This window comes from Salmo salar, chromosome ssa25, assembly GCF_905237065.1.
Source record: "Salmo salar chromosome ssa25, Ssal_v3.1, whole genome shotgun sequence".
In the NCBI taxonomy this organism is placed as follows: Eukaryota; Metazoa; Chordata; class Actinopteri; order Salmoniformes; family Salmonidae; genus Salmo; species Salmo salar.
The window spans coordinates 13,261,902-13,406,080 of record NC_059466.1 but is presented as its reverse complement, the minus strand read 5'-3'; the positions used below and the strand labels follow the sequence as shown (position 1 = coordinate 13,406,080).

The 144,179-nt window shown below is 43.1% G+C and overlaps 1 protein-coding gene across 1 annotated transcript; it reads left to right on the top strand.

Moving 5' to 3' along the window:
• The first annotated feature begins 23,245 nt into the window (after nucleotides 1-23,245).
• Nucleotides 23,246-133,908, top strand: LOC106586190 (potassium voltage-gated channel subfamily H member 7). Its single transcript, XM_014173162.2, has 16 exons — nucleotides 23,246-23,817; nucleotides 24,410-24,640; nucleotides 49,698-49,853; nucleotides 65,571-66,011; nucleotides 66,223-66,243; nucleotides 66,656-66,870; nucleotides 68,191-68,616; nucleotides 80,141-80,540; nucleotides 80,674-80,873; nucleotides 84,126-84,378; nucleotides 107,779-107,984; nucleotides 115,539-115,632; nucleotides 115,804-116,037; nucleotides 129,403-129,559; nucleotides 133,264-133,447; nucleotides 133,642-133,908. The coding sequence occupies exons 1-16, from the start codon at nucleotides 23,742-23,744 to the stop codon at nucleotides 133,837-133,839; spliced, it is 3,492 nt and encodes a 1,163-aa protein (XP_014028637.1). The 5' UTR covers nucleotides 23,246-23,741; the 3' UTR covers nucleotides 133,840-133,908.
• The last annotated feature ends 10,271 nt before the right edge of the window (nucleotides 133,909-144,179 follow it).

The following is a 144,179-nucleotide window of genomic DNA, read 5'->3' as shown; positions in this document are numbered from 1 at the left end:
AGCAGCGTTGCAGTTCTTGACACAAACAGGTGCGCCTGTCACCTACTACCATATCCCGTTCAAAGGCACTTAAATGACCCTCTGAATGACACACATTCAGATGTAGGATCTTCATTTGAGCCAGTTTGCTACAACCAGAAAAGAATCCAGCAGCAACAGGAAATGTGAATTATTATTTTTTGTAGGGGTTGATACATTTTTCATCAGGGCAAATCAAGTCTGACATTTTAAAGTGGAAATTACAAACTTTAGAAGCATTTTTAAACCTTGACTATACTATAAATGTGCATTTCCTACTGTACAGGAAAAATGATCAGCAACAAAAGAGTGATCAAATTAAGATCCTATATCTGTACACAATCCATGTCTCAAGGCTTAAAAATCCTTCTTTAACCTGTCTCCTCGCCTTCATCTACACTGATTGAAGTGGATTTAACAAGTGACATCAATAAGTGATCAATGGATTCACCTGGATTCACCTTTCACCTGGATTCACCTGGTCAGTCTATGTCATGGAAAGAGAAGGTGTTCCCACTGTTCTGTACAATCAGTGTGCAATTTAGTGTTCAAGTTGGGAAGCAACCACACATTTAATGCACAGAACAAGGCCCTCCCTCCCATTGGTGTTGAATTTTGACAACTACCTGTAATTACCTTTTTGCTGGCCATTGATGCTATGAGAAAACAGTCATGTCATTTGCTTTATAAATGACCATTTCAAAACAACTCTAATAACAACATTCTCAATGTTCAATATTTTGGATCACCATCAATTATATGTCTTCTTTGGAGGGAAATATAAACTGTTCTGCGCTTGATACACATATAATGGTCAACCCTGCCCTCTACTGGTAAGACAACTGTTGTATGTCCTACCGGCACAGGTCAAAGAGCAAGTTTCTGATGACATTGTGAATATAGGGGTGCAGTTCTAAAACATTGTGTACAAGGAAATTAACATATAGGATGCCGTACTACTGCATTATCCCAAACAGACAAAAGTCTGAAGTTTGGTGTAAAAAAGTTCAATCGTTTTCCAGCTGTGGCTGCATCATAAATCTCTAGTCTTCCCTGTGGCTCAGTTGGTAGAGCATGGTGTTTGCAACGCCAGCATGGTGTGTGCAACGCCAGGGTTGTGGGTTCGATTCCCACAAAAACAAAAAAAAATGCGTGAAATGAAATGTATGCATTCACTACTGTAAGTCGCTCTGCATAAAAGTGTCTGCTAAATGACTAAAATGTAAATGTATAAATGCAGAGTAAAGCTGACCAAAACACCCTTAACTGATGTGGATGGAGGATGATTGTGTCAACCACAAGACACATCACCATCAGGAAAAGTGACAATGTCATACTTCCTGTAAGTGCGTAAGGCTTCTGCTCCTTCCGCTATAAGGTTTCCAAATGTCTACTTTGACCTACCTCTGTATTTGATGTAGGCCATGTTGGTCAATGTTTCCATTGCTGTTAAGCAATCTATTCAAATATAAAAGTACATCGAAGTTCACAATAACGGCGTTATCTGCTGTACGCGTTATTAAGTATTTACCGTATAACAACCAATCGTTCTCTCAGAAACATAAACCTGATAAAGTGTGTCTCGAGTGATGTGAAGCATTTGTAAGGAGTGCAAACACGAACCCATTGTTAAACAATGGGGTTTCCAGACAGCTTTTACCCCACAGCCTAAACCTCCTTCTGCTGAAGTAATGACCTTGCATCTGCTTTCTGCTTCATTGGGTCTCAGTTTTAATTTTGGATGCACAATGTCCTTAGAACAACCTGGTAAATTGCCCAGGCATGACTGTAATTGTTTATGAGGCTGTAAATTGCTTTGCAGTGGCTGACACTAATAGCTAGTGCACATGGAAATTCATCATGTAGGCTATTTTTCTTACAAATACAATGTGTCCTATTTAAAGTGAACTAGTTCTATTTCCCATATAACTACTTTCTACTCACACAGTGGTTATATAGCCTGCCTCTTTCCATGCAGTTCCCCAGAGCATTTATAGACAGTCTGCCTGTAAGACATTAGACCCAATGGGCTTTAGCGGTGGGGGAAAGGCAGTGGAGTTACCGTGTGAAACCCAGATGGGTTGTGTTCACTTCGCAAGTCAGTGAGTAATCGATAGTGTGAAGGGCGTTGCTTGCGTTTCTGCAAAGTCACATTTCTCCAAATAACATTGTTTACAAACCATGAGCGCAATGTCCCACTTTTCCAAATACCCCATGGCACTGCTCATCATGAAATCAGATGACCTACTTCTTATTCATGATTCTGATCACAGAGGATAAGAGCACCCACACAGTCCACCACTAGTTAGACATGTTGTCATTCGAATACTGCACCTTGCACCAAAGCACCTGCAGAAACACATGAGCAGCTACGACATGGTCTTGACAGCTTGACGAGGACCTGTGAGAAGAGATTCTGGTATTTTGTTACATACGGACAAGCCACTTTAGAACAGTTAGTTTTAAGGACCGAAGGCAGTGGAGAAGGTGTCCGCTTGCTGATGGGTGTGATTGATTGAAGTGTTCTTTGCCGCTGACTAAATTTACCCCAGCTCAATGACTTACTTTTCCATAGCCTTATTGCTTTCTCCAATCAACAATTGGAAGCAAGTTAGTAAAGCCATGTCTAAAGTATAAATCTAGGACCCATATGGACTTGAACCGTTCTACAACTGAACTCTGACCTAATGAAAAGTTGAAAACATACATATTGTTATCAATCCACCACACAATAAAAAATTAACTGATTTATCAGATTCATTGTAAAGCGTTTAAACAGGTTTCATGACCCTACCGACATCTAATTGGTTGCTTTTGGTTGGGGGTTGCATGGGCTGCGTCTCTCAATATACCACAACCGCCTACAGTATGTCGGCCTTCTGCAGTGGAAGGTGTTTGTCAGACCATGAGGCATCCCGAAAAACATCTGTTGCCGAACGGTTTGGCCTACAAAATGAATAACGCCTACGTACCACTCTATGGAAAGAGGAGGCTCTCATGAACACGATGGTGTTCTCTCCATTTTCTCTAGGATGCCCACCAGCCTCACAAGACCCATCTGAAGGTTGCTAAAAAAAAATGCACGTAAGTATATGGAAGTAGTTTACTCACCCCAAAATAGGTTAAACATGGGTAAAAAAAAATCCTGATTTTCTTATATCTCTCAGATATAGGACAGAGACTTTAAACACTTTAAAACAAACTTCCTTTTGATTTCTTTTGATTTCTTTTATTCTGTTTTTCCATGTAAGAATCTGTTATTCAATGTAAGAATCTGTAATTCAATGTGTTCCTATAGGCTAATAGCAGCAAAGCCAAATTCATCAAATATGTGTATTTATTTTTATACCAAAAGGGGTCCTAAAATTCAAAATCAAATAGCTAAATGATCCTTCCTATGACCATCTTAAAACAATTCCATATGTTGGCTTGGACTCTTAATGATTAAGCTCATTTTACATAGATATCAGGTGGTGAACTAGTCAGGATTCAAGGAATACACTCTGAACAAGTCTTTGTGAGACTTGAGATTCCTCAAATGTCTTATAGATCTCACATCTCAAAGTCATTTATGTTCTGTGTCAATTTAGTCTGGATTTTAAATAGTCGCTGTCGCAATGGGAATAAGGTTAATGAACCTGATCTACAGTGAATAAATTCTAAATGTACATGATCATAATTTCCACAAGAGGGCGGCATAAAGCTTTTCATAAATCAATACATTCAACAGTGATGGCCTACAGTACGTTCCCCAAAAGAGTATTACTTGTTATGGAAAAAATATAACATTTTAACATTTTAGCTTCCTAATCCATTCTAACCTCCGTGTTCAGAAATGCAGAAGATATTGTTATAGATGAAGGTTGTTGAACAAAGCAACCCAAATAAATACATTAAGATTAGGCTTTATCGAGTAACTAGATATAAATAAACTAAATTGCACAAAAAAAACAAGGCATTGCAACACACTTCCTATCCAGGGATTAAACGTGTACCGTACATCATGCTGCCTCATGCTACAGAAACAGGAGATAGGCTCATGCCCTTTGGGCCATTCTGGCTCGGATACGGCTTACTTAATAACTTACTTATGTTTATCAAGTAACTAGATCTAAATAAACTAAATGAAACAAAAATAAGCATGTATTTACATAGTATAGGAACATATAACTTGCACAAATGACGCATTTGGTCTATTCAAAGGGATGATGAGCACATTGAAGGAGCGTGAGACAACATTCTGTTGAAGATAATTATAATAGGTTCTCTAAGGCAATAGCCCTTTTTTTTACAACATGAAGGCAGATTTAATTACAATTTCATCACTGTGCTGGGAGTGATAGGATATGAGGTAGCTCAAATTAAAACAATAACTGAGCTTCAGATGAGCTGTTCCAAACAAATGATGTCTGGATAGGGGCTGTGTAGATTTAATAAACTGTTCTTTTGCCTGGTATTGGAATATTAGTCATTCATTAATTCTGCATCTCATTTTCATACAATAAAGGGTAACTAGTGAATTAGATTGCATCAAATGAGAGTTCCTCGTTATTCCTGGGAAACCTTGAATTACGCATCTTGAATTTCCAATCTGTATGGATGACCTTTCTGTAACTGATGCCATGCTGAGGTGTGATATGTCAAGGGACAATTTACAGTAGTGGAAAACCGAAAGTGAATCCAGTTTTCAAGGGGACTCTTGATTAAAGACACTTACTGTAGGAAAGCCATACTACTGTAGAATATTTTTTTCCCCTTGTGAAGGAATGTCCTTCACTGGGATATATTTTCACAGAAATTCTCAATTACTGTTATTTGGGGTATTTTACCGTAGATTATCTCACAGGTATAGCAGTCCCCCACTGTATATACATTTGAAGTCAGAAGTTTACATACACTTAGGTTGGAGTCATTAAAACTTGTTTTTCAACCACTCTACAAATTTCTTGTTAACAAACTATAGTTTTGCCAAGTCAGTTAGGACAATCTCTTTGTGCATGACACAAGTCATTTTTCCAACAATTGTTTACAGACAGATTATTTCAATTATAATTTACTGTATCACAGTTCCTGTGGGTCAGAAGTTAACATGCACAAAGTTGACTGTGCCTTTAAACAGCTTGGAAGATTCCAGAAAATAATGAAAGTGGTACCTTCAGGCGTTTGGAAATTGCTCCCAAGGATGAACCAGACATGTGGAGGTCTACAATTTTTTTTCTGAGGTCTTGGCTGATTTCTTTTGATTTTCCCATCATGTCAAGCAAAGAGGCACTGAGTTTGAAGGTAGGCCTTGAAATACATCCACAGGTACACCTCCAATTGACTCAAATGATGTAAATTAGCCTATCAGAAGCTTCTAAAGCCATGACATCATTTTCTGGAATTTTACAAGCTGTTTACCAACGCCTGAAGGTACCACGTTCATCTGTACAAACAATAGTACGCAAGTATAAACACCATGGGACCACGCAGCCGTCATATCGCTCAGGAAGGAGACGCGTTCTGTCTCCTAGAGATGAACGTACATTGGTGCGAAAAGTGCAAATCAATCCCAGAACAACAGCAAAGGACCTTGTGAAGATGCTGGAGTAAACAGGTACAAAAGTATCTATATCCACAGTAAAACAAGTCCTACATCGACATAACCTGAAAGGTCGCTCAGCAAGGAAGAATCCACTGCTCCAAGACCGCCATAAAAAAGCCAGACTACGATTTGCAACTGCACATGGGGACAAAGATCATACTTTTTGGAGAAATGTCCTCTGGTCTGATGAAACAAAAATAGAACTGTTTGACTATAATGACCATCGTTATGTTTGGAGGAAAAATGGGGAGGCCTGCAAGCCGAAGAACACCATCCCAACCGTGAAGCACGGGGGTGGCAACATCATGTTGTGGGGGTGCTTTGCTGCAGGAGGGACTGGTGCACTTCACAAAATAGATGGCATCATGAGAAGGAAAATTATGTGGATATATTGAAGCAACATCTCAAGACATCAGTCAGGATGTTAAAGCTTGGTCGCAAATGGGTCTTCCGAATGGACAATGACCCCAAGCATACTTCCAAAGTTGTGGCAAAATGGCTTAAGGACAACAAAGTCAAGGTATTGGAGTGGCCATCACAAAGCCCTGACCTCAATCCCAAATAACATTTGTGGACAGAACTGAAAAAGTGTGTGCGAGCAAGGAGGCCTACAAACCTGACTCAGTTACACCAGCTCTGTCAGGAGGAATGGGCCAAAATTCACCCAAATTATTGTGGGAAGCTTGTGGAAGGCTACCCGAAACATTTGACTCAAGTTAAACAATTTAAAGGCAATGCTACCAAATACTAATTGAGTGTTTGTAAACTTCTGACCCACTGGGAATGTGATAAAATAAATAAAAGCTGAAAGAAATAATTCTCTCTAATATTATTCTGACATTTCACATTCTTAAAACAAAGTGGTGATTCTAACTGACTTAAGACAGGGAATTTTGACTAGGATTAAATGTCAGGAATTGTGAAAAACCAAGTTTAAATGTATTTGGCTAAGGTGTACATAAACGTCCGACTTCAACTGTAGCTGCAAAACACTGTCTTTTCTCCTTAACATATTCTACTCAAATGCAAGATAATGTCAGTATAACGACAGGTTTCATATAATATCTTTTGGGCTGAATGTGAATGTGGAAAGATAGCCTTAGGAAAGAGACTGAAGGAAATGTGGCTGCTTATTTGAAGCGTAACATAATTTGAGAGTGTAGATTTAGGTGTGGAGAAGGGGTTTTCTGTTGGCAGTCCTCCAAAGGACCTCTGCTGTGCAGACAGACTACCCACAAAGAGAGTCCCTGGTGTGGGATGTGCCAAGCAGGCAGACCTGAAAGAGAGGTACTTGTCTGTGCCTGCAGAATACAATGTAATGCACTTCCATGTGGTAAAGACACAAAGAGAGAGCTCTACGATGTAAGGGGATACGCTTTCGCCAGGTTGTTGCTTTCTATTGTAAGAAACTGCATTAGCAAGCTACATTTGAATACTGCCAGCAGCTGAGTTTACTAACAGTCCACATGACTAGAAAATGGTTCACATTACAGTGGTTTTGTACTGATCCTAAGCCACCAAGAGAAAATGTGAAGCTTGCCGATGGGAAGCTGGCCGATGGGTTATGAAGAGATCACAGCCTTAGAACTATGGGAAGTCAATTTACATTAAGAAAAAGCAGGCGGGATCCATTGGGGCACAGCAGTTTCCATGGAAACGTCTGATCAAGCAGACCAATGGATCTGGCAGCAATGAGGAAATCACTCCATTGAGACCTGCCAGCAGTTTCACAACAGTAGTAATGAACTGGCTCCTTTCTAAACTACCCAAGAGGACACTAATAGTTTTGAGCTATTCCATATCCTGTAACAGCCCTATCAAGAAATCTCCATAAGAGAAAAAGACAGAAAACTCTATCATCCTCAATTCATATTTCCAGCTGGTTTGATAATGGCTGTTAGGTTTTGTGAATGGCACAATGAAATAATAATCAGAAAGTGTCTGCGTATCAATATATTACATTATATTCCCCATGGATATGCAAATAATCGATCTGTTTTATCTGCTGTGTTCTAATGCTACTGCAGATACAGTAAATGCATGTCCCTTGACTGTATAGAGCAGGTGTGGGCAACATGCGTGCCAGATCCGGCCCAAGAGCCTTTTCAATCTGGGGGGAATTCATATTTTGGTTAAAAAAAACACTCCAGGCCACTTTTGAACACCTAAAACTAGATAGAAAGTACGTAGAAAATATAAAGGACCTATATGTTTTCAAATAACTTCCTGTTTTCTAGACCACAAATTGCTTTTCACAAAAAATAGTTCCATTAAAGAAATCTGTGTGGCCCTCCGCTGAATTTTTAAATCCAATGTGGTCCTTGAGACAGTTATTGCCCACCCCTGGGGCCTCAGTAATAGAGAGTGGACCATGTCATGCAAAAGTACTGTAATTAGTGATGAAATTAGCTGACTCATCAGCTTCCTATATAGAGCCTCACAGTGGAGGTGTCATAATACCGATAAAACCTAGGGGTCAAACAAAGAAATGATTCCAATCGTTTTTCCACCATTCATTTTTCCCATTGGGGATTTTAAAAATACTTAAAATACGGGCTGTTTTTCGTGTAGGCTTACCCTGGCATGACGTTTTGATAACCAAACATCTATTTCGGACACGGTGACTTTTATCAATATATTCAGCTCTATTTACTTCAGCATATTTTCCATATGAAACACTTCCTGCTCCGCCTCTCTTTCTCTCTGATCATGTGCCCTTTTATCTTTTCTTTGTCTGCTGCGTAATGGTTTTGAGGCAATATTTTATTGTGTAAAACAAATAAATTATTTATGATGGAAAATTGGTACTTTGGAAAAGAGCTCAAGGATGATACCTTTAGCATGCTGTTGAAAATGGCAGGGCTATGTCCCTGGGTAAACGATCAACACTGTTGTTGGAGACTTGGAAAGCCATTTCCCTTGGAGAAATAAGGGCACTTATAGCCCATCTCAGTGGGAAATTATTACAAGACCATTTGGAAATTATGAAAGGTTTTAAAGTGAATTCTCAAACTATATGGTTTTATATCTGTGCCCTGATTATTTGATAGACGCCGAATAAGCCAGTAATGCTGACTCCAATGTGATGTCCTACTTAGTTACAGTGGGGTCCATAATTATTGGCACGCTTGATAAAGATGAGCAAGAAATACTGTATAAAAGAAATAATACAAATATGCTATGTTGTATGCTCAATTTGGAAATTATATTATTTTCAACTAATACAATTGCTCACAGAAATAAATATTGTTTAACAAGTAATATATATAAAAAATGAAAAAAGATTGGGGTCAAAATGATTGGCAACCCTATTTTCAATACTCAAGCACCCTCCCCTTGCAAGGATAACGACACTGAGCCTTTTAAGTCCAGAGACTGAGATGGCCATTGCAAAATGTTGATTTTGTGGTCAATTAAGCATTTGTTTGTGGATTTTGATTAGTGCTGGGGGTTATTGTCTTTCTGGAAGATTCACTTGCAGTGTCATCCCCCTAGCAGAGGCAACCAGGTTTTTGGCTAAAATGCCCTGGCACTTGGTAAAGTTCATGATGCCGTTGACCTTAACAGATGCCCCGGGATCAGTGGAAATAATATAGCCCAATAACACCAAAGATCCACCACCATATTTTACCATAGGTATGAGGTACTTTTCTGCATATGTTTGTTTTTTTCAACACCAAACCAACTACTGGTGTGAGTGGCTAAAGAGCTCTATTTTCATGTTATCTGACCATAGCACCAGTTCTAATCCAAGTGCCAATGCCTTTTATCAAACTCCAGGCGGTGCTATGGTCAGGCGGTGCTATGGTCAAATATTACAAAGATGAATAGTGGGCACCACCAGCCCACTAGTACTGTTACCCAGCGTTACACTGAAGATAATAGGAGGAGCTGAGGACAACACATAGATTAGAGATGAGCCTGCAGTCTCAGCTCAAACAGTGACTGTAACATTAGACAATGCAAGCGCTTCACCGTGGGGCACTGCCCTATTTGTGGGTGACATCAGGGTGAACGATCAGTCCTTGCCTACAATGTGCCTTGCCTGCCAGTCTACTGCTGTATTCTCACAGGACTAGTGCTGAGTGATTAACCAAATTTTACATCGTTTTATTATTATTTAACTAATTGACCAATGTCGGTTCAATTACATTAATTCCATTTAGTTTGTTTTTCTTATGAGCTCAACGCACCGTTTCTAGAGAGAAATCATATCAAGCATGAGAGACATCAAATCAATAATGAATGCAGGGACGCTGTAAGGAGTTGTAGTTTCCAATAGGCAAATATTAAACCTAGATTCAGCACAGAAAACGTGACAATTAAAAACAATGACCAGAATCCATTGCGCCTATTCTATTCCATTGCGCCCGCACATAGACCTCAGGAGAGAGGAATGCACACAACACAGCAACGAGGGTGATAGAGACTACTAAAATAATGATTTCTGTCAGACAGCTGTACAGCATGGCCAGCTGTGGCAACCCAATGATCTCTGGCTACCCTTTCGCTAGCCAAGGGGAGCACAGAAATAATGCTAGACGGTCTGTCTGGCTGGCTGCTACAGCCTGAGCAGAGATGAGATGATGACTTTAAGAAATTAAATAATAAAGTCATCTAAAAAATTATAATCTATACACAACTGAAATATTTTATTTAGGTAAAGTAATGTGAATAAATGATAGTTAATAAGCGATAAGCAGTAATGGGCAGTCATTCTGTGTTGTTAGAGACAATGGAACATTTTGTATGTTTTACAATTGAATGTTCTCAATATGTGGCTTTGGAATTTAAAATAAAAGGCTCTGCAATCATTTCCAGGTCATATTTCATCATACATTTCATGTAAACAAAAGAAGGACAAAAAAACAAAACTGAACCGACCTCCAAGAGCACTAATTGCTCAGCACTACACGGGACAGCAGCACCTCCCTATAGATAGAGACACTGGAGACACACGTTTCCACACTGCAAATGAATGGAAAAATATGAGATAAGGCGAGGTATCGAAGCAAGCTGTGGACTGAGCAGGATAATTGGGAGTTTTTCAACACAGCATGCATTATCATTACGCCTTAGTGGTGATCCTCTCAACAGAACCTCCTCTAACTCTATTAGGCCGTGACAATCAATGAGCTCGTTGTTCTCTTTTTGCAACCAGACACAGCCTGTCCTTAAAACTCAGTCCACACAGTGTGCAGGCTTTCAAATCACAACTGATAAGTCTACAACTTTAAAAGGTTGCCGACAACCCTAAACCTCAACCTCTAGTAGATTAGACTTGCAGTGGTTCTCAAACATCTCCTCGGGGAACCCCAGCCGTTCCCTGTATTTGATATATTCTAGAGCTAGCACACCTGATTCATCTGATCATCAAGCCCAGGTGAGCTACTACGGAGCACCAACATTGTGAAAGGTCTCCGAGGAGATGATTGACAACCACTGGATTAGTTAAAGCCACATGAAGTGGCCAGAGGTTCAAGTCAACTGTTCATTCAGTTGTTCCTTTTGTCTCATTCATGGCAGATGGTTTTGACTGCGTGTGGGATGTGGGGTATAAGTGCAGCACTCTATTTTATGTGGTGGATTATTCTCTGAGATGGGACAGTAATAGTTTATATGGACAATGAGTAAGCCCTCTGTTGTGCTGTGTTACCAGGGTGGCCCTAATCAATGGCGATGTGTGTGGGAGAGAGGGAGGGAGGGAGAGAAAGAGAGAAGTGCGAGAGATAGGCGAGGGGAGAGAGGCAGAGAGAGAGAGAGGCAGAGAGAGAGAGACAGAGAGAGAGAGAGAGAGAGAGAGAGAGAGAGAGAGAGAGAGAGAGAGAGAGAGCAGGGGTGGGCACTGCAGGGGACAGAGAGATGGAGTCCCTGCCTGCCTCCATGTATGCCTGGTCTACTGTGAAACCTGGATTAGGCACTGTACTGCTGTTTTCAAATTGCTCTAAATTCTCAGAGATTAAGGGGGAAATGAATGAACAGTGACAATCTGTCATGGGGGAATGCTAAATGTCCAAACAGCCATGCAATATCGAAAAATCATCCTTAAAAAAGCGATATGCAGTGTGCAGAGAGTCATGTTTGAACATCTATTACTGCTCATTGTATACCTGGCTAAAAAGTCGTAAATATATTTTCTACAAGTATGAACAGTACTGGGTATGTTAACTGTTTTATGAGGAGGTTTACATTGCTTTGCTCACTTTCAAGGTTTAAAGAGCACCCTTGGGCTAACGATCAATGTCCTTAGCTGAATAATGCTGGCAATCAGAATTATATGAAGCTCTCCACTTAGTGGGGCTTTTAACGCCAGTCCTAAAGAGATACACCGGTACTTCTGTATACTTTTTAGCCAGTAGTTCTGAAAGTAGTACTCACAATTGAGTACCATATGAGCAGATATGTGCGCCGCGTCATTGCTCTCTCTATCTCTCTCCGTTGTGTATCCATGTGCATGGGGTTTTCCACTGAGCCGATGGGTCCGCCCTACATGCTATTTGACCCACACTGTGCAGGCCTGAGCCGGCCTTGTTTTTTTTTCACACGCAACCTCATTGGACTTGATCACATGATTGTGCCTTCTCACTCAAGTCAGCCAAAGAGAAAAGTTTCTCCAGCTATAACTGTGCTAAAAAGGTGGCACGGATGCTATTGATAATTGATGCCAGGCCAAGAAAAGAAAACTAGATTGAGATATCAATGGGGGAGCCATTCAGGAAAGACAAAAGGCAGAAAAATAATAGATATCGGATGCTTTTCCGAGATGGGCTCAAGGAAGAGAAACACTAGTGCCTCATCCAATTATGGACATCCATAAAAGTCATATTTGGTCAAAAGGTAAGAGACTAAACGTATTGTGTTCAGTGAGAAGCTTATTTTGAGTGTTTGTGTAAAGTGGATCGGGTCTGTGTCGCCATTAGCTAGGCTAGCCAACATTCTGTCTGTCATCATAGCTAGCTAGCTATCATTGTATTTTCTATTTGTATTTTATTAAGGATCCCTATTCCAAGGCAGCAGCTACTCTTCCTGGGGTCCAAACAAGATTAAGGCAATTACATCACCCACCTACATCATACAATATTTTATTACATCACTAATGTACCACTACATACTGTATCTACAATACAAAATGTAGAATACTACAATAAAACAATTACAACAATGTATAGTGCCTTCAGAAAGTACTCATACCCCATGACTTGTTCCACATTGTTTTTAGAAAAAGATTTACTTTTTTTAAATTGAAAACGAAATACAGAAATATATCGTTTACATAAGTATTCACACCCCCGAGTCAATACTTTGTCGAACCACCATTGGCATTGATTACAGCTATGAGTCGCCATAACTTTTTTTGCCAGGTATCCAATGAGCAGTAATAGATCTTCAAACAGGACCCTCTGTACGGTCTCCGCTATGCCGACCGTACTTACTGCACTGAAACATGGACTGACTTTTGGGGCAACCACAGCTAGAACTCATTTTCCACTTTGACACACGCGTTCAGTCAGCACAGAAGAAGCACGCTACACCTGAGGAAAGCTCAGCTAAACCAACTGGCATTTGAGGGGGAACTTACAAGAAGATTTTGGGGGAGAATGGAATGATACATTAGTCAGGACGTTTCAGAGAGCATCAAGGAATTGGGACGATTAAAACAATCTAGCTGGTTGATTTGATAAAAATCTTGCTTTAGTGTGTATTGCGCTGTCCGAGGTGCTGATAAAGCGCAGCAAGATAGAAACAGATACGTTATAATATGGTTTTCTTGGTAACCTATTGGTTTTCGTTCCTGTAAATGGAACTGTACGTATTGGAAACATGTTTATAGTAGGCTGGCATTGCTTAAACGATTATGTGGGTCGAATTTGATTCACAGAAGTGTATTGTGCCATATCACAATGTGTTGCTGAACTCATGAGGGAGCGGCATGATTTTTCCATGTTGGAAGAAGCCTGTATAGGCCTATTTATTTGGCAAGACAGCTGTGCAAGGCTGCATCTCACTGTAGTAGGCTGTAGAACATGTTTTGGTTATTTGAATCTCCATTCCCCTTTTGTTTACTGCATTTGTTTACTGTTAATGTAATTAGCCTAAATATAGATTGTTTCATGTCTTTATCGATCTGATATTTCGTTTACTAGGCCTTCTACTTGGTAGCGCTGTTCTGTTCTGTTCAAATTCGCTCAAATTCGCAGTTGTGTCGGTATTCTAAGCGAAACTGCCATTCTGTATTTGTCTTTGCGTGCACAAATAACTAGGCTACTCCTTTCAGAATTTTGTTTCCATTATTTTGGCAAGACAGCTGTGTGTATGGCTGTATTCACATAGGCTGTTTGTAATAGGTGAATTGCCCTATCTACTAAGTAGCATATATTCATTACCAAAATGGCCTAGCTGTAGGGTGCTGTCCATAGTGCTGATACAGTACAGCAGAGATAAGCTACAGATTTCAAAAGCACTCAATGATCTCGGAGTCTCTGAATTTGAACTTCATGTTTAACTTCTCTAGGGTAGGGGGCAGTATTTTGACGTCCGGATGAAAGGCGTGCCGTAGTAAACTGCCTGTTACTCAGGCTCAGGAGGTAGGATATGCATATTATTAGTATATGTGGATAGAAAACACTCTGAAGGTTCTAAAATTGTTTGAATGATGTCTGTGAGTATAACAAAACTCATGTGGCAGGCAAAAACCTGAGAACAATCCAACCAGGAAGTGTGGAAATCTGAGGTTTGTAGTTTTTCAAGTGATTGCCTATACAATATACAGTGACTTAGGGTTCATTTTGCACTTCCAAAGGCTTCCACTAGATGTCAACAGTCTTTAGAACGTTGTTTCATGCTTCTACTGTGAATGGGGAGAGAATAAGAGCTCCTGGAAGTAGACGACTGAGAAAATGACATGAGCTCAGTGGCGTGCGCTCACGTGAGAGTTAGCTGTGTTCCTTTTCTTTTTTGAAGACGTTGGAATTGTCCGGTTGGAATGTTACTGAAGATTTATGATAAAAACATCCTAAAGATTGATGCTATACATCGTTTGACATGTTTCTACGAACGTAAATATAACTTTTTTTGACTTTTCATCGTGACATTTTGCGCACGCTTCCTACATTTGGAGTAGTGGACTAAATGCGTGAACAAAAAGGAGGTAAATAAACATAAATGATGGACTTTATCGAACAAAATGAACATTTATTCTGGAACAGGGATTCCTGGGAGTGCATTCCGATGAAGATCATCAAAGGTAAGTTAATATTTATAATGTCATTTTTGTCATTTCTGTTGACTCCAAAATGGCGGGTATGAGTATGGCTTGTTTTGATATCTGAGTACTGTACTCAGATTATTGCAAAATTTGCTTTCGCCGTAAAGCTTTTTTGAAATCTGACACAGAGGTTGCATTAAGGAGAAGTGTATCTATTATTCTTTGAATAACTGTTGAATATTTTATCAACGTTTATGATGAGTATTTCTGTAAATTGATGTGCTCATTCACCGGACGTTTTGTGAGGCAAAACATTTCTGAACATTACACGCCAATGTAAAATGGGGTTTTTGGATATAAATATGAACTTTATCGAGCAAAACATACACGTATTGTGTAACATGAAGTCCTATGAGTGCCATCTGATGAAGATCATCAAAGGTTAGTGATTAATTTTAGCTGTATTTCTGGTTTTTGTGATGCCTCTCCTTGCTTGGAAAATGGCTGTGTGGTTTTTCTTGTCTAGGCGCTGTCCTAACATAATCTAATGTTATGCTTTCGCCGTAAAGCCTTTTTGAAATCGGACAATGTGGTTGGATTAACGAGAAGTGTATCTTTAAAATGGGATATAATAGTTATATGTTTGGGAATTTGACGCTAGCGTCCCACATGCCCCAGAGAAATGTGGTATAGCTCGATTACATGAGCAGAACTCAGTATAATTCCAATGCAAGAACCACCCAAAATGTTTCCCCCTCACCGATTTCAACTGCCCCCTTAGTCATCTTATCCTGGCGCCAGGTCTGGGTGGCTGCATCATGTTATGGGCGTGCTTGTAATCGTTAAGAACTGGGAAGTTTTTCATTATGAAAAAGAAACGGAATGGCACAAAGCACAGGCAAAATCCTAGAAGATGTCCATTGCTCCTGTTTCTTGGCGCAAGCAAGACTCTTATTATTATTGGTGTCCTTCAGTAGTGGTTTCTTTGCAGCAATTCGACCATGAAGGACTGATTCACACAGTCTGTTGAGATGTGTCTGTTCCTTGAACTCTGTGAAGCATTTCTTTGGGCTGAAATCTGAGGTGCAATTAACTCTATTCAACTTTGCAGCAGAGGTAACTCTGGGTCTTCCTTTCCTATGGCGGTCCTCATGAGTGCCAGTTTCATCATAGCGCTTGATGTTTTTTGCGACTGCACTTGAAGAAAGTTCTTGACATTTTACGTATTGACTGACCTTCATGTCTTAAAGTTATGATGGACTGTCATTTCTCTTTACTTATTTCAGCTGTTCTTGCTATAATATGGACTTGGTCTTTCACCAAATAGGGCTATCTTCTGTACGGCACCCCTACAGTACCCTGTCACAACACAATTGATTGGCTTAAACACATTAAGAAGGAAAGAAATTCCACAAATTAACTTTTGAAAAGGCACACCTGTTGAAATACATTCCAGGTGACTACCTCACGGAGCTGGTTGAGAGAGTGCCAAGAGTGTGCAAAGTTGTCATCAAGGCAGAGATTGGCTACTTTGAAGAATCTCAAATCTCAAATATATTTTATTTACTACACAATTCCATATCATGTTATTTCATAGTTTTGATGGCATTCAGGCCAAAGAGTTCAATCTTGGTTTCATCATACAAGAGAATGTTGTTTCTCATGGTCTGAGAGTCCTTTAGGTGCCTTTTGACAAACTCCAAGTGGGCTGTCATGTGCCTTTTACTGAGGAGTTTCTTCCGTCTGGTCACTCTGGTTGTCCTTCTGCAAGGCTCTCCCATCTCCACAGAGGAACTCTGGAGCTCTGTTAGAGTGACCATCGGGTTCTTGGTCGGGGACCAATGCCCTTCTCCCCCAATTTCTCAGCTTGGCTGGGCGTCCAGCTCTAGAAAGAGTCTTGGTGGCTCCAAACTTCTTCCATTTAAGAATGATGGAGGCCACTGTGTTCTTGGGGACCTTCAATGCTGCAGACACTTTTTGGTACCCTTCCCCAGATCTCTGCCTTGGCACAATCCTGTCTCGAAGCTCTACGGACAGTTCCTTCGACATCATGGCTTGTTTTTTGCTCTGACATGCAATGTCAACTGTGGGACCATATATAGACAGGTGTGTGCCTTTCCAAATCATGTCCAATCAATTGAATGTACCACAGGTGGACTCCAATCAAGTTGTAGAAACATCTCAAGCATGACCAATGTTAACACGATGCACCTGAGCTCAATTTCGAGTCGCATAGCAAAGGGTCTGAATAATTACGTAAATAAGTTATTACTGTTTTTTTTAAAAGCTGTTTCTGCTTTGTCATTATGGGGTATTGTGTGTAGATTGATGAGGGGGAAAAAACGATTTAATCAATTTTAGAATATGGCAGTAATGTAGCAAAATGTGGAAAAATTCAAGGGGTCTGAATACTTTCCGAATGCACTGTATATGGCTCTGGCTATAGCTAGCCTAGCTCGACTAACAAACAGCCATGTTTTTGTTGTTGTTCTTGTTGTTTTTTAGGGGATAGATCAGCTACCAAATTAGCAGATATATTTGGAGTCTATCAAATAACATTACTTGCCTAATTTCTATTCCCCTTTTTAATATATTTTTTTATTATGCCCCTACCCCCCAGTTGTATAAAACACATCAGTTCATAAATCAGTGTTCATAAAAACACGATGCATAGCTTGTATACCTTACCTCTTTGGATGACATTTTGAAAATAATAGCAATTGTTTACCCAATCCATGCAACGACTCTGTTAGCTAGCTGCAGTCTCGTCAGTCTTGTGCGAACTCATGCATCTAGCTAGCTGTCACTCAAATGGTGAGGGGCTGAAACTCATTGCCTGGAACTCAAATTGCTAGGGGGCAGGCCCATGTGGGGCAAGCTTGCAGTACGTCACTAAAATGTGTGAGGTTTAGCCCAATTCGCCAAAGTCCCGGAGAACGTCTTTAATGTCAGACTACTCCAGACTCTGCATAGGGAACAATAGATCAGAGTTACTGCTCCCTTCAATGTAATAGAGGATTACCTGGGGATATGTGTCCAGCATCACTCAAGGGAGATCATTCATGTCATTTAACCGACTGGCACTATCTGTTTGCCAATGTTATAAGCCTCATAACTTCTCCTTCTATAGTTCTGTGAGTCTCTGACATCTCTCCAGCAGTACAGACACAGTAGTACAAACAGTATATTGTATTCTACAATGCATCATATGTTTTTAATGGCTGTTAGTTAAAGGGATAGCTCACCCAAATTACAAAATTATATATTGGTTTCTTTACCCTGTACAAAATATATGGACAAGGTAAGACAGCAATCCATGCTTTGGTTTTTGTTTACCTGGCCAGTCTCCAAATGATAACTTTTTTGTATTTTTGTCCAAACAAACCAATGTCAATATCCCCTATATAAGCATTTTGTGGTTAGGATTCGGCGCTCTCACTGCCGCGACCGGGTTCGATTCCCGGTCAGGGAACTACTCTTTAAGGCTCCCGAGTGGTACAGCGGTCTAAAGCACTGCATCTCAGTGCAAGAGGCGTCACTACAGTCCCTGGTTCAAATCCAGGCTGTATCACATCTGGCCGTGATTGGGATTCCCATAGCGCACAATTGCAGCCCACAATTGGCCCAGTATCGTCCGGGTTTGGCTGGGGTAGGCTGTCATTGCAAATAAGAATTTGTTCTTAACTGACTTGCCTAGTTAAATAAAGGTTACATTAAAATAGGATATTTCAAAAAATTCAATATGCGTCTAATTAGGACATCAGTAACCAGCAGCCATTAGAGAGATCAAACCACTGCTGGTAAGTAGGTGCCCTCACAATGTCATGGTTTGCAATCAAAGTGAGCGCCAGCCATCCTAGTTCCAGCTGTGCCAGCTAGTTCTATTTCCAGTCTTTCACACCCAGGATGCTGGCTGCTGAGAGATGAGGGACAGATTGGAGCATCTGTAATGTCCATACCCAAGGGCACTAAGGGCTCGGTGGGGGACTATTTGCCTTGTGTGGAACACTCAAACGAGGTCAGTAGATATATCCCCTCACCCACCCGAAGCTTCTCCTCCTCCTAAACACTCAGCATATTCTAGCACATAAATCAAACACGCTCATGTGACTATGATGCATTAGTCAAGTCTTGCACTCTTCCAAGCATGTATCCATTTCCACATAAGAAATTCTGCTTTAATTGTACTGTATGGATGACATGAAAAAGCATGCCAAGATTTTCCCCATAACCCATAACTTGATTTTGGGTGAATGATGACCGCCCTGGTACATATCTGCAAGGTCCCAGTGTAACTGTTATAACTGTAGAATGAGTAATGAGGGAGGCTTTCTGATTCCCTTAATGGAACTGTGATTGAATAAAAGCCCACAGATAACGCTCTGAGGCCAGAGGAGGGCTGTGTTTTTCTGTAAGCCACACCAACAGCACTGCTAATACACAGTGGCACCACCACGCCTGCAGAGATCACGACACACCAGCTGAGGGCTAAAATACACTCACCTTCACTCTGGGTCTACAAATACACTACATGACCAAAATAATGCGGACACCTGCTCGTTTGAACATCTCATTCCAAATCATGGGCATTAATATGGAGTGGGTCCCCCCCTTTTCAATATAACAGCCTCCACTCTTTTGGGAAAGCTTTAGATGTTGGAACATTCCTGCGGGGACTTGCTTCCATTCAGCTACAAGAGCAGTGAGGTCGGACACTGATGTTGGGCAATTAGGCCTGGCTCACTGTCGGCGTTCCAATTCATCCTAAAGGTGTTCAATGGGGTTGAGGTTAGGCCTCTGTGAAGGCCAGTCAAGTTCTTCCATACCGATCTCAACAAACCATTTCTGTATGGACCTCACTTTGTGCACGTGGGCATTGTCATGCTGAAACAGGAAAGGGCCTTTCCCAAACTGTTGCCACAAAGTTGGAAGCACAGAATCGTCTAGAATGTCATTGTATGCTGTAGCGTTAAGATTTCCATTCACTGGAACTAAGGGGCCTAGCCCGAACAATGAAAAATAATTCATAAAAAAATAATCTTCCTCCACCAAACTTTACATTTGGCACTATGCATTGGGGCAGGTAGCATTCTCCTGGCATCCACCAAACCCAGATCAATCCGTTGGACAGGTGAAGCTTGATTCATCACCGCAGAGAATGTATTTCCACTGCCCCAGAATCCAATGGTGGCAAGCTTTACACCACTCCAGCCAACACTTGGGATTGCGCATAGTGATCTTAGGCTTGTGTGCGGCTGCTTAGCCATGGAAACCCATTTCATGAAGCTCCCAATAAACGTTTATTGTGCTGTCTTTGCTTGGAAATTGGTATTGTGTGTTGTAACCAAGGACAGATGATTTTTACACACTACGCGCTTCAGCACTAGGAGGTCTTGTTCTGTGAGCTTGTGTTGCCTACTACTTCACGGCTGAGCTGCTGTTGCTCCTATACGTTTCCACTTCACAATAACAGCACTTACTGTTGACTGGGGCAACTCTAGCAGGACAGAAATGTTTATTAACTGACTTGTTGGAAAGGAGGCATCCCATGACGGTGCCATTTTGAAAGTCACTGAGTTCTTCAGTAAGGCCATTCTACTGCCAATGTTTGTCTATGGAGATTGCATGGCTACAGTTGAAGTCGAAAATTTACATACACCTAGGTTGAAGTCATTAAAACTTGTTTTTCAACCACTCCACAAATTTCTTGTTAAAAAACTATAGTTTTGGCAAGTCAGGCTGGACATCTACTTTGTGCATGACCCCAGTCATTTAAAGACAGATTATTTCACTTATAACTCACTGTATCACAATTCCAGTGGGTCAGAAGTTTACATACACTAAGTTGACTGTGCCTTCAAACAGCTTGGAAAATTCCAGGAAATGATATCATGGCTTTAGAAGCTTCTGATAGGCTAATTGACATCATTTGAGGTGGATGTATTTCAAGGCCTACTTTCAAACTCAGTGCCTCTTTGCTTGACATCATGGGAAAATGAAAAGAAAATCAGCCAAGACCTCAGAAAAAAAATTGTAGACCTCCACAAGTTTGGTTCATCCTTATTAGCAATTTCCAAACGCCTGAAGGCACCACGTTCATCTGTACAAACAATAGTACGCAAGTATAAACACCATGGGACCGTTCTGAGAGACCGTTCTGAGACGCGTTCTGTCTCCTTCCTGATCAATCCCAGAACAACAGCAAAGGACCTTGTGAAGATGCTGGAGGAAACAGGTACAAAAGTATCTATATCCACAGTAAAACGAGTCCTATATCGACATAACCTGAAAGGCTGCTCAGCAAGGAAGAAGCCACTGCTCCAAAACCGCCATAAAAAAGCCAGACTACGGTTTGCAACTGCACATGGGGACAAAGATTGTACTTTTTGGAGAAATGTCCTCTAGTCTGATGAAATAAAAATAGAACTGTTTGGCCATAATGACCATCGTTATGTTTGGAGGAAAAAGGGGGAGGCCTGCAAGCCGAAGAACACCATCAGGGACTGGTGCACTTCACAAAATAGATGGCATCATGAAGCAGGAAAATTATGTGGATATATTGAAGCAACATCTCAAGACATCAGTCAGGAAGTTAAAGCTTGGTCACAAATGGGTCTTCCAAGCATACTTCCAACGTTGTGGCAAAATGGCTTAAGGACAACAAAGTCAAGGTATTGGAGTGGCCATCACAAAGCCCTGACCTCAATCCTATATGAAATATGTGGGCAGAACTGAAAAAGTGTGTGCGAGCAAGGAGGCCTACAAACCTGACTCAGTTACACCAGCTTTGTCTGGAGGAATGGGCCAAAATTCACTCAACTTATTGTGGGAAGCTTGTGGAAGGCTACCCGAAACGTTTGACCCAAGTTCAACAATTTAAAAGCAATGCTACCAATTACTAATTGAGTGTATGTAAACTTCTGACCCACTGGGAATGTGATGAAAGAAATAAAAGCTGAAAAAAATCATTCTCTCTACAATTATTCTGACATTTCACATTCTTAAAACAAAGTGGTGATCCTAACCGACCTAAGACAGGGAATTTTTACTAGGATTAAATGTCAGGAATTGTGAAAAACTGAGTATAAATGAATTTGGCTAAGGTGTATGTAAACTTCCGACTTCAACTGTAGGCCCTTTTCAAAGGGATTAGTTGGTTTTTAGGGGCAGTCGAAACAAGCAGAACTTCAGAAGTCTTCCCTCTTCCGCCTACTTCCCTCAGGCATCTAATATGACTGTAAACGGAGACACCTACAACAGAGACACTGAGTCATGTATCACTATGTAAATTGCAGGCCTCCTGCCATTAGGGGCTATTTCAGAGGCCTGTCCAGGAGCCCTGTTGAGTGTGATGGCTTTATTGTGTGTAAGGGATGTTGTAACATCAGCGTATGTAGCCCGGAGAATGGAAACAGATGGCAGTAACATTATGTAAGGAGAGTGCTGAATGATGGCTGCCTCATATTGATTTTATACACCTGTCAGAAACGGGTGTGGCTGAAATAGCGAATCCACTCATTGTAAGGGGTGTCCACATACTTTTGTATATATAGTGTAAGTTTCGCCAGAAGCCAAAATATGGCTAAATTGAGATTAGAGTATATATTTATTGTGTTGTATATTTGCTTGCAGTTCAAACGTGCTGATATAAATATCACACTGAGATTAAAATAGCAGTGCTGGAAAAAAAAGAATGCTAGAAGACAAAATATTACGTAAGACTTTGTAATAGCTGACAGTGAAATGAGAAGAGAAGGGGACACGTGCAGCACACATGCTAAGGTTCTCTATTATACATATTGTTGTGTTTGTCAGGCATGACGTCATTCAACCCGTTTTATTAATGGAGCAGATAGGCGATGAGCTCCTATACTAAAATACATGGGCAGATGTTGCAGGACAGGATGACGGGCTTTTCATTCTGCACACATTTGCATATTTTTACGGAGATTATCTGAGCTGCGTATTAGACAGGTATGGGTTTCATATAAATTGGAATGTAACACCTACTGAGTCAATTTAAATTATGTTTTGCTACACAACAAGGTAGAACTATACAAATCATTAAAAACGGTCAATAGGCTATATAATCAATGCTAAACAATATTTTACAAGGAAATCATGCGGTCTCAATTGCGCCCATGTGTCATCGCTGAAACTTCAGCACCATGGACAAGTCCTCGTGCGCTATTACTAGGCTACAGCACACAGTAGGTTCTCACAATTTGTTAGAGAACGCTTTCATGTTATCAGTTTGAAATGGTAACGCTCAAGCTATATATTAATGACATAACAAATACGATGGATAAAGTAAATATTTCATTTATCGTGAACTTTTTACTTTATTTGTACTATGAACTCAAAGCTTGTTCATGAATATTCTGTCCATGGATGCTATACTGTACGTAAATAAAAACCACGTGGCTTCAACTCAAAGATGCAACTCATTGAGCACGTATTACATGCGCACCGAAGAGGACATACTGTACAGGTTTTCGAGATTGCTTGACTGATGTATGCTTTCTCAGCGCTAAGAATGAACCTTACCCGAGGTGGCAGCGCTGTGCACTAAGCCCCTAGGGGTAACGTCACTCCCCTGGCATATCAGCCCCTGTCCTCTAGTCGTCCACCACATCACCACAGAGAACGTCAAGATCGCATCCATCTTCAACTAGAAATGGTTTACAAACTACATCTGACCCAGGCAATCCTCCCCGATTCCGTGCGTATCGGCAAGGAGTCATTCAAATGCTCCGGGATGCATGCAGGCTAAAGCGTATTCTTGTGAATTTGGGAAAGGTCATTTAAAGTGGAAAGTGCGTGTGCGTCGAGTAGGCTATGATTTGTGACAAAGGAAATATAATGAAGAGGAATCAACAACAGTAACTTCAGGTCTCATTGCGAAAGCGCCTTTATTCAGACCACGGAATAATCATGCCTGTTCGGAGAGGTCACGTTGCGCCACAAAATACATTTCTTGGAATAATAATACGGAAATTCGAGGGACAGAGTAAGTATACCATCCCAGGTATCATCATTTTATTCTAAAGTGTTATTCTTGGCACTGTAGCAGTCGTGTATATTAGTCTGTTTGGAAATGAAGTTACGTTTTAAAAACAGTTTGAACTTGTCCAATTGAGAATGGGGTTTGTTAATTGAAATCAATTTGTTAGTGACAAATCAAGTGTCAATAATGTACTTTGTTGAGCTTTACTATATATTTATTATCTATTACTATCTATTTACTAGCTATTTAGTATCATTAGTGGTGGATGAGTTGAGCTTCCCCCTTACTATGTAAAGTGCATTGGGTGTCTAGAAAATAAATATTTTAGTCCAATCAATTATTATTATTATTATTTATCTCCTATGCTCCTGTATGCTTCAAGTCAATAGTTTTACTCACTAGTTGTTTCAGAAAGTCTCAAAAATTATTTACAAATATATATCACCTTTGTAATAATAAAATCAAGTATTGGACTGTCTTCAGTTTACAAGTACAGCAATGTTCAAAAACTCTCAAATTGTAATGTATTACCTCTAGACTGCTGTACATAAAGATTGGTTTGATAGCATTGTGCATTGTTTTTGTTTTCTTACAGATAGGAAATTTGTTATAGCCAATGCCCGGGTACAGAACTGTGCGATCATCTACTGTAATGACGGCTTCTGTGAGATGACCGGCTATTCCAGACCGGATGTCATGCAGAAGCCATGCACCTGTGACTTCCTCCACGGCGATCACACTGACACACATGCCATCAGCCAGGTGGCCCAGGCTCTGATGGGCTCAGAGGAGCGCAAGGTGGAAATCACATATCACCGCAAAGATGGTGAGTCAGTGAACCAGGCCAGCAACAGAGAAGAGAGGTGGTGGTATGCACTAGGTGTGACAGGCTGCCTCTGAGAAACCATAAACTACAGTCCCACCACAAGACAGCCCCCTCAACATATCAAATGTGTCCCAAATGGCATCCTATTCTCTATGTAGTGCACTACTTTTGTACTTTTGACCAGAGACCTGTGGATTCTAGTGCACCATATAGGGAATAGGCTGTAATTTGGGATGCTACTTTGTTTTGGTTAGCTGAGCTCTTAAATGTGGCATTATCCTATTAGAGACACAGTCAGTGAACACAGTAGAGATGAGGTTGTACAGTCTTGACAGGGCACTTGACAACGAGAAGTAATGAGAGCCTTTCTTTCCATCAAGAATTTGTCTCCATTGACCTGCGTAATAGATGTCGCTATTCGTGTAGATGCTACTTTTCTGATCTTCCGTACAGTGGACTACTGTGCAGTAAACTGTGGCTGTTATGTGAGTATTTCGTCTATGACAAGATAATTATAATAATCCACAAGCCAATTCAAGGGTTGGGTATTTTTTTCTTGGAAAACAACATTTATAGGAAAGGACAAAAATCTATCCGTAACAAATTGTGGAAAACATTTCCTATCCATGTATGATGTGGATCTTCCCTTGCATTTGCTGAAATATGCTGTCTGGAAAATATTACATGTAGCTACCATCAATTACAATTCCTGTCTTAAACCGTGACGGATATCATCGTTTTGATTATGAGGTATGATGTCATGAGAGAGTTTCAGGAAATGTTATTATACTCTAAGCCAGGAAGCAAGCTAACCTATGACAATGATCTCTGGCTTGATAAAAAAACATTTGCCATTGCATAATGGAGGTGTAATCAGTGGCTTGGCAGACAATACCAGAAGGCTGAACATGACAATGTATTAAGACCACGGCATATGAGAGGTATTAAAGTGACATTCAGCATCTAGCAGTATGAACCAGCAGATCCTATCAATGTCAGATGTATTTTATGTATGGCAGGGGTAAAATGGTAGTTTACTTTATCTTAGTCCTAGTTGTTGACCAAGATACACGCAGCAGAGAGAGTGAATCTTGACTCTGACAAGGTTAACAGGGCTTGGTCAGCTGCCATGACACAATAGGGTGTGTTATTTCTGACAGAGGAAAGGAAAGTGCTGTCTCAGTTCCCTCTGGTCTAGCGCACAGTTTGCTTAGACTCACCTTCCTGCCTCCAAGGCTGTTCTAGACTATTTTAATGAGGATACAAATAGCTCATAGCGATTCAATGCACAGTCTTGTTTCGCAGTGAAAATAAATCAATGAATGTCTGCAGTGTGTGAATGCCATCCCACAAAATCTCTCAACAGTGGAGAGACAGCCAAGCCCAGCTACAATCCTTATAGAGAAATCTATGAGAGTATGAACAAAACAATTAATTTAGTACTCAATGTACCGTCATCAGACTGGAACTGTAAACATGTAACAGACCAGTGCTGTTTCCAAATAGTACCCTATTCCCTACACAGTGCACAAAATGTATGCACTATATTTCCAATAGTGTGGCATTTGGGATGCACACCAGCTTCACAGGTGAGCTTTTCTATTTTCCTCCTATTTAACTGTCGGTTCAGAGTTTTTCCCACAGAGATCCTATTAAATTACTATTCTATTTCCTAATTCTATGTTTTTTCCTGACCACATGAACTGACCTGAAAAAACTCTGGGCCTTACTCATTACCACACAAATACAAGGACAAGGAGTTGCCGTAACTGTACAGTATGTCTATGAGGCATTGTTATTCCGTCATATGTTCCAGGTCCTTGAATCCTTTGGCAAAACAAAACCAAAATACGTCTCATTTTTCACTCCAAAAGCAGATGTTGTTTTTCCTCTTCTAGCCCTGTTTGACCGTTCTCGTGAGGACCTTCAGTCCTCTTTGGCTTCCATTTCCTTGGGCCACTGTGTTCCACATGGGTGGAGTGCTTTTTTAGCTAAACTCTAGACATGATATGAACTGTTTTCAGTGCAGGCAGCAGTACTGCCGCCCTCTGTGAAGTCGCAGTGAATTAAAATGAAGTTGATGCTCAATGACACATCTACACATGTAATGCCACTAATATCATCTTCAGGCAGAGTGCTTTTTGGTCAGTATAATACCCCCTCCAAGTCAATGTGCTGTTGCTCCCCTTTTCGGGGTATAGTATATGACGACAGGAAGTCAGGTTGAATTTTTTAGTGTGCCTTGGCTCATGACAGGTGGCCTAGCAGTTGAGCGTTGGGCCAGTAAACAAAAAATTGCTGGTTCCAATCCCCGAGCCGTCTAGGTGAATAAACTGTCGATGTGCCCTTGAGCAAGACACTTAACCCTAATTGCTACTGTAAGTCGCTCTGGATAAGAGCATCTGCTAAATGACTAAAATGTGAATGTAATCTTCTTCTCTTATGTGGTTAACTATACTGTGTACATAATGAAACATTTGCCTTGGCGCCTTGCAGCTCCCTAAACTGACTGTAGATGTACAGGAAAATCCAGATAGTTCCATTTTTAATCTTCCTGAAGCAGCAGTCATCAACCTAGACAGATTTCTGCTAACCACGTGGAAATCAGAGCCAGATGCTCCTCTAGTAAGTTGAAAATATATTTTTTGAATCCTGGAGAAAGAAAATTACACAAAATACTCTAGGCGGCTCTTTGAACATGTACCACTATGAAGAGCAGAGTTTTAAAGGCACTTTAGTCACTGTGTAGTTCTGTATAAACTCAATGTGTCGATCATGGTTAATAAGGAATGGGAGCAGAGTAAAAGCCATAAGACACATTCAAACGGAATCATTACACTTGCTCTCCTGCCCTCCCTCCTGTGCCTCGAGACATGACTCTTAATACTCCTCTGAGGAGTCTAGAGTGAGCCGCGGAGCTCATGAATAAACATGTCAAGGATGGCACTGCAGTGAATAGGAGTGAGCAGCTTACAGCGTAAATGCATTATAGCGCTATGGAAGGACACAATCCACAGGCTCCTGTAGATGGGAACGCATATTCAAGCGTCATGACATCCTTGAGAGCAATGGCCCTATCGACACAAGTTCACTTCCTACAAATGAAAGCTGATGGACTGGAAAGTGGCTGTGTTTGTTGTCTCCTTGTTTGACCCCATTCTGAGCTATCAGAACCAATAATAGTTTTTGGATTCTCAGTGGGTCATTTTGTAAAAGCCTATCCCATTTCACCTAGTGTAAATTACATTAGGCACAAGAGGGGTGAGACAGTGTTGACAGCATACAAAAATAGTTCAGCATAAGGATGAATAGGCGATAGGTCCCGGCAGAGGAAATTGAGGATGTGTGTGTCTAATCAATATTAAATCATATGAGTCACAACTCGGTGGTGTTAGACCTCAGGCGCTCTCTCCCTCGCTCTTACTCACCCTTACTGTCTAACAGGAAGCACTATCAAATGAATCATAGTCATGCAGAATTGTTAACATAAAACTGTAGATGGGAATAGTCGCGCTTATTAGCGTTTCTTTTGGTTGTCATACTGTCATGTTCCCACTGTGGCGGATCGTGGAATGCACTGTCAGTGATTAAGAAAGCCCAGTGACATCATCATCAGCCACACATCAGCCAGCTCTTTGACCTGAAGAAAGCAGAAAAGTTAAGCTGCTTATGCGTGTGCTTAGAAATTAAGGCAGAAGGAAAATGAAGACCACAGTGAGATACACGGCCAAAACCTTCGCCACAGGGCAATTGTATCTATTATCTAGGTGTTGAATAGTAAATGATTGTGAGAAGAGATAAATCCACAATCGCAATGTCTTCACTCTCAATGAAGATTCCTAATCAATAAGGTAAATGCCTTGCTTTGCGGGGGCTTTGCAAAACGATCCTATTCCGAGGGGTGTAATAATACTTAGTAACTGAATGAGTGTGAACAAAGGGAAGCTGACACTGAGCAGTGTGGTGGAGTTAAATGGATAAAGGGAACAGTCCCAGCTTAGCTAGCCGTGCTGCTGAGGTATGTGTGTGGGTGCCTGATTTCAAAGGTGACTCCTCTTTGAGGAGCTGAATGGACGTCCCCCCCAGGGGCGGACTGGGACAAGAATTCGACCACCGGCATTTTATCCACACCAGCCCACATCCTGACCCTACACACCCTACTTAGACACTGCTGTCACTGCGCTTCTTTTGTTTTCTGTTTGCCTGTCTGCTTAAGCCTTATATGTTATAAAAGCCAAGCTAACGACTTAAGCTATCTTGCAAATTAGTTCTTGGCATATGTGATCCCCTGAATCAACACCTAACCTAAGTGTTAATTACTATTTCAGGGCTCCAGATTAACATTTCCCCTTGGTTTCCCTGCTGCCACTAACTTTTACAGTTGGTGGCACCAGCCCATGATTTGGTCAGACTCCACATCCTGAATAATCATCTTATAAAGTCATTTATTGTGCTTTATTAAGAAGTGTAATACATAGAATATGGAGGTATTCAAGAAATAAGTTGTTTCTTCTAGCACATCCAATGAGGAATGCATGACTCAAGATGTTTTGTGCAACCCAATCCAGTGATTGCCATGAATTTTGTGTTGCCAATTAGACTACAGTTGCTATATTTGACTTAATTGTTGTTTCGTTCAATAGAGATGAATTATGCACATCTTTATATGCAGTAACTATCATAGGCTAGTTCATTTGGGGTTCTGCAGCTGAGGAAGTACAGGGAGTGAAAATGTTATAAATAAATGAACGTGGAACAAAACAAGAAACATGAAAAGTGTACAGACATGAAACAGAAACAGAGTCAATAATGCCTGAGGAAAGAACCACAGGGAGGGAGTAAAATATATAGGGGAGGTAATCAGGAAGTTCATGGAGTCCAGGTGAATCTCATGAGGCGCAGGTGCGCGTAACGATGGTGGCAGGTGTGTGTAATAATCTGGCGACGTCGAGCGCCGGAGAGGGGGAGCGGGAGTACACGTGACAGTACCCCTACCTGACGTGTGGCTCTAGCCGCAGGACGATGCCGGCCAGAGGGACGGCCCTGAAGGACCAGGAACGGGCTGGTCGCTTCTGCTGAGGAGCCGGCTGAGGCGCGGGAGCCTCGTCAGGCTCCCATGCCTCAGCAGAAGTGACCGGCTGTACACTTTTCGTGTTTGTTGTTTTGTTCCAAGTTTTTTTTATTTTATTACATTTGCACTCCCTGTACTTGCTTCCCGACTCCCAGCGTACACTTTACAGATACCTACAGAAAGCTGAGGCCCTCCTTTCTTCGACAGGGACAAGGGGATGAAACTTCCAAAGCTTTGTTTTTCCCGCAATTGCATTTTGAAATGTTATATGATCAGAACAACATTTTATTGCCAGCGCATGGGGGGAGAGAAGAGTGGATCGCTCATACAGCAACAGGCTACATCAAAACAGGCACAGGGGCAGGGCACACACTTTTATTACAAGAATCATGAGGATAATGCACTTTACTGTTTGACCAAATCATGGTTTTATCCGCCCCCAAAAAATAGGAAGTTTGAGTGAGGTGACAATGTAGAATAGAATGTGCTCTATCTACGTTTAGTCACCCTTTTCATTTTTTTACGATCCATGATCTTGGCTGACTAACTGATAACAGAGTCGAAGCAGGTCTCTAGGTTGATGCAGCGTTTGACTTTGAATGGGAGTTTGCATGACCTCAGCTCAGCCTATCAGAAAACCGGTAAAGCTCATCTTGGCAGGGGGACGACCATTGCCCACCCAGGCTCATTATAGATTAGTATGACAGAGAAAGTGAGCATGGGCTGCCGGAGATGTCACCTTATTTTCTATTAAAACAAATATTTTTGTGTGTCAATTTCGAACCAGCCCACCCAACTAAAACATGGTCCAGCCCATCTGGCATTTGCTAGAATTGCCAGATGGGGGGGGGTAACCACATTCGGCTGCTGCAAGAGACCAGGATGGTGGCGGGCAAAAGGTGGCGCATGCATTTTTTATTGATCTTTGCCTCTTTGGTTTCTCCCAGTATGTCTCAAAATGCATTGAGTGTTTCCCCTTCGTCAGAGTCAGGCGTTTAGCAGATGGAAGCCAGTCTATCGGAGTACTGATTAAAACATGAAATGAAAACAGATCAGGTTTTAATTTCAGATCAGGTAACAGTAGTGCAACTTCCTCCAGTCTGTTGTAGTCGCATCTCCAGGCAACTACATAAATACTTCTCTGTGAGAACAAACTAGAAATGGAACTCTAATAGAATGTTAAAATAAAACATGTAATTCATTTTGTGGTAGATTTCTTCAATAAATCAACCCTGGTTTATTCTCCAAAGATATAAATCCTGTTCTAGACCGGCTTGATGTAATTATTATCTGACAAAAAGCTGATCAACACTGAATTGGTGACAGATGGAGTATTGGACAGCACATCAAGGACAAAATCCTTGCCTAGTCACCCTACATATGCACATATGAATTCCTATCTCCATCTCAAGGGGGCATTGTTGAATCCAATCCAATGGTCACCAAATCATCTGTTTTAGCTTCCAATGAGCTTTTGCCAGCTGATTAGCCATTCCAGCCCACTGGATGACAAATATCAGCTATCTAGCTAGCAAAATATGTACAGTATTGGAAGACACTGATGAAAGATGAAAGTAAGCTACGATGACTAGCTTGGAGCAGTCTCACTGAGGCGAGATATGGCCACATGGCCAAGAGACTCCAAACAAAGGGTTAGCATGCCTTCCCTCCCCTTACATATTCCCCTCTTAATTGGCTATGCGTCAGTGCAGTTGTGTATGGCCTCAGCAGCACAGCCCTGTAACAACCATGTCACAATGTATTAGCAAGATAACCATGGAGAGTGTCACGTATAGCTTACACCATCTAGAACGGTTGTTTTTATGTCTAATTGTTGTGATTCATAACATTTTTGTTTTTGAAGGTCAGTGTTAAAAATATGTAATATGAGAATGCTTCTCCCTCATTGGACAAGCTACCATGCCAATTTAACCTTAAGAAGAGTCTGCTGAACAAAATAACAAAACGTGTACGCCTATATCAATTTTGTTTTCATTATAACGTAGCGTAAACACCCTTACTAGTGGGAGCACTAAAGATAGTTTATTTAAGAGATGGACATGAAGTTCTACATACAACACTGTCCTAACCTCACTTTTCTGGACGCTTTCAGACTTCCCTTGCTCATAAAAATGCTTCTTCACAGAGATGTACTTCAAGGCTGCCTGGACTTTTGTTGACCAATTCCAGGAGCAGCAGCACTTAAGAAGAGCTCCTCCTTAAATTTCAATTGTTTGTTAAATGATTTTATTGTATGTGAACAGTTTCGTTTTTTGTTGTTGATTGCTGTGTTCTGCACATCTAGAGGAATTGGAAGATGCATTTCTTTTGTGGAAGTAGTTTTGAGAGATTGATCGGCTTGGTGCGTGCAAGGGTCATCTGCTGAATCGTCAGGCAACGCAAGAAAGGAATGGTAACGGGGTGGACTATAAAACCAACAAGGACAACAAGAAGAGTTAGGACATAGACAAACAAACACAAAACCAACACAGGGCGAAAGAGTAAGGATTTCTGAGGGATTTCTGGAGGACATTTCAGGCCTTGATAAGAAAACAAGCATTCAGATGAGCAAACAAACAAGCAAAAGAGCACTTGAAAAGGAGGTGGGAAGATCCTAAACATCGAGAGAGTATCTTCATTTATGTGTAACGTGTTGTTTCATTGAAAAACACATTTAGCATCTTTACTTGTGTTATTCATAAAATTGCATTGTTTAAACAGTGCATTTATCTCTATAGGTGCATTATTTAAATAAGTGCTTTCATCAAGAGGCACATGCACATCATTCTAGAGCAGAGTGCATTGTTTAAAGAGGTCACCAGGGGGATGAAGATTGAGGCATTCTCTAAGCATTGTTTCAGAGACCTTGCCATCACGTGTCCTGAAAATGGGTCGTGGACATTCTCATCAATAATGAGGAGAGACAAGGCCAATCACCAATCAGGATATTACTTTTGTTCAAAATGTTTTAATATGGAAGGGATAGAGTAATAACGATGGCCGGTTGACCCAACATGATGACTGTTGGGTTGAGAGCCCCGACACAAAGGATACAAAGATCTTTTATAGAAAAGATACACCCCCTTAGTCCACATGACAAACAACAGATGTGTGGAATTGGTCACAAGGTCAGGATTTGTATGAAAGACTGTAAAGACTGTTCTCATTGTGTGGAAACCACGGTCTGGCCCCCAAAACAAGGTTCCCCGCATCATTATCCATACCCGAGTCACCTCCACCCTGGTACCTCCCAGTACACAAACACCAACTCATTCTCTGGAATGCGAGCTCCGAGAGACAACAAGACCATCATCAATCAGTTGCTAGAGTTAAACCTCAGAAGCTCCTCTCAGTTCACACAGACACAATAGAGTTCTAAGAACCCAATTCTGCTGCATAAAATAACCATTCAATGCAATAACAGTATTATAACATAATCTTGTAATTTCTCCACGATAAATGTTACAAGTGAGTCATGAAAAAAATAAATGAACAAATACATTTCTACAGTGGGGAGAACAAGTATTTGATACACTGCTGATTTTGCAGGTTTTCCTACTTACAAAGCATGTAGAGGTCTGTACACTTCAACTGTGAGAGACAGAATCTAAAACAAAAATCCAGAAAATCACATTGTATGATTTTTAAGTAATTCATTTGCATTTTATTGCATGACATAAGTATTTGATCACCTACCAACCAGTAAGAATTCCGGCTCTCACAGACCTGTTAGTTTTTCTTTAAGAAGCCCTCCTGTTCTCCACTCATTACCTGTATTAGCTGCACCTGTTTGAACTCGTTACCTGTATAAGAGACACCTGTCCACACACTCAATCAAACAGACTCCAACCTCTCCACAATGGCCAAGACCAGAGAGCTGTGTAAGGACATCAGGGATAAAATTGTAGACCTGCACAAGGCTGGGATGGGCTACAGGACAATAGGCAAGCAGCTTGGTGAGAACGCAACAACTGTTGGCGCAATTATTAGAAAATGGAAGAAGTTCAAGATGCCGGTCAATCACCCTCGGTCTGGGGCTCCATGCAAGATCTCACCTCGTGGGGCATCAATGATCATGAGGAAGGTGAGGGATCAGCCCAGAACTACACGGCAGGACCTGGTCAGACCTGAAGAGAGCTGGGACCACAGTCTCAAAGAAAACCAATAGTAACACACTACGCCGTCATGGATTAAAATCCTGCAGCGCACGCAAGGTCCCCCTGCTCAAACCAGCCATGTCCAGGCCCATCTGAAGTTTGCCAATGACCATCTGGATGATCCAGAGGAGGAATGGGAGAAGGTCATGTGGTCTGATGAGACAAAAATAGAGCTTTTTGGTCTAAACTCCACTTGCCGTGTTTGGAGGAAGAAGAAGGATGAGTACAACCCCAAGAACACCATCCCAACCGTGAAGCATGGAGGTGGAAACATCATTCTTTGGGGATGCTTTTCTGCAAAGGGGACAGGACGACTGCACCGTATTGAGGGGAGGATGGATGGGGCCATGTATCGCGAGATCTTGGCCAACAACCTCCTTCCCTCAGTAAGAGCATTGAAGATGGGTCGTGGCTGGGTCTTCCAGCATGACAACGACCCGAAACACACAGCCAGGGCAACTAAGGAGTGGCTCCGTAAGAAGCATCTCAAGGTCCTGGAGTGGCCTAGCCAGTCTTTAGACCTGAACCCACTAGAAAATCTTTGGAGGGAGCTGAAAGTCCGTATTGCCCAGCGACAGCCCCGAAACCTGAAGGATCTGGAGAAGGTCTGTATGGAGGAGTGGGCCAAAATCCCTGCTGCAGTGTGTGCAAACCTGGTCAAGAACTACAGGAAACGTATTATCTCTGTACTTGCAAACAAAGGTTTCTGTACCAAATATTAAGTTCTGCTTTTCTGATGTATCAAATACTTATGTCATGCAATAAAATGCAAATTAATTACTTAAAAATCATACAATGTGATTTTCAGGATTTTGTTTTAGATTTCGTCTCTCACAGTTGAAGTGTACCTATGATAAAAATTACAGACCTCTACATGCTTTGTAAGTAGGAAAACCTGCAAAATCGGCAGTGTATCAAATACTTGTTCTCCCCACTGTAAGAGAATCCCCAGAGACTCAGAGGGACTACATCCCACAAGCAAACAAGAAAATAGGAGAACTTCTGTTCTACAGTACACAGATGATCCTAATGCTTGGCACACAGCTCTCCAAAATACCAATAATGAACTTATAATGTCACAACACAGAACAATAAACAACTCTACATTGATTCCACCCCCAAATGTAACATTAACATTTATTATAACGGCACTGTGATGTTCAAGGTTCAGAGGCCAGTCTGGATCAATTTGTCCGCTACTTCGACCAACTAAAACCTCTTGTTGCTGAACTTAAAACCTCTTCACTGCCACTACCTACAACAGCCTCCACTCCATCTGTGCCCCAGTATGTAGTCCACAGGGTCCCTCTCCCTCCCTCGCCTGCAGCAGACACAGCCCTGAGTATGCCTCTCACACGTGACACCTGCAGTACCACAGCATCTATTAGAGGAGATCAGCCTGGTGCGTCAGCATAGGGAGGAGATCCGGGAACTGCAGTGTGCAGTGAAGAATGTTGAGGAGGACAACCAGACTCTCAGGATGGAAGTGGGCAGACTAAGAGAGGAACTGTCCGGTACAGTCAACAACAGCTACATGCAGGACCTGCAGGACCTGCAGAAGGAGCTACATGAGCTAAGGCAGGAATTTCCCAGCCACCACCATCCACTCTACAAAGTCCCACAAAAACCTAGAACCAAGCCAACAGCTGAATCAGAACCCACCAACCAACCCAACCAACCAATGCACCAACCCAGCTGACCCCCTCCATCCCCAACTCACGCCCTGTAATTATTCCCATCACTCCTGCCATCCTCCATAGACCTGATGAGAAATCAGACATTATATTAATGATGGACTCCAGTGGAAGGTTTTAATTAGAGAGAGAGCTTTGGAGCTCTTGACTGTGGCCCAGCTTGGCTCCCCCAGTCATATCATCATTCACACAGGGACCAATGACATGCGTGCCCAACAAGAGAGGGTGGCATCACCCAGGGGACTGGAGAGGGCCATCTTCCGCCTTGCGGAGATTGTAATATATCCCTGCTGCAGAGGAGAGATTTCCATCCTGCCATCCTCCAGAAGGTAAATGCCAGCCACTTTCGCAAGGACGTTAAAGGATTCTGCTCTGGGTGGCCAGTCCACCTCACCCCACAGGAGCCACAGACCAGCCACCAACTCCCTGAGACAAATCAGACACTCCTTTAGACCTGGATCCGGTGGTGCCATACAGACTGGCGAACAGCCAGCCACACCACCCTCCACCACTTCTCCAGGAGACGCAGTCAAAGAGGCAACACGCAGAGTTAGGAACATTGCCGGGCACACTGCCCTCCACACCACCCTCTTCAATTCCCCCTACAACCTCCCTCCCATGCTACTAGACCAGGCTTCCCTCAGCACAGCTCTACCAGACCAGGCCCGCCTCAACACAGCTCTACCAGACACGGCCCATCACAGCATGGCTCTACCAGACCCGGCCCATCACAGCAGAGCTCTACCAGACTAGGCCCGCATCATCACAGCTTTTCCACACCCGGCCCACCTCAGTACAGCTCTACCACAACAAGCCCACCTCAGCACAGCTCAACCAGACCCGGCCCGCCTCAGCACAAATATACCAAACCAGGGCCGCCTCAGCACAGCTCAACCAGACCAGGCCCGCCTCAGCACAGCTCAACCAGACCAGGCCCGCCTCAGCACAGCTCAACCAGACCAGGCCCACCTCAGCACAGCTCAACCAGACCAGGCCTGCCTCAGCACAGCACAGCTCAACCAGACCAGGCCCGCCTCAGCACAGCTCAACCAGACCAGGCCCACCTCAGCACAGCTCAACCAGACCAGGCCCGCCTCAGCACAGCTCAACCAGACCAGGCCGCCACAGCACAGCTCAACCAGACCAGGCCCGCCTCAGCACAGCTCAACCAGACCAGGCCCACCTCAGTACAGCTCAACCAGACCAGGCCCGCCTCAGCACAGCTCAACCAGACCAACCCGCCTCAGCACAGCTCAACCAGACCAGGCCCGCCTCAGCACAGCTCAACCAGACCAGGCCCGCCTCAGCACAGCTCAACCAGACCAGGCCCGCCTCAGCACAGCTCAACCAGACCAGGCCCACCTCAGTACAGCTCAACCAGACCAGGCCCGCCTCAGCACAGCTCAACCAGACCAGGCCCGCCTCAGCACAGCTCAACCAGACCAGGCCCACCTCAGTACAGCTCAACCAGACTAGGCCCGCCTCAGTACAGCTCAACCAGACCAGGCTCGCCTCAGCACAGCTCAACCAGACCAGGCCCATGTATCATTCACATCGTCACCCTACATATGCTGAGAGTTTGGCGCTTCGCCAGCCACACTGCGTTCCACCCTCTTCAATTCACCCCACAACCTCCCTCCCAGGCTAGTTTTGGTTACTCTCCCTACTCCCATACTCAGGACACGCCTGGAACACTCCTATCCCCAATGGCAGCCCCAACCCTGCAACAGGAGCCACACCAAGGTTTCCTGTCTACACCCAGAACAGGGTTTTGGCAGCCCCACCGGTCCCCTGCAGCAGTTCCACTCCTTTGGAGGGAGCTTCATCCGGGTGGACTGCTCTGCTCTCCCAGTTCCCGCCCCAGCTCCTGCATCCAGTGACTTGAGGGATGTCTGTCAAATGCTCAGTCTGCTCTGCTGTCACGTGGTTGGCCAGCGACCATGGCAAAGTCTCAGCTCACTGAACTAGTAGCTGCAGATGACCCTATGCCTGTTAGCTCTTATGGGAATGAGCTAAATACCCCCTCTGACTTGAAATATTGTAGGAGGCTTGGCCTAATACACCTAAATGTGCGAAGTATGATAAAAAAGAATGGACACAATTGACATTTGGGTACAGGACTTGTATCCTGACATCATGGCTCTCTCAGAAACCTGGTTAAATGGTTATATCTCTGATAAAGACATTGAAGTACGTTATTATAATGTATTTAGATGTGACAGGTTACAAAAAGAGGGAGGTACCATATACAGTACCAGTCATAGGTTAGGACATACCTACTCATTCAAGGGTTTTTCTTTATTTTTACTATTTTATACATTGTAGAATAATAGTGAAGACATCAACACTATGAAATAACACATATGGAATCATGTAGTAACCAAAAAAGTGTGAAACAAATCAAAATATATTTTCTATTCTTCAAAGTAGACACTTTTTTGCCTTGATGACAGCTTTGCATATGCTTGGCATTCTCTCAATCAGCTTCACCTGGAATTATTTTCCAACAGTCTTGAAGGAGTTCCCACATATACTGAGCACTTGTTGGCTGCTTTTCCTTCACTCTGTGGTCCAACTCATCCCAAATCATCTCATTTGGGTTGAGGTCTGGTGATTGTGGAGGCCAGGTCATCTGTACATACAAAATATTGACTTGTCTGTAAAAAATTGTAACATGCACTTGTATGCCGATGATGCTGTTGTATATGTTATTGCCCCCACGGTTGACAAGGCTCTATCTGAACTATAGTCTGCCTTCATTGTTTTACAGAAAAACTTAATTCGCCTGAAATGAGTATTGAACGCAGGTAAAACTCTGCATATGTTGTTCTCTAGAGCACATAAAAATAATTCTGATGATTTAAGCTTATGTACTTTGGATGGTGTCCATATTGATCGTGTCCCTGCTTACAAGTATCAGGGCATCTGGATAGATGAAAACTGTCTTTTAAAAAGTATATTGATGAGTTAGTTGAAAAGCTGAGAATAAAAATGGGCTTCTTCTGCAGAAGTAGATCCTGCCTCTCTCTAAATAGTAGAAAGCAGATTATTCAGTCGACGTTCCTATTAGTCCTACACTATGGCGACATCATCTATATGAATGTAGCTCCCGCTTCATTAAAGCCGTTAAATGCAGTTTATCATAGTGCACCCCGCTTTGTTACGGGCGACAATTTTAGCACTCATCACTGCATTCTCTATCAGAAAGTTGGTTGGCCCTCTTTGATGTCACATAGGTTGATACATTGTTATTTTTTCATTTATAAAGAAAGCTCTTTTTAAAAAAGTCAGACTGTACCTAACATCATTACTAAACTTTAGACATTTGAGTTACCACACCCGGTCTCAGGAATGGCTAACTCTGGAAATTCCTTTGTTCTCTAGTTCTCTAACTTTTAGTTTTTTTGCACCTTATTTGTGGAACAATCTTCAAAATGTTCTTAAATGTAATGTTTTGGTGCCTCTATGCTAATTTACAAAGATGATTGAAGATCTTTTTACCGAAGAATGTGTTTATTTATTTTTTTATGACCGTGACTTTCTGCTTGCGTTTTGTATTCTGCTTGCATTTTGTATTTTCTGTCACTTATGTAATTCAGGGCTCATCTGTAAAAGAGTCCTTGGTCTCAGTATGACTCCCTGATAAAATAAAGGTAAAATAAATAAATAAATAAAAGACTAAGAGCACCACCACACAGCTGTAGACCTTTGGCAATAATGGCTCAATTAGCATATGTTTTGAATTATTGATGGTGGAAATATAGTCTAGTTAAAATGCCTGTTCCATCTGTCTCATCAGCCCAGCCAGGCACTTTATAAACTTGATCTCCACTATAAAAAGCATCTAGACATTATCTACCATTTCTTTTAGACTAACATTTAGTTTTCAACAGCGGAGATAAAATAGTTATGTAATTCAGATAGTTCTAGCCTCTATCAATTTAGACTTATTATGGTCAACAAGTTGAATATAAAGAAAATTAAGACGTGATATCCCTTCTCAACTTGTCCCTTTGCTGACTATTGGGAAAATGTTAAATTATAAGACTGTCAAATCTTTCAGTTACGACATTATTTTCCTCAACCGCAAATATCTATACATCTTCTAAATTACACAATTGCTTTGCCCGCGGACCTTACGCATTCATAGTCAGCTTGATAAAAGCTTTAACCATGATGGATGCATTATCCTGAAAGGCCACAGCATCACTAAGATCTGCATTCCTCTGTGGCCTGGTATCTGACATTCAATAGGACCAAGGTAAAGAGCTGGAAATCTCAATTTGACCATCTGTGAGTGTGGGGTCTGAAGACGGGGATCATGCTGGGGTGCTGAGAGAGCACCTTAGGCGGTGTGGGCGACGCTAGATCCCATAGAGTGACACTTGAAGGGAAACTTGAACCCACCGACTGGAATTGATAATGATAGGCATCCAATCACTGGTAGAGACACTAATGTACACTATCAGCACTTTGTATTCTCCAGGACCTGCCAGTTTCAATGACCCAACCTACCTGTGAATGATCTACAACTCAGAGAGTGGAGGTGGTAACTCGGTCATATTCAGTAGTGCACACAATAGCAAAACGTTTCGCAATGGAAATGAAAACCACTGTTTCTTATTAGACAAGTTAGTCCCTCCTTGTTTTTTAAATTTCAAATTGTATTTCACTTTTATTGTAATTCTTTCGTTAGGAGAAGTATCGGAGTCAGGCGCAGGACACAGGGATGAGTGCAAACAAAACCTGTTTACTCAAAACCACAATAAAACTTCTTCCACAGCAATAATACATGGTCGGGAGAAACACCTCCAACAACCACAAAACATGAAACAATCACGGACAAGACAAACAGGAAAGCCAGAGGGTTAAATAATGAACATAGTCAGGGAATCATAAACAGGTGTGTATAATTAAGACAAAAGCAAACGAACAGGGAAACATAGATCGGTGGTGACTAGTAAGCCGGTGACGTCGACCGCCGAACGCCGCCCGAACTAGGAGAGGGGCCGACTTCGGCGGAAGTCGTGACATTTATTTAACCAGGTAGGCCAGTTGAGAACAAGTTCTCATTTACAACTGCGACCTGGCCAAGATAAAGCAAAGCAGTGCGATACAAACAACACAGAGTTACACATGGGATAAACAAACATAAGGTCAATAACACAATAGAAAAGTCTATATACAGTGTGTGCACATGTAGTAAGATTAGGGAGGTAAGGCAATAAATAGTTCATACTGGCGAAATAATTACAATTTAGCAATTAAACACTGGAGGGATAGATGTGCAGAAGATGAATGTACAACTAGAGATACTGGGGTGCAAAGGAGAAAAAATAATAATAACAACATGGGGATGAGGTAGTTGGATGGGCTATTTACAGATGGGCTATGTACAGGTGCAATGATCGGTAAGCTGCTCTGACAGCTGATGCTTAAAGTTAGTGAGGGAGATATAAGTCTCCAGCTTAAGTGATTTTTGCAATTCGTTCCAGTCATCGTTCCAGTCATTGGCAGCAGAGAACTGGAAGGAAAGGCGGCCAAAGGGGGAGTTGGCTTTGGGGGTGACCAGTGAAATATACCTGTTGGAGCACGTGCTACAGGTGGGTGCTGCTATGGTGACCAGTGAGCTGAGATAAGGCAGGGCTTTACCTAGCAAAGACTTATAGATGACCTGGAGCCAGTGGGTTTGGCGACAAATATGAAGCGAGGGCCAGCCAACAAGAGCATACAGGTCGCAGTGGTGGGTAGTATATGGGGCTTTGGTGACAAAATGGATGGCACTATGATAGACTACATCCAATTTGCTGAGTAGAATGTTGGAGGCTATTTTGCAAATGACATCGCCGAAGTCAAGGATCGGTAGATTAGTCAGTTTTACGAGGGTATGTTTGGCAACATGAGTGAAGGAGGCTTTGTTGCGAAATAGGAAGCTGATTCTAGATTTCGTTTTGGATTTGGGATGCTTAACGTGAGTCTGGAAGGAGAGTTTACAGTCTAACCAGACACCTAGGTATTTGTAGTTGTCCACATATTCTAAGTCAGAACCGTCCAGAGTAGTGACGCTAGACAGGCGGGTGGATGTGGGCAGCGATCGGTTGAAGAGCATGCGTTTAGTTTTGCTTGCATTTAAGCGCAGTTGGAGGCCACAGAAGGAGTGTTGTATGGCATTGAAGCTCGTCTGGAGGTTTGTTGACACAGTGTCCAAAGATGGGCCAGAAGTATACAGAATGGTGTCGTCTGCGTAGAGGTGGATCAGAATCACCAGCAGCAAGAGCGACATCATTGATGTATACAGAGAAAAGAGTCGGCCTGAGAATTGAACCCTGTGGCACCCCCATAGAGACTGCCAGAGGTCCGGACAACAGGCCCTCCGATTTGACACACTGAACTCTATCAGAGAAGTAGTTGGTGAACCAGGCGAGGCAGTCATTTGAGAAACAAATGGTTTTGAGTCTGCCGATAAGAATGCGGTGATTGACAGAGTCGAAAGCCTTGGCCAGGTCAATAAATACGGCTGCACAGTATTGTCTTTTATTGATGGCAGTTATGATATCATTTAGGACTTTAAGCGTGGCTGAGGTGCACCCATGACCAGCTCGGAAACGAGATTGCATAGCGGAGCAGGTACGGTGGGATTCGAAATGGTCGGTGATCTGTTTGTTAACTTGGCTTTCAAAGACTTTAGAAAGGCAGGGTAGGATAGATATAGGTCTCTAACAGTTTGGGTCTAGAGTGTCACCCCCTATGAAGAGGGGGATGACCACGGCAGCTTTCCAATCTTTAGGGATCTCAAACGATACAAAAGTGAGGTTGAACAGGCTAGTAATAGGAGTTGCAACAATTGCGGCGGATAATTTTAGAAAGAGAGGGTCCAGATTGTTTAGCCCAGCTGATTTGTAGGGGTCCAGATTTGGCAGATCTTTCAGAACATCAGCTATCTGGATTTGGGGGAAGGAGAAATGGTGGAGGCTTGGGGAAGTTGCTGTGGGGGGTGCAGAGCTGTTGACCGGGGTAGGGGTAGCCAGGTGGAAAGCATGGCCAACCGTAGAAAAATTCTTATTGAAATTCTCGATTATCGTAGATTTATTGGTGGTGACAGTGTTTCCTAGCCTCAGTGCAGTGGGCAGCTGGGAGGAGGTGCTCTTATTCTCCATGGACTTTACAGTGTCCATGAACTTTTTGGAGTTTGCGCTACAGGATGCAAATTTCTGTTTGAAAAAGCTAGCCTTAGCTTTCCTAACTGACTGTGTATATTGGTTCCTAACTTCCCTGAAAAGTTGCATATCGTGGGGGCTATTCGATGCTAATACAGTACGCCACATGATGTTTTTGTGCTGGTCAAGGGCAGTCAGGTCTGGGGTGAACCAATGGCTATGGAGCATGCTTATTTAAGATGGTGAGGAAAGCATTTTTAAAGAATAACCAGGCCTCATCTATGAGGTCAATATCCTTCCAGGATACCCGGGCCAGGTCGATTAGAAAGGCCTGCTCGCTGAGGTGTTTTAGGGAGCGTTTGACAGTGATGAGTGGTGGTCGTTTGACCGCGGACCCATTAAGAATGCAGGCAACGAGGCAGTGATCGCTGAGATCCTGGTTGAAGACAGCGGAGGTGTATTTAGAGGGCAGGTTGGTCAGGATGATGTCTATGAGGGTGCCCGTGTTTACTGATTGAGGGTTGTACCTGTTGGGTTCCATGATAATTTGTGTGAGATTGAGGGCATCTATCTTAGATTGTAGGACGGCCACAGTGTTAAGCATATCCCAGTTTAGGTCACCTAACAGTACAAACTCTGAAGATAAATGGGGGGCAATTCATTCACATATGGTGTCCATGGCACAGCTGGGGGCTGAGGGGGGTCTTTAACAAGCGGCAACAATGAGAGACTTATTTCTAGAAAGGTGGATTTTTAAAAGTAGAAGCTCGAACTGTTTGGGCACAGACCTGGATAGCATGACAGAACTCTGCAGGCTATCTCTGCAGTAGATTGCAACTCAAGCCCTTTGGCAGTTCTATCTTGGCGGAAAATGTTGTAGTTGGGGATGAACATTTCAGAATGTTTGGTGGCCTTCCTAAGCGAGGATTCAGACACGGCTAGGACACCAGGGTTGGCAGAGTGTGCTAAAGCAGTGAATAAAACAAACATAGGGAGGAGGCTTCTGATGTCAACATGCATGAAACCAAGGCTTTTGTGGTTACAGAAGTCAACAAATGATAGTGTCTGGGGAATAGGAGTGGAACTAGGAGCTACAGGGCCTGGGTTAACCTCTACATCACCAGAGGAGCAGAGGAGGAGTAGGATAAGGGTACGGCTAAAGGCTATAATAAGAACTAGTCGTCTAGTGCGTTGGGGACAGAGAATAAAAGGAGCGGATTTCTGGGCGTGGTAGAATAGATTCAAGGCATAATGTACAGACAAGGGTATGTTAGGATGTGAGTGCAGTGGAGGTAAACCTAGGCGTTGAGTGACAATGAGAGAGGTTTCGTCTCCGGAGGGACAAGTTAAGCCAGGTGAGGTCTCCGCATGTGTGTGGGGTGGGACAAAAGAGCTATCTAAGGCATGTTGAGCGGGACTGAAGGCTCTACAGTGAAGTAAAACAGTAAAAACTAGCCAAGACAGCAGTAGACAAGGCATATTGACATTAGAGAGAGGCCTAAAGCAATCACAGGTGTTGATCAGGAGTGCTAAGACAGCAACAGGAAAATGGTGATGAATGGGCAGAGCGGGTCAGTTGCAGGACCTGAGGACCACATGCAGGACCTGAGTTCGAGGCTGGGGCCGACAAGTAAACAAAATGAGGTACCGTGTTATTGAAACAGTTCAGGGGGCATCAGCTGTGTAGCCGAGTGATCATAGGGTCAGAAGAGCAGCAATAGGTGAGTCAAGGTGCTGTTCGGTAGTCACTCCTATGCTAGGCAAGCAGGGGACACAGCGTTCTGAAAAGCTAGCGGGCCGGGGATAGTAGCTGGTTCTTCGATATCGTAACAGAATAGCCTGTTGAGACCACATCGTGCGATCACGTTGGCAGTCCAGTCGTGATGGATCGGCGGGGCTCCGTGTCGACAATAAAGGGTCCAGGCCAATTGGCAAAGGAGGTGTTGTAGCCCTAGAAGTAGCTGGTATATGGGCCTAGCTCGAGGCTAGCTCAAGGCTAGCTGGTGCTTGCTTCGGGAGAGTCGTTAGCTATAACAGTAGCCACTCGTTTGCAGCTAGCTAGCTGCGATGATCCAGAGTAATGATCTGGTGTAAAGATCCGGAGCGGCAGGAATCCGGTGATATGGTAGAGAGAAGCAGTCCGATATGCTCTGGGTTTCAGTCCATTCTCTTCCATTTGGTGCCTAGTGAATAAAACCGTGTACACACCTAATGACACATTTGTTTAGGAATATGAATAGCACTGAATAACACCTCTCAAACCATAAGCCAAATGAGATTTACCACCAACCAGAGAGGCACAATTGCATACTACTCTACATCCTGGCCACTTTCCACAATCATGCATGTAGTCTGATTTGATCTGTGTACTGGCAGAGGGAATTAACTGGAGAATTCTCTATTCAATCAACACACCAGAGTCTGTCTGCCTTTCTAATGGCTATGAAAAGGTGTGAATAGTTTCCTGACCAAAGTAGGAAATGATTGGCCTTATTAACTTTATTTCCCCCAGTGGAATTAATTATTATTCAGCTGACTTTCAGCGGGTGACAGGATGAGGAGGGACCCCCATAGCTCACCCTTTTAGAAGGGTGTTGTTTTCCCATCTAGTAAATCAATTCCAAAACATATTTCTGCTGAATTTGCCGTTCTGGCCCCCTCTTGGGTCCACATGGGTCTCCTCTTTCCTGCAGCATATTCTGTACTCACACACAGTAGCGAGTTTCTTTGCACAGATTTAAAATGTGACACAATGTGCAACATTAATGTATACCAACTAACAGATACAAGATCCGTGCATACACTGAATAATTTATTGCTGAGAAAGATGAAGATGAATAGGTGTTATTTTCATCATGTAATTGCGGGTTATCCTAAATGCTGTTAACTAAAAGCAATGAATGTTTAATACCTGCGAATCTTCCTTTGGCATCTTCCTTTATAAGGAGAATCTTAAAGCGCTGACAATGAACAGTATCGATATCAGAGGAGGTGAGTGAGGCGATTTATACACCGGATTTTGTTATAACCAATAGCAGATTAAATATCTGAAGGCTTTACTTATTACCAATTCACCACAATTACAATGATTGTGATATGTGGTTGTCTTACCTACAGTAGCTACCTTAAGCTGAATGCTCTGACCGTAAGATGCTTTGGATAAGTGTCAGCTAAATGTCTTCTCTTTTTTTCTTCATCCAATAAAAACATTGTAATTCACAGTTTAGGAAATACAATGTTGTTTAAGAAGGGTTGTTCCGTGGGGGCTGCTGATGCACGGAAGCATCCTATTAAAGCCTGACATGTAAAGGCAGTCCAACAAAAGATTGATATATTTAGTCAGACAGACAGCTACTGCTAATGAATGCGACTGGCAGCGTGGTGTGAGATCCAGCTCTGAGACGATTCCTGTGAACGCGTAATGTGTGTTCTTTGTGAGCCTGGCTGGTAGACAAAGGGAGACAGAGACATTTGCATAGGGAAGGATGGGCATTTTTTATTGCTTATTATTGCACATCAGGTGTTCTTCCTAGAAGAGCAGTGGATATGTGGCTTGTTTTATGAGGGCAGCGAGACTTCGGGAGAAACGGAGTCCCACTGAGGAAAGGATTTATTTCTGTCTACTCTGAATAACATTGAATGAATCTGAACCTGCTTTTTACACTTCAATGGTAATGCCGATAGCATTATATTGCAGTGGAGGATATAGGGTTATGGTCCTAGGAGATTAGGGAGAGTAAATTATGAGTTGAACATAATCTAATGAGTGGATAGATTTAGCAGCCAGATAACTCTGCATCATCAGTGGCAGTGCATATCTACCTCTACCACTCCAGTATCCCTGCACATTGTAAACATGGTATTGGATCTGACCCTGTATATTGCTCACTTATTTTTTATTTATTTAAATGTATTGTTTGTTTTTTGTTCTACCTTATGTTATTTTTAGTCCTGCATTGATATTGATTCCTGTATTGTTGGGTTTAGAGCTTGCAAGAAAGGAATTTCAGTGTACTTGTGCATGTGAAATAAAAACTTGAAACAAGGCTGGATGCAATTTTAAACCGTGCATATAGGCACCAGGAGACCACCCTCAACGTCCTGGCCTTCCATTGTCTAACAACAATGTGAACTTATGAACAAACCAAAAAATGATGATAAGGAATGCCTCCTATTCAAATTATATAGCCATACAAATGAATATAATAGTGTATACTTGTCTATATGGAAGGACCCTTAACATTTCAGTATGTATTTTTGTTTACGATGCCTTTCTGATAAGCTTGTTTGGTATCCTTTGAAGCAAGTAATAACATTTTCCTAACATTGATGCCCTACCAAGGCCCCGGGATGCTCCACCTAACATTGTACTGGCTCTAAATAGGTTGGAGGACCCTAAGGAACCAACTCAAAATGTTCCTGTATCATCATTTTTGTTGGTGGTAATTAGGTAGCAGTGCAGCTTTAGCATATGTGTTATAACTAAACACAGTTGAATTCAGTTGAGTTTTGAGGTAACTGGAAGAGCACAGTCAATCTCTCAAAAACGGCCTATGTGGCATCGATATGAGTCTGAAACATTTATTCTAGTGACATAAATTTACTATAAAGTGTGCATAGGATAATTGTTGTAAAAAAATAAGTATTGTCCAAAATGTTACGTAATGAATGGGTTGTGTACTGTTTTGGCAGAGGGAATGTACAAACGCTTGCCACGTGCGAACACACACACAAGAGACACTCACATTAAACCACCCCCCGAGACAACTCTCGTTTAGCTTCAGTCATGGCCGCTGCATTTCTTTAAGACCAAGCTGGAAAACGAGGCCAAATCAGGGAGTTCAGCGCCCCTTTAAAAGGTCTTGATGGTGTTGTCAACCTTTTCTTCCTCTATTATTACAGCATGGCTCAGCTATAGCATGCATGTGAAACATTCAGACTTGCAGATTATTGTTGTTTTGTTGTAGTGTCTCCAGCAGCGCTGAAATAATTTGCAATCTGTTAACACTCTCTTGACTGATAAATTCTGGTAAGGATATTCTGAGCGTTGTTAGCGGTTTGCGTGACATTTCAAAGATTCAAACAATTACTGTCATGGACAAAATATTTGTAATTATCACCTAATTTAATACTGATTTGGTGCTGAGACTATTAAACTTGGATTAAATGTTGCATTCAATGTTTTGCATATACTACATTGTATTGTAGCCTAACTGATTCAGTTTCCGTAAAACACACATTTACTGGCTTGTGGTCAGTTGTTATTCTTCTCCATTCTGCCTGGAGAAATTCAACCCCTGTGTCTGAAATAGCATCACAGGAGGTTGGTGGCACCTTAATTGGGGATGATGGGCACATGGTAATGGCTGGAGCAGAACAGGTGGAACTCTATCAACAACATCAAACATACAGTATGGTTTCCATGTGTTTGATGCCATTCTATTCGCTGCATTCTAGCCATTATTACGAGCTGTCCTCCCCTCAGCAGCCTCCACTGAATTACACCCTATTCCCCTGGATTGAACACCTCCCTCTGCAACTGTCTCCTGAACTTCCTGACGGGCCGACCACAGGTGGTGAGGGTAGGCAACATCACCTCCATCATGCTGACCCTCAACACGGGGGTCCCACAGGACTGTGTGCTTAGTCCCTTCTGTACTCCCTGTCCTTAGTCCACATCACTAAGGACTTAAAATGGTCCACATGCGCACAGTCGTGAAGAAGGCGCGACAGCTCCTCTTCCCCCTCAGGAAGTTGAAAAGGTTTGGCATGGGCCCTCAAATCCTCAAAAGGTTCAACAGCTGCACGATTAAGAACATTTTGGCTGCATCACTGCTTGGTACGGGAACAGTACCACCCTCAATCGCATGGTGCTACGGAGGGAGGTGCTTGCTTCTTCTTTCTTATTTTTATGTTTTTGTTCTACCCTACATTATTTTTAGTGCTACATTGATATTGCTTACTGCGTTGTTGGGTTTGGAGCTTGCAAGAAAGGTATCTCACTGTACTTGTGCACGTGACATTAAATCTTTAAACTATTCCCTATATAGTGCAATGCTTTGACCAGGGCCCTGACTCTTGTGAATGAGGGATTATTATAGGGCTCTGGTCAAAAGTAGCACACTATTTAGGGAATTAGGTGCAATTCAGTACCCAGATGAGGTCTCGATAATGGATTCTTCCTTCACTTAAGGAGGCAGCTCAGCAGCACTAGGTCTGGTATGACTCTGTCCTAAGCGTAGTCCTTGCAGTCTTATGTTTGCTTCCCAAATTACACCCTATTCCCTAGTGCACTGCTTTTTATCAGAACCCTATGAGCCCTGGCCAAAAGCAGTGCACTGTAAAGGGAATGAGGTTCCATTTGGGCACATTCTATGTGTACACTGTGAAGCCCTGGCCTGGCTTGTGTGCTGTAGCCTGCAGCTCCCACGTGCCTCAGACGTCTGCATTCTAGGCCAATGTTTTGCAAATGCAGGATAGTCTGAGGGCAACATGTTTCACCACTGGGCCTTTAATCGCATAAAGCACGCTACTTATCTAGTGCCATCTTGGCTAATCAGTGACCCTGTCGAATCAGCGAACTGCCTTACTATCATATAGCTAGGGAATTCATGATGACACTTAGCCCTAAGAGGTGATAGCAACATCTTATTACATTATCAATTGCACTAACAGCATAGTTGGAATAATATGGTTGGAATAATAATAATAATAATAATAATAATAAATTATTATTATTCCAATAATCATGGTTGGAATAATAATAATGTCGAAGTAATTGTTTCTCTCCTCGGCGGCTTTAGAAAGAATCCAACACTCAGCACTATATTATTATTAAAAAGGTGTCTGCTCAGGTTCAGTAACAGGCATATGCAAGAAAATGGATTAGAAGTTATATTGTAGTGGAGCTCAACTATGGAAGGAGAGCATAAGGTACGTCAGCTTTTAGACATGGCAGGTTTATTATTTCTCTTCCAGGGTCAGACTTCCAGTGCTACACTCACATAATCCCAGTGAAGAACGAGGAAGGCGTAGTGATGCTGTTCATCCTAAACTTTGATTACGTCCTTGAGGAAGGAAGCAGCGACTCGACAGAGAAACTGAACCACACATCCCCGGAAAGAACTGATTCCAGTGAGTATTTTACCCTATGCACTGCACTGTACTGTATACTGGTAATGTGGGTATGAAATATTACAGTTGTTTTGACTCTTCCCAATACAGAATGGATGTGCATCAAATGGCTCTCTATTCCCTACATAGGACAAAGTAGTGCACAATATAGGGAACAGGGTGCCATTTAGGACCCAGCCTGTGTAATGATGTAGGACTGCAGCTAGATCAAGGAGCCCATCGCATAGGAAGCCCGAATTGACTTTGTGGTGCCTTCCTTCCAGTTCCCAAAGACTCACTCCTCTTCAATAGAAGAGCAATTATACAAGTGGATTCCACTAATTGCGATTATTCATGCTCGTCCTCATCTACATCTGCAAGAGGCTAATTAAGCAAGTTGGAACAAAGTTAAAGTGGAACAAAGCTTAAAGTAACTGTCCAGTGTTTCATTAATTATATTACCAATAATTAATAATAATATGAGTGAAACAGTTTTCCTTCCAGAATAAAAGTATTTAAATATGTTAAAAAGCAGCTTTTCTGTTTTGGAATGGTGTGGGCTTACCCCAACAACAAAACAGTGTGGGCCATGTAAGTCTATGCCCGTCATAAAGATATTAATGTGAGTAGACCGCTGATTGGCCAGCTCAGCCAATGAGCTAACATGACATCATGTTCTATGAGGAAATAGCAAGCATTTTTTAAACTAAAGCAAGTAAATGCTTTGGCCACAAATACCAAGCAATCCCAGTTGAATGAAACAAAGGGTTTAGAGCTTGGTGTCATTTTCAAACAGATTAAAGAGATGTTTTGGAACTTTGGCGAATTTGTCAGTATTTTTAAACCTCCCACTTTGGCCTGGATGTGTCCATGTGTAGTTCATACATGCATAATCTATTAGCAGAATTACTGTTTTTCCTCAATTAACCATGACATCCCTAGTTTGATAGTGACTATTTTCTGCAAGCTGTAAAGTGCCATTTCCCCTATTTAGGGAATATACAACATCATTTGGGTATGAGTTAATTAACAGAATATGAACTTTTAAAAGTGATATTTTCACTGGACAGTTATTTTATCATCTGAAAGACAGATCACTAGATTATGTTTCTTTTCACAAGGAAACTGAGTAGAAAGCAAAAAATAATAGATAATGGGCTTTATCTATCGACTAGCTGTTTCCATAGGATAAATGAGCACAGATGCCTTTTTAGTGGCAGGAGAGCTTTTGCATGGCCATTTTATTTCACAATTTATTTGGCCTCCACGATTGTGGAATATTGCCATCTCTGCTCTTGTTTTTATATAGAGATAACAGAGCAGTGGTGTTTGAACTGGGAGCTGTGTCTTTACCATCTCCTCCACTGCTGTGTGTCAGAGGGTGTAAATGTCAACAAGACATCTCTGCTTGCTCCTGATTGAAGGTGCCGAGCATGTCCTCTCACTGAGCAAGGCAGAGCCCTCCCCTTGGTTCAGCATGAATCCTGAACACTGCACCCAAGGCGGTGGGGGTTATGTTTCCTCGTGTGTCATGCTGCACAATTCTGGGAACTTTCAATAAATACCCTGGTTTTCTGGGGGGAAAAAAAGGGGAATTTATTGAAAGTTCCTGGAATTTTGCAACGCTAGTTGTGTGTGTGTGTTTGTGTGTGTGTGTGTGTGTGTGTGTGCGTGTGTGTGTGTGTGTTTTTAACATGACTAATCAGAGCTGATCGCTTCTTCCGTACTAGAGGTCTTCACTGAGGGGAAAAAGCGCCACAGAAGGAAGGGACAGATACGCAGGTGGTGTGACAGATCAGCAGACAGACACCACAGGCACACTTATGCTTTATCCATTTTATGGACATAAATGCATAGTCCCGCTGTTATTGGCCTCATACAAATATGCTTTCCTTGCAAATTGATTTTAGGGACCATGAGGAGCTAATTATGATCCCATACATACTGTACGGGCTCCAGGTATCATAGCAACTAGCACAATAGTACATGCAAGTGAGAGCATAATCCCTCCTTCACAAAGTCTGCACACAGAACCCACTTCTCAGGATTTTTTCCAAGATGTCACCAAGACCTGAGCAAATAGAACAGCTACACATTACCAGGAAAAGAGATGCATTGCACCGTATGAAAATGTATCTTTCCGCTATGCTATTTGTGGGAAAATTAAAGTGGTATAGATTCACATAAAATACTATCAATTATTTTAATTTAGGTTTCTTTTGTCAACTAGATTCACTGGGTGCAACCAAAGAGCTTTCCTCTCATTATGTCTTCCTCTTTGAACCATTTAATTGTAATTTCATACTGAGTTATTGCGACGGATTAATAGCTGCTGTATGAAATGGAAAATGTATGTGTTTAGAGTAAATGACCCGTAGAAGGCTTAATGGTATAAAGCAGAGAGGCAGCCGCAATGCCCTCTCTTCTTTCCCAAAGGAAATAAATACTGTAGAGTAATGGGGCTGAATCTAAAAGCACATTCAAAATTCAATTCCCTTTCTTCTTGCTTCTCAAATATTCTGCTCTTTTGACGTTTCCACAAAACACACAGGAACTGTGTTCTACAAAAAAAACTGGGAACATTGTATTTTGACATAAGCACGAGTAATACACTAAAACAGGCCCATAAATCCAATAATTCAGAAGGCTCAGAGAGGATCAAGTGGTCTCTGCCCTACCATTCATAAATCAACAGATTTTATCTGCAAGTGACCATTCATACCAAGCAGTCCCAGTTGAATGAAAACGAGCACGTGAAGCAGGAGGCCATGCCTGGTGATGCTGGGTTTAGATCTTGGTGTAATTTTCACGCAGATTAAAGAGACGTTTCGGAACATTGGCGATTTTTACGTATTTTTTTAACTTCCTGCTTTGGGCTGCACGTGTCTCGGTGTAGTTAATGCATGCAAAATCTATTAGCAGAATTACTGTCTTACCTCAATTAACCATGAAATCCTGAGTTTGAAAGCAGCTGTTTTCTGGAAGCTGTGTGGCGCCATTTTCCCTATTCAAGGAATCTACACACATTTTGGTGACATACTGCAAGCTTGGCCCACTTGGGCCAGCCCCCTAACAATACTGTATTTAGAAACATGAAATACATGGCTCTGGCTATTGCTAGCTAGCTTATAAAAATAGAAAATACTTCACATAGTAGCTACAGTATGTAACAGTATGCAAATATTCAACTGATAAAGGTACAGGATTAGCGGTACCAATACTTTCTATTACTTACAATTTACATATGAAATCAAAAAATCATAAGTCTATTTGCAGTTAGCTTCCCATATTGAACATCAACTTATACAATGTGTTGCTCGTCATTAGACTAGCCGAGGGAGAGGACGTGTGGTCCACAGATGAGTCGAGCAGCAAGGGATGGAGTAGAAGCTCCGAGTTTAGGGTCACCGAATGACAAAAAAGCGAGAGCAGATGATGACACAGCAGGATGGCATGGCAAAATGTCAATGGAAATATCATAGGCCTCATTTACTATAAAATGCATATCTTCTAAACATAACTCCTACCCACTGTAATGCAGGGATATTCGATAGCATGAATAATATCGTTATTCAGTATCATTCCAGTAGGCTATGAAACGTTTTCTAGCACAATAGCCCTGTTACACCTGTATAACTGTACCACTTATGGAACCTTTGAAAGGGTCTCTATGGATCACATAAGTGTCTTATATGAAGTACATCACATTCATACACAAGCATTATACAGAACTATATGTCTGACAGTATATATTGTCACATATGTGAGAAACACAGGAATTGTATAAGAATCATATGTTTTGTGTGTTTCCTATAGGAATTAGGCCATAATCATATAAGATTGGTCTTTAAAAATGTGTGTAAATCATTTTCATTTGGGACATTACAAGGTGAGAGTTTACTGCAGCCGTAGCTTTATAAAAGTCTAGGTGTCTTATGAAAACCCATGTTGACACAGTACAGGGCATTCGGAAAGTTTTGAAACCCCTTGACTTTACACGACGGCTGAAGTGGGGTAAAGCTTCGCCTCAGCCTAAGATCCTGAACGCTCTGGAGCAGGTTTTCAGGATCTCTCTGTACTTTGTTCAGTTCATCTTTCCCTCGATCCTGACTAGTATCCCAGTCCCTGCAGCTGAAAAACATCCCCACAGCATGATGCTGCCACCACCATGCTTCACCGTAGCGATGGTGCCAGGTTTCCTCCAGACCTGACGTTTGGCATTCAGGCCAAAGACTTCAATCTCGGTTTCATCAGACCAGAGAATATTGTTTCTCATGGTCTGAGAGTCCTTTATGTGCCTTTTGGCAAACTCCAAGTGGGCTTTCATGTGCCTTTTACTGAGGAGTGGCTACTGTCTGGCCACTCTACCATAAAGGCCTGATTGGTAGAGTGCTGCAGAAATGGTTGTCCTTCTGGAAGGTACTCCCATCTTCACAGAGGAACTTTGGAGCTCTGTCAGAATGACCATCGGGTTCTTGGTCACCTCCCTGACCAAGGCCCTTCTCCCCCGATTGCTCAGTTTGGCTGGGCGGCCAGCTCTAGGAAGAGTCTGGTGGTTCCAAACTTCTTCCATTTAAGAACGATTGAGGCCACTGTGTTCTTTGGGACCTACAATGCTGCAATGTTTTGGTACCCTTCCCTAGATCTGTGCCTCGACACAATCCTGTCTCTGCACTCTACAGACAATTTACCTCGACCTCATGGCTTGGTTTTTGCTCTGACATGCACTGTCAACTGTGGGACCTTATATAGACAGGTGTGTGCCTTTCCAAATCATGTCCAATCAATTCAATTTACCACAGGTGGACTCCATTCAAGTTGTAGAAACATCTCAAGGATGATCAATGGAAACAGGATGCACCTGAGCTCAAATTCAAGGCTCTTAGCAAAGGGTCTGAATACTTATGTAAATAAGGTATTTCCATTTATTTATTTATTTTATGCATTTGCAAAAAAAATAAAAAAAACCTGCTTTGTCATTATGGGATATTGTGTGTAGATTTATTTATTTTTATTTATTCCATTTTAGAATAAGGCTGTATTGAAACAAAATGTAGAAAAAGTCAAGCGGTCTGAATACTTTCCGAATGCAATGTGTATGTGAATGCATTTGTTATATATAAAGTCCACTGATTGTTTTATGAAAAAATGTAATTTGTCTCTTTGAATAGTATTTACATTTATACATCTTTACATAATGTTATTCTAGCTCGATGATTGTCACTCCAATATGGTAAGGGAATTGCCAGGCCCCAGGAAGCCCAAAGGAAGGTCAAGGTGTGGTGGATGCGGGACTGGGGGTTCATGACTGCTGATGTCCATCTCCTGTGGATAGAGAATATATACAAAATGTATTTAGCATACACAAAAGTGTTACATTTATTTAATTTGTTATTTGACCTTTATTTAACTAGGCATATCAGTTAAGTACAAATTCTTATTCACAATGGACGGCCTACCAAAAGGCAAAAGGCCTCCTGCAATATAACTATAGGACAAAACACACATCAGAACAAAAGGGACAACACTACATAAAGAGAGACCAAAGACAACAACATAACAAGGCAGCAACACATGACAACACAGCATGGTAGCAACACAACATAACAACAACATGGTTGCAACACAACATGGTAGCAGCACAAAACATGGTACAAACATTATTGGGCACAGACAACAGCACAAAGGGCAAAAAGGTAGAGACAACAATACATCACACAAAGCAGCCACAACTGTCAGTAACAGTGTCCATGATTGAGTCTTTGAATGAAGAGATTGAGATAAAACTGTCCAGTTTGAGTGTTTGTTGCAGCTCGTTCCAGTCGCTAGCTGCAGCGAACTGAAAAGACGATGTGTGTGCTTTGGGGAACTTTAACAGAATGTGACTGGCAGAACGGGTGTTGTATGTGGAGGATGAGGGCTGCAGTAGATATCTCAGATCGGGGGGAGTGAGGCCTTAGAGGGTTTTATAAATAAGCATCAACCAGTGGGTCTTGCAACGGGTATACAGAGATGACCAGTTTACAGAGGAGTATAGAGTGCAGTGATGTGTCCTATAAGGAGCATTGGTGGCAAATCTGATGGCCGAATGGTAAAGAACATCTAGCCGCTCAAGAGCACCCTTACCTGCCGATCTATAAGTTATGTCTCCGTAATCACGATGATCATCTGAATCAGGGTTAGTTTGGCAGCTGGGGTGAAAGAGGACTGATTACGATAGAGGAATGTCAAACAAAAATATATATATTTTTATTTTTATTTCACTTTTATTTAACCAGGTAGGCCAGTTGAACAAGTTCTCATTTACAACTGCGACCTGGCCAAGATAAAGCAAAGCAGTGCGACAAAAACAACAACACAGAGTTACACATGGGATAAACAAACGTACAGTCAATAACACAATAGAAAAATCTATATACAGTGTGTGCAAATGTAGTAAGATTAGGGAGGTAAGGCAATGAATAGGCCATAGTGGCGAAATAATTACAATTTAGCAATTAAACATTGGAGTGATAGATGTGCGGAAGATGAATGTGCAAGTAGAGATACTGGGGTGCAAAGGAGCAAAAAAAAAAAACAATATGGGGATGAGGTAGTTGGGTGGACTATTTACTGATGGGCTGTGTACAGGTGCAATGATCAGTAAGCTGCTCTGACAGCTGATGCTTAAAGTTAGTGAGGGAGATATAAGACTCCAGCTTCAGTGATCTTTGCAATTCGTTCCAGTCATTGGCAGCAGAGAACTGGAAGGAAAGGCAGCCAAAGGAGGAGTTGGCTTTGGGGATGACCAGTGAAATATACCTGCTGGAGCGCGTGCTACGGGTGGGTGCTGCTATGGTGACCAGTGAGCTGAGATAAGGCGGAGACTAATGAGCCAGAAACGGCTTTCAGAATTGAAAAGCTGGCACGGTTACCAAGAAACAACTAGATATTCAGGATCAATATTCTGATTCTATTCTCAAACCTAGTACTTTGCTCATGTGAACCCTACAGAAGATTTAGCTATGATTGTGTTAGTGGATTTGTCATTTCTGTGAAATGATCAATCAATTTAAAACCACTAGCAATCTCAGCATCATCTTCAATTTCTCCTCCGAGTTGTCATCAGCCCATGCAATGCTGAAGACATAGATGAATCAAGTAAACTCTATGCTGCTGCCGCTTCTATAGAATCACTGATGAGCCATCACATAACCTCAATTAGCGACAGCTGTTGTTTAAAACTGACTGAGCATCAGCTGACAAAAGGCTACACTGTATTGTAATATGTACAACTGAAAATTGTCGGTGTGGAACAACAGGCAGGTAGATGGCCATCTGGGGAGATGGTTCCAGCCATTTACGAACAACATGTTTGGCCCAACAGGTACACTCAATGATGGGTTAGACCTATTGTTTGTAAACTGCTGGAACCATCGTCCTTGTCACCTACCTACTTGCGATTCCACAGGGCAGAAACCAGAGAGACATCTTCCTTACAGACCATAAGAGTGATGATGCCAATCTATTACATGACATACATTACATGGCCAAAAGTATGTGGACACCCCTTCAAATGAGTGTATTCGGATATTTAGGTATATAAAATCAAGCACACAGCCATGTAATCTCCAAAGACAAACATTGGCAGTAGAATGGCCCATACTGAAGAGCTCAGTGACTTTCAACATTGCACTGTCGTAGGATGCCACCTTTCCAACAAGTCAGTTCATCAAATTTCTGTCTTGCTTGAGCTTCCCAGGTCAGCTGCCCAGTGCTGTTATTCTGAAATGGAAACATCTAGGAGCAACAACGGCCACGAAGTGGTAGGCCACACAAGCTCACAGAACAGGACCGCCAAGTGCTGAAGGGCGTATCATGTAAAAATATGTCCTCGGTTGCAACACTCACTACTGAGTTTCAAACTGCCTCTCACAATAACCTTTTGTCGGGAGCTTCATGAAATGGGTTTCCATGGCCAAGCAGCCGCACACAAGCCTAAGATCACCATGCGCAATGCCAAGCATTGACTGGAGTGGTGTAAAGCTTGCCGCCATTGGACTCTGGAGCAGTGGAAACGCGTTCTCTGGAGTGATGAATCACGCTTCACCATCTGGCTGTCCGACGGACAAATCTGGGTATGGCGGATGCCAGGAGAACACTACTTGCCCCAATGCATAGTGCCAACTGTACAGTTTGGTGGAGGAGGAATAATGGTCTGGGGCTGTTTTTCATGGTTCGTGCTAGGCCCCTTAGTTCCAGTGAAGATGATTCTGTACTTCCAACTTTGGGGCAACAGTTTGGGGAAGGCCCCTTCCTGTTTCAGCATGACAATGCCCCGTGCACAAAGCGCGGTCCATACAGAAATGGTTTGTTGAGATCGGTGTGGAAGCAGCATTGAGTCCATTTGATCTCATCATAATGATCTGTATGATCCATGATATTAAAGAGATTCTCTGGTATATTTGTATACTTTTTAGCCAGAAGTTCAGAAAGTTGCACTCACAAGCCAAAAGTGGTCCCTGTAAATTGCGTACTATATCACGTCATTTTTCTCTCTCTCACTCTGCTGTGGGTGCATCATGCTAGCTGTCAGTCATATAGCGAGGGGCTGAAGCTCATTGGTTGAAATCGAATTGCTAGGTGGATGGCCAACGTGGGGGAAAATATAGTGACAGCTTCCAGCAAAGAAGTTGCTTCTAAACTAGTTATTTTGTGGCAAATTGAGGTGACAGTAATTTTTCTCATAGATACTTAGTAGTCACCAAAGTTCCAGAGCATGTCTTTAACCAGTACTATACATCTTACAGGGGCATAGCTGGGCTAGGCTACTACCAAAAAAGCTACATGTAGGGGTATGGTTGCAAAATTACAGTAACTTGTCCAAAATTCCCATGTTTTCTTTAATTCTAGTTGACGGATTCCTGATTTCCTGCTTATTGTAAGCTAAATGTTTTGATAACTTTCAAATGTAGTACCAGGTCCATGTAGAATAAAACACCCTTTACATTATATCATAGAAGCAGTGTTCTGCTAATATAACAACGTGTACCTTTCATGTTGTCATTCCCAGCCGATACAGATCCTGTGCCTATCGCCATTTTGTCTGGTGGTAATGGGGCTACCTTGTCAAACATGTCAGAGTGGTCATATACCTTCCTGTGTGGTGTCCCATATACAACAGGAGTCCCCTGATCCTGGTGCAGAATACACAGGGTTTCTCCCTCCCCATATTGACTGATACCATTCAATTCAATTATTTAAAAAAGACAATACAGGTAAAAGTTGTGTCTAGTAAAATGTTTATGCCGAGTGCCAGGTCTCTCCCCATTCAGAGACATCAGTATCAAGCCTGTCTGTCAGTCTGGACTCCATCACATCCCCTTGCAAGTCCCCAAGTGCTGGCCCAATACATGTTTCTGTGAACACATACACACATAGTCACTGTTCTATTACAGTACCAATGGCAGTGAAGATAGTACATATGTGTCAGATATTACCTATGATGAAGTTTGAACAAGTCAGACGAAACCTACCCAATTCTGTTCTCCCCATCTACAACCATTGGTGAGCAGGCAAGAGGTGAGGCTGGAGGTGAGGTTTTGCCAGAGCCCCATTGATGGGCATAGAACTGTAGATTAGCTCCTGGCCCCTCATCAAAGATACTGGTCGGTCACACACAAACACACAGTGCACTGATGACATGATCAATGGTGGTTATGATTAGCCTGGTGGAACCAACCTGATCTCACGTCATAAAATGTGATGTGAAATAGAATGGTGAACACAGCGATCAGGCTGGTTTCACCAGGCTACGTTATGCCTTGGATAAATCAAATCAAATTGTATTAGTCACATTCACGTGTTTAGCAGATGTTATTGCGGGTGTAGCGAAATGCTTGCAAATAGTTTGACATTATACGCATCTAAGAATAATATCAGTTTACATCAATTATGTTTCACAATTGGGTTATCAAACGCATCAAAGTAACGAAGAGGGTTACTTTCTGTATTTGTACAAATGATGAGCCTGTGAAATCTGTTGCAGAGGGAGACTGGCAACAACGGAGGAGGTGTCACAAGGGTACTTGTGTCGCATAACACTTTTATTCTGAGGTCTTGCCTGACAAGCTGTGAAAATAGCAAGTGAACGGTGAATTAAATGATTTTGAGGTCACTAAACCATTGCAATCACATTGCTGGACATGTTATGATACCCAACTTTACTTCTTCTGGCAGGTCCCGGCATCCGTTTATGGGGACCAAGGGATCAGTCTGGCACCCAGCTGTGCACTTTGTCTAACAGAACAACAGGGTCAACGATTGTCATCATCCTTCAATTATTAACATGGCTTGAGAAATAACGTAATATCCTTTGGAAGCTAATTCTATTCTTTACAGATGTAGACTGACTGGATCCAGATTGGATTAGCTTCAGGCAGTTGCTATGGCCCTGGGTTGGTTTGATGTTTGTTGCTGCTAGTTAGTACACTGTTGTAGTCAGTTATGAGTTAGCTAGTACCACAATAGCTGCATCCAATATTTATTTGTGACCTAGACATGGTTTGCACCTTGGAGGCTAATGTGACTGTTTCGTTTAAATGACACTAACTTAGAGTGGCATGGAAATATGATGGCATTGCTAAAGTAGGCAAGTAAATATTAGGAAACAAATTTGCCATATTATGATATCGTCAAATTTACTTTAGAGAGATGGCAATGTTGCCATTACTGTTACAGGCAAAGTTTGTCAAAAATAGCCGGCAATGCTAATGTTAGCCAGCTAAATACAGTGGTCCCCTCAAACTTAGTTAGCTGTCTAAAGTTATACTGCATCTAAAGTCAATCTGGTGACATCACAATCATGACAAATGTTTTTCTTACTAATTATGTGCCTTCTTTTGAAATGTTATCATGTTTCCAAGCCACATCCAAGTTTTATTGAGGTAGGGTAATGTTAGCCAGCTAGCTAGTTGGTAGCTAGCTAGCTATTGTCAGCTATGCTAGCAATGATAGTGATAATGATTCTCAAAATATACAGTGAATTTGGAAAGTATTCAGACCCCTTTACTTTTTACACATTTTATTCCGTTACAGCCTTATTCTAAAATCTATTAAATTGTTTTTTTGGAAGGTGAACCTTCACCCCAGTCTGAGGTCCTGAGGGCTCTGGAGAAGGTTTTCATCAAGGATCTCTCTGTACTTTGCTCCGTTCATCTCTCCCTCAATCCTGACTAGTCTCACAGTCTCTGCCGCTGAAAAACATCCCCACAGCATGATGCTGCCACCAACATGCTTCACCATAGGGATGGTGCCAGGTTTCTCTCCAGACATGACGCTTGGCATTCAGGCCAAAGAGTTCAATCTTGGTTTCATCGGACCAGAGCATCTTCTCATGGTCTCAGAGTCTTTAGGTGCCTTTTGGCAAACTCAAAGCGGGCTGTCTTGTGTCATTTACTGAGGAGTGGATTCCATCTGGCCAATACCATAAAGGCCCCATTGGTGGAGTGCTGCCTTCTGGAATGTTCTCCCATCTCCACATATAGGAACTCTGGAGCTATGTCAGAGTGACAATCGGGTTCTTGGTGACCTCCCTAACCAAGTCCCTTCTCCCTCAATTGCTCAGTTTGGCCAGGAGGCCAGCTCTAGGAAGAGTCTTGATGGTTCCAAACTTCTTCCATTTAAGAATGATGGAGGCCACTGTGTTCTTGGGGACCTTCAATGCTGTACCCTTCCCCAGGTCTCAGAGCTCTACAGACAATTCCTTCGACTTCATCGCTTGGTTTTTGCTCTGACATACAGTGTCAACAGTGGGACCTTATATAGACAGGTGTGTGCCTTTCCAAATCATGTCCAATCAATTGAATTTACCACAGCTGGATTCCAATTAAGTTGTAGGAACGTCTCAAGGATGATCAATGGAAACAGGATGCAGCTGAGCTCAATTTCAAGTCTCATAGCATAGGGGCTGAATACCGATAAACAAAATATACTCACCAGTTATTGTGGCCACTTTTTCAGGATCCAATCCTTATTTTTTCTCTGCATGTTCTCCCCTTTTAGCTTTGCCACCTAGAATTGTTCAAATTAAATAAGTTCAATGTGTCATAAATAATTCTCCAAAGTCATAATGACACAGCCAGATATTTTTATTTGAGTTAGGACTGAAGATAATGACTCTGGCTTAGCTGTACAATGCTACAAATAATACATACATAGATTTAGAATGGGTTTCCCAAACTCTGACCTGCCCCCCCCCCCCCCACTCACCAGTTATTGTGGCCACTTTTTCAGGATCCAATCCATCTTTTTTCTCTGCATCTTCTCCCCTTTTAGCTTTTAGCTTAGCTTTGCATCCTAGAATTTTATTTCTAGGCGGCAAAGCCGAAGAACACCATCCCAACCGTGAAGCATGGGGTGGCAGCATCATGTTGTGGGGGTGTTTTGCTGCAGGAGGGACTGGTGCACTTCACAAAATACAGTGCCTTGCGAAAGTATTCGGCCCCCTAGAACTTTTCGACCTTTTGCCACATTTCAGGCTTCAAACATAAAGATATAAAACTGTATTTTTTTGTGAAGAATCAACAACAAGTGGGACACAATTATGAAGTGGAACGAAATTTATTGGATATTTCAAACTTTTTTAACAAATAAAAAACTGAAAAATTGGCCGTGCAAAATTATTCAGCCCCTTTACTTTCAGTGCAGCAAACTCTCTCCAGAAGTTCAGTGAGGATCTCTGAATGATCCAATGTTGACCTAAATGACTAATGATGATAAATAGAATCCACCTGTGTGTAATCAAGTCTCCGTATAAATGCACCTGCTCTGTGATAGTCTCAGAGGTCCGTTTAAAGCGCAGAGAGCATCATGAAGAACAAGGAACACACCAGGCAGGTCCGAGATACTGTTGTGGAGAAGTTTAAAGCCGGATTTGGATACAAAAAGATTTCCCAAGCTTTAAACATCCCAAGGAGCACTGTGCAAGCGATAATATTGAAATGGAAGGAGTATCAGACCACTGCAAATCTACGAAGACCCGGCCGTCCCTCTAAACTTTCAGCTCATATAAGGAGAAGACTGATCAGAGATGCAGCCAAGAGGCCCATGATCACTCTGGATGAACTGCAGAGATCTACAGCTGAGGTGGGAGACTCTGTCCATAGGACAACAATCAGTCGTATACTGCACAAATCTGGCCTTTATGGAAGAGTGGCAAGAAGAAAGCCATTTCTTAAAGATATCCATAAAAAGTGTCGTTTAAAGTTTGCCACTAGCCACCTGGGAGACACACCAAACATGTGGAAGAAGGTGCTCTGGTCAGATGACACCAAAATCAAACTTTTTGGCAACAATGCAAAACGTTATGTTTGGCGTAAAAGCAACACAGCTCATCACCCTGAACACATCATCCCCACTGTCAAACATGGTGGTGGCAGCATCATGGTTTGGGCCTGCTTTTCTTCAGCAGGGGCAGGGAAGATGGTTAAAATTGATGGGAAGATGGATGGAGCCAAATACAGGACAATTCTGGAAGAAAACCTGATGGAGTCTGCAAAAGACCTGAGACTGGGACAGAGAGATTTGTCTTCCAACAAGACAATGATCCAAAATATAAAGCAAAATCTACAATGGAATGGTTCACAAATAAAGATATCCAGGTGTTAGAATGGCCAAGTCAAAGTCCAGACCTGAATCCAATCGAGAATCTGTGGAAAGAACTGAAAACTGCTGTTCACAAACGCTCTCCATCCAACCTCACTGAGCTCGAGCTGTTTTGCAAGGAGGAATGGGCAAAAATGTCAGTCTCTCGATGTGCAAAACTGATAGAGACATACCCCAAGCGACTTACAGCTGTAATCGCAGCAAAAGGTGGCGCTACAAAGTATTAACTTAAGGGGGCTGAATAATTTTGCACGCCCAATTTTTCAGTTTTTTATTTGTTAAAAAAGTTTGAAATATCCAATAAATTTCGTTCCACTTCATGATTGTGTCCCACTTGTTGTTGATTCTTCACAAAAAATTACAGTTTTATATCTTTATGTTTGAAGCCTGAAATGTGGCAAAAGTTCGAAAAGTTCAAGGGGGCCGAATACTTTCGCAAGGCACTGTAGATGGCATCATGAGGGAGGAAAATTATGTGGATATATTGAAACAACATCTCAAGACATCAGTCAGGAAGTTAAAGCTTGGTCGCAAATGTGTCTTCCAAATGGACAATGACCCCAAGCATACTTCCAAAGTTGTGGCAAAATGGCTTAAGGACAACAAAGTCAAGGTATTGGAGTGGCCATCACAAAGCCTTGACCTCAATCCCATAGAACATTTGTGGGCAGAACTGAAAAAGTGTGTGAGAGCAAGGAGGCCTACAAACCTGACTTAGTTACACCAGCTCTGTCAGGATGAATGGGCCAAAATTCACCTAACTTATTGTGGGAAGCTTGTGGAAGGCTACCCGAAACGTTTGACCCAAGTTAAACAATTTAAAGGCAATGCTACCAAATACTAATTGAGTGTATGTAAACTTCTGACCCACTGGGAATGTGATGAAAGAAATAAAAGCTGAAGTAAATCATTCTCTCTACTATTATTCTGACATTTCACATTCTTAAAACAAAGTGGTGATCCTAACCGACCTAAGACAGGGAATTTTTACTAGGATTAAATGTCAGGAATTGTGAAAAACTGAGTATAAATGTAGTTGGCTAAGGTGTATGTAAACTTCCGACTTCAACAGTAGGCCCTTTTCAAAGGGATTAGTTGGTTTTTAGGGGCAGTCGAAACAAGCAGAACTTCAGAAGTCTTCCCTCTTCCGCCTACTTCCCTCAGGCATCTAATATGACTGTAAACGGAGACACCTACAACAGAAACACTGAGTCATGTATCACTATGTAAATTGCAGGCCTCCTGCCATTAGGGGCTATTTTAGAGGCCTGTCCAGGAGCCCTGTTGAGTGTGATGGCTTTATTGTGTGTTAGGGTTGTTGTAACATCAGCGCATGTGGCCCGGAGAATGGAAACAGATGGCAGTAACATTATGTAAGGAGAGTGCTGAATGATGGCTGCCTCATATTTATGAGTGAGCCTGGGGCTCACTTTCAACCCTTCTTCTATTGCTAATGATCCCAAACTACAGTTCCCTCCCAAGGTGGCGTCTATAATGTGCCTGTGTGTCCTCTCCGAAGATATTACTGGACAGTGGACACACATGAGATGGGATACCGGACAGGACACACCATCTCTCTCAGTTCAATAAAGGAAGGAGATTCCTTTTCCCGTTAAGTGTTTCGACTTATACCCTTGAACGCGGTATGATGGATAATGACACCCTGCGGTATACAAAGTTGATCAAAGTTGAATTAATGAATCATCAAAGAAGACAGAGCACTACATACATGATAGGCATAACTGCAGTATACACACTATGCACCAAGGCGTAATGAGCCAACCAAGGTGATTCAGTCATGTACCATTGAATGCCATTGGATTAAAAGGTTGATTCTCCTGCTTACCTTCCCCTGTTTGATCATGAACACATATAGGGTAATCTAATTATAGAATTCCACACAGTCAGAGAAATGAAAGTGCACCTTCCAACTCAAAGAACGGTAATGAGATTTGCATTAATTGAAAATATGACTGAATTGACTGAAGAGTTGTTGCCATTGCTTGTGATTGAGATCCTTGACATTTTGTTTTAAAGTCAAAAATCATACTTTTGTGTCACTTCTTCAGTCGTCCAACATTTTCTGTTGTTTAGGAAAGGGACGATTCTTCCGATTCCGCCAGGCTGCCTTGAGTCTGGTCTCCAACAAACAGTCTCTTCCACAAGAGGACCCAGATGCCGTCATGGTGGACTCCCCCTCCTCCTCGGTGGCTCTGACCAATTTCCAGTCGCCCCCGACCAAGGAAAACTGCAGCCCCACCAATGCCAAAGACACACGGGCCCTCATCAGCTCCAGCCACCACTCCTCTCAGGCCAGTTTGCATGGTCCCGGACCCCTGAGCCACTCCTCTCCCAAGCAGTACCCCTGGGAAAGGCTGTACCAGACGGAGGCGCACCAGTCCACCACCTGCCTGGGACACACCATCTCCAGAGGCAGCATCAGCGGGAGCAGCATGAGGCGAGCGTCCTCCGTCCACGACATAGAAGGCTTCAGCAACTCCAAGAGCATGTTCAGGGACCGACACGCAAGTGAAGGTAAAGTAGGATAATGAAATGTCTAATGAAAGCCTTGTGGTACCTCGGTTTCGAATGGGGACAGAGCTATTGTCATCTTTGTGAATTGAGAGTGCTCCTGGCTCAATAATTGTGCATGATAGTATACTATTACAGATTTATGTCAGCATTATCTGCATCCACAGTACTATGTATTTCTCTCTTCTTCTCACCTATATAATGCTGCTTTTAGACAATGGTCGCTATATCAGAGGTAATGATGTGTTCTCTGACCATGCTTGATGTGCACTGGACTGTTTGAAGCATGTATCCTAATCAAGACAATTGCCCTCAATTAAGATTATTTCGCCCTGAAATTCTACGCTCAATGAAAGTGCTGCACTTGAGAATGTGTTGTGACTTAGACATTTAGGTGTGGTGACGCTTTTGTCATGTCAGCTTATTTTAAATGTCCTTTGATGATTGATCATCACCTCCTGAATGAAAGCCTGCTGCCTCAACTGATTGCTAATATTGCCATCCCCACCCAACACCTGCATGAAAGACAGCCATGCTCTGTCCGCTTCCCATGAATACTACTGCATGCTCTTTACTAGAGCTGTGCTATACTGTATTACCACCTCTCTCTCTATAGTCAATTCCTTTGGGTTTTCTTTACGTTCCAGGTCCGTTCAATCATTTCAAGTCCAGTTTGCTGGGCTCCACCTCGGAGTCCAACATCAACAAGTACAGCACCATCAACAAGATCCCGCTGATTGCGCTCAACTTCGCAGAGCGGAATAACGAAAATAAGGCACAATCTCCTCCGTCATCAGAAAACACTATCATAGCACCCAAGGTCAAGGACAGAACGCACAACGTCACTGAAAAAGTCACACAGGTGAGACAGTTGACGCCATTTGTATGGAAAGCACATTTGACCGTTGTGACATTTGTTGGTATAATCACATTAAAATATCTTTTTTCTTTTTTCGTACAACTTTCCTGTTACATCATGCAGAAAATAAGACATGTACCTAATGAATGCCTGGCACATTATCATTTTTGTTGCGCTAATGGCTGCTTGGTCATCCTCAATGAATTGAGGCTTGTGCTCTGTGGAAAAACAAGTCCAGCAGTGTAGTGTGTAGCAGAAAAGCTCTTCTACCTGTGCCTAGGACAACTAACTGCCGTACAGTGACTGTCGTCTCATTAATGTCAGTGTCAAACCTCAGCACAGTCTGTAGGATAGAAAACCAAGGTTTCCTGTAAACTCAGACCTTCTCTGACAGGCGAAAACAAAAGCACTCCTGACAATGACAATCTATAGAAGGGACAAGCCATTCTCACTCATACATACAGCCATCGTCCTACTGAACTCTCTATCTCTGTGTTGCTGTACCTGGAATTGGCCATTCAATGGGGGTTTTTCACATCAGTAGCTCGCGGGATGGATGCAATGAAGAATCCATAATTCTTCTTGTGGATGTGCTGAGGCAACATTAAACAAACCCTCTGTCCTCATCATTTCTCCTGCACTATCTATCAGCAGATAGGTATTTCCTTGAAGACTGTCACAGCTCATTAAGATCCAGAGGAGAGGAAAGCCACGTACTCACTGGCTGTTAGATTACAACATTGCTTGAATAACCATAATAAGCCATAGAGTCCAACCATGGAGAGAAGCTTACAGAGATGTTAAACAAGCTGTCGAACGTTGGACACTGTCTGTTGTATCTGTACCATTGTTACGGATCGAGCACTACAAATGTCTAAAAAAAAAGAGCACGAAGTAGTCTTTTCAAAAGATGTACAGCTAGGATACGTTACCTGATTAACCTCCTTCAATACTATCATACCATATCAAATTAATCAAAATCAATAGATGAATTTACTACCACTTACTGCCAGAATGTGGGACAGTAAGGCAGTGATCCTGTGGAACACATCTATATTGGAAGTCACATGATTCACATCCCAAGACAGGGGCGATTGTCATGTCTGACAATTGAGAGGAGAGGACTGCGCAGCACTTACTCTCAGGTTAGCTGAGTCAAGTGAGTTCAAAGCAGACTCTGGTTAAACTGTCAGATTAATATTTTGCCATTCCGACAAAAGTTTGACACTCATATCTACAGAGTAAAACTTTATTTCTATCAGAAACCTAGTTAATTAGTGCTCTTAGTGGTTGCTGTCCCCTCTTCTCTATCTGCTACTACAGGTACTGTCACTTGGTGCTGATGTCCTTCCAGAATACAAGCTCCAGACTCCACGCATGGACAGATTCACCATCCTCCACTACAGTCCCTTCAAAGCTATGTGGGACTGGCTCATCCTGCTGCTGGTCATCTATACAGCCATTCTTACTCCGTACTCTGCTGCTTTCCTACTCAATGACCGCGAGGAGCAAATGAGGCGCGAGTGTGGATACTCCTGCAATCCCCTGAACGTGGTGGATTTCATGGTGGACATCATGTTCATCGTTGACATTGTTATCAACTTCCGGACCACCTATGTGAATCTGAACGAGGAAGTGGTCAGCCAACCAGGGAAGATCGCCATTCAATACTTCAAAGGCTGGTTCCTTATAGACATGGTGGCTGCGATCCCCTTTGACCTGCTTATCTTCGGTTCAGGATCAGATGAAGTAAGTCATCCCTAATGCATGTCTTTCCCTGTGTTTTTCTCTCTGGGTGGTTTATTGCATATCACTTTAGCAGTGTTCCCATTCTTTTCCTATTTACTAAGCTCAGTTTTATGGGCTACTACTTAAAGCCTGCATTTCTCTGTCTCGTCTCTGAAAGGATTACTGTATTAAATTGCATGTTGCCTTTTTTTTCTTCTGAATGGCCGTCATTTCAAAATCCATTTACGTGGATTAATGGCTTACAAATGGCAATCAATGATGCATTTAAATGAGGGGAGAGTCAGCAGCGCTGTGTGCACAGCTTACATGCAGATGTGAAAGGCCCATTGGACAGGCAGGCTGGCTTGTTTATTTATGAGGGAATATCCCTTCAGGGTCTGGAGCCACTTCAGCGCTTTATCATGCTTTGTTGGCACACCAGAACATGAGAGACAGCTCGTGCTTATAAAGCATAATCACCTATTCTACTGCTGCTGAGTCAGACTGAATATTGACAACAAACCAAAATAAAAACCAGTGTAATAAACCAAAACCGTTCGATGTTAAATGTACCCCCATTGTCTTCGATCTATGCCACCAAGGTTTGTCTCCAATTTTTTACCTTAAAATATTTTTTTTATGTATGTTTTGGATGAAGTTGAAACAGGATCTTTAGTACAGTAGAGCTACAGGTGATTTGAGGGTAATTGTTGACCATTTATATTAGTTTATTTATTGACCAACTGCAACCAGGTGTAGGGAGCTATTTTGTCACAACCTGCAAGTGTTCATGGGTTCACATATTTGCCCTTTCAAAGCACAGTTTTTTGTCTAAGACAATAATGATCAGGGAGATTTGTAACCAAGCCAGCAGGCTCCCGCGCTGCGTTTAAGTTCTCCGCCATGCTTCAGTTGCTTATACCCTGCTGGCTGCACATGCTGCACAACACACTATACATAACATAGTATTGTTTTTTATTCCACTGTAGGTATTCCAGTAATATTTTTTGTAGACTTGAGACTATGCAATGTATTTTTATATGTATTATTATGTAGGAAATTGTAGTAGTATGCTCTGCAAAAAAAAAGGAATAATACACTGACCGTTGTTTCCTTTTAACTAAATTAGTAATTCATTTTTTATTAATATTACATGCATATTTTTGTACTTGTACTTAGTAACAAGCTTTTGCATCCCCTGAATAGTTTTATTGAGGAGGCTATTTTCTATTGGTAAAGGATCTGTAATGCTATTATAAGCCCTAGCTATGTGGAGCTAGATCAAACAGCTAAATGGGGCCAGGCAGGGATATGTACATGAGCACAGTGCTAGAAAGACATGCTGTACATGTGCAGTATGTTCCTCAGCCGAGAACTGCTACAGAAAGCATCAAAGAATGTCCAGACTTAAAGCTGCTCATTCAATGATTCAATTTGATCTGTTTCACATAATTGCAGCATCACCGCAGCTTCAACAATGACATTTCTACCCATTCAACAAACATACATTCCCACAGCCACATACCAAAGTCTCATCCACACATACAGTGGGGTCCATAATTATTGGCACCCTTGATAAAGATTAGGAAAGAATACTATACAATCCAAATCAAATACTGAGCTGTGTTGTATTCTAAAAATATATATATTGTTTAACAAGTACTGTAGGTATGAGGTACTTTTCTGCATATGCTTCTGTTTTTCAACACCAAACCCACCACTGGTGTGCTTGGCCAAAGAGCTCTATTTACATGTGATCTGACCATCGCACCAGGTTCCAATCAAAATGTCAATGCCGCTTATCAAACTCCAGGCATTGCTACTGTATGGTCAGATAACATGACAATACAGCTAGCTCTTTGGCCATGCACACCACTGGTGGGTTTGGTGTTGAAAACCAGAAGCATATGCAGAAAAGTACCTCATACCTATGGTAAAATATGATGGTAGATTTTTTATGTTATGAGGCTATTTTGCTTCCACTGGTCCTGGGGCTGTTGTTAAAGGAGAATTTAGCTTTTTTACAACCAAATCAACATTTTTGATATAAATGGCATATTATAGAAAGGTCCAGACACCTTTTTTTCTCAATTTCACTTGTGTCTGAGAAACTTACCCCAACAAGCATTTCACTTCTTCATCTTCGTTGTGCAGCATGTACTGTACGGGGGCTCTTCCATTTAAAAAAAATATTTTTGGCCTTCCTGTGACATCGGGTGCTGTAGGTGTCATGGAGGGCAGGTAGTTCGCACCCGGTGATGAGTTGTGCAGACCGCACCACCCTCTGGAGAGCCTTGTGGTTGAGGGCGGTGCAGTTGCCATACCAGGCTGTGATGCAGCCCGGCAGGACGCTCTTGATTGTGCATCTGTAAAAGTTTGTCAGGGTTTTGGGTGACAAGGCAAATTTCTTCAGCCTCCTGAGGTTGAAGAGGCGCTATGTATATTGCCTTGCTATTGTTATTTTATTGCTGCTCTTTAATTATTTGTTACTTTTACTTCTTATTCTTTTTTCTTTTTTTGCTTTGTTGGTTAAGGGCTTGTAGTAAGCATTTCACTGTAAAGTCTACACCTGCGAATGTGACAAATACAATTTGATTTGTTTTGATTTCAGTAATGTGATGCAGGTCTTTAGATGGTATACACATGAAATTGTGTCATTCCAAACTTTATCTGCAACGTTATATACCATTTTGTTGTGACTTGAGCGATACCTCTCTGTCCATTCTAGTTGCAGGCTACATAGAGAATGGAACAGCTGGGGTAAACAAGTGAAATCAAGTGAAATCTCAAAAAAAGTGTCTGGACCATTCTATAACATTCCATTTACATAAAACATTTAGATTTGGTTGTAAAAACACAAACTTATCCTTTAGGTCAGGACTGCCCAACCCCCTTCCTAGAGATCTACTGTCCTGTATGTTTTCAATCCAACTCTAATTTAGTGTATCTGACTCAGCTAGTTAAGGTCTTGTTGAGCAGCTAATTAGTAGAATCAGTTGTGTTACATTAGGGTTGGACTGAAAACCCACAGGATGGTAGATCTCCAGGAAAAGGGTTGGGCAGTCCTGCTTTAGGTCAACGGCATCATGAACTTTATCAAGTACAAGGACATTTTTGCCCAAAACTTCGTTGCCTCTGCCAGGAGGCTGACACTTGCCTGCAAGTGGATCTTCCAGCAGACAATAACCCCAAGCGCTAATCAAAATCCAAAAAGAAATTGTTAATTGACCACAAAGTCAACAATTTGAAATAGTTATCTCAGTCTCCGGACTTTAACACCATTGAAAACCTGTGGTTTGAATTGAAGGGTGTACTCCATGAGTGCAAACAAAGGACATCCAGGATCTGGAAAGATTATGTATGGAGGGAATAAAAAATAATAATTGAAGCATAAAATATCAACTCAGCAAAAAAAGAAACGTCCCTTTTTCAGGACCCTGTCTTTCGAAGATAATTTGTAAAAATCCAAATAACTTCATTCATAACTTCCAAATATCTTCATTGTTAAGGGTTTAAACACAGTTTCCATTTAATGAACATGCACCTGTGGAACGGTCGTTAAGACACAAACAGCTTACAGGTGGTAGGCAATTAAGGTCACAGTTATGAAAACTTAGGACACTAAGAGGCCTTTCTACTTACTCTGAAAAACACCAAAAGAAAGATGCCCAGGGTCCCTGCTCATCTGCATGAATGTGCCTTAGGAATGCTGCAAAGAGGCATGAGGACTGCAGATGTGGCCAGGGCAATAAATTGCAATGTCCGTACTGTGAGACGCCTAAGACAGCGCTACAGGGAGACAGGAAGGACAGCTGATCGTCTTCACAGTGGCAGACCACGTGTAACAACACCTGCACAGGATCGGTACATCCGAACATCACACCTGCGGGACAGGTACAGGATGGTACCAACAACTGCCGGAGTTACACCAGAAACACACAATCCCTCCATCACTGCTCAGACTGTCCGCAATAGGTTGCGAGAGGCTGGACTGAGGGCTTGTAGGCCTGTTGTAAGGCAGGTCCTCACCATACATCACCGGCAACAATGTCGCCAATGGGCTGGACCAGACAGGACTCGCAAAAAGTGCTCTTCGATGACGAGTCGCGGTTTTGTCTCACCAGGGGTGATGGTCGGATTCGCGTTTATCGTCGAAGGAATGAGCGTTACACCGAGGCCTGTACTCTGGAGCGGGATCGATTTGGAGGTGGAGGGGTCCGTCATGGTCTGGGGAGGTGTGTCACAGCATCATCGGACTGAGCTTGTTGTCATTTCAGGCAATCTCAACGCTGTGCATTACAGGGAAGACATCCTCCTCCCTCATGTGGTAGCCTTCCTGAAGGCTCATCTTGACTTGACCCTCCAGCATGACAATGCCACCAGCCATACTGCTCGTTCTGTGCGTGATTTCCTGCAAGACAGGAATGTCAGTGTTCTGCCATGGCTAGCAAAGAGCCCGGATCTCAATCCCATTGAGCACATCTGGGACCTGTTGGATCGGAGGGTGAGGGCTAGGGCCATTCCCTCCCAGAAATGTCCGGGAACTTACAGATATCTTGGTGGAAGAGTGGGGTAACATCTCACAGCAAGAACTGGCAAATCTGGTGCAGTCCATGAGGAGGAGATGCACTGCAGTACTTAATGCAGCTGGTGGCCACACCAGATACTGACTGTTACTTTTGATTTTGACCTCCCCCCCTTTGTTCAGGGACACATTATTCCATTTCTGTTAGTCACATGTCTGTGGAACTTGTTCAGTTTATGTCTCAGTTGTTGAATCTTGATGTGTTCATACAAATATTTACACATGTTAAGTTTGCTGAAAATAAACGCAGTTGACAGTAAGAGGACGTTTCTTTTTTTGCTGAGTTTAGCTCAGTATTTGTATTATTTATTTTGTACAGTCTTTTTTGCTAATCTTTATTAATGTGGAACTGACAGCATTTTAGCAACGTGACATCTTATTAAGATCTGTTCATAAACACCCTCAGGAAGAATATGGTCATTTTCACATTTTCATAAATTCTTAGAATGTTTGGGAATTACGTATACCAAAGCATTTGTGAATATTCTATAACAATATAGAGTGGGAATGAGGCCGTGCATTTGGACAATCAATAGACATTGCAGTAAAGAAAACGTAATAAAAACGTCTGTCTCGTCCAGGACTGGATTCTACACAGACCGGTGCGCCATAGTCAATCAGAGCTACAGTAGGCCTTAATGCAAACAAGCCATTTGCCACACTGGCCTGCCATCATATACTTTAAACTGGACTGTGTGTTTACAGGCAGTTGCAACAGCACGACTTTAGATCATTAGAACGCATTAGCCAAAAGCCACAAAATACACCTGAATGGATTTCTGAAAATATGTACAGTAAATACCGCGGGAGTCCTCTTACATCTGGGAACTTTACAGTCCTTTTTTATCAAACAACCATTAATATGTAGGCTGTATTAATGTATCTCTCTCTCAGTTATGCACATCAACAACTAATGCTAGCCAGAGCAAGATGAGCTACAATCTAACGAAGGAACATTAGATATAACCTTCACAAAAATGTTCAGCTAGTTGGCAGTCAAAATTGCATTGATACACAACGGGTAATGGTATCCTGCTTGTCCTTCTGCAGCTGTAGCCTACTCGTCCTTTTGCTTGTCCCAAGCAAGCACCCAAGCTAACTGGCTAAAGTTGGCTAGCTTGCTAGCTAGCTACTTACAGACACAAATGAGAGAACACCTCACTCTGACCATTTTACTCACCCTAGCAAAGGTGGTTAGGCTGTTTACATGTTATCTAGAGCGTTCATTACTAACAATTACATTTTTTTGCCTACGTTTACTTATACCAGTCATATTCAGCGGGTGTTGCTCATTTTTAAATTCATCAGTTATTCTGCACTCTGGCACACTCAGACAAGAGTACTCTGAAGTCGGAGTAGATAGCCAGTGAATTTGCGAACGCAAGAGATATGCTGACTGTATAACAGTCGTTCAAATTCTTTCTAGCTAACCAAATGACACCTGCAACTCTAGCTGTGTATAGCCACCAAAAAACAATATCAGGGGAAAACATCAATCACCTGCTCCTCCAATGACATGACATCCTCCTAGCAGATAGCTAGTTATCTACTGTAGCTAACGTTAGGCTCTGTGTCTTTAGCTTGCTACATAAATAGATACGCTAACCTATTAGCCACGTTATGACTGACTTGTGATCATTGCCCTTGTTAGTTTGATTGTATTGACATTCCCAGAGTTAGTTACATTTGTCCGTTTTTGTCCTAAATATTGAATCATGTAAACTGAAACGGTGCATCCCGAATGGATGCAGCAAACAATGTACCAGGCCAGCTGTGAAGGTTGCCACGGTTATTTCTCTGCTGACTAGGCGGGCATTGGAATGGGCTACAGCCATCTGGGTGAGAGGAGAGGAGGAGTTTGAGTCTTATGAGGGGTTCATGGCTCTGTTTAAATATATTTTCGATCATCCCTCGGAGGGCAGAGGGAGGTCAGCGTCTGCTTCAGCTCCAGCAGGGGAATCAGACGGCTGCTGAGTATGCGCTTACCTTCCGGACAGTAGCAGCTTCCAGTGAATGGAATGAGCCGGCGCTCAGCACATTATTTAGAAGAGGTCTGCGGGAGGAGGTCCAGATGAAACTGGCCTGCCGAGATGACAACCTCACCCTGGACGCACTCATTGCAATGGCCATCCATCTGGATAACCTACTCCGGGAGCGTCGGCATCTTCATCGCTTCTCTCCCTCCTTCAGCGAGTGTTCGGAATCAGAGCCTGAACCCATGGAGGTAGGGGTCACATGCCTTCCAGTGGCGGACGACTCAGACGGATACAGCTGGGGCTCTGTCTGTACTGTGGCCAGGGAGGGCCCAAGCGCCAGCGGTGGGAGGTATACTCCAAGACCTGCGCAACCTCTCTCCCTCCATATCGCCATTGATATGCCATTGACCTGTTTTCCGGTGCTACACCTCCGCGCAGACGCATCTACCCTCTGTCAGGGGCTGAGACCCATGCCATGGAGGAATACAATTAATCTCCCTGGGCACCTAGTCAACAGCCAGTGGAATCACGTGGCGCGAAATACAAATACCTCATAAATGCTATAACTTCAATTTCTCAAACATATGACTATTTTACACCATTTTAAAGACAAGACTCTCATTAATCTAACCACACTGTCCTATTTCAAAAAAGCTTTACAGCGAAAGCAAAACATTAGATTATGTCAGGAGAGTACCCTGCCAAAAATAATCACACAGCCATTTTCAAAGCAAGCATATATGTCACAAAAACCAAAACCACAGCTAAATGCAGCACTAACCTTTGATGATCTTCATCAGATGACACTCCTAGGACATTGTGTTATACAATACATGCATGTTTTATTCAATCAAGTTCATATTTATATCAAAAACCAGCTTTTTACATTTGCATGTGATGTTCAGAACTAGCATACACACCGCAAACTTCAGCAGAGATGCTGTATTTTTGATAGAGATGCCCTAGAAGGATAACAAATTGTCAGACAGGGCACTTCCTGTATGGAATCTTCTCAGGTTTTGGCCTGCCATATGAGTTCTGTTATACTCACAGACACCATTCAAACAGTTCTAGAAACTTTAGAGTGTTTTCTATCCAAATCTACTAATTATATGCATATTCTCGTTTCTGGGCAAGAGTAGTAACCAGTTTAAATCGGGTACGTTTTTTATCCGGCTGTGCAAATACTGCCCCCTAGCCCCAACAGGTTAAGAGGCGCTCCAACATGGTTTCATCCGCAGGTCCACATCCCCTGCGTCGGCTGGTTTCTTCTTCGTGGCCAAGAAGGTGAGAGGATTACTCCCTTGTATCGATTACCGTGGACTCAATCACATCACCATGAAGTATCGTACCCTCTCCCATTGGTGCCATCGAGCAGCTCCGCGGGGCCCGGTACTTCACCAAACTGGACCTTCGGAGTGCCTACAATCTCATTCGCATCCGGGAGGGGATGAGTGGAAGACGGCGTTCAGCACGATGTCTGGTCACTACAACTACTTGGTTATGCCCTTTAGCTTAGCCAATGCTCCGTCAGTGTTCCAGGCATTTGTCAATGAGGTGTTTAGGGACACGGGGGGACGTCAGGTGACTGTTTACATTGATGACATCCTGATCTTCTCGACCAACCTGGAAGATCACATCACTCACGTTCGAGCAGTCCTGGAATGCCTCTTGGCTAACCACCTGTTCGTCAAGGCAGAGAAGTGCCAATTCCACCAGAGGGCTGTCTCCTCCTTGGGCTACCAAATCAGCCCGCGGGGAGTGAGGATGTAGGACAAGAAGGTAGATGCGGTAAGGTCATGGCCAGTTCCAACCACCAGGGGGTTACAATGGTTTTTGGGGTTTGCCAACTTTTACCGCCGCATCATCAGGAACTTCAGCGCCGTCACCGCCCCTCTCACCTCCCTCCTCAAGGTTGGGTTGGCCTCCAGCAGCTGATGAGGCCTTTCGTCTCCTCAAGGGGCGTTTCACCTCCGCCCCCTTGCTGAAACACAGATCCCATGCTACCTTTTGTTTGAGGTAGACTCATCGGAGTTGGGTGTGGGAGCAGTTTTGTCACAAAGACAGGGGGACCCATTAAAATTGTTTCCTTGTGCTTTCTTCTCCAAGAATCTGTCCCCCACAGAGAAGAATTACGACGTTAGCCATCGGGAGCTCTTGGCGGTGAAGTTGGCACTAGAGGACTGGAGACACTGGCTGGAGGGCGCCAAGGAACCATTCGTCATCCTCACCGACCATCGGAACCTTGTGTACATACGGACAGCGAGGAGAATTGAATCCGCACCAAGCCAGGTGGGCCCTCTTCTTCACCAGGTTCGACTTCACGGTGACCTATTGCCCAGGCTCAAAGAACCTCATGGCCGATGCCCTGTCCCGTATCTACAATTCGGAGAGGGTTCTGTCCAGAAGGCACCCATAATCCCATCCTCCCAAATCGTGGGTCCAGTGGTTTGGGACGTAGATGTGGACATTCGCCAGGCTCTAGAGAGGGAGCACGGACCCAGAAATGTTCCTCCCATGCGCATCTACGTTTCCACAGGGATAAGGGATCAGCTGTTGACCTGGGCACACAGGTGTTGTCGCTGGATATCCAGGTATTTCTTGCACCATCCATTCCCTCACTGAGAAACACTGGTGGCCCACCTTGGTGCAGGATGTTACACGGTATGTCAACTCCTGTTCCGTGTGTGCTCAAACCAAGGCCCCCCGGAATGCTCCAGCAGGGAAGCTCCTGCCGCTTCCCGTGCCTCAGTGACCATGGATTCCTGTCCATTGCCAGAAGGAACAGGCAGACCGTCACCGCAGTGAGACCCCTGTGTTCCATCCTGGGGATCGCGTCTGGCTCTCTACCAGGAACCTCCCGCTCTGCCTGCCCTGCAAGATACTGAGCCCCCAGGTTGTGGGGCCGTTCAAGGTTCTCTGGAGGGTGACATACAGGATACAATTACCCAGTCACTACCGTATCTCATCCTCTTAACATGTCTCCCTTCTCAGGCCAGTGGTTCCTGGTCCCCTAGCTGATGCTGTCCCCCACACCTCCTGGACATCGAGGGGGGGCCGGCGTACGCTGTCAGATCCCTATTGGACTCCTGACGTTGTGGGGGTCGGCTCCAGTTTCTGGTGGACTGGGTGAGGTATGGCCCAGAGGAGCTGTGTTGGGTTCCGGTGGAGGACATTCTGGACCCCAACATCATACGTGATTTCCACCTTCGCCAACCGGACCAACCCGCTCCTCGTCCTCGGGGTCGTCCCCCTGGTCGGCGTCGTCCTACGGCTGGAGCCGCACGTCAGAGGGGAGGGGGTTACGTCACGTCTGCTCCTCCCCTCTGGCATACGATGTCGCCAGAGTACTAACCACCGGTCCAGGATTCATCATTACGCGCACCTGTTACTCATTATAATTCACACCTGATTCACATTACCTTCATCATTTCCTCCCCTTTATATGTCACTCTCCCATGTTCACTCACCAGTTGGTATTGTTCTTGTGTATCGGCGTTCTGCCTTATGTTAGTGTCGTGTTCTTGGTTTTGTTAAAACATTGCAGCTGCTTCTGACTCACCACCCCATCATTACAGTACGTCATGGAATGCTGAATCAAATGGAACCAATTTTTAAAACCTCTTATAAAGTCAGTTTTGTAGCAAAAACTGGGAATTTTATCTTTTTGACTGATATGTCTGTTAAATATCTGCAATGTAGTTAAAATGCTGTCATTTCCACTTTAAGGGTGCCAATAATTATGGACCCCACTGTACATTAGAACCACTGTCAGTGTTATCAATTACGGACCCTCTAAAAATAATGAATGGCAGCCAGGGTCATATTAATTGTCAAGTAAATAAATTCTCTCCCTAAAGAGGACGATTGTGTAAGTGTAGCCATTGCTGATGAGAGAGCAAGCAGCAACCTCCCTAGGTATCGTTCATTGTGTTACCTTCCTCCCACCCAGACTTCAATAAAGCAGGATTCATCTGCCGGCTGCTTGTATCACAGCTCCCTGTTAATTTGCCCTTGACCAGAGAGTCAAGTTACATTGAAAGTCGCCAAGATTAAGTCTTTGAATTATACTGTTGAGAGGAGTGCAGAGAAAGCTCATTACTGTTGAAATAGTGAATTTGACTATTTTTCCAGCCTTTTTTAAAGCAGAGGTGAAAGCTAACTTTGGTAAAACATCTGTCGGACTGAAGTATATTTTTATGCAGCTGTGTGATATTAATATACTGTAAGTTAGTGCACACTTTGCATATAATAAAATACAGTAAATACATTGAGTATACATTTACATTTTAGTCATTTAGCAGATGCTCTTATCCAGAGCGACTTACAGTAGTGAATGCATACATTTCATACATTCTTTTTTTTCTGTACTGGTCCCCCGTGGGAATCGAACCCACAACCCTGGCATTGCAAACACCATGCTCTACCAACTGAGCCACACTAGGAACACCTTTCTAATATTGAGTGGCACCCCACCTCTACAAGATGTCGAAAGCGTTCCACAGGGATGCTGGCCCATGTTGACTCCAATGCTTCCCACAGTTGTATAAAGTTGGTTGGGTGTCATTGGGTGGTGGACCATTCTTGATACACATGGGAAACGGTTGAGCATGAAAACCCAGCAGCATTGCAGTTCTTGACACAAACCGTTGCGCCTGGCACTTACTACCATACCCCGTTCAAAGGCACATATTTTGTCTTCCCCATCCATGTGTCAATTGTCTCAAGGCTTAAAATTCCTTCTTTAACCTGTCTCCTCCCCTTCATCTACACGGATTAAAGTGGATTTAATAAGTGACATCAATAAGGGACCATAGCTTTCACCTGGATTCACCTGGTCAGTCTATGTCATGGAAAGAGAAGGTGTTCTTAATGTTTTTTACACTCAGTATTTATTTGGTAAAAGGTGGAACATATTTCACAATGTCTGATCATGTCTCTTGAAGTGCTTGTTAAATATGCACCATATGTTTTGTCTCTTTAGACCACCACTCTGATTGGCCTGTTAAAGACAGCCCGACTGCTGCGATTGGTGCGTGTGGCCAGGAAACTGGATCGTTACTCTGAATATGGAGCTGCTGTGCTAATGCTACTCATGTGCATCTTTGCACTTATTGCTCACTGGCTAGCCTGCATATGGTACGCCATTGGCAATGTGGAGAAGCCGTACCTGGAGCACAAGATTGGTTGGCTCGACAATCTGGGGGTGTCCATTGGCAAGAGGTATAACTACAGTGACCCTAGTTCTGGGCCCTCCATCAAGGACAAATATGTCACAGCACTTTACTTCACGTTCAGCAGTCTAACCAGCGTGGGCTTTGGGAATGTCTCCCCAAATACCAACTCAGAAAAGATCTTCTCCATCTGTGTCATGCTGATAGGCTGTGAGTCTGAACTATTCATTGTGTATCTTTTGTCCTTAAATTGACAAGATTCATTGTACAAATCAATGCCTATTATGAAAACAGTAAATAATTGTGACTTACCCCTGCCTTTACATATGTCTGTGTTGTGCAGCCCTCATGTATGCCAGCATCTTCGGTAACGTCTCAGCCATCATCCAGCGGCTGTACTCTGGCACAGCAAGATACCACACCCAGATGCTCCGGGTTCGAGAGTTCATCCGCTTCCATCAGATCCCCAACCCGCTAAAGCAGAGACTGGAGGAGTACTTCCAACACTCCTGGACCTACACCAACGGCATCGACATGAACACGGTGAACAACAGAACCTCAAATCAGCATACCAACATAGTTAAATCCTCTTTCTTGCCAATGTGATCCTCATGCAAAATGCTTAAAAAAAAAACGTTTCTTTTTTTTTATTTCTGCTTGCCGATTGGAATAACATCTACGCTGGTAAGAGCAGGAGGTACATATTATGTGAAAGTATGAACTGTACCCATTTCCATCTTCGCATAATTGCTTGACATTTTTGTTTGGCTTTCAAAACATATTATAATATTTGGCTCTCAAAACATCTCATAATAGCCTATCATGTGTAGACAGACGACAAATCAACAACACCATAAAGCATAATCATCGTCATTGTCATCGTCACCACATTTCTTTTCAGTTTTTGAGTGATGTGTTTCAGTTTCCATACCATCTCCTGTGTTCTGTGTGCCAACACTGAGCTTCCACATGCATGCCGGATTCTAATTACAAGACTGCTTTGCGCTGAGGTAAAGGGCATATGTCACAGGTTGGCTTGCATGTGGCTGCATGAGCTTGCTAAAAGGATATAGTAGTGCTTTCTCCTTTTAAAAATCAAATAGAATTTTGTTTGTCACATGCTTCGTCAACAACAGACGAAGAGTGAAATGCTTACTTATGGCCCCTTCCCAACAAAGCAGAGTAAGAAAATAGAGAAATAATAGAAAAGTAAAACACATAATAATAAATACACAATGGGTAATGATAACTTGGCAATATACATGGGGTACCAGTACCGAGTCGATGTGCAGGGGTACGTGGTAATTGAGGTAGATATGTACATATACTGTAACTAGGAATAAAGTGACAGATAATTAACAGTAGCAGCAGCGTATGTGATGAATAAAAAAAAATTGTGCAAAAAGGCTCAATGCAGATAGTCCGGGTAAATATTTGGTTAACTATTTAACTAACTAACCAGAATATTTACACCCTAAAAACTGCTCATTCGGATTAGAAATGCAATATATGTTTACCAGTAGATTATATTTCTCTGTCATCTCTCTGTTGAAACCACTCGATCCGACTATGGGAAGTGGTTCGATGTAAGTCTCTGGTTGTCCACTAGAGGTCACAATGTCCTTCTTAGTTGTAGGCTTTTTCTGTCTTGGAGTGTTCGTTAGAATAGATACCTCAGGTGGTGAGAGGGATCTGTTCTTCCCTCTCATCTTTGGTCAAATGTCCTAGACTACTTTACGTACACAGGTGCAGACTGTGAATGTTTGGTCTAGTCTTTAACTTCTTCACTCGTTAAGAGTTTCAGAGGGTCTTACCATTTTCAGCCGTGTAGCCACCGCTCCACACTGTCTGGTCTTGTAGTTTTAACCATTTCAACGTGTGGGCCACGACCTCACGTTCTCTGGTCTAATATAAATTTCATTAGTGAGTCCTTTTAAGCACTCTGGTCTTGGAGGGTGTTCCGTCATGTTGACACGAACTCTGAGCTCACTTGTGCCCAGTCAGTAGCCATGCCCAAGTTTGCATGAAACACAATTCTCATTTAGAAGGCTAAAATCACATTGCTATCTTCACAACAGTATTCTCATATTTTTTTATCATATAATTTTTACAACATTTAGATGTAAACTTGATATATACAGTGTGAAAGCTCTTAAAGTTACAATGTTTCTGTTATAACGTCTTTCTAATCCTTTTTATGACATCACAAAATGGACATTCATTTTCCATATTCCATCTCTCATCATTCCCAACATTCAGATGTTGAAATGTATTGTCCCAGTGTCCATTGTTTTATGTTGTATTTTTGGGCGGCAAACTCTTCATAAGACACAAAGACATTCCAATCACCCAACCTAGAAACCAAAAGGAGTCAGTCTGCTGCATTACAATTTACGATTGACGTGAGGTGTCATAAAACCCCCACATCAATCCCTTCCCCCCCTCTCTGCGGGAGAGAGAGCTCTGTAGAGCTGATCCACTGTAACCGGATTGTCGGATCCTCACAGGAGAGTCATGACAAGAGATTGTGTCATCTGTGGATCTGTTGGGGCAGTATGAAAATTGGAGTGGGTCCAGGGTGTCTGGTATAATGGTGTTGATGTGAAACATGACCAGCCTTTCAAAGCATTTCATGGCTACAGATGTGAGTTCTACGGGGTGATAGTCATTTAGACATTACCTTGAGGTTCTTGGGCACAGGGACTATGGTTGTCTGCTTGAAACATGTAGGTATTACAGACTGGATCAGTGAGAGGTTGAAAATGTCTGTGAAGACACTTGGCAGCAGGTCAGCGCATGCTCCGAGTACATATCCTGGTAATCTGTTAAAAAGTTCTTACTTACATTGGCTATGGAGAGTGTGATCATCCAGAACAGCTGGTGCTCTCATATGCATGATTCAGTGTTGTTTGCCTCAAAGCGAGCATAGTAAGCATAGGCATTTAGCTCGTCTACTAGGCTTGCGTCACTGGGCAGCTCGCAGCTGGGTTTCCCTTTGTACTCTGTGATAGTTTGCAAGCCTTGCCACATCCAACGAGCGTCAGAGCCGGTGTAGTAGGATTCAATCTTAGTCCTGTATTGACGCGTTGCATGTCTGATGGTTTGTCAGAGGGCATAGCATGATTTCTTATAAGAGTCTGGATTAGTGTCCCGCTCCTTGAAAGCGGCAGCTCTAGCCTTTAGCTAAGTGCGGACGTTGCCTGTAATCCATGGCTTCTGGTTGGGATATGTATGTACAGTCACTGTGGGGACGACTTCGCCGATGCACTTATTAATTATGCCAGTGACTGATCTTGTATACTCCTCAATGCCATCGGATGAATCCTGGAACATATTCCAGTCTGTGCTAGTGAAACAGTGTGGTAGCTTAGCATTTGCTTCATCGGACCACTTCCGTATTGAGCGTGTCACTGGTACTTCCTGTATCTAAAAATGTACAGTATCTTTCATTGTGAAAAAAGGTCTGAACAGCCTGTGTGAGTGTATACAGTAGTTACATTTGCATCACTGAAACACTTAATTATCATAGTAATTTACATGTGGGCCAACAGAGGAATAGTTTAACCTAGGTTCATTCCCACGTATTGTAAAGGTAAGTATATCCTTTTATTGTTTTTGTCACTACAGGTAGCCTACTTTAAATTCCAGGAAATGAAAACACTTTTGAGATACCGTAACCATTTGAGAAGGGTGATCATAACGATGAAAACAATATAAAACCCAATTGGCTGACTCAAGAGGTGATCCACGTTGGCTGCACCCTATAATTGTTCAATTTCTCCACACATACTGTAGGTGTTAAAAGGATTCCCTGAGTGTCTTCAGGCAGATATCTGCCTCCACCTCAACCAGGATCTGCTGGAGAGCTGCAAGGCCTTCCATGGAGCTACCAAGGGCTGCCTGAGAGCCCTGGCCATGCGCTTCCAGACCACCCACGCCCCTCCAGGGGACACCCTGGTCCACTCTGGAGACATCCTCACCGCACTTTACTTCCTGTCTCGGGGCTCCATAGAGATCTTGAAGGATGACATTGTGGTGGCCATTCTGGGTAAATGCAGTTGAACTATAAATATAAATTGGTGTTTTTTCCTGGTCAGATCATATTTGTTTTATTTTTAAATTTAACTAGGCAAGTCAGTTAAGAAAAAAATCTTATTTAAAATGACAGCCTAAAAGGGAACAGTGGGTTAACTGCCTTGTTCAGGGGCAGAACAACATATTTTTACCTTGTCAGTTCAGGGATTCGATCCAGCAACCTTTCGGTTACTGACCCTATGCTCTAACCACTAGGCTACCTGCCGCCATATGGTCAGGAAAAACTCCTGGCACAAAATATATACTAGTTGTTAATGGAAAATTACACCCAAAAACAATCTTTTTGTATTTGTTTAATTAGTCCATTGTTGATATAGTGCCAAAACGTTTTGCATGTGAGCAATCAAGTTTTCAACTTTCAAAATACAGAAATACAGACGGTAAGATACATTTAGCATCACAGCGGGTATATTGCACTTAGCATCATATGACGCAAAACGCAGCGTCATATGATACAATAAGCATCATATTCATATTTCTGTATTTTGAACATTTTTTAAACATAATTGCTCACATGCAAAACATTTTGGGACTATATCAACAACGGACAATGAAAACAACACCAAAAGATAGTTTTTGGGTGGAGTTTTCCTTTAACGGCTAAGAGTTTTTCGTGACCTTGTGATCTGAGCAGGAAAAACTCCAGGCTCTATAAATGCTGATTGGAAAACATGCTAAAGCTTATTGGTAGCTTTTTGAGGCATGACAAGACACATTGCTACTTACTGTACTGTCAGGGCAGTATTGAAAGAACCCAACCAAGTGGAGAACTGTGGTTGGTGAGGAATTTTTTATAACAATGGTTTCAGGAGCATTTACTCTGGCATGAGCATTAATATTAAAATTCCTTTCATCTGTGTTTATACAATTAAAGCTGTCATTTTTTTGGCATGTTTGCTGGACGGGTTGATTTGAATTATTGATTCAAATGATTCCGTCCTAGACCATGTAGGGTTTTCGTGCTCGTATGATATTTGCAGATATGTTGCGCTAGATGTCAGCTCAGGCAGGGATACACAGTGCCACCTCCCAAAGGAAAGATGGGTGGTTTTTCAAACACTGATCCACTGCAGCAGACCTCTTGTTCAAATCCAACAACTGACTGGAACAATATGTTCTGTCTAGGCTACCCGGATTCTTAACATTCTCCTCATAAGCGTAAACACCTGAATGTATTTTATACCAGTTGTCTTACCTGGTTATGATTTTACTTCTCACATTTAGACAAGAACCGTGACTAGAGAAGTTAGATAGGCTTCCATTCCTAAGGTCCTGTCTGTTAAGGCATCAGACATGATGGAAGCTCTGACATTTCTATTAAGTGGCTCTGTGTGAGACTGTTTGGCAACTTCGAAGAGCACAGCGTAATGCTAGTTTAATAGCTACAAAAGTCAAGGAACACAGAACAGAGGCATATAGGTAGGCTTAAAGGGGTAGTACACCCAAATTACAAAATTACATAATGGTTTTCCGTAGTGGCCAGGAAAATCTTAACATGTTCTCAGCAGAGCATTTTAAGACTTGCAGCTATTAAAAGAGCAGCGACAGCCATTTCTCTGTGCTCTTTGAAGTTGCAAAACAGTCTCACACGGAACCACTTAATGGAAATGTCAGAGCCTCCATCCTGTCTGATGAACAGTCCTAATGCCTTAAATGACAGGACCTTAGGAATAGAAGCTTACTGTCATATGCGTCGTTGTATGTAGACCAAAACGCAGCGGGTATGTGAATGCTCATCTACCTTTTATTGAAGAAAAACCAAATAAAACACTTACACAAAATAAACGACGGAAACAGGCCTATAAGGTGCTCAGACTATACACGGAAACAACCACCCACAAACACAAGAGAAAATAAACCCACTTAAATATGGCCTCCAATTAGAAGCAACAACAACCAGCTGACTCTAATTGGAGGTCGTTCCCAAAACTAACATACAGTGGGGGGAAAAAGTATTTGATCCCCTGCTTATTTTGTACGTTTGCCCACTGACAAAGAAATGATCAGTCTATAATTTTAATGGTAGGTTTATTTGAACAGTGAGAGAATAACAACAACAAAAACATGACTTAGTACTTGGTGGCAAAACCCTTGTTGGCAATCACAGATGTCAGACGTTTCTTGTAGTTGGCCACCAGGTTTGCACACATCTCAGGAGGGATTTTGTCCCACTCCTCTTTGCAGATCTTCTCCAAGTCATTAAGGTTTCGAGGCTGACGTTTGGCAACTCGAACCTTCAGCTCCCTCCACAGATTTTCTATGGGATTAAGGTCTGGAGACTGGCTAGGCCACTCCAGGACCTTAATGTGCTTCTTTTTGAGCCACTCCTTTGTTGCCTTGGCCGTGTGTTTTGGGTCATTGTCATGCTGGAATACCCATCCATGACCCATTTTCAATGCCCTGGCTGAGGGAAGGAGGTTCTCACCCAAGATTTGACAGTACATGGCCCCGTCAAATGATGCGGAGAAGTTGTCCTGTCCCCTTAACAGAAAAACACCCCCAAAGCATAATGTTTCCACCTCCATGTTTGACGGTGGAGATGGTGTTCTTGGGGTAGCATTCCTCCTCCTCCAAACACGGCGAGTTGAGTTGATATCAAAGAGCTCCATTTTGGTCTCATCTGACCACAACACTTTCACCAGTTGTCCTCTGAGTCATTCAGATGTTCATTGGCAAACTTCAGACGGGCATGTATATGTATTCTTGAGCAGGGGGACCTTGCGGGCGCTGCAGGATTTCAGTTCTTCATGGCGTAGTGTGTTACCAATTGTTTTCTTGGTGACTATAGTCCCAGCTGCCTTGAGATCATTGACAAGATCCTCCCATGTAGTTCTGGGCTGATTCCTCACCGTTCTCATGATCATTGCAACTCCATGAGGTGAGATCTTGCATGGAGCCCCAGGCCGAGGAATTTTGACAGTTCTTTTGTGTTTCTTCCATTTGTGAATAATCACACCAAATGTTGTCACCTTCTCACCAAGCTGCTTGGCGATGGTCTTGTAGCCCATTCCAGCCTTGTGTAGGTCTACAATCTTGTCCCTGACATCCTTGGAGAGCTCTTTGGTCTTGGCCATGGTGGAGAGTTTGTAATCTGATTGATTGATTGCTTCTGTGGACATGTGTCTTTTTTTACAGGTAACAAACTGAGATTAGGAGCACTCCCTTTAAGAGTGTGCTCCTAATCTCAGCTCGTTACCTGTATAAAAGACACCTGGGAGCCAGACATTTTTCTGATTGAGAGGGGGTCAAATACTTATTTCCCACATTAAAATGCAAATCAATTTATAACATTTCTGACATGCGTTTTTCTGGATATTTTTGTTGTTATGCTGTCTCTCACTGTTCAAATTAACCTACCATTAAAATTATAGACTGATCCTTTCTTTGTCAGTGGGCAAATGTACAAAATCAGCAGGGGATCAAATACTTTTTTCCCCCACTGTAGATATAGAAAAACTAGAAAACCCACATAGAAAAGAAAACATAGAACCTAAACCAAAACCCCGAAACACACTAAACAAACACCCCCTGCCACGCCCTGACCACACTACAATAACAAACAACCCCTTTTACTGGTCAGGATGTGACACTTACCTAACTTCAGAAAGAAAACGCTGCATAGAAATACACTGCTCAAAAAAATAAAGGGAACACTAAAATAACACATCCTAGATCTGAATGAATGAAATAATCTTATTAAATACTTTTTTCTTTACATAGTTGAATGTGCTGACAACAAAATCACACAAAAATAATCTATGGAAATCCAATTTATCAACCCATGGAGGTCTGGATTTGGAGTCACACTCAAAATTAAAGTGGAAAACCACACTACAGGCTGATCCAACTTTGATGTAATGTCCTTAAAACAAGTCAAAATGAGGCTCAGGAGTGTGTGTGGCCTCCACGTGCCTGTATGATCTCCCTACAATGCCTGGGCATGCTCCTGATGAGGTGGCGGATGGTCTCCTGAGGGATCTCCTCCCAGACCTGGACTAAAGCATCCGCCAACTCCTGGACAGTCTGTGGTGCAACGTGGTGTTGGTGGATGGAGCAAGACATGATGTCCCAGATGTGCTCAATTGGATTCAGGTCTGGAGAACGGGCGGGCCAGTCCATAGCATCAATGCCTTCCTCTTGCAGGAACTGCTGACACACTCCAGCCACATGAGGTCTAGCATTGTCTTGCATTAGGAGGAACCCAGGGCCAACCGCACCAGTATATGGTCTCACAAGGGTCTGAGGATCTCATCTCGGTACCTAATGGCAGTCAGGCTACCTCTGGCGAGCACATGGAGGGCTGTGCGTCCCCCCAAAGAAATGAAACCCCACACCATGACTGACCCACCGCCAAACCGGTCATGCTGGAGGATGTTGCAGGCAGCAGAACGTTCTCCACGGCGTCTCCAGACTCTGTCACGTCTGTCACATGTGCTCAGTGTGAACCTGCTTTCATCTGTGAAGAGCACAGGGTGCCAGTGGCAAAATTTGCCAATCTTGGTGTTCTCTGGCAAATGCCAAACGTCCTGCACGGTGTTGGGCTGTAAGCACAACCCCCACCTGTGGACGTCGGGCCCTCATACCACCCTCATGGAGTCTGTTTCTGACCATTTGAGCAGACACATGCACATTTGTGGCCTGCTGGAGGTCATTTTGCAGGGCTCTGGCAGTGCTCCTCCTGCTCCTCCTTGCACAAATGCGGAGGTAGCGGTCCTGCTGCTGGGTTGTTGCCCTCCTACGGCCTCCTCCACATCTCCTGATGTACTGGCCTGTCTCCTGGTAGCACCTCCATGCTCCACTACGCTGACAGACACAGCAAACCTTCTTGCCACAGCTCGCATTGATGTGTCATCCTGGATGAGCTGCACTACCTGAGCCACTTGTGTGGGTTGTAGTCTCCGTCTCATGCTACCACTAGAGTGAAAGCACCGCCAGCATTCAAAAGTGACCAAAACATCAGCCAGGAAGCATAGGAACTGAGAAGTGGTCTGTGGTCACCACCTGCAGAACCACTCCTTTATTGGGGGTGTATTGCTAATTGCCTATAATTTCCACCTGTTGTCTATTCCATTTGCACAACAGCATGTGAAATTTATTGTCAATCAGTGTTGCTTCCTAAGTGGACAGTTTGATTTCACAGAAGTGTGATTAACTTGGAGTTACATTGTGTTGTTTAAGTGTTCCTTTTATTTTTTGAGCAGTGTATATTTAACATTTATTCAGCAGTGCAGGCTATACCAATCCCCATTGCATGAACACATAACCTAACATGTGGAGGCTGGGTTGGTGATGGGAGCAAGAAGCCAGGGCAGAATAACGGTAGCAGCATGCAGCAGCAGGTTGAGAGAGCAGACCTGTAAAGCTTAAATACCCACCCAATAAGGTAGGAGTGATTAATACTAGCCTCTAATTGGTACCATCTCAGCTGATGGGTTAGCTATATATAATATAAATATTATATATAGACATACTGAGTACGCAGACGCCAAAATGTTAGCGTAATTTCAGAAAGAAAACTCCACATTGAAATATGTTTAATCATTTATTCATCAATGAATAACGCAAGATTTCGCGATATAGGCTCTACTTCTTCAGGGTAACTCCTTGCTGGAGCAAAGCATCCATTATAAAATATAGCCTACGGGCAGTGAGTGCGGTAAACTATACCAATCCCCCAAAACTGCAGAACCTTACGCCAGACGCCTATGTGTAGCTATGGCAGAAGCACCGTTGAAATATTATCGAATGACCCCCTAAAGGAATCCTATCATGCAAATGAATCTTAAGTAGATTGTTAATCATATGTGCATATTGAGCGACGTATAACTCCAATATATCTCTTGTGACGTACCGCCGGGTACCCTTGCTTGAGGCAAGATGAGCGTCATCTTGGCACGTGTCCATCTGCCTACCTGCCACGTAGCAGTTTGAACCCAGCCGCCCTAAAGAAACACCGCCTAATCTATGCCTACATGAAATATCTACTACAATACATCCTAAGTAATAAGCACCCAGCCAACCACCTGTGCTAATATCCACGGAACTTTATTATGATAACCACCAATGCAATGCTATTGACTGTGGGCAGAACACCGACATAGCAAACTAACCGACATAGCAAACTATATAAGACATGGAAATAGCAGATTAATTTTTGGCATCCAACATCTCCTTGGCTTTTTAATCTAATATAGCGTTCATAGGAAGTACAGGACCACGCCCCATGATCTTCAGTGTGGACGCAGGGACAGAGGGAAGTCGTTGAAGCAGCACCGGTGCTAAATTAATTTCTGCATATCAGGAGATAGCCCGCAGCGTTTGCAGAGGAGACTGAGCCGTGATGTAAACCAGTATCTCGTCATTGGTTTGCCAGCATCGGTGATGAATAATTGATCGCCCAGCGTGGCCAGTGGTCGCTACTGCAGGTAGCATAACATGGAATAAAGGACAGAAAGCAGTGTTAGTTTGAGCAGTGATAAATGGCATGCCTTTACCCTTCCTATTCATTTGGGAATGTGAGTGTCCATAATTAAATCGGAAAATCGGGAGTTCATGCAATGATTAAAGAAAAATGAGTGCAAAGTGTATTCCCCAACCGTAAAACAATCCTGTAGAAAGCCATAAGACGACTGCCTCTAATAATATCATTGTATGAACCAAAACACCCTTCCCTTAACGTGAATCCATTGAGGGTGATAGGTAACCTTTCGCATTTCCTGAAGATTGCTCTTTTGAAACCCATGAGGTGGAAAGAGCTGTCATCTTGGTGTATGAGGATATTCTACTTATGCACGGGCTGACAATCATGATCATATAGCAATACTGCAACAACTCAGGTAGGTTTCACAATCTCAGAAAACATCAATTTTAACATCGTAGTAGCAGAGGATCAGAGTGAAGCCAGGATCAATTGGGAAACAGTAGCAGCGCCGATTCAGATTTGGGCGCCAATAGCTCAGAGCGAGCCCTCAGCTCTGACGAAGGAACCAGAGCCGTGATGAGTTCCAGTATCTTGTCACTGGTTACCAGCATCAATGTTGAACAGAGGTTTGCCAGGTGCTGCCCGTGCTCAGCATGCAGGCAGCATAACATGAAAGAGAGGACAAGGTAGTCTTAGTTCTGGTGATGACGACAATGTTCCAAATGTGACAGTCCATAATGCAAACAGAACTTTCGAAATCAATTAAAGGGAAGGAACACTTTGTGTATTCAAACCTCTGGGAAAGTGTAATGTAAACCAAACACTGTTGCCTTAACGTGAACTCAAACTTGTGCTACTGAGAGAGAGGAGAGATACTCTACTCTGATATACGTTGTTTGCTTTTCCTTAGGCCATGAAGAGTAGGCAGACAGATGGATTCTTGAGCAAACGGCACGCTGAAGGGTCCTGACACACAAATTGAACTGAATCCCTGCTATTGGAGCACGATAAGGCACATTTGCCGTACTGAAATTGGAATAGAAAAGGCATACGTGTTTATATAACAGAAGACGTACAGAGAGAAGACCATACAGTAGACTGCTGCAGAGAGCCACAGCTCAGCCATGACATACCATCACATGGCATAAAACATACAGTATAATTAACAAACCCCCAAAACCGCAACTAATGTTAGCTAAGTATCCACTTTGTCTAAATAGCCTAACGTCCTACTGAAATTGCTCAGCAGTAGCTTATGCATCTGCAGCATGCACAGTGTGCACAGTGAGAGTGACCTGATAATGAAAACCTAGACCTAAAAATAGTCTACTTGAACTAAAGGTAAATGTCTAACGGTATATGCTGGTAAGTCATGAGAGAAGAATAAATGATGACCTGATAACAAAAGAAATAGACCCAATATAGTTCATTCGGAAAGTATTCAGACCCCTTCACTTTTTCCAAATTTTGTTACGTTACAGCCTTATTCTAAAATTGATTACATTGTTTTTTTCCCCCTCATCACTCTTCACACAATACCCCATAATGACAAAGCAAAAATATATTTTTAAATAAAAATAAAAAATAAATCCCATTTACATAAGAATTTAGACACTTTACTTTGTTAAAGCACCTTTGGCAGTGATTACAATCTCAAGTGTTCTTGAGTATGATTCTACAAGCTTGGCACACCTGTATTGGGGGGGTCTCCCATTCTTCTCTGCAGATCCACTCAAGCTCTGTCAGGTTGGATGGGGAGCGTTGCTGCACAGCTATTTTCAGGTCTCTCCAAAGATGTTAGATCGGGTTCAAGTACGGGCTCTGACTGGACCACTCAAGGACATTCAGAGACTTGGCCTGAAGGCACTTGTGCATTTTCTTTACTGTGTGCTTAGGGTCGTTGTCCTGTTGGAAGGTGAACCTTCGCCCCATTCTGAGGTCCTGAGCTCCCTAGAGCAGGTTTTCATCAAGGATCTCTTTGTACTTTGTTCTGTTCATCTTTGCCTCGATCCTGACTAGTCTCCCTGTCCCTGCCGCTGAAAAACATCCCCACAGTGTGATGCTGCCACCACCATGCTTCACCATAGGGATGGTATTGGCCAGGTGATGAGCGGTTCTTGGTTTCCTCCAGACGTGACGCTTGGAAGCCAAAGAGTTCAATCTTGGTTTCATCAGACCAAAGAATAGAGTTTCAGTGTTATCTAAAAGCTAGGCAATAAATGTCCACTCCCCAAAGTTGATTTATTGTGGAATGTCTAACTGGTCTCTTATCTCCCACACTCCCCTGCAGAGTTCTGTCTCAGTCACACATTTCTAAGAGGGGTCTTCTTTATAAGAGAGTGAGAGAGAGAGAGAAAGAGCAAACAACTGTGGAGCAATTCTAAAACGATATAATGAATATATATATTGTTAATCTGTAGTCTAGGACTCTATAAATGTAAGGAGGGAGGGGTCTTATAACCCCTCCCCTTCTATTAATAAAACATAAGCATAATCAATTATTCTAATACATCAAACATTTTGGTACAACCCTTTTCATGACCCCTAGGTGAACCCGACACTACTATCCTAAAATGATGTGCCATCGTACTGCAATGCTTCAGCAGATGCTGTGGAAGGAATAGCTAGTGTTGCCTTCTAAGTAATCACAACCTCACCGTGTGCTCTTGCAACAATAGCCACCATGCCATAACACTATGTGCAGATAATACAGAACATACAGCCATGCATGAATAACACAACATCCACCTAAGTGATGTATACAGAGCCTAACCAGCACATGCTCCCATGATGCAATATAGGCAGCCATGCCATACTGTGTGTGGAAAATGAAGCAAAGAATTCCAGCTAACACCTGAATGTGCAAGCATTCACCACAGCATTACGAGTTACAGCCTAAACACATAATATAACTAGTATGTAAGACATGAAAGTAACAAAATGCACAGAAAATGAATAAATACAACTACTAATATATGATGCCTAGAATGAAGTGATCGCTAAAATAGCATACAATACAATAGCATATGATAGAATAAGACCTGTCACTAGAATAATACTACTAGAATGCAAGATGGATTGACAAGGAGGACCACCTATTTAAAATCCATAACACATAAGACATGCTAATAAAAAGCTTCAATCTACTGCTGCAAATAAGAATCAAATATAACTACGTTGACTGAAATTATACCGTAAATGTATGCTAATAGTGTGACTCATGCAACAAATATGCTACCATGAACGTAGATACTCAGATTGCTTAGAGCAGAAACCAGCAGGAGTGTCGCTATACAAGTGCAATAATCCAGAATATTCTGCAAATTAATAAAAGTTTAATGCTTTCTATCTTAAACTGTGTAGGGGAATAGGGTTCCATAGTCATAATGACTTGTACAACATTTAAGGTGTGACTGCCGGCGCAAGTCACTACTAATGTGACTGGGATGACCCATAAATATAACCATCAGTGATAGTATGCATAATTCCAGGGTTCTCATGCGCTGCGGGATGTGCAGTTAAACGAAAATCAATATTGATGCTGCACTAAACGATAAATGTATGCATATAGACTGAAACACTATCGAATCACCATGATAGATGGCGCCGACAGAAATGACAGCTCATCTCCTAGCTCCTAATCAGCTTTGCTGTATTTCGTTTTTTCTTACATTATTAGCCCAGAACGTTTTTTTTGTGTTATTAAATACAGCCGGAAATAACTTTTGGATATCAGAGCGACGGTAACTCACCAGCATTAAGACCAGAAATACAACTTTCCCGAATTGGATCCTTTGTTCGTACCCCCCAGGGCAATTGAAATGATCCCAGAGGCTTCTCCAAGATGCCGCGGGTGGAGAAGAGGTATTCGGAGTGGACTTCTAGTCCGACTCAGGAGTCGTGCACACCATCCACCTCTTCCGAGTATACTACTGGCTAATGGTCAGTAGACAATACAGTAGATGGGCTCATGGCAAGGATCTCCTTCCAGAGAGAAATCAGGGACTGTAACATACTCTGTTTCACGGAATCATAGCTCTCTCCGGATATACTGTCCCTGTCTATACAGCCAGCTGGGTTCTTAGTACATTGTGCAGACAGGAATAAAGAACTCTCCGGGAAGAAGAAAGGTGGTGGTGTATGTTTCATGATCAACTACTCATGGTGTGATTGTGATAACGTACAGGAACTCAAGTCCTTTTGTTCGCCTGACCTAGAATACCTTAAAGTCAAATGCCGTCCGTATTACCTCCCAAGAGAATTCTCTTCGGTTATAGTCAGAGCCGTGCATATTCCCCCTCAAGCCGATACCACGATTGTGCAAACTGGAAACCACATATCCTGTGGCCGCATTTATTGTGCCTGGGGATTTTAACAACGCTAATTTTAGGAAAACGCTACCGAAGCTCTATCAACACATTGCCTGTAGTACTCGCGCTTCAAAAACTCTCAAACGTTGCTCAAAATCAAATCAAAATCAAATTGTATTGGTCACATACACATGGTTAGCAGATGTTAATGCAAGTGTAGCGAAATGCTTGTGCTTCTAGTTCCGACCGTGCAGTAATATCTAACAAGTAATCTAACAATTTCACATCAACTTCCTTATGCACACAAGTGTAAAGGAATGAATAAGAATATGTACATATAAATATACGGATGAGCGATGGACGAACGCCATAGGCAAGATGCAGTAGATGGTATAGAGTACAGTATATACATATGAGATGAGTAATGTAGGGTATGTGAACATTATATAAAGTGGCATTGTTTAAAGTGACTAGTGATACATTTATTACATCCAATTTTTTATTATTAAAGTGGCAGGAGATTTGAGTCGGTATGTTGGCAGCAGCCACACAATGTTAGTGATGGCTGTTTAACAGTCTGATGGCCTTGAGATAGAAGCTGTTTTTTGGTCCCAGCTTTGATGCACCTGTACTGACATCGCCTTCTGGATGATAGCGGGGTGAACAGGCAGTGGCTCGGGTCGTTGTTGTCCTAGATGATATTTTTGGCCTTCCTGTGACATCGGGTGGTGTAGGTGTCCTGGAGGACAGGTAGTTTGCCTCCGGTGATGCGTTGTGCAGACCGCACTACCGTCTGGAGAGCCTTGCAGTTGAGGGCGGTGCAGTTGCCGTACCAGGCGGTTATGCAGCCCAACAAGATGCTCTCGATTGTGCATCTGTAAAAGTTTGTGAGTGTTTTTGGTGACAAGCCAAATTTCTTCAGCCTCCTGAGGTTGAAGAGGCGCTGCTGCGCCTTCTTCACCACGCTGTCTGTGTGGGTGGACCATTTCAGTTTGTCCGTGATGTGTACGCCGAGGAACTTAAAACTTTCCACCTTCTCCACTACTGCCCCATGTGCTCAGCTCCCTCCCTGTTCACCCATAACTGCATGGCCACGCAAGCCTCCAACTCAATCATCAAGTTTGCAGACGACACAACAGTTGTAGGCCTGATTACCAACAATGACGAGACAGCCTACAGGGAGGAGGTAAGGGCCCTGGTGGAGTGGTGCCAGGAAAATAACCTCTCCCTCAATGTCAACAAAACGGAGGAGCTGATTGTGGACTTCAGGACAGCACACTCCCATCCACATTGACGGGACAGCAGTGGAAAAGGTGAAAGGCTTCAAATTCCTCGGCGTACACATCACTGACAATCTGAAATGGTCCACCCACACAGACAACAGCGCCTCTTCAACCTCAGGAAGCTGAAGAAATCCGGCTTAGCCCCTAAGATCCTCACAAAGTTTTATAGATGCACAATTGAGAGTATCCTGTCAGGCTGTATAAACGCAACTGCACCGCCCGCAACCGCAGGTGAAGTCAGTACAGGTCCATAAAAGCTGGGACCAAGAGACTGAAAAACAGCTATCTCAAGGCCATCAGACTGTTAAATAGCCATCACTAGCCGGCTTCCACCCAGTTACTCAACCCTGCACCAAAGAGGCTGCTACCCTGTGTACATCAACATGGAATCACTGGCCATTTTAATAATGAAACACTAGTCACTTTAAAAATGTTCACATAGTGTTTTACCAATTTCATATGTGTATAGTGTACTCTACTGTATTTTAGTCAATAAATTTATTAATTCCATTCTTTTACTTTTAGATTTCTGTGCGTTGTTGTGAATTGTTAGATACTACTGCACTGTTGGAACTAGGTGTAAGGGGTGCGTAACTGGTGGCAGGGAAGTCAGATGCAGGAGAGCAGAACTAAGTAATAGCTGGAGCAGTTTCATTGCAAAACCAACAGTATAAAGAATAACAAACATGTGCACAAGCACTTACAACAAACAATTCCACACAAAGACATGGGGGGAACAGAAGGTTAAATACACAACACACAATGAAGGAAATGAAAACCAAGTGTGTAGGAAAACAAGACAAAACAAATGGAAAATGAACAGTGTATCGACAATGGCTAGAAGACCGGCGACGCCGACCGCCGACTTCGGTGGAAGTCGTGACAGTACCTCCCCCTTGACAAGCGGCTCCAGCAGCGCGCCGACACCGGCCTCGAGGATGACCCGGACGACGAGGCGCAGGGCGATCCGGACAGAGACGGTGGAACTCCCACAACATTGAAGGGTCCAACACGTCCTCCACCGGAACCCAGCATCTCTGCTCCGGACCATACCCCTCCCACTCCACGGGGTACTGAAGGCCCCTCGCCAGATGCCTCGAATCCAGTATGGATCGAACGGAGTACGCCGGGGCCCCCTCGATGTCCAGAGGGGGCGGAGGGGGCGGAGGAACCTCCCGTACCTCAGACTCCTGGAGCGGGCCAGCCACCACCGGCCTGAGGAGAGACACATGGAATGAGGGGTTAATACGGTAATCCGGGGAAGCTGTAACCTGTAACTCACCTCGTTCAGTCTCCTCAGGACTTTAAATGGCCCCACAAACCGCGGACCCAGCTTCCATCAGGGCAGGCGGAGGGGCAGGTTTCGGGTCGAGAGCCAGACCCGCTCCCCCGGTGCGAACACCGGGGCCTCACTGCGGTGACAGTCTGCGCTGGCTTTCTGGCACAGCACGGCGCGCTGAAGGTGAACATGAGCGGCGTCCCATGTCTCCTCCGCACTCCTGAACCAGTCGTCCACCGCAGGAGCCTCGGTCTGACTCTGATGCCAAGGAGCCAGAACCGGCTGATACCCCAGTACGCACTGGAAGGGAGAGAGGTTAGTGAAGGAGTGGCTGAGCGAGTTCTGGGCCATCTCTGCCCAGGGCACGAACGCCGCCCACTCCCCCGGCCGGTCCTGGCAATAAGACCTCAGAAACCTACCCACATCCTGGTTAACTCTCTCCACCTGCCCGTTACTCTCGGGTGAAAACCCGAGGTAAGGCTGATCGAGACCCCCAGACGTTCCATGAACGCCCTCCAGACCCTCAACGTGAACTGGGGACCCCGATCAGACACTATATCCTCAGGCACCCCGTAGTGCCGGAAGACGTGGGTAAACAGGGCCTCTGCATTCTGTAGGGCCGTAGGGAGAACCGGCAGAGGGAGGAGACAGCAGGACTTAGAAAACCGGTCCACAATGACCAGGATCGTGGTGTTACTCTGTGAAGGAGGAAGATCAGTGAGGAAATCCACCGACAGGTGCAACCAAGGCTGTTGTGGAATGGGTAAGGGGTGTAGCTTACCTCTGGGCAGGTGCCTAGGAACCTTACACTGGGCGCACCCCGAGCAGGAGGAAACATAAACCCTCACGTCCTTAGCCAACGTGGGCCACCAGTACTTCCCACTCAGACCACGCACCGTCCAAACGATGCCTGGATGACCAGAGGGTGTGACGTGTGGGCCCAATAGATCAGCCAGTCACGGACAGCAGACGGAATGTACAGACACCCAGCGGGACACTGGAGGGGAGTGGGCTCTGCATGTAGCGCCTGCTCAATGTCTGCGTCCAGCTCCCACACTACCGGCGCCACCAGGCAGGAGGCCGGGAGTATGGGGGCTGGGATCCACGGGCCGCTCCTCTGTGTCATACAGCCGGGACAGTGCGTCTGCCTTCACGTTCTGGGAACCTGGTCTATAAGAAAGGGTGAAAACAAAACGGGTATAAAACATGGCCCACATTGCCTGGTGAGGGTTCAGTCTCCTCGCTGCCCGGATGTACTCCAGATTGCGGTGGTCAGTCCAGATGAGAAAAGGGTGTTTAGCCCCCTCAAGCCAATGCCTCCACGCCTTCAAGGCCTTGACGACAGCCAACAGCTCCTGGTCCCCCACGTCATAGTTTCGCTCCACCGGGCTGAGCTTCCTTGGGAAGAAAGCACAGGGGCGGAGCATCGGTGGCGTACCCGAGCACTGAGAGACACGGCTCCTATCCCAGCCTCGGACGCGTCCATCTCCACTATGAATGCCAAAGAGGGATCCGGATGGGCCAACACGGGAGCCGAGGTAAACAGAGCCCTCAGGTGACCAAAAGCCCTGTCCGCCTCAGCCGACCACTGTAAACGTACTGGTCCCCCCTTCAGCAGTGAGGTAATGGGAGCCGCTACCTGACCAAAACCCCGGATAAACCTCCGGTAGTAATTGGCAAACCCTAGAAACCGCTGCACCTCCTTTACCGTGGTAGGAGTCGGCCAATTAAGCACGGGTGCAATGCGGTCACTCTCCATCTCCACCCCTGAGGTGGAAATGTGGTACCCTAGGAAGGAGATGGACTGTTGGAAGAACATGTCACGCCCTGGCCATAGAAAGGGTTTTATTCTCTAATTTGGTTAGGCCAGGGTGTGACTAGTGTGGGCATTCCATGTCGTTTTTACTATGCTTTGTATTTCTTTGTTTTGGCCTGGTATGGCTCTCAATCAGGGACAGCTGTACATCGTTGTCGTTGATTGGGAGCCATACTTAGGCAGCCTGTTTTCCTTTGGGTTTTTGTGGGTAGTTGTTTTCTGTCTTGTGTGTTCACCTGGCAGAACTGTTGGCTTTCGTTTTCTTGTTTTATTTATTAAAGTGTCATTAACCTCTATGGGCTAGGTGGGACGCGTGCGTCCCACCTACTCAACAGCCAGTGTAATCCCGTGGCGCGTTATTCAAATTCCTCAGAAATGCAAAAACTTAAATTTTTCAAACATATGACTATTTTACACCATTTTAAAGACAAGACTCTCGTTAATCTAACCACACTGTCCGATTTCAAAAAGGCTTTACAACGAAAGCAAAACATTAGATTATGTCAGCAGAGTACCCAGCCAGAAATAATCAGACACCCATTTTTCAAGCTAGCATATAATGTCACATAAACCCAAACCACAGCTAAATGTAGCACTAACCTTTGATGATCTTCATCAGATGACAACCCTAGGACATTATGTTATACAATACAGGCATGTTTTGTTCAATCAAGTTCATATTTATATCAAAAACCAGCTTTTTACATTAGCATGTGACTAGCATGTGACTAGCATTCCCACCGAACACTGCCGGTGAATTTACTAAATTACTCACGATAAACGTTCACAAAAAGCATAACAATTATTTTAAGAATTATAGATACAGAACTCCTCTATGCACTCGATATGTCCGATTTTAAAATAGCTTTTCGGTGAAAGCACATTTTGCAATATTCTCAGTAGATAGCCCGACATCACAGGGCTAGCTATTTAGACACCCAGCAAGTTTAGCACTCACCAAAGTCAGATTTACTATAAGAAAAATGTTATTACCTTCGCTGTCTTCGTCAGAATGCACTCCCAGGACTTCTACTTCAATAACAAATGTTGGTTTGGTTCAAAATAATCCATTGTTATATCCAAATAGCGGCGTTTTGTTCGTGCGTTCAAGACACTATCCGAAAGGGTAAATAAGGGTGACGAGCATGGCGCAATTCGTGACAAAAACATTCTAAATATTCCATTACCGTACTTCGAAGCAGGTCAACCGCTGTTTAAAATCAATTTTTATGCAATTTTTCTCATAAAAAAGCGATAATATTCCGACCGGGAATCTGGGTTTAGGTAAACAGACGAAAGAAAATAAAGCATGGGGTCGACTCGGGCACGCGCCTAAGCCCATAGTACTCTGATCGGCCACTTGCCAAACGCGATAAAGTGTTTCAGCCAGAGGCTGCCTCGATATCGTTCAGCTTTTTCCCGGGCTCTGAGAGCCTATGGGAGCCGTAGGAAGTGTCACGTTATAGCAAAGATCCTCAGTCTTCAATAAAAAGAGCCAAGATGAAACAGAACTTGTCAGACAGGCCACTTCCTGCATGGAATCTTCTCAGGTTTTGGCCTGCCATATGAGTTCTGTTATACTCACAGACACCATTCAAACAGTTTTAGAAACTTTAGGGTGTTTTCTATCCAAAGCCAATAATTATATGCATATTCTAGTTACTGGGCAGGAGTAGTAACCAGATTAAATCGGTACGTTTTTTTATCCGGCCGTGTCAATACTGCCCCCTAGCCCTAACAGGTTAAAGTTAATATGAGCACTTACCACGCTGCATCTTGGTCCCCTCTGTCAGACGATCGTTACAGAACAGGCATTTCTCAGCCTTGACGTACAGGTCATGCTCCAACAGTCGACCCAGCACCCTGTGTACCAGGGACACATGCTCGGCGCGTGTAGTGGAGTATATCAGAATGTCATCAATATACACCACTACACCCTGCCTGTGCAGGTCCCTGAAAATCTCGTCTACAAAGGCTTGGAAGACTGATGGAGCATTCATCAATCTGTACGGCATGACGAGGTACTCATAATGGCCTGAGGTCGTACTGAACGCCGTCTTCCACTCGTCTCCCTTCCGGATATGTACCAGGTTGTAGCACCAACGGAAACCCCTAAACACCTCCCCGAGCACTTTTGCGACCACCCCGTGAGAGCCCTCCATTGCCATGAAACAGTGGGGTCATGACAAGCTAACCAGGGTAGGCCTAGCACCACGGGAAATGCAGGAGAGTCAATGAGGAACAGATTCTCTCCGTGTGACCCCCCTGCGTCACCATGCCCAGAGGAGCGGTGGCCTCCCTATCAACCCTGACCCTAATGGTCAACTGTCTAAGGCGTGAACTGGGAAGGGCATAGCCACTGGAATGATGGAGATCCCTAACCTATGGGCAAATGATCTGTCTATAAAATTCCCAGCCGTGCCTGAATCGACGAGTGCCTTATGCTGGGAATGCAGGGAAAACTCAGGAAAAGTAACAAACAAAAACGTGTGCAACAGAGGGATCTGGGTGAGAATGGTGCTTTCTCATCTGGGGTGACGCCAGAGTGCCCTGCCTGCTGCCTCGACTCCCAGAGGAACCAACCCGACACCGATCGGCAGTGTGACCTCTGCGGCCACAGATGGTGCACGACCAGCTGGTCGAAGGTGAGGGTGGTGTCCCTGCAGGCCAACTCCCGACGGATGTCCTCGCGCAAACTGCAGCGATAGTGGTCGATCAGGGCCCTGTCGTTCCATCCCGCGCTGGCGGCCAGGGTCCGAAAGTACATGGCGAAACTCCTGGGTGCTCCTCGTCCTCTGCCTCAGATGGTAGAGACGTTCACCCGCCGCTCTACCCTCAGGCGGGTGGTCGAAGACTGCCCGGAAACGGCGGGTGAAATAGTCGAAATGGTCCAGCGCCACATCTCCTTCTCCCCACACGGCGTTGGCCCACTCCAGGGCCTTCCCTGAGTGGCACGAGACAAGGGCGGACAACCTCTCACAGCCAGAAAGAGCGGGGTGGACGGTTGCCAGGTAGAGATCTAGCTGCAATAGGAAACCCTGATAGCGTGCAGCCGTCCCGTTGTACTCCCGGGGAAGGCCGAGACATTTACATTACATTTACATTTAAGTCATTTAGCAGACGCTCTTATCCAGAGCGACTTACAAAATGGTGCATTCACCTTATGATATCCAGTGGAACAACCTCTTTACAATAGTGCATCTAAATCTTTTAAGGGGGGGGGGTTAGAAGGATTACTTTATCATATCCTAGGTATTCCTTAAAGAGGTGGGGTTTCAGGTGTCTCCGGAAGGTGGTGATTGACTCCGCTGTCCTGGCGTCGTGAGGGAGCTTGTTCCACCATTGGGGTGCCAGAGCAGCGAACAGTTTTGACTGGGCTGAGCGGGAACTGTGCTTCCTCAGAGGTAGGGGGGCCAGCAGGCCAGTGGTGGTTGAACGTAGTGCCCTTGTTTGGGTGTAGGGCCTGATCAGAGCCTGAAGGTATGGAGGTGCCGTTCCCTTCACAGCTCCGTAGGCAATCACCATGGTCTTGTAGCGGATGCGAGCTTCAACTGGAAGCCAGTGGAGAGAGCGGAGGAGCGGGGTGACGTGAGAGAACTTGGGAAGGTTGAACACCAGACGGGCTGCGGCGTTCTGGATGAGTTGTAGGGGTTTAATGGCACAGGCAGGGAGCCCAGCCAACAGCGAGTTGCAGTAATCCAGACGGGAGATGACAAGTGCCTGGATTAGGACCTGAGACGAATCCAACTGGGACCAGATGAAGGGGAGGCGAGTAGTGGAGGCCCTGGTTGTGCTGGTGGAGGCGCTGGAAGAACTTCCTGTCTCTCCCAGTGGTCCATGTTTTGGACGAAGCGGTCGATGGCGCCGAGATGGTGGATCATCGCCGCTTGCTCCTGGACGCGCTCCTCGACCCCCATACCATGGGCACCTGCTCCTGCTGACTCCATTTCATGGGTGTGGAATTCTGTAAGGGGTGCGTAACTGGTGGCAGGGAAGTCAGACGCAGGAGAGCAGAACTAGGTAATTGCTGACTCATTGCCTGTATGCTAGCCTAGCATAGGCTACTCCCTTCTTGTACGACAGGGGATGATTCCCCATGATGGGGTGTGTGTTCACGGAACGCACCGAATCTGCCTGAAAGCCGGTATTGGGACCAAACGAGTAGTTATATGATAGGCTACTCCCGAGGCTAATTCTACTTAGCTAGCTAGATTGTAGCCGCTATTGACTGACAACAATAGAGCAGCAACATGGTTGATTCTCGCAATCAGTGACATCCCCACAGCAGCCAAACATTGCAACATGACCATATTGAACGACGTGGGAAAGGTTCAAACACAACTAGTGAGCATTCGCAAAGAAAATATTATATCAGAACACAGCACCATAGTGAGAAACATCTAGTTACACAGCAGCGTCGATGCAAAGCAAGAAGCCATCACATAGTAGCAGTAGCCGCAAACGGCAGCATAATCGTAAAGATGAAATACCCACCCAATAAGATAGACGTGATTGATACTAGCCTCTAGTTGGTACCATCTCAGCTGATGTGTCAGCTGAGGCGGGAATTCGGGTTTCCTTTAAGAACTGGCACCGCTTAATTTCTCTAGTCACTGTTCTTATCTAAATGTGAGAAGGAAACCCAGCTAGCAATGAGGAATCGGCCCAGAAGCGGCCCTCTCCCAGGGGGGGCGGAATTGATTGAATCAGCCTGGAATCGGGTGTCGAACTCGGTCCGGAATCAAAATGAATGACTGCCCAGAATCGCCCCAAGTACATCGGGCCATTTCCGTCTACCGGAATTCAGCCTACTTTGCTGGCATCTTACCAGAATACCCCCAGAAGCGGCCCGATGCACATTTAGTAATTTGGTCATTTTAAATGTTACTATTACACATTTTATGCATACAAATTATACCCATCCACCCCGAAAAAATGTTTTGTCGGAGAAAACACCGTATACCTGTTGACCGTTTCAGCGTGCGTGCACCCGGCCTGCCACAGGAGTCGCTACAGCGTGATGGGACAAGGACATCCCGGCCAGCCAAACCTTCCCCTAACTCAGACGATGCTGGGCCAATTGTGCTTCGCCTCATGGGTCTCCCGGTCGCTGCCGGTATAGGTATCGAACTAGCATTTGTAGCAACGCAGTTTGTATGGCAATGCAGTGTCTTAGACCGCTGCGCCACTCGGGGGGCTCCATGCACAAAGTTTTTAATGCTTATCAATTGCCTTGCACAAAGTTTCAAAATACTAAAATACTACTTAAACAGGACTCTAAAAGAATTTAATTGAAATGTTAATTCTATTTTTTTTATCACAAAAACAATGAGAAAATATGGATAAATAAATAAATAATGAAATGTTATATAAAGCAGCCCGTGTAATCATCTGCCAGAGAGTAGAGAGTAGCCCCAAATGGCCCGAGCCCCATTTGGGCCAGAAAACTCATACCGGAATCGACCCGAGCTCAATCCCCGTATCCTAGCCATAAGTAATACTGCCTGAGGCGGCCAAGACTCGGGCCATATGACGTTGGCCGAGTCTGACTCTCAGCCCAAGTGCCCGGACTCTCGCCCGGTATCGGCCCAGATCCACTGAGCTAGCTGGGAAATCCTAACCAGATAAGACTAGTAGTAACTATTATAAAATACATTTAGGTGTTGAATATGCGTACTGTAGATCAGCGTATTTGATAACAAAACATACAGTATTAATATATCACAGAGAAATCCATTTGTATGTATAGGCTTAATGGATGCTTTTGAGAACCAAAAACATGTGAATTGTTTGTAGTGGGCTAGTGTTCTATTGTAATCATGATACAAAGCCTTGGTGTGAGAGCTGAGTGTGGGCCTCTATTCTGAGCCACTCTGCTGTGCTGCTGTCGTGTGTTAGGGAAGTATCTGGTCCCTGCTGAGGTGGAACACTGAGGCTGGAGGCCACTCCTCATAGGTCACTTAAAGCCACACAGCAGTCCAACCTATTGCATCTCATTCACACAAAATGCTGCACATGGGTTGACATTTACTAAGACCTGGCACCACTGAAAGGCCGCCTTGAGACCGATGACGAGTGGCTTAAGATGCCCTTTAAACTATGCACTCCGTATACACGCCACCCGCTGAGAGCTGACAAACTGGTCTCTCACGTTTGTAAAGAGCATAATATAATTCATTATACAACAGTAATTCCAAATATAACAAATGCATTGCATCTCATTATCACAACAATCGATTCCTTTTTGTAGTTGAACAAGCAAAGTATGTTGATCACTAACTCAAACGTTGCTCATCACATCAAATATGTTTCTATCGGATATACTGTATACTGTATTACTTTGTTTAAATTCTGGATCAAGACCACTGATGTACAGACCTGAGTTGACAACGCATATAGAGACAGAAAGAAAATAGGCACTCTACTTTTCATATCCTCAAAGGCAAACCCAGACAGGCCGTCCTTCTCCACACCAGTCCAGTGCATTAGTCTACACTCCACAGGAGGTTGGTGGCACCTTAAGTGGAATGGTATCAAACACATGGTTTTCATGTGTTTGATGCCATTCCATATGCTCCATTCAAGCCATTATTATGAGCCGTCCTTTCCCCAACAGTCTCCTGTGTTACACACAGACAGACAGAGCTGTTCTCCTTATCTTCTGAGAATATAAACTCAGCAAAAAAAGACACATCCTCTCACTGTCAACTGCGTTTATTTTCAGCAAACTTAACATGTGTAAATATTTGTATGCACATAACAAGATTCAACAACTGAAACATAAACTGAACAAGTTCCACAGACATGTGACTAACAGAAATTGAATAATGTGTCCCTGAACAAAGGGGGGAGGTCAACATCAAAAGTACAGTCTGTATCTGGTGTGGCCACCAGCTGCATTAAGTACTGCAGTGCATCTCCTCCTCATTCACCAGAGTTGCCAGGTCTTGCTGTGAGATGTTACCCCACTCTTGGCACCTGCAAGTTCCCGGACCTTTCTGAGGGGAATGGCCCTATCCCTTACCCTCCGATCCAACAGGTCCCAGAAGTGCTCAATGGGATTGAAATACGGGCTCTTCGCTGGCCATGGCAGAACACTGACATTCCTGTCTTGAAGGAAATCACGCACAGAACGAGCAGTATGGCTGGTGGCATTGTCATGCTGGAGGGTCATGTCAGGATAAGGGTACGAAATGAGGGAGGAGGATGTCTTCCCAGTAACGCACAGCGTTGAGATTGCCTGCAATGATGACAAGCTCAGTCCGATGATGCTGTGACACACCTCCCCAGACCATGACGGACCCTCCACCTCCAAATCGATCCCGCTCCAGGGTATAGGCCTTGGTGTAACGCTCATTCCTTCGACGATAAACGCGAATACGACCATCACCCCTGGTGAGACAAAACCGCGACTCGTCAGTGAAGAGCACTTTTTGCCAGTCCTGTCTGGTCCAGCGACGGTGGGTTTGTGCCCATTGGCGACATTGTTGCCGGGGATGTCTTGTGAGGACCTGCCTTTACAACAGGCCTTCAAGCCCTCAGTCCAGCCTTTCTCAGCCTATTGCAGACAGTCTGAGCAGTGATGGAGGGATTGTGCATTCCTGGTGTAACTCAGGCAGTTGTTGTTGCCATCCTGTACCTGTCCCGCAGGTGTGATGTTCGGATGTACCGATCCTGTACAGGTGTTGTTACTCGTGGTCTGCCACTGCGATGACAATCAGCTGTCCGTCCTGTCTCCCTTTTGCTGTCTTAGGCGTCTCACAGTACGGACATTACAATTTATTGCCCTGGCCACATCTGCAGTCCTCATGCCTCCTTGCAGCATGCCTAAGGCACGTTCACGCAGATGAGCAGGGACCTTGGGCATCTTTCTTTCGGGTGTTTTTCAGAGTCAGTAGAAAGGCCTCTTTTGTGTCCTAAGTTTTCATAACTATGACCTTAATTGCCTACCGTCTGTAAGCTGTTAGTGTCTTAACGACCATTCCACAGGTGCATGTTCATTAATTGTTTATGGTTCATTGAACAAGCAGATCTTTACAATGACGATCTGTGAAGTTATTTGGATTTTGACGAATTATCTTTGAAAGACAGGGTTCTGAAAAAGGGACGTTTCTTTTATGGCCGAGTTTATGATCATCTTATATTTACTGAGAGACTCAAACCAGATCTGCTGATGTCTAGAATATTATGATAATTCTCTCTAAGAACTTAACCCAATCTACTCTCTCGCTCTCTACTCACCAGGGAAGAATGACATCTTTGGAGAAATGATCCATCTGTACGCCAAGCCTGGGAAGTCCAATGCGGACGTCAGAGCCCTGAGTTACTGTGACCTGCACACGATCCAGAGGGAAGATCTCTTGGAGGTGCTTGACATGTACCCTGAGTTTGCTGATTTTTTCCTGAAAAATCTGGAGCTGACATTCGACCTCAGAGACGAGAATGGCAAGGTACATTTACATCAGATGGTCCAAACACAAGCCTACTGGGTTCTCTGTCAAAATTGTATGGTCAGTAAACATAGGTGGTGTCCCAAATGGTACAATATTCCCATTATAGTGAACTTCTTTTAGTGAGCAAGGCTCATAGGGCTCTGGTCAAAAGTAATGCACTATAGAGTATATGGAACAGGGTGCCATTTGGGATGCATCCTATTCTGTAGCATATTCTAACAATGAAATAGTCCTGACAATAACAGAAAAAAATAAGACTTGCCATATGAGATTGTCTAAGATAAAATATTTTATACAACCGGTTAAAACCACATTCCAGCCTGTGTCTATTCCACAAGTTACCACCGGCTAAATCTATGATGTTAAAATGCCTATTTACTCTGTTCCATCTGACTGCGCAATCCACTGTCTCATCAACCCAGCCAGGCAATTTATAAAGTTGATCTCCACTATAAAAACCATCTAGACATTATCTCACATTTTCTTTAGACTAACATTTACTTTTCAACAGCGGAGATTTGTATAAACCTTGCTGTCTGTCTCTCCGACATTTGCAACATTGTTTCAATATTCAAATTTGATCTCCAGCTGTCCCATAGTAATGAATGTGTCGGGAGTTGGGACGAGACAGACAGGCAGGCAATGTTACTCAGCCAGTCGTTATCATGAATCAGCTGATATCATTTTTATGACCTTAACTTTTTCCCCATTTTGTTACATTACAGCCTTATTCTAAAATTGATTAAATAGTTTATTCCCCCTCATCAATCATCACACAATACCCCATAATGAATAGTTTTAAAGAAATGTTTGCAAATTTTGAAAAAACAGGTATCACATTTACATAAGTATTCAGACCCTTACTCAGTACTTTGTTGAAGCACCTTAGGTAGCGATTACAGCCTAGAGTTTTCTTGGGTATGACGCTACAAGCTTGGCACACCTGTATTTGGGAAGTTCCTCCCATTCATCTCTGCAGATCCTATCAATCTCTCAGATTGGATGGGGAGCGTCGCTGCACAGCTATTTTTAAATCTCTCCTGAGATGTTCAATTGCTCTGACTGAGCCACTCAAGTACATTCTGACTGAGCCTCTCAAGGACATGTGCTGTCTTGGCTGTGTGCTTAGGGTTGTTGTCCTGTTGGAAGGTGAACCATTGCCCCAGTCTGAGGTCCTAAGCACTCTGGAGCAGGTTTTCATCAAGGATCTCTCTGTACTTTGCTCCGTTCATCTTTCCCTAGATCCTGACTAGTCTCTCAGTCCCTGCCGCTGAAAAACATCCCCACAGTATGATGCTGCCACAACCATGCTTCACCGTAGGGATGGTGCCAGGTTTCTTCCAGACGTGACACTTGGCATTCAGGCCAAAGAGTTCAGTGTTGGTTTCATCTGACCAGAAAATCTGGTTTCTCATGGTCTGATTAAGTGCCTTTTGGCAAACTCCAAACAGGCTGTCTTGTGCCGTTTACTGAGGAGTGGCTTCCGTCTGGCCATGCTACCATAAAGGCCTGATTAGTGGAGTGCTGCAGAGATTGTTGTCCTTCTGGACGGTTCTCCTATTTCTCCTAGAGAAACTCTGGACCTCTGTCAGAGTGACCATCGGGTTCTTGGTCACCTTCCTGACCAAGGCCCTTGTCCCCCAATTGATCAGTTTGGCCAGGCGACCAGCTCTAGGAAGAGTCTTGATGGTTCAAAACTTATTCAATTTAAGAATGATGGAGGCCACTGTGTTCTTAGGGACCTTCAATGCTTCAGAAATGTTTTGGTACCCTTCCCCAGATCTGTGCTTCAACACAATCTTGTCTAGGAGCTCTACAGACAATTCCTTCGACCTCATGGCTTGGTTTTTGCTCTGACATGCTCTGTCAACTATGGGACCTTATATAGACAGGTGTGTGCATTTCCAAATCATGTCCAATCAATTGAACTTAACTACAGGTGGACTCCAATCAAGTTGTAGAATCATCTCAAGGATGATCAATGGAAACAGGATGCACCTGAGCTCAATTTTGAGTCTCATAGAAAAGGGTCTGAATACTTATATAAATAAGGTATTTCAGTTTTTTTTTAAATCTTTAATACATTTGCTAAAATTTCTAACAACCTGCCTTTGTCTTGTCATTATGGGGTATTGTGTGTAGATTGATGAGGAAAATTGTTTATTTAATCCATTTTGGAATAAGTGTCAGGGCTGTGCGCTGCTGGTGGAGAAGTCAGGTGCAGGAGAGCAGGGAGTATTGAACAAGCGCACACTTTATTATAGCAGTAGAGAAAATAACAGAAGAATGCAGCATCTTGAAAACCTCCAGCCCACAAGGCAAAAGTGTAAGTCACGATAAATGTTCAATTAAAGACACTGTAATAAAAAATAAACAAACCGTGTGCAAAAAACACATGAAAAACCAGTTGGGAGTGTAACGATAACCATGTAACACGAAACAATTACACACAAAGACATGGAGGGGAACAGAGGACTAAATACATGCAGTGTGATTATGGAATGAAAACCAGGTGTGTATGGAACAAGACAAAACAAATGGACATATGAGAAATGGAGCGGCGATGGCTAGAAAGCCGGTGACGTCGATCGCCGAACGCCACTCGAACAAGGAGAGGAGCCGACTTCGGCAGAAGTCGTGACAGTGCCCCCCCCCCCCCTTAACGCGCCGACACCGGCCTAGGGGACAACCTGGAGGGCGAGGCGCAGGGCGATCCGGCCGACGACGGTGAAACTCCCGCAGCAGTTCGGGGTCCAAAACATCCGCAACCGGAACCCAGCACCTCTCCTCCAGACCGTACCCCTCCCACTCCACGAGGTACTGAAGTCCCCCTGCCCGACGCCTCGAATCCAGGATGGAACGAACAGAGTACGCCAGGGCCCCCTCAATGTCCAGAGGGGGCGGAGGGCCACCCGCACCTCAGATTCCTGGAGTGGTAGGTCCAGGGGCTGTTACGTAACAAAATGTGGAAAAAGTCCAGGGGTCTGAATACTTTCCGAATGCACTGTATACAAAGAAATGTTCATTTTAAAAAGGTAAAATGAAACAAAGTGCAGCAAGTTTGCTGTCTTTCCAGCTACAGTTTGAAGTGATTGTGTTAGCTGTATTGTTGACTAGCTCCTCTGAACAACAGTGTCCTGATGCCGTTTTTCTTTTTCCCAACGCAGTTAAGCCAAAACCACGCCATGTTATTAAGAGGGGCGTTCTACAATGCTTTGAGCGCTCTCCAAGTCTTCAAGTCCAGAAGTGAATATCACGTAGCGCGAAATTTCAGTCACTGATTAATAACATTCACCCTTGTATTTCAAGATTGAAAAATATAATAACAATTTCGTGGACCGAATTACCTTAACGCTCAAAGACAACTTCAATGTCTGTAGCATAGCGTATTCGACTGAATGATTAGCTAATAAATATTTGAGAAATTATTAATAATAAGTCTATGCTTTTACCTGATAATAGACTTCTAATGATAATATAACAACTTAAAATACCGAGCTAGTAACGTTAAGTAGCCTAGGTTAATTTAGCTGACCTTCAATTGAGGGAATTCAGCAGAGTTTTCTGAGACATTTTTACAACTCATTGAAACTCTGAAAATATATACTTGGTTAGAGCCAGTTTGTGCTGTTCTGTGAAGGGAGTAGTACACAGCGTTGTACGAGATCTTCAGTTTCTTGGCAATTTCTCGCATGGAATAGCCTTCATTTCTCAGAACAAGAATAGACTGACGAGTTTCAGAAGAAAGTTCTTTGTTTCTGGCCATTTTGAGCCTGTAATCGAACCTACAAATGCTGATGCTCCAGATGCTCAACTAGACTAAAGAAGGCCAGTTTTATTGCTTCTTTAATCAGAACAACAATTTCCAGCTGTGCTAACATAATTGCAAAAGGGTTTTCTAATGATCAATTATCTTTTTAAAATTATAAACTTGGATTAACTAACAGAATGTACCATTGGAACACAGGAGTGATGGTTGCTGAAAATGGGTCTCTGTACGCCTATGTAGATATTCCATAAAAAATCTGCCGTTTCCAGCTATGATAGTTATTTACAACATTAACAATTGCTACACTGTATTTCTGATCAATTTTATGTTATTTTAATGGACAAAAAATGTGCTTTTCTTTAAAAAACAAGGACATTTCCAAGTGACCCCAAACTTTTGAACAGTAGTGTATGTAAAGCATTATTTGAATATGTTGGTAACCCGTTGTATAAATGTGATAACGCCCTCGAAGCCGGTGTTTGGAGGATATATTGGCACAGTTTGCCAGCCAAACACCGGCTTCGAGGGCATTATCACTTAAATATAATCCTGGTAAATCAGTAATACTATTTCAAAAACCACTCCCTGTCTTCCAAAGTATTCGAAAAGGTCATTGCATGACGATGACATTATGGTACTGAATCTACGCTGGCTTTACTTAGCATTCCTTAAAGGTCCAATGCATCTGTTCTTTATCTCAATTTCAAATAATTTCTGGGTAACAATTCAGTAGCTCACAGTGTTTGTTTTCAATTAAAATGGTCAAAAAGAAAAAAAAAATGCTTCTTAGCAAAGATATTATATTTTGTTGTTGCTAGGACTGTTTGTGAATGGTCTGAGTAGGGAGGGGAAAACTGAAAATGATCTGTTATTAGCGGAGAGGTTTGGAACTCTTTCTTATTGGTCTATTAACTAATTTACCACCTGGAGTTATCACTAGGCAGGCATGTTAAAACTCCATCCCACCAAAACAGGTTGAGATTTCAGACAGTCTTTTCAACAGCACTTGGCATTATCATCATTTTCACAATTTCACAGTATTATTCAAACCTCATAGTGTAGAAATATACACTCACTGACAAGTTTATTAGGTACACCATCCCGTTCACATAAATGGATCGCTCCTACAGACAGTCAATCAGGTGGCCTTGGCTTGCTATATAAAGCAGGCAGACAGGCCTTGAGGCATTCAGTTACTGTTCAATTGAAAAATAGAATGGACAAAACTTGTGACCTAAGCGACTTTGAGCATGGTATGATCGTCGGTGCCAGGCGGGCCAACCTAGGTTTTTCACACACAGCAGTGTCTAGGGTTTACAGAAAGTGGTGCGATAAACAAAAAACATCCAGTCAGTGGCAGTCTTGTGGACGAAAAACAGCTCGTTGATGAGGGACGTCAAAGGAGAATGACAAGAATCGTGCAAGCGAACAGGTGGGTCACAAACAGACAAATAACGGCGCAGTGGTGTGCAGAACAGCATCTCAGAACGCACAACTCATTGATCCTTGTCACAGATGGGCTATTGCACCAGACGACCACACCGGGTTCCACTACTATCAGCTAATAACAAGAAGAAACGCCTCCAGTGGGCACGCGATTAACCTCTCTGGGAAATGTGGGATGCGAGCGTCCCACCCGCGGGACACACAATTCAACAGCCAGTGAAAAAGCAGGGCGGCAGATTCAAAACAACAAAAATCTCATAATTCAAATTTCTCAAACATACAACTATTATATCCCATTTTAAAGATACACTTCTCGTTAATCCAACCACATTGTCCGATTTCAAAAAGGCTTTACGGCGAAAGCATAACATTAGATTATATTAGGACAGCACCTAGACAAGAAAAACCACACAGCCATTTTCCAAGCAAGGAGAGGCGTCACAAAAAACAGAAATACAGCTATAATGAATCACTAACCTTTGATGATCTTCATCAGATGGCACTCATAGGACTTCATGTTACACAATATATGTATGTTTTGCTCGATAAAGTTCATATTTATATCCAAAAACCCCATTTTACATTGGCGTGTAATGTTCAGAAATGTTTTGCCTCCCAAAACTTCCGGTGAATGAGCACATCAATTTACAGAAATACTCATCATAAATGTTGATAAAATATTAAACTGTTATTCAAAGAATTATAGATACACTTCTCCTTAATGCAACCGCTGTGTCAGATTTCAAAAAAACTTTACAGCGAAAGCACACTTTGCAATAATCTGAGTACAGCGCTCAGAGACGAAACCAAACCCGCCATTTTGTGGAGTCAACAAAACTCAGAAATAACATTATAAATATTCGCTTACCTTTGATGATCTTCATCGGAATGCACTCCCAGGAATCCCAGTTCCCCAATAAATGTTCATTTGTTTCGATAAAGTCCATATATATGTCCAAAAACCTTCTTTTTGTTTGCGCGTTCGATAGAGTACTCCAAATGCACTGTGCTCGCGCAGTTAAGTTCAGACGAAAAGTCAAAAAGTTATATTACAGTCCGTAGAAACATGTCAAATGATGTATAGAATCAATCTTTAGGATGTTTTTATCATAAATCTTCCATAATATTCCAACCGGACGATTCCTTTGTCTTCAAAAAAGAAAAGGAACACAGCTAACTCTTACGTGAGTGCGCGCCACTGAACTCATGTCATTTTCTCACTCATCTACTTCCAGGACCTCTTATTCTCTCCCCATTCACAGTAGAAGCATGAAACAATGTTCTAAAGACTGTTGACATCTAGTGGAAGCCTTAGGAAGTGCAAAATGACCCCACAGATACTGTATACTGGATAGGGAATCACTTGAAAAACTACAAACCTCAGATTTCCCCCCTTCCTGGTTGGATGTTTCTCAGGTTTTTGCCTGCCATATGAGTTCTGTTATACTCATAGACATCATTCAAACAGTTTTAGAACCTTCAGAGTGTTTTCTATCCAAATCTACTAATAATATGCATATCCTACCTTCTGGGCCCGAGTAGCAGGCAGTTTAATTTGGGCACATCATTCATCTGAATTTCCAAATACTGCCCCCTGTCACTAAAAAGTAAAATAAACACTGGACAATTGAGGAATGGAAAACATCGCTTGGAACATGATAGCGAGTTCTGTTTGCTTGAGTGGCCTGCGCAGACCTCAACCCAATAGAGCATCTTTGGGATGAGATGGAACAGGCTGTTCACAGCATGATATACCTCCATCCAATCTGCAGCAACTGCATGATGCCATCGCGTAAGCATGCACCAACATCCGTGGGGAATGTTTCCTTCACCGTGTAGACTTCCTCAAAGAATTCAGGCTGTTCTGGTGGCAAAGGGGGGTCCGACCCTGTACTAAATGGGTGTACCTAATAAAATAGCCTGTGAGTGTATATAAAACACAGGACAATCAAGTGTCTGACAGCACTGGGCCTTTAACTATGCTCATTGCCACTGCAATAATATGTTGCTGTAGCAGATTATGTAATATTCATTATATTATATTACATTACATGCGAGATGGGCCTAAAGTGCATCTCAAATGGCACCCTATTTCTTATTTAGAGCACTACCTTGACCATAGCCCTGGCCCCTGGTCAAAAGTTGTGCATAATATTATATTACATTTGCAAGATGGGCCTAGTGTGCATCTCAAATGGCACCCTATATCCTATTTAGAGCACTACTTTCACCAGAGTTCTGGGCCCTGGTCAAAATAAGTGCACTATAAACGGAATAGGGTGCCATTTAGAGTGAAGTTTCAGTGATTGTACGTGTTGATGTTTCCATCTACACAGGCTGCGTATTCTCACGCTAGTGATTCAGATCCAGAAGATGTTAAGAGCATAAAGAGCACAAGAAGAATCTCCTTCACACCACATCCAACTAAAGGTGGGTTCCATATTCATTCTCCGCATGAGCGCTTCCTTTTGTGCATGCATTTGTTTTATTGTTATTTTTCACTGAGCACCTTTCTAAGTCCCAGAAGAGTTCAGTGCATTCTTTCTGTGGCACTAGAGCACGGGTGTGTTCCACTGACTCGTGTTGATTACAATTACACAGGAGGAAGCAACAAGGAAACGGAAAAGAACTCGGAGAGGGAGTCCTACTCAGGACTAAAGAGAGCTTCAGTTGACCTGAAACACTCAGGGGAGGAAGAGCCGAGGTCCCTGGGGCCGGCCATCCAGGGGTGTCCCTCGGTGGAAGACCCTGCACTGGGGCTCAACTCCACTAACACCAGAGACATCCAGGCAAGAGACAGCATGGAGAGAACTCCCTCTTATGACAATAACATTGGTAAGCAGAAATACAATCATAACCCTTACTGTGCTCACACAATTAACAACATTTGTTTCATTATCCATTGTTGATATAGTCCCAACATATTTAGCTAGTCAGCAATCACATTTTCAAGATATATAACTTTCTAAATACAGAAATACAGCCCGTATGATGCGTTTTGCATACATAGTGTATACCAAAATTCAAAAGGCACTAGCACATCTGAGCTATCATTTTTGCAGGTGCGTTGTAACTGTTGAATAAAATTGAATAAAATGAATAAAAAGAAGAAACCCGCACACTGCTCTTGATAGTATCACTGCTCTTTAATAAGCTTTACGTATCGGCCTCATGGCCTTCGTCAGAGCTTTTGTGATTATTTTTAATTAGCACCCTTATGTAGACCTAGCTTCACTCACATGCGTTCCACACATCGAATGGGGTTGGAGTCGAGGGGAAAAAAATAAGTGCTACCAAATATAACAATATGCATTTCATAAATATTCAACTAAAGTGTGTACATAAAACGTATTAAACACGTCTGTAAAACCACAATGAGGACATTGACCTACCAAGAATAAGGGTGCTAATTAAAAAAACTCACAAAAGCTCTGACTAAGGCCGTGAGGCCGATACGTAAAGCTTATTAAAGAGCAGTGATACTATCAAGAGCAGTGTGTGGGTTTCTTCTTTTTTCTACTTTTTTTGCATGTATAGTGTATGCAAAAGTATGTGGACACTCCTTCATATTATCTGATTCAGCTAATTCAGTCACACCCATTATTGACAGGTGTATAAAATCGAGCACACATCCATGCAATCTCCATAGACACATTGGAAGTAGAATGGCCTTACTAAAGAGCTCAGTGACTTTCATCGTGGCACCTTCATAGAACGCCACCTTTCCAACTAGTCAGTTCGTCAAATTTGTACCTCTCTAGAGCTGCCCCGGTCAACTTTAAGTCCTGTTATCGTGAAGTGGAAACATCTAGGAGCAACAATGGTTCATACGCAAAGTGGTAGGCCACACAATCTCACAGAACGGGACTGCCGAGTGCTGAAGCACATAGAGCATAAAAATCATCTGTCCTCGGTTGCAACACTCTCTACCGAGTTCCAAACTGCCTGTGGAAGCTTAAGATCAACATGCGCAATGATGATTTCGCCATAATCTATTGAATAATAATCTATCGTCATAATCGACTGAATAATCTGATTTCTACTATTTAGCAAGAGGCGTGACCTACAGCTGAAGTCGGAAGTTTACATACACCTTAGCCAAATACATTTAAACTCAGTTTTTCACAATTACTGACATTTAATCCTAGTAAAAATTCCCTGTTTTAGGTCAGTTAGGATCACCACTTTATTTTATGAATGTGAAATGTCAGAATAATAGTGGACAGAATGATTTATTTCAGCTTATATTTCTTTCATCACATTCCCAGTGGGTCAGAAGTTTACATACACTCAATTAGTATTTGCTAGCATTGCCTTTAAATTGTTTAACTTGGGTCAAATGATTCGGGCAGCCTTCCACAAGCTTCCCACAATAAATTGGGTGAATTTTGGCCCATTCCTCCTCACAGAGCTGGTGTAGCTGAGTTGGGTTTGTAGGCCTCCTTGCTCGCACACAGTTTTTCAGTTCTGCCCACAAATGTTCTATAGGATTGAGGTCATGGCTTTGTGATGGCCACTCCAATACCTTGACTTTGTTGTCCTTAAGCCATTTTGCCACAACTTTGGGAGTATGCTTAGGGTCAAGCTTTAACCTCCAAGCTTTAACTTTCTGACTGATGTCTTGAGATGTTGCTTCAATATATCCACAGAATTTTCCTCCCTTTTATGATGCCATCTATTTTGTGAAGTGCTCCAGTCCGTCCTGCAGCAAAGCACCCCCACAACATGATGCTGCCACTCCCTGTCACGCCCTGACCTTAGAGATCCTTTTATGTCTCTATTTTGGTTGGTCAGGGCGTGAGTTGGAGTGGGTATTCTATGTCCTTTTTCCTATGTTTGGTATTTCTTTGTTTCGGCCGGGTATGGCTCTCAATCAGGGACAGCTGTATATCGTTGTTGCTGATTGGGAGCCATACTTAGGCAGCCTGTTTTCCTTTGGGTTTTGTGGGTGGTTATTTTCTGTTTAGTGTTTTGCACCTAACGGAACTGTTCGGTTGTTCTTTTGTTTGCTTGTCGCATTAGTGTTCCGTTTTAACATTAAAATGACGAACACTTACCACACTGCATATTGGTCTGATTTCTCTTCCCCTTCATCCGAGGACGACGAAGACCGTTACAGAACCACCCACCATAAGAAGACCAAGCAGCGTGGATTGGCGCATCGGGTTGACGGATGGACTTGGCAGAAGGAGCGAAGATTCTGTGAGGAAAAGTTACGGGATCTATGGGAGCCCGAGAGGCAACCCCCAAAAATGTTGGGGGGGCACACGAGAAGTTGGCCTGAGTCAGGAAGGAATACTGAGCCAACTTCCCGTGCTTACAGGAGGCATCGTAGTAATGGTCAGGCACCGTGTTATGCGGTAGAGCGCGCGGTGTCCCCAGTACGCGTTGAGAGCCGGCGATGCGTACTGTGTCTGGGATGAATCAGTCCGTCCTGTGCCTGCGCTCCGCCCGCGCCGGGCTAGGTTGAGTATTCAGCCTGGAAGATGGGTCACAAGCCTACGCACCAGATCTCCAGTGTGACCCCACAGTCCAGTACGCCCTGTTCCTGCTCCTCGCACTAGCCTTGAGGTGCAGGTCTCCAGTCTGGTACCTCCAGTGCCATCACCACGCACCAGGCCTCCAGTGCATCAGCCCAGTCCAGTACGTCCTGCTCCTGCTCCTCGGGCTAGCCCTGTGGTGCGTGTAAATAGTCTGGCGCCTCCAAAGCCAGCCCCACACATCAGGCCTTCAGTGCGCAGTCCCCGTCCAGAGCTCCAACGACAGCGCCCCGTCCAGAGTGTCCGGCAACAGTGCCCCATCCAGAGTGTCCGGCAACAGTGCCCCATCCAGAGTGTCCGGCAACAGTGCCCCGTCCAGAGCTTCCGGCGACAGTGCCCCGTCTAGAGATAGCCCACAGTTCGGAGCCTGCAGAGACAGCCCACAGTTCGGAGCCTGCAGAGACGGCCCACAGTCCGGAACCAGCAGAGACGGCCCACAGTCCGGAACCAGCAGAGACGGCCCACAGTCCAGAGCCAGCAGAGACGGCCCACAGTCCGGAGCCAGCAGAGACGGCCCACAGTCCGGAGCCAGCAGAGTCTCCCTCCAGTCCGGAGCTCCCAGAGTCGCCCTCCAGTCCGGAGCTCCCAGAGTCGCCCTCCAGTCCGGGGCCCGCTGCGAGGGTCCCCAGTCCGTGGTCGGCGGCAAGCGACCACGCTCTAGGGGAGCCATTAAAGTGGGGTGAGCCAGCGGTGGACCGGGGTCTGCGTCCTGCTCCTGAGCCGCCACCACGGGTAGATGCCCACCCGGACCTGGATATAGATACTTTTGTACCTGTTTCCTCCAGCATCTTCACAAGGTCCTTTGCTGTTGTTCTGATTTCTTTTGATTTTCCCATGATGTCAAGCAAACAGGCACTGAGTTTGAAGGTAGGCCTTGAAATACATCCACAGGTACACCTGCAATTGACTCAAATGATGTCAATTAGCCTATCAGAAGCTTCTAAAGCCATGACATCATTTTCTGGAATTTTCCAAGCTGTTTAAAGGCACAGTCAACTTGTGTAAACTTCTGACCTACTGGAATTGTGATACAGTGAATTATAAGTGCAATAATCTGTCTGTGAACAATTGTTTGGAAAAATTACTTGTGTCATGCACAAAGTAGATGTCCTAACCACGTTGCCAAAACTATAGTTTGTTAACAAGAAATTTATGGAGTGGTTGAAAAAATAGTTTTAATGACTCCAACCTAAGTGTATGTAAACTTCCGACTTCAACTGTATGTTTAAATCAGAGTTATTTTTGTGTGCATAATAGTTTTTCACCTCCATTCAATACCAATTTCAGGTCAAGAAAGTTTTTCTGTACTACAATGAAGGCAGACTGTAGTTCAGATAGAGCCTGGTCAACCATGAGGCAATAGCATATACAACAGCGTCATTGGCGAGCACATGGAGGGCTGTGCAGCCCCCCAAAGAAATGCCACCCCACACCATGACTGACCCACCGCCAAACCGGTCATGCTGGAGGATGTTGCAGGCAGTAGAACGTTCTCCACGGCGTCTCCAGACTCTGTCACGTCTGTCACATGTGCTCAGTGTGAACCTGCTTTCATCTGTGAAGAGCACAGGGCGCCAGTTGCGAAATTTGCCAATCTTGGTGTTCTCTGGCAAATGCCAAACGTCCTGCACGGTGTTGGGCTGTAAGCACAACCCCCACCTGTGGACGTCGGGCCCTCATACCACCCTCATGGAGTCTGTTTCTGACCGTTTGAGCAGACACATGCATATTTGTGGCCTGCTGGAGGTCATTTTGCAGGGCACTGGCAGTGCTCCTCCTGCTCCTCCTTGCACAAAGGCGGAGGTAGCGGTCCTGCTGCTGGGTTGTTGCCCTCCTATGGCCTCCTCCACATCTCCTGATGTACTGGCCTGTCTCCTGGTAGCGCCTCCATGCTCTGGACACTACGCTGACAGACACAGCAAACCTTCTTGCCACAGCTCGCATTGATGTGCCATCCTGGATGAGCTGCACTACCTGAGTCACTTGTGTGGGTTGTAGACTCCGTCTCATGCTACCACTAGAGTGAAAGCACCGCCAGCATTCAAAAGTGACCAAAACATCAGCCAGGAAGCATAGGAACTGAGAAGTGGTCTGTGGTCACCACCTGCAGAACCACTCCTTTATTGGGGGTGTCTTGCTAATTACCTATAATTTCCACCTGTTGTCTATTCCATTTGCACAACAGCATGTGAAATGTATTGTCAATCAGTGTTGCTTCCTAAGTGGACAGTTTGATTTCACAGAAGTGTGATTGACTTGGAGTTGCATTGTGTTGTTTAAGTGTTCCCTTTATTTTTTTGAGCAGTGTATCTCTGCTTTCACCTGAGGATATACACACTGCAACACATGGGTCATTTCCTGACAACATAATTTGTGACATTTGAATAACCGCATCTCCTGTCCCCCCATCGGTCCCCCAGTTACCAGTTACCAATCCATGTGACGTGAGTCAACAAACGGATATCCCAACAATGCTACTAAAATAACCACTGCTACTACCAACATGGCCCTTGACTATAGTCTCACAATACCCCTCATTTGCGCAGTAGTCCAATTCCATGCTATCAATATAGCATCCTTTGCTACTAGTACTGCACCTTCAGTTACTGTCCCTACAACGACTGCCGTGAGAATACCTCCTGCATGTAATCTGTCACATGTTCGCCGGCTGTTAGAAATTGGAGAAAAATGTATGACTTGGGAATAATATCCAACCTAACTAAACTCCGAGTCGCAGGTGTCCTGAAAGTTTACCATAGTGTCTGAAATGCCACCACTATCTCTTCTACTCTCACCATGATCTAGGTATGTGTAATGTTCAACTAAATCCCCATTTTGTGTACAGTTAGCTGTCCTCCCTCTTCTATGATCTATCTCCTGTAACAATATACAGTCTCTGAGAATGATACTCCTATCATTACATCTAACCCATAGCACACTATACTCCTAATGCATTTTCTACAGTTCTAAACATACTAACACATTCTCAAATCAGTTAGACAATATACATCATTCAATGAACACCCTCATGTTCCACGAAACCTAAAAACATATGGACTTGAAAAGAAAAGAGAAACAAAGTACATGTCTAATAACTTAGCACCACTCATTGATGCGATGTACCATAACAATTCTGAATACAGGGTAAAACAAAAGAGAACAAAAACCTTTCATGGTTGTCCCACACTTTCATCCATTGATTCCCCTAACAAACCACCTCCCCTCAGGATGATACTTAGAGATAAGGTTCTGGAGACTCTCTCAGACAAATAAATGTCAGCAGTGCCCCCACCCCTCATCGCTCTTTAGCAATTCTCACTCGCTTTATCCCAATCACAACTAAAACATTTTATAAATTATCCAACCCAACTTTAGAATGACTGACCTCAGTGCTTACTTTGAGTCTAGGGCTCGAATTCCAGTTTATCAACTTAGCACACATCATCCGTGTTAGAACATACATTTATAAACAACCTTTTATTGCCGATCATAACTCTTCTCATTACAACCCCCCTTTGTCCCTTTATTCCTGTCCTGAGTGGCCTGGTAATGAAAGATCAGTATCTCAATGCATTCTTAGTCTAAATAGTTAGCAGGGTGTATACCCCCCTCATAGGCAGCATTCCTTCTCCTCCAAACACGGCGAGTTGAGTTGATGCCAAAGAGCTCCATTTTGGTCTCATCTGACCACAACACTTTTACCCAGTTGTCCTCTGAATCATTCAGATGTTCATTGGAAAACTTCAGACGGGCATGTATATGTGTTTTCTTGAGCAGGGGGACCTTGCGGGCGCTGCAGGATTTCAGTCCTTCACGGCGTAGTGTGTTACCAATTGTTTTCTTGGGGATTATGGTTCCAGCTGCCTTGAGATCATTGACAAGATCCCCCCGTGTAGTTCTGGGCTGATTCCTCACCGTTCTCATGATCATTGCAACTCCACGAGGTGAGATCTTGCATGGAGCCCCAGGCCGAGGGAGATTGACAGTTCTTTTGTGTTTCTTCCATTTGCGAATAATCGCACCAACTGTTGTCACCTTCTCACCAAGCTGCTTGGCGATGGTCTTATAGCCCATTCCAGCCTTGTGTAGGTCTACAATCTTGTCCCTGACATCCTTGGAGAGCTCTTTGGTCTTGGCCATGGTGGATAGTTTGGAATCGGATTGATTGATTGCTTCTGTGGACAGGTGTCTTTTATACAGGTAACAAACTGAGATTAGGAGCACTCCCTTTAAGAATGTGCTCCTAATCTCAGCTCGTTACCTGTATAAAAGACACCTGGGAGCCAGAAATCTTTCTGATTGAGAGGGGGTCAAATACTTATTTCCCTCATTAAAAATGCAAATCAATTTCTAACATTTTTGACATGCGTTTTTCTGGATTTTTTTGTTGTTATTCTGTCTCTCACTGTTCAAATAAATCTACCATTAAAATTATAGACTGATCATTTCTTTGTAAGTGGGCAAACGTACAAAATCAGCAGGGGATCAAATACTTTTTTCCCTAACTGTATAGCCTAATGGTTCGAGAGAAAGAAAGAGACAACAGAAAGAGGAGTGTGTATTTCAGTCTGGGCGTTCCAAAGGCTCCTGCTACATCAGACAAACGTGATTAAAGTTCATTATCAGCCTGTCATTTGTTTCAAATCACAAAAGAGCTGCTCTTACCCACACCAGCATTAATCAGTGTACACAGCACGCATTAGCAGTGTGTCTAGCAGAGATAACACCAGAGTTAGCCTGACTACGACCCACTACTTCATTATTTGTTTATTTATTTGTATCCCCATTAGCTTTTGCAGAAGCAGCAGCTACTCTTCCTGGGGTCCACAAAAAAAAACAATACAGGACAAGTAACAAAACACTGATATACTGATAGACAAGGGCAGTCACGCAAATGTTTAATTACAACTATATACAAACAATGCAACAACAAAAAGAATACAAACAACACAACAATAAAATAGTAGTGTGTTAAAGTGTCTGTGTGTGTGTGTGTGTTAAAGTGTGTGTCCCCTCACAGTCCCCGCCGTTCCATGAGATGTTTTTAATCCCTTTTTTAAAGGTAATTTTACTGATTGCTTGAGTAATTGGAGATGGTAGGGAGTTCCATGCGATAATGGCTTTGTATAATACTGTGTTGCCGTGAATTTGTTTGGTACGTGGGGACTGTGAAGAGACCCCTGGTGGTAGGGCTCGGCATTAAGGCTTGTCCGCTTGTCCGGGGAAAATAAAAAAAGCACAATATAGATTTCAGTTGTCCGAATGGACAAGTAAAAAAATGACAATATCAAACAATTACTCAGATCAGAATTGGATCAGGTAGCGGCGTTGATGCAGCGCACAACACGGCAGTGCATGGTTGAGTAAATTGCCTATATTCCTATTTGCTATAGCCTATTTAAATAAATATGTTACATTTACACAAAGCAAGATAACAATGTAGACAGAGCTAAGATTCTCACCAAACTAGCGCAAACTATCCAGTTAGAATAGTTTTTTTCTCTCTCTCAAATATCGGAGGATCTGGGCCAATAGCCAAAGTCTATTTTTATAGTGGACCCTCTGGTGTCTTATTGTTGTAAAAGCCCAATTTTTTTATATTTCCTCTCCATTTGATATGAGTATGACTTGACCTATTAAGCCACTGTTAATGCATGCTAGATTTCTCCTGCCGCAGTTCTAGACTATCTCAGAAAGTTTTAAGTTGTTTTGGAATAACCCAAAAACATGGGAGGCCTAAGGTAATAATGAGAGAGATTGCAGAAACAATAGCAAGATATAAAGATCAAATGAGAAATTTTAACAAACCTTACAGCATTATAATACAGAAATGATGAATGCATGCGAGGCCAACAAAGAAAACCTTCCTTGCCATTGTGAACCAAACGACCAAAAGTCTAATCCTACTAACTGAAATATCATAAAAGCACGAAGACAAATTTAAAGGTATGAAGACTATTTTCCAAACTATTCTAATAAAGTGTTTAATTTCCCAAATTTGCATATTTTAATCATTTTTGAATCATTATTGAGCAAACAATACCAAGACATTTAAAAAAAATAGGCTACAGCTGAGGAAAACATATAAAAGAAATGCGTAGTTGGCCGAGGCCTATTTCCATATTATTCTAGCAATGTGGAACCTACGGTACATACAACACATATAGTAACCTAGGCCTAATATGAGAGGAGGATGAGGGAAAAATGTGAATCAATTTATAATTATCCAGTTCTGAGGACAGCAGAGTTGCTCTGCAACCCATGATGATTTACAACCCATCACAAGACACACAGCCAGCGAGACTCGTTGACTGTGTCACTCGCTACATCTGCTCTCTTTGGCATACACAGATAGCCAGATAGGCCTTGCTAAAGATTTGGCTCCACTAAGTATATTTTGTCAATGTCACGATTCCTCTTCTCCCTCACGTAGAATGCCAGCCAGTCTTCTTGTATTTACTTATTAACTTGGTTTTTTTTGTACATTATTTTGGATGGTCGCTAGGGGGTGATAACATTGTCTATGGCAGGGGTGTCAAACTCATTCCATAGAGGCCCTGGTTTTTACGTTCAAGACCTAGACAACCAGGTGAGATGAGTTCCTTACTAATCATTGACCTTAATTCATCAATCAAGTACAAGGGAGGAGCGAAAACTCGCATACACTCGGCCCTCCATGGAACGAGTTTGACACGTGACAAGAGCAGAAAATTATTTCAGATCCCTCCTATTTACTTCATTCATATTCAGTCACCCTTTTACTGATGGTGTTACGGACAAGTGACTTCAGCTTCAGCAAGTAAAACATCTATCCTAAGTGGCTAAATAAGTTAATGTCAAGCCCTGCCTGGCGGCATGTCTTGTGAGGTGTGTATGGTTGTCTGAGCTGAATGTTATTTGATAATGCTGACAATCTGGAATTTTCATCACAGTAATATTTCTCATAAAAACAACGAGAAGCAGTTCATCTCTTGTCAACCCTCAACCAGGAAACACTGGCATGCATGTTGTTGATGTTAGTTCTGTATATGCAGTAAAGGGAAAGGCGTGCAGCTCTGTTTTGAGCCAGCTGCAGCTTTGCTAGGTCTTTCTTTGCTGCACTTGACCATATTACCAGACTGTAATCAAGATGGGACCAAACCAACAACTAGTACAGTTGATTTGTGTAAAAAAAGATGATTTATTTTATTTTATAACAGACATACCCCTCCCCAACGTCACAACACCTTTGTCAAAATGATTTGACCATGATAATTGACCATCCAACGTTATACCTAGGACTTTAACTTCAACTTCAATGGTCACACCCTTTATACACAACTCCAGCTGAGGTTTAGGTCTTAGAGAATGTTTTGAACCAACTACAATGCTTTGAGTTTTAGATGTATTTAAGACCAATTTATTATTAATCACCCATGATGATACTGAGTGTAACTCCTCATTTAGAATTTCAGTGAGCTCACTGGCTTTGGGTGCTGACATGTAGAGTGTGGAATCATCCACATTCATAGTCATTCTAGCTTTGTGTAAAACCAGTGGCAAATCATTTGTAAAAATAGAGAACTGTAACGGCCCAAGGCAACACCCTGAGGAACACCGTACTGTACATATCTTAAGCTTCCATTGAAGAACACTCTGGGTTCTATTGGATAAATAACTCTCCAACCATGTGATGGCAGTTGATGTAAAGCCATAGCAAGTGAATTTCTTCAATAACAATTTATGATCAATAACATCAAAGGTTGCAATGAAATCTAACAATATTATTATCCATTTCTTTTAACCTCTTTTAACCAGTCATCTGTCGTCTGAGTTAGTGTGGTACACATTGAGTGCCCTTCTCTACAGTATATGCATGCTGAAAGTCAGTAGTTAACTTGTTCTCTGAAAAATAGCATTATATTTGGTTAAACACAATTCTCTCTGTCAGTTTACTAAAAACAGGTAGCAAACTGATTGGGTGGCTGTTAGAGCCAGACAAGAGTACTTTACTCTTTTTAGGCAGTGGAATTACTTTAGCTTCCTTCCACGCCTGTGGACACACATACTCCTTTAGGCTTAGGTTAAAGATATAGCAAATAGGCAATACAGTCTGCTACCATTCTCAATAGTTTCACACCAAGGTTGTCTATACCTGGTGGCTTATTATTATTTATAGATAACAATCGTTTTTCCACCTCTCCCACACTAACTTGACTAAATTCAAACAGCAATCCTTATCTTTCATTATTATATCTTTTATACAAAAATATGATGGTTCACTGTTGAATGTTGTCATTTCACTTCTGGATTTGTCAACGTCTCTAGTGAAGTAGTCATTGAAATGATTGGCAATATCAAATGCTTTTATTATAAATGACCCATCAACTTCAATGGACAATGGAGATGATTTGGTTTTCTGCCTTTGATATAATTTAAGATACTCCAAAATATTTTTCCCGTTGTGTTTTATGTCATTTATCTTAGTTTGGTAATATTGTTTCTTCTTCCTGTTATTAAGTTTAGTCACAAAAGTTCTCAATTTACAGTACCGTAAATTCCGGACTATAAGCCGCAACTTTTTTCCCAGCTTTGAACCTCGCGGCTTAAACAATGACGCGGCTAATATATGGATTATTCCCACTTTTTTTTCTAAAAAAAAACACATTCTGTGACGTGCTCAGTTTTTTGGCGGCATGAAGCTTTCATTAGACCAATGAAATTGCCGAACGGGTTAAGGTCAAACAACTTTTTTGTTTACTGTTTAGATTAAATCGAGCGCTCTCAAACTTCCCATCATTCTGATTACGGTAGTCATTTTGTCACCCTCATCATGGCAACTACACGGAGAAATGCATATGATGCAGCTTTCAAGTTGAAGGCGATTGATCTGGCTGTTGGAAAAGGAAATAGAGCTGCTGCACGGGAGCTTGGTCTTAATGAGTCGATGATAAGACGTTGGAAACAACAGCGTGAGGAATTGACTCAGTGCAAAATGACAACTAAAGCTTACTGCTAATTTTTTTTTGTTACAAGCCGTGTTTTGTTAAAGCCTATTTATTTTTGTTACAAGCCATGTTTCGTTAAAGCCTATTTATTTTTGTTACAAGCCGTGTTTCGTTAAAGCCTGTCTAAAGTTCATTTGTTTCAATGTACCGGTAGGCACCTGCGGCTTATAGACTGGTGCGGCTTATTTATGTTCAAAATAATATATTTTTTTTAATTCATTGGGTGCGGCTTATATTCAGGTGCGCTTAATAGTCCGGAAATTACGGTATGTCAACCAAACAGCTGAGCAGCCTGACTTGTTTGCCACCTTTTGCATAAAATCTTTCAACCATACAATTTTTCAATTCATCATCAGTCCAGGGGGCTCTAACAGTTCTCACAGTTAATTTCTTTACAGGTGCATGCTTGTCAACAATTGGCATCAGACCAACATAAATGTTTTTCATCTTCAACAAAAGAGTCCTGAGAGAACAACATTTAGTATGATCTCTTATAAATTACATACTTTAGGGCCAACCTTTGGCACTTTGGCTTTTGTTGTTATTGCCACACTGTTATGGTCATTACAGCCAATGGGAACTGATATTACTTTGAAGCAAAGCTCTACAGCATTAGCGATTATATGATCCATACAAGTGGAAGTCACAGATCCAATACTATTGGTTGAGTGATAACCTGGGTCATAATACAGAGAGGAAGAAAATGTTCAGGTCACCCAGAAAATAGAGCTCTCTGTTAACATCACACACACACTATCAAGCATTGCACACATATTATCCAAATTCTGACTGTTAGCACTTGGTGGCTTATAGCAGCACCCCAAAAGAAGAGGATTTAAATGAGGCAGGTGAACTTGCAACCACAACACTTCAACAACATTTGACATGAGATCCTCTCCAAGCTTTACAGGAACATGGCTCTGAACCTATACAGCAACACCTCTCCCATAGCCATTCCTATCTTTTCTGTAGATGTTATATCCTTGTATTGCTGTATCATCAAAGGAATGATCTAAGTGAGTTTCAGAGATGGCCAGTATATGAATGCCATCCGATGTTAGCAAGTTATTGATTTCATGAACCTTATTTCTAAGGCTACATATATTAATATGAGCTATTCTTAGCCCTTTCCTGGGTAGCTTATCGGAAATAGAAATAATATATTTAAAAAAGTTAAATAAAAATAAAAACATTGTTTGGCTAATAGAGTCAGTCAATCAGGCACTTGTGAGTGTGTGCTGTTGAGCTGAAGCTACTGACCCGGAAGCTTGGTTCTCTCACTCCTCCCAGGCTTTTGGGAGGGAACATGGTGAATGAGCTTGTCGTAGCGGATGTAAGCAATGTCCCAACACTCTCTGGTAGCTTTCATAGTTGGGATAAGTTATTTCCGCCTTGGTTCCTCTCAAGTTCTTGGCTCTCTCCAAAAATGCCATCTTGTCCTTGAACCTTAGGAACTTGACCTATGTCCCACTATGACATAGAAAACAATTTTGTCTCCTGAAACACTAGCTAGACAAATAAATTACAAACACAAGGAACAACACACAGCAGCTTTTCACCAAAAGATGAATAGTGTTCTATTGTTGTAGTTGGTTGGTTTAGTGATTACCAGGCTCCTATGCTCTGACCCACATGTGAACTTGTAAAGAATGTGTGTTTCCCTCCCTCGCCAGATGTGTGCAATGACAAATGGGACTGCGAGAAGCCCCGAGACTACCTGGATGAGTCAGCACAATTGCAGGACCTGAGGGGTGAGGATGACGACACCAGTGAAATCACATACGGAGAGGTGGAGCAACGCTTAGATCAGCTCCAAGAGCACTTAAACAGGTAGGCCTACTGTACTGCACTCCTTTGGCCATCTCTGACCTTTACAATGTAATGTCTAACATTCATGGAAATCTAGCTGCAATCCAGGTACAAAGGCCAGGAAACAGATGTGATTTCATAAAGCTCTTGTTTTCTATTCTGTTTCATGGAGACAATGGAAATTCAGAATTAACATAAAAAAGTCAATTGTTGTAACTGTTGCATTTTGTGAATCCGTCTGGCCCTGCGGCACCTCATGACTGAAATCTATGAATCCCAAATAGACAAGTCACCCAGAATGTGTCTGAAAGTTGTTATTAAACCATACGAAAAATAACAGCACACACTCTCCAACGAATACAAATTCAAAAAACATCACAACAAGACTTGTTCCGTGTGCAGTGTTACATTTGAATCCCCATTATTTCCTGAAGCAGTCAAACAGGTTGAGAGGAGAGATAACAACACCTGCACCAGCAGGCTGCCGAGAGCAGACAGACAAACAGCAGGTGGTAGTTTTAGCAGGAATAATCACAAAGAATAGGAGACCTCAAATTAAATCTTATTTGTCACATCAAATCGAATCAAATTTAATTGAATTTGTCACATGCGCCAAATACAACAGGTGTAGACCTTACCGTGAAATGTTTACTTACAAGCCCTTAACCAAAAATTGAGTTTTAAGAAAAATACGAGTTTTGAAAAATATTGACAAAATAAAAAAAGCGAACCAATAAAATAACAATAACGAGGATATATACCGAGTCAATGTGCGGGGGTACAGGTTAGTTGAGGTAATTGAGGTAATATGTACATGTACTGTAGGTAGGAGTAAAGTTACTATGCATAGATAATAGATAATAAACAGTGAGTAGCAGTAGCATAAAAAAAAGAGGGGGGGGGTCAATGCAAATTGTCCGGGTAGCCATTTGATTACCTGTTCAGCAATCTTATGGCTTGGGGGTAGAAGCTGTTAAGAAGCCTTTTGGACCTAGACTTGGCGCTCCAGTACTGCTTGCCATGCGGTAGCAGAGAGAACAGTCTATGACTAGGGTGGCTGGAGTCTTGGACAATTTTTAGGGCCTTCCTCTAACACCCCAGTGATGTACTGGGCCGTACGCACTACACTCTGTAGCGCATTGCGGTCGGAGGCCGAGCAGTTGCCATACCAGGCAGTGATGCAACCAGTGAGGATGCTCTCGATGGTGCAGCTGTATAACTTTTTGAGGACCTGAGGACACATGCCAAATCTTTTCAGTCTCCTGAGGGGGATAAGGAATTGTCGTGCCCTCTTCACAACTGTTTTGGTGTGTGTGGCACATGATAGCTCCTTAGTGTTGTGGGCACCGAGGAACGACCCGCTCCACTACAGCCCCATCTATGTGAATGGGGGCGTGCTCGGCCTTCCGTTTTATGTAGTCCCCGATCAGCTCTTATGTCTTGCTGACATTGAGGTTGTTGTCCTGGCATCACACTGCCAGGTCTCTGACCTCCTCCCAAAAGGCTGTCTCTTATTTGTTGGTGATCAGGCCTACCACAGTCGTGTCGTTCGCAACCCTATGATGGTGTTGGAGTCGTGCACAGCCATGCAGTTGTTGGTGAACAGGGAGTACAGGAGTGGACTAAACTCACACCCCTGAGGGGCCCCATGTTGAGGGTCAGCATAGCAAATGTGTTATTGCCTACCCTCACCACCTGGGGGCAGCCTGTTAGGAAGTACAGGATCCAGTTGCAGAGGGAGGTGTTCAGTCCTAGGGTCTTTAGCTTAGTGATGAGCTTGGACGGAGCTATGGTGTTGAACACTGAGCTTGATTCAATGAACAGCATTGTCACATAGGTGTTCCGCTTGTCCAGGTGGGAAAGGGCAGTTTGGAGTGCAATAGAGATTGTGTCAACTGTGGATCTGTTGGGGCGGTGTGCAAATTGGAGTCGATCCAGGGTGTTTGGGATGATGGTGTTGATGTGATCCACGACCAGCGTTTAAAAGCATTTCATGGCAACAGATGTGAGTGCTACGGTGCGATAGTAATTTAGACAGGTTACCTTGGCATTCTTGAGCACAGGGTCTATGGTGTTGTGCTTGAAACATGTAGGTATTACATAATGGGTCAAGGAGAGGTTGAAAATGTCAGTGAAGACACTTGGCAGCTGATCAGCGGCCTTGTGAATGTTAACCTGTTTAAAGGTCTTACTTACATCGGCTACGGAGAGGAAAGCGTGATCCCACAGTTGTCCGGAACAGCTAGTGCTCTCATTCATGGTTCAGTGTTGCTTGCCTCGAAGCGAGCATAGAAGGCATTTAGTTAATCTGGTAGGCTTGTGCCACTGGGCAGCTCGCGGCTGGGTTTCCCTTTGTAATCCGTGATAGTTTGCAAGCCCTGACACATCCAACGAGCATCAGAGCTGGAGTAGCAGGATTCAATCTTAGTCCTGTATTGATGCTTTGCCTGTTTGCGAATTCGTCAGAGGGCGTAGCAGGACTTCTTATAAGCGTCCAGATTAGTGTCCCTCTCCTTGAAAGCTGCAGCTCTAGCCTTTAGCTAAGTGCGGATGTCTCCTCTAATCCATGGTTTCTGATTGGGATATGTACACTATGCAAGGTCACTGTGGGGACAACGTCGTCAATGCACTTATTAATGAAGGTGAGGATTGATGTGGTAAACTTATCAATACCATCGGATGAATCCCGGAACATTTTCTGTGCTCGCGAAACACTCCTGTAGCTTAGCATCCGCTTCATCGGACCACATCTTTATTGAAGGTGTCATTGGTACCTCCTGTTTGTGTTTTGCAGGAGTCAGGAGGATAGAGTTATGGTCAGATTTTCCAAATAGAGGGCAAGCTTTGTATGCGTTTGTGTGTGTGTCATACTGAAGGTCTCTTCTTGAATCCGTGCGGTCCTATTTCCAAAGGATACATTTTCCAGTGCACTCTCTCTGACCCTGGGTTTTACCCAACTATTAGCAGCTGCCATTTTTGTGGTTTTAGCAGAATGTCTCTGCCATTAAGACATTATTTCCATGCTAGCCTATTGACCATCGGTCAGAGAAGTGGAGAGCAGTGCTAAAATAACTGCCAACATGCCATTGTCTCCTCAAGTTCCACTAAACTCAGTAAGGTTGGTTGTCTTTTATTTGAACGGCAGAAAATCCATCCTGTTTCTTTTGTATTTCCTGTATGTGTTAAGAGTCACGAACTGCTGAACAAATGATGAAGGCATTAGAGGCATTATACTAAGCATGTGCATAATGGCACCATTTCTGATTGGCGGATGGCAGCTGAGGAAGGGCAATTAAATTGATTAATCAGCATCACCACAGATAATGCTCTATGTTTAGCAGCAGGAGGATATCCATCCATTATTATTTCAGGCAATGTGTGACTGTGAGGTAGCTAGAAATCCCCTCCACAGACACTGTTACCCCACCCTTACTGAATATTCATTATGACTCCTACTAGAGAGAGAGAGCTGATAAAACATGTTCCCAAGCCTTTTGATTTCCTTGACAACCATGCTGATACTGTAATGTAAACATAGATCACAAGCTCCCCCTAGTGCTAGAATTTGACATATTCAACGACTGTACAATAAAAACAAAACAGCGATAGCCTAGAGACAGTATAGTTGTTGATTTGTGTTAAACTTATCTTTCCTTAGCCTCCAGTCCCTTATCCCTGTAACCAAGAGTAGAAGTTCATTTTCTGCCTTCCATCTATGTTTGCAGGTTGGAGTCCCAGATGACATCAGATATTCAGACCATCCTGCAGCTCCTGCAGAGGCAGTCTACCCTGGGACCTCCTGCCTATAGCACTGTGACTGCCAGTCCAGACTATCAAAGGCCTGCTGTTAGGGTTCAGCCAATCGCTGCTTTGACCAGCAGCCATTGCTTCAGCCATTCATCACCACAAGTACGTACTGAACTGTTGATTTCCACAGAACAAACAGACAATGGCAATCAAGGACCAAGACTTTTTAAAAATGGGGTTGATATCATATTTGAAAAGTGATGACCGACTCCAAGAGTTCTGAGATACTTTCTAATGGTGGAAGCACACTTATGTTGAAATGTGTGTGTTTGCTCTTATTTATTTTACATTATCAGAGTCCTGAACTTAACATGGAGAGGAGCCATCAGGAATTCAAAGACTCGGTGTCAGGCTTGGCTTATATGGATGATTCACCCAGAGAGGACAGCCTTACAGTACTACTTGTACAAAGACACACATACAACAAACCCAACACAGGGCATCAGCATTCCAAATCTAGGCCAGTCTCAGACCCAGGCCCTCCAAGGCCATAGAGCTACACTACCGGTCAAAAGTTTTAAAACACCTACCCATTCAAGGGTTTTTCTTTATTTTTACTATTTTCTACATTGTAGAATAGTAATGTAGACATCAAAACTACGAAATAACACATATGGAATAATGTAGTAACCAAAAAAGTGTTAAACAAATCAAAATATATTTTATAATTAAGATTCTTCAAATAGCCACCCTTTGCATTGATGACATATTTGCCCGCTCTTGGCATTCTCTCAACCAGATTCATGAGTTAGTCACCTGGAATGCATTTCAATGAACAGGTGTCCCTTAAAAGTTATTTGTGGAATTTCTTTCCTTCTTAATGTGTTTGAGCCAATCAGTTGTGTTTTGACAAGGTAGGGGTGGTATACAGAAGATAGCCCAATTTGGTAAAAGACCAAGTCCATATTATGGCAAGAACAGCTCAAATAAGCAAAGAGAAATGACAGTCCATCCTTACTTTAAGACGTGAAAGTCAGTCAGTACGGAACATTTCAAGATCTTTGAAAGATTCTTTATATACAGTCGCAAAAACCATCAAGCGCTATGATGAAACTGTCTCTCATGAGGACCGTCACAGGATGGAAGACCCAGAGTCACCTCTGCTGCAGAGGATAAGTTCTTTAGAGTTACCAGCCTCAGAAACTGCAGCCCAAATAAATGCTTCACAGAGTTCAAGAAACAGACACATGTCAACATCAACTATTCAGAGGAGACTGTGTGAATCAGGCCTTCATGGTCGAATTGCTGCAAAGAAACCAACACTAAAGGACACCAATAAGAAGAAGAGACTTGCTTGTGTCAAGAAACACGAGCAATGGACATTAGACCGGTGGAAATGTGTCCTTTGGTCAGGAGTCCAAATTTGAGATTTTTGGTTCCAACCGCAGTGTCTTTGTGAGACGCGGTGTGGGAGAACGGATGATCTCTCCATATGTATTTCCCACCTTAAAGCATGGAGGAGGAAGTGTTATGGTGTGGGGGTGCTTTGCTGGTGACACTGTGATTTATTTAGAATTCAAGGCACACTTAACCAGCATGGCTACCACAGAATTCTGCAGTGATATGCCATCCCATCTGGTTGGCCTTAATGGGACTATCATTTGTTTTTCAACAGGACAATGACCCAACACACCTCCAGGCTGTGTAAGGGCTATTTTACCAAGAAGGAGAGTGATGGAGTGCTGCATCCGATGACCCGGCCTCCACAATCCCCTGACCTCAACCAAATTGAGATGGTTTGGGATGAGTTGGACTGCAGAGTGAAGGAAAAGCAGCCAACAAGTGCTCAGCATATGTGGGAACTCCTTCAAGACTGTTGGAAAAGCATTCCAGGTGAAGCTGGTTGAGAGAATGCCAAGAGTGTGCAAAGCTGTCATCAAGACAAAGGGTGGTTGTTTGAAGAATCTCAAATATAAAATATATTTTGATTTGTTTAACACTTTTTTTGGTTACTACATGATTCTATATGTGTTATTTCATAGTTTTGATGTGTTCACTATTATTCTACAATGTAGAACATAGTAAAAATAAATAAAAACCCTTGAATGAGTTTGTGTTCTAAAACATTTGACCGGTAGTGTAGATCTCTCCTTTCTGTTTGCCTGTCTTCTCTCTCTGAAGTGTGACTCAGGGTTTCATTGACTATTTATTGCATTTCAATATGTGAAGTATCTTGTAGTTTCCTCCTGAAATGATGTGCATCATTAATGATGTACATGGACACCCTTGATGTTACACTACCAGCAACACAGACACCATACGTGCTTGTTTGGTAGATAGGCGAATGTGCATGACTGGGAGCGTTATTGTTGCATGGTAGCTTTGAGTCATACTTCTGACAAGCAAGTGTGATGTTGGAATGTTCACAAGGCAGTACATTGGTTTTCACCTTCGTATGTTAAACAATTTTGCACTGCTTGATAATGGCATTGTCTATATACTTCTGACTTTTTTGTTTGAGATTACAGTTTTACTAAATTATTATGCATACATAGTATTACAGTGCCTTGCATAAGTATTCACATTTTATTCTGTTACAACCTGGAATTAAAATGGATTTATTTAGGAGTGGGATAAAAACATTTACAAAGAAAAAACGGAAAAGTCTTGATTGCATAAGTATTCACCCCCTTTGCTGTGACACCTTTAAATAAGCTCTGGTGTTATAAAACAATATCCCAAACTTTGAACAACCCCTGGAGGCCGTCCACCAAAACTCAGTGACCGGGTAAGGAGGGCATTAGTCAGAGAAGCAACCAAGAGGCCACTCGTAACTCTGAAGGAGCTGGAGAGAGCCACAGTTGAGATGGGAGAAACCATCTATGTGACAACTATCACCCGGATGCTTCACAAAGCTGGGCTTTATGGAAGAGTGGCGAGAAGAAAGCCATTGCTGGAAGAAAAAAAAACATATCAAATCCCATTTGGTAGACACAGCAAACATGTTAAAAAGGGTTCTTAAACTTTTTGGCCTTTGAGAAAAATGCTATGTGTGGCAGAAAGCCAACACTTCTCATTACCCCCACGGTGAAGCATAGTGGTGGCAGCATCATGTTATGGGGATGCTTTTAATCAGCAGGGACTGGGAAACTGGTCAGGAATGAGGGCAAGTTGGATGGAGCCAAATTAATGGAAATTCTAGAGGAAAACCTGTTTCAGTCTGCTAGAGACCTGGGACTGGGGCAGAGGTTCACCTTCCAACAGGACAATGACCCTAAACACACAGCCAAAGCTACACTGAAGTGGTTTAAAAAAACAACCTGAATGTCTTAGAATGGCCCAGTCAAAGCCCAGACCTCAATCTGATTAAGAAACTATGGCAAGACTTGAAAATTGCTGTTCAACAACAGTCCCAATCCAACTTGACAGAGCTTGAGCAATTTTTCCAAGACGAATGGGCAAAAATTGCAAGATCCAGATGTGCAAAGCTGGTAAAGACTTAGCCAAAAAGACTGCAGCTGTAATTGCTGCCAATGGTGCTATTCCAAAGTATTGACTCAGGGGGGTGAATACTTATGCAACCAACAAATGTTTTTTTATTTTTATTATTAACATTTGTGCCACAACAACAAATATTTTTCACCTTCAAAGTATTATGTTGTGTGCATCATATGGTAAAAATAAAAAATAAAATCCAGTTTGTAACACAACAAAATGTGGAAAAGTACAAGGGGGTGAATACTTACAGTGGCTTGCGAAAGTATTCACCCCCATTGGAATTTGTAAAATCTTGTTGCCTTACAACCTGGAGTTAAAATTGATTTTTGGGGGGGATTTGTATCATTTGACTTACACAACATGCCTACCACTTTTGAAGATGCAAAATATTTTTTATTGTGAAACAAATGAAAAATAAGACAAAAAAAACAGAAAACTTGAGAGTGCATAACTATTCACCCACCCAAAGTCAATACTTTGCAGAGCCACCTTTTGCAGCAATTATAGCTGCAAGTCTCTTGGGGTATGTCTCTATAAGCTTGGCACATATTGCCACTGGGATTTTTGCCCATTCTTCAAGGCAAAACTGCTCCAGCTCCTTCAAGTTGGAAGTCATACCACATATTCTCAATTGGATTGAGGTCTGGGCTTTGACCAGGCCATTCCAAGACATTTAAATGTTTCCCTTTAAACCACTCGAGTGTTGCTTTAGCAGTATGCTTAGGGTCATTGTCCTGCTGGAAGGTGAACCTCCGTCCCAGTCTCAAATCTCTGGAAGACTAAAGCAGGTTTCCCTCAAGAATTTCCCTGTATTTAGCGCCATCCATCATTTCTTCAATTCTGACCAGTTTCCCAGTGTCTCCCACATGCCTTTTGGCAAACACCAAACGTGTTTGCTTATTTTTTTCTTTAAGCAATGTCTTTTTTCTGGCCATTCTCTCCTTCATGGTTATTTTTGGTCTCTTTGTTGACTCTCTGATTAATGCCCCCCTTGCCTGGTCTGTGAGTTTTGGTAGGCGGCCCTCTCTTGGCAGGTTTGTTGTGGTGCCATATTCTTTCAATTTTTTATTATTGGATTTAATGGTGCTCTGTGGGATGTTCAAAGTTTCTGATATAACCAAACCCTGATCTGTAATACTCCACATCTTTGTCCCTGACCTGTTTGGAGAGCTCCTTGGTCTTCATGGTGCCGCTTGCTTAGTGGTGCCGCTTGCTTACTGGTGTTGCAGACAGAACAGGTCTGCAACATATACTGAGATCATGTGACAGATCATGAGACACTTAGATTGCACACAGGTGGACTTTATTTAACTAATTATGTGACTTCTGAAGGTAATTGGTTGCACCAGATCTCATTTAGGGGCTTCACAGCAAAGTGGGTGAATACATATGCACACACCACTTTTTTTGTTGTTGAAATAAGTAATTTTTTTCATTTCACTTCACCAATTTGGACTATTTTGTGTATGTCCATTACATGAAATCCAAATAAAAATCCATCAAAACTGCAGGTTGTAATGAAACAAAATAGGAAAAACACCAATGGGGATGAATACTTTTGCAAGTCACTGTATGCAGGGCATAATGTTATGCAACACATGGAGAGACCATTGTTAGCTTATCAATAGGCCCATGAGATATAGATGGGGTATTGTGCCTATAACTAAATCCAAATATCAAATCAGTACGTTTATGTAGCCTACATACTGCACATTCTCATCAACAAAATCACATTGTTTTCCAGTGTATTCTGTTATCATAGACATTGATATAACGTATTATATCTGCACATTAATATAACACCTTATAGGAAAGACATGTAAAAAATATCTTTCTTATTTTTATTCGTTAAGAAATATACTGTATTATTAAAGGATGGGGTGCAATTGAAATGTTAGTGGTAGGTAGCATATGTTTTTCCTGAAGCTATGGGAGCAATAAAATGAAAACATACATTTAGGCTACTTTTGAAGAACTTTCAAATGACTGACCTTTTTTCTACAAAGATTTGTCCACCACATCCGGCAACTCGAACCTTCAGCTCCCTCCACAGATTTTCTATGGGATTAAGGTCTGGAGACTGGCTAGGCCACTCAAGAACCTTTAATGTGAATCTTCTTGAGCCACTCCTTTGTTGCCTTGGCCGTGTGTTTTGGGTCATTGTCATGCTGGAATACCCATCCACGACCCATTTTCAATGCCCTGGCTGATGGAAGGATGTTCTCACCCAAGATTTGACAGTACATGGCCCCGTCCATTGTCCATTTGATGCGGTGAAGTTGTCCTGTCCCCTTAGCAGAAAAACACCCCCAAAGCATAATGTTTCCACCTCCATGTTTGACGGTGGAGATGGTGTTCTTGGGGTCATAGGCAGCATTTCCTCCTCCTCCAAACACGGCGAGTTGAGTTGATGCCAAAGAGCTCCATTTTGGTCTCATCTGACCACAACACTTTCACCCAGTTGTCCTCTGAATCATTCAGATGTTCATTGGCAAACTTCAGACCTTGTATTCTTGAGCAGGGGGATGTATTCTTGAGCAGGTGGACCTTGCGGGTGCTGCGGGATTTCAGGCCTTCACGGCGTAGTGTGTTACCAATTGTTTTCTTGGTGACTATGGTCCCAGCTGCGTTGAGATCATTGACAAGGTACTCCAGTGTAGTTCTGGGCTGATTCATCCCCGTTGTCATGATCATTGCAACTCCACGAGGTGAGATCTTGCATGGAGCCCCAGGCCGAGGGATATTGACAGTTCTTTTGTGTTTCTTCCATTTGCGAATAATCACACCAAATGTTGTCACCTTCTCACCAAGCTGCTTGGCGATGTTCTTGTAGCCCATTACAGCCTACTGTAGGTCTACAATCTTGTCCCTGACATCCTTGGAGAGCTCTTTGGTCTTGGCCATAGTGGAGAGTTTGGAATCTGATTGATTGATTGCTTCTGTGGACAGGTGTCTTTTATTCAGATAACAAACTGAGATTAGGAGCACTCCCTTTAAGAGTGTGCTCCTAATCTCAGCTCGTTACCTGTATAAAAGACACCTGGGAGCCAGAAATCTTTCTGATTGAGAGGGGGTCAAATACTTATATCCCTCATTAAAATGCAAATCAATTTATAACATTTTTGACATGCGTTTTTCTGGATATTTTTGTTGTTATTCTGTCTCTCACTGTTCAAATAAACCTACCATTAAAATTATAGACTGATCATTTCTTTGTCAGTGGGCAAACATACAAAATCAGCAGGGTATCAAATACTTTTTTCCCCCACTGTAAACATGATTGGAATATTTCTGCTCTAAAGGGATTACAGATTTTAAAAAATGTATGGAATACAATTGATTTAGTTAGTTACCTTGTATATTTTATGGAATAAAAAGTATATTGAATACAATGTCAAGTGTTACAAGTCTTTTATATATATTTATTTAATGGATGGTATTCATCAATACACATCAACTGTCCTATGCAGCTAATGAACAGGAATTCAAAACATACTGTAATGTGTTTTTCTAGGAACTCACATGTAGGCCCTATTTGGTAAAACAACGACCAAAAGGCCTGCAACATGAAAGCCAGGGAACTGTTTATTGGACAGGACAGATGTTTCAACACAGTCAATTGAAACTGAAGCTAGCCTAGCTCTAGCTCTCAATAACCCAAGGGGGCCCAGGGGGCTTATAGCGGTCCCCCTTTTGGGTTCCCAGCTGAACATATGGATCACAGCTGGCTCCATGTGAACTACAATCCCGACGCTCTGTTTTAACATTAAGAAACATTAATAATCCTCGCTTGCGATACGGTTTTGGAAACATTTGGAATATAACTTTCATACCAGCAAGAAATTATATTTTAAATACAAAAGATACACTTACCGCACGTAATTTATCAAAGTTGCACCTGGCTGATTTCAGACACCACCTCCAGCCAAGGTAGGCATGACACAACCTCTCACCTTGCACTCGCATTTCCATTGGACCATTCCATTCCACATTTTTGGTGTTTTTCAAAATACAGCAGTGTGCAACTTTGCTAAACTGTGTACAGTAAGTGTAAGTGAGTCAGGGGAACCCATTGAGGTCAGTAAGAATCCGGGCAGGAAAAAAAGAAAGAAATTAGAGCATATTAAGCATAAATATGTATTACTGCAGAAGGAAATTTAACATAATGAGAGTAAGGATTAATTAACTGCGGTGGCAGGTGCGGTGGGTTTGAGCCTCGTCCCGATGGTGATAAAGATGTTTTTTGCCCAGTGGGAGTGTGATTTTCGGAGAGAATGGATCCTTGCCTTCTGTCCGACCCATATGTGGTGTCAGGTTGGGTGGAGAAGAGCTTGGGGAAGGTTGGCTCGGTGAAAGTAATTCGACGTGGAATGGTGTAGATTCTTTGCGTTTCTGTTTGGGATGATGGTGTTGATGTGATCCACTACCAGCCTTTAAAAGCATTTCATGGCTACAGATGTGAGTGCTATGGTGCGATAGTAATTTAGACAGGTTACCTTGGCATTCTTGAGCACAGGGTCTATGGTGTTGTGCTTGAAACATGTAGGTATTACATAATGGGTCAAGGAGAGGTTGAAAATGTCAGTGAAGACACTTGGCAGCTGATCAGCGGCCTTGTGAATGTTAACCTGTTTAAAGGTCTTACTCACATCGGCTACGGAGAGGAAAGCGTGATCCCACAGTCGTCCGGAACATCTAGTGCTCTCATTCATGGTTCAGTGTTGCTTGCCTCGAAGCGAGCATAGAAGGCATTTAGTTAATCTGGTAGGCTTGTGCCACTGGGCAGCTCGCGGCTGGGTTTCCCTTTGTAATCCGTGATAGTTTGCAAGCCCTGACACATCCAACGAGCATCAGAGCCGGAGTAGCAGGATTCGATCTTAGTCCTGTATTGATGCTTTGCCTGTTTGCGGATTCGTCGAAGGGCGTAGCAGGATTTCTTATAAGCGTCCAGATTAGTGTCCCTCTCCTTGAAAGCTGCAGCTCTAGCCTTTAGCTCAGTGCGGATGTCTCCTGTAATCTATGGCTTCTGATTGGGATATGAACAGTATGCAAGGTCACTGTGGGGACAACGTCGTCAATGCGCTTATTAATGAAGGTGAGGATTGATGTGGTAAACTTATCAAAACCATCGGATGAATCCTGGAACATTTTCTGTGCTCGCGAAACACTCCTGTTGCTTAGCATTCGCTTCATCGGACCTGTGTGGCACAAAGCCAACACTTCTCATTACCCCCACGGTGAAGCATAGTGGTGGCAGCATCATGTTATGGGGATGCTTTTCATCGGCAGGGACTGGAAAACTGGTCAGGAATGAGGGCAAGTTGGATGGAGCCAAATTAATGGAAATTCTAGAGGAAAACCTGTTTCAGTCTGCTAGAGACCTGGGACTGGGGCAGAGGTTCACCTTCCAGCAGGAAGATGACCCTAAACTCACAGCCAAAGTTACACTGAAGTGGTTTAAAAAAACAACCTGAATGTCTTAGAATGGCCCAGTCAAAGCCCAGACCTCAATCTGATTAAGAATCTATGGCAAGACTTGAAAATTGCTGTTCAACAACAGTACCCATCCAACTTGACAGAGCTTGAGCAATTTTGCCAAGAAGAATGGACAAAAATTGCAAGATCCAGATGTGCAAAGCTGGTAAAGACTTAGCCAAAAAGACTGCAGCTGTAATTGCTGCCAATGGTGCTATTCCAAAGTATTGACTCAGGGGGGTGAATACTTATGCAACCAACAAATGTTTTTTTATTTTTATTATTAACATTTGTGCCACAACAACAAATATTTTTCACCTTCAAAGTATTATGTTGTGTGCATCATATGGTAAAAATAAAAAATAAAATCCAGTTTGTAACACAACAAAATGTGGAAAAGTACAAGGGGGTGAATACTTACAGTGGCTTGCGAAAGTATTCACCCCCATTGGAATTTGTAAAATCTTGTTGCCTTACAACCTGGAGTTAAAATTGATTTTGGGGGGATTTGTATAATTTCACTTACAAAACCTGCCTACTTCTTTTGAATATGCAAAATATGTTTTATTGTGAAACAAACGAGAAATAAGACTTGAGGGTGCATAACTATTCACCCACCCAAAGTCAATACTTTGCAGAGCCACCTTTTGCAGCAATTACAGCTGCAAGTCTCTTGGGGTATGTCTCTATAAGCTTGGCACATATTGCCACTGGGATTTTTGGCCATTCTTCAAGGCAAAACTGCTCCAGCTCCTTCAAGTTGGAAGTCATACCACAGATTCTCAATTGGATTGAGGTCTGGGCTTTGACCAGGCCATTCCAAGACATTTAAATGTTTCCCTTTAAACCACTCGAGTGTTGCTTTAGCAGTATGCTTAGGGTCATTGTCCTGCTGGAAGGTGAACCTCCGTCCCAGTCTCAAATCTCTGGAAGACTAAAGCAGGTTTCCCTCAAGGATTTCCCTGTATTTAGCGCCATCCATCATTTCTTCATTTCTGACCAGTTTCCCAGTCCCTGCCAATGAAAAACATCCCCACAGCATGATGCTGCCACCACCATGCTTCACTGTGGGGATGGGGTTCTCGGGGTGACGAGAGGTGTTGGGTTTGCGCCAGACATAGCGTTTTCCTTGATGGCCAAAAAGCTCAATTTTAGTCTCCTCTGACCAGAGTACCTTCTTCCATATATTTGGGGAGTCTCCCACATGCCTTTTGGCAAACACCAAACGTTTTTGCTTATTTTTTTCTTTAAGCAATGTCTTTTTTCTGGCCACTCTCTCCTTCATGGATATTTTTGGTCTCTTTGTTGACTCTCTGATTAATGCCCCCCTTGCCTGGTCTGTGAATTTTGGTGGGCGGCCCTCTCTTGGCAGGTTTGTTGTGGTGCCATATTCTTTCAATATTTTTATATTGGATTTAATGGTGCTCCGTGGGATGTTCAAAGTTTCTGATATTTTGAAACCAAACCCTGATCTGTAATACTCCACAACTTTGTCTCTGACCTGTTTGGAGAGCTCCTTGGTCTTCATGGTGCCGCTTGCTTAGTGGTGCCGCTTGCTTACTGGTGTTGCAGACTCTGGGGCCTTTCAGAACAGGTGTAGATATACTGAGATCATGTGACAGATCATGAGACACTTAGATTGCACACAGGTGGACTTTATTTAACTAATTATGTGACTTCTGAAGGTAATTGGTTGCACCAGATCTTATTTAGGGGCTTCACAGCAAAGTGGGTGAATACATATGCACACACCACTTTTTTTGTTGTTGAAATAAGTAATTTTTTTCATTTCACTTCACCAATTTGGACTATTTTGTGTATGTCCATTACATGAAATCCAAATAAAAATCCATCTAAATTGCAGGTTGTAATGAAACAAAATAGGAAAAACACCAAGGGGGATGAATACTTTTGAAAGGCA

Excerpts from the sequence above, each read along its gene's own strand:
- LOC106586190 (XM_014173162.2), top strand. The coding sequence starts at position 23,742 with ATGCCTGTTCGGAGAGGTCACGTTGCGCCACAAAATACATTTCTTGGA. Across the intron at positions 84,379-107,778 it reads CATTGTGGTGGCCATTCTGG|GGAAGAATGACATCTTTGGA; the intron begins GTAAATGCAGTT and ends TCTACTCACCAG. Across the intron at positions 133,448-133,641 it reads TCAGCCATTCATCACCACAA|AGTCCTGAACTTAACATGGA; the intron begins GTACGTACTGAA and ends TTACATTATCAG.